This window comes from Mytilus galloprovincialis, chromosome 3, assembly GCF_965363235.1.
Source record: "Mytilus galloprovincialis chromosome 3, xbMytGall1.hap1.1, whole genome shotgun sequence".
Taxonomy (NCBI): domain Eukaryota; kingdom Metazoa; phylum Mollusca; class Bivalvia; order Mytilida; family Mytilidae; genus Mytilus; species Mytilus galloprovincialis.
Window position 1 is genome coordinate 9,311,049 of NC_134840.1, and position 142,850 is coordinate 9,453,898.

General features: G+C 32.7%; 3 protein-coding genes and 3 long non-coding RNA genes across 7 annotated transcripts; 3 read left to right on the top strand and 3 right to left on the bottom strand.

Moving 5' to 3' along the window:
• The first annotated feature begins 3,676 nt into the window (after nt 1-3,676).
• On the top strand, nt 3,677-28,385 carry LOC143067144 (uncharacterized). Its single transcript, XR_012975860.1, has 3 exons — nt 3,677-3,783; nt 23,893-24,041; nt 28,098-28,385. It is a non-coding gene; the product is annotated as an uncharacterized LOC143067144 (long non-coding RNA).
• A 450-nt stretch (nt 28,386-28,835) lies between these two features.
• On the bottom strand, nt 28,836-80,593 carry LOC143067143 (tripeptidyl-peptidase 2-like). The gene is made up of 29 exons (XM_076240194.1): nt 80,404-80,593; nt 71,191-71,319; nt 70,252-70,452; nt 68,273-68,397; nt 67,602-67,699; nt 66,801-66,866; nt 63,367-63,521; nt 63,039-63,115; nt 62,620-62,747; nt 62,322-62,421; nt 61,893-62,026; nt 59,566-59,696; nt 58,835-59,021; nt 58,055-58,212; nt 57,522-57,598; nt 57,245-57,351; nt 56,447-56,601; nt 55,726-55,842; nt 55,064-55,164; nt 54,635-54,734; nt 45,241-45,378; nt 44,238-44,479; nt 41,141-41,219; nt 40,665-40,819; nt 37,565-37,664; nt 37,042-37,172; nt 33,042-33,237; nt 32,458-32,577; nt 28,836-30,788 (listed from the first exon to the last, which is right to left on the bottom strand). Exons 1-29 carry the CDS (start codon nt 80,563-80,565, stop codon nt 30,699-30,701), a joined length of 3,759 nt encoding a protein of 1,252 aa, XP_076096309.1. The 5' UTR covers nt 80,566-80,593; the 3' UTR covers nt 28,836-30,698.
• On the bottom strand, nt 46,396-52,038 carry LOC143067142 (uncharacterized). The gene is made up of 3 exons (XR_012975859.1): nt 51,706-52,038; nt 50,129-50,199; nt 46,396-48,304 (listed from the first exon to the last, which is right to left on the bottom strand). It is a non-coding gene; the product is annotated as an uncharacterized LOC143067142 (long non-coding RNA).
• On the bottom strand, nt 65,157-66,794 carry LOC143067145 (uncharacterized). Its single transcript, XR_012975861.1, has 2 exons — nt 65,966-66,794; nt 65,157-65,611 (listed from the first exon to the last, which is right to left on the bottom strand). It is a non-coding gene; the product is annotated as an uncharacterized LOC143067145 (long non-coding RNA).
• Nucleotides 80,594-82,760: 2,167 nt separating the features above from the next.
• On the top strand, nt 82,761-105,837 carry LOC143067146 (guanylate cyclase soluble subunit beta-2-like). The gene is made up of 13 exons (XM_076240195.1): nt 82,761-82,840; nt 93,350-93,423; nt 94,606-94,700; nt 95,593-95,856; nt 96,551-96,765; nt 97,713-98,157; nt 98,702-98,858; nt 99,300-99,529; nt 101,353-101,501; nt 102,430-102,576; nt 102,927-103,081; nt 103,355-103,524; nt 104,991-105,837. The coding sequence occupies exons 1-13, from the start codon at nt 82,778-82,780 to the stop codon at nt 105,038-105,040; spliced, it is 2,214 nt and encodes a 737-aa protein (XP_076096310.1). The 5' UTR covers nt 82,761-82,777; the 3' UTR covers nt 105,041-105,837.
• An 11,590-nt stretch (nt 105,838-117,427) lies between these two features.
• On the top strand, nt 117,428-132,100 carry LOC143067148 (ubiquitin-like-conjugating enzyme ATG3). Of its 2 annotated transcripts, XM_076240196.1 has the most exons (10): nt 117,428-117,580; nt 119,973-120,014; nt 120,443-120,563; nt 120,756-120,863; nt 121,855-121,910; nt 122,546-122,668; nt 123,542-123,688; nt 125,352-125,479; nt 126,390-126,458; nt 129,742-132,100. In XM_076240196.1, the coding sequence occupies exons 1-10, from the start codon at nt 117,509-117,511 to the stop codon at nt 129,821-129,823; spliced, it is 948 nt and encodes a 315-aa protein (XP_076096311.1). In that variant the 5' UTR covers nt 117,428-117,508; the 3' UTR covers nt 129,824-132,100. The 2 variants fall into 2 exon arrangements, with proteins under 2 accessions (XP_076096311.1, XP_076096312.1); XM_076240197.1 differs by lacking the exon at nt 119,973-120,014.
• The last annotated feature ends 10,750 nt before the right edge of the window (nt 132,101-142,850 follow it).

Sequence of the window (142,850 nt, forward strand, 5' to 3'; positions counted from 1 at the left end):
CGAGAAACTGCGCGTGACAAGATCTTAGCAAGAGTCTATGAATTAGTACAAAAAGGTTGGACCGTCAATGATGATATTGACTTGTAACCGTATTTCAACCGGAAGAGCGAACTGTCTATCAGTCAAGGTTGTTTGCAGTGGGGAATATGTACTATTGTTCCGACAAAATTTAGACAGCAAACTTTAGAACTGTTACATTCTGAGCACCCAGGAGTAGTGAAAATGAAATTATTGGCAAGGAGCTACGTATGGTGGCCACGTATTGATTCTGAGATAGAATCACTAGCAAAAAGTTATTCCGGATGTCAAAAGCACCATCGTAACCCGAAACAGTCACCACTTCATCCATGGGAGTGGCCATCAAGTCCGTGGAAACGAATACATATTTACTTTGCTGGACGATTTATTGATCACATGTTCTTGATTGTCATTGATGTTCATTCTAAATGGCCTGAAGTTATACCGATGAAAAGTACCACTTCAACACAGACAATTAGAGTTTTAAGGACTATATTTGCGAGAGCAGGATTGCCAGAACAAATAGTAAGTGATAACGGACCACAATTCGTATCTGCAGAATTTCAAACATTTACTAAAATGAATGGAATAACGCATATAAAGAGCGCACCTTACAATCCTGCAACAAACGGACTCGCGGAACGTTTTGTTCAGACTTTCAAACAGAGCTTGAAGGCAATGCGAGGAGAAAATGCAGATTTAAATAAGACATTAGCAAATTTTCTGTTGGCATATCGCAATACTCCCCATACTACAACGAATGAAACACCTGCTAAGTTATTTATGGGTAGAAATTTACGAAACAGACTGGACTTAATTAAACCAGATATCAATAGACAAGTTCAAGACAAGCAGATGAAAATTGCAATTAAACCGACAAAAGAGACTTTGCGACAATGTACCGAGGGAGAAACAGTAGCCGCACGTGATTACCGTGGACCAAATAAATGGACAAGTGGACTTGTAACCAAACGTGAAGGACCGTTAAATTATCAGGTAGAAGTTTCGCCCAACAGTATCTGGAAACGTCATGCCGACCAGATACGAAACTCAGACTTTAACGATTAACAGAAAGAAGAAATCATAAATGACAAAACAGTTGAACTAGAGATAAATCCGGATGAACCAACTGAGCAACCACAAGATCTACAACAGAAACAACAAGACAGCGAACTACCTTTGTCAGAACCAATTCAGAGAAGATATCCGTTGAGAACCAGAAAGCCGGTTACTAAGTTAAATTTGTAAAAATGGTTGTAGTGCCGTAAGGGTAATAATTAGGAGTGTCAAAAGATCTGAAATTTAATACTCAGATACTCGGTCATGATACTCGAGTACTCGCGAGTACTCAAATGAATCTTAAACGTCTATTATAAAGTTAAGATTTCAGGTGGGATGCAGTGTTTTTGTTATTACCTTTCATAAACATATTAACGAAAGACAAACGTACAACAAACATAGCTTGATCCTCTGATTTTTGTGTCAATTAAACAATGAATTACCGACCATCGTTTCTACAAATAATCTATCATAGTAGCAACTATTGTTTGTGCACGTGTTCATGAACCAAATTCCAATATTATCAAAACTATTTGCATATCAAGTCTGACAAAGTAGACAATATATGTATCATCTGTTCGTGAGGAGTTGGTATTTTTCCTCGGAGTTCAGTATTTTTGTGTTTTTACTTTTTTTTATAAAACGACTTGTCCATTAATTTGTCAACAACAATATTGGACTTCAAATTACTTGTGCTTTTTCGTGTTGCTCTGTCTAACTTTTTCTGTGTTTTGCTGTTTTGCATTATCGTTTGTCTTTTGTTTTCTTTTGTATTAGCCATGACGTTGTCAGTTTATTTTCGACTTTTGGGTTTGAATGTGCTCTCGTTCTTTCGCCTATCTTAAAATTGTAAATTAAACCATTATACTTAAGTTTCAAATACAGAGTAATTGAATTAATTTAAATTTACATCTAATTATACCAATTACGTTTACATAGAAGTCTTGATTGACAAACAAAAGCATTTTTTTACGGCCTGTGATGAGTTAATTAATTATTAATCAATGAAAGTGTTGATCCGTGTACAAACACCGTTAAAAATGTCTCTAATTAGTTGCATTGGGTTCACCGCAGGTCACTTTGATTTTGTTCTTGTTTAGAAATATGATCTGGTCATTAATTTCAGACGAAAATTTTATAAATTGTGCACATGAAAACATGATTCCCTCGAAAGGAAAGGACGTTGCTGGTAATACTATTACAAATAATAGCCTCAGGATAAGCATATTTATGTTGTTAATTGATTTTATTTAGTATTACGAAGATGATATTTTAACGGAACTTAAGTGAGTGGAAAAGTGAAGTGAAATATCTCAAGATGTATAACAGGTTGTCGAGTACTCGAGTAATAAAACTGTACTCGAGTACTCGGCCTTCCGAGCGAGTACCCGAGTACTCGAGTACTCGTTGCCATACCTAGTAATAATAATTCCCTTTGCAACTTATGTTAGGCGTGATTGTGTGCGCGAGAAAACGAAAGTTTTTCTATTGCAATCACTGTAGGGATAAATATTTTGAATGCATGATATTAGTGTTTTTTGTAGTTGTTTAATGTTTTTAAAATACACATAGACAGTAATTATTTTCTTTCATTCATTCTTTTCACACTTGCTTTATACAACTGATTTTTATGATTGACCTTATCATTTGCATACTATAACTTTACTATGGAATTCGAAAATTAGAAGGGAGGAAATGTTATGTCTAATTGAAACTGACAATATAAACTATTAAAGTTACTATGAATTGTTATCAAATGAACTGTAACCTCAAAGTGAGGAAAACCATATGGTACCGCCGAGACCGTTACCTACCACAGTTGTCGCGATATATAATATGTAACTTGCTTGACTATTTTAGTGTAGAATAAAATGCTCATCTAAACAGATGCCTTCTACCTCAATAATGTTATACTTAGTAATACATAACACATTAGATAGGCCATGTACAGAATGAGGAGAAAACTTATTGCTTTGCTGAATATTTATTACAAGATCTACCAAAAGAGAAGAAAATAGAAGCTTTTTATGTGTTATACACATATGTCGATGGCCAACACTTCCCACCATCCGTATTGGATGAAACTATACGTCTACGCAAGACGTAACAGTAATGGAGCAGAAACATTCCACAGGAATCACTATAAACTGTTTTATTATGCATTTCATCCTTCAATGTTTGTGTTTTTGGACAATAGAAGTTACAAGCTACTTCATACATCAAATTGGGAAAGATCCATGCAACAGCAGCAGACAGTTTGTTTCAGAAAAGGAAATATTTGCCGTGTAAACTGCCGTCCAAGTCAGAATAAAAGAGGAGGAAAGTAATTTTTCTTCTAATTGGCACAATCGTATGTTTTTTTTGTTTTTTTTTTTTTTTTGGCGCAAATGATACCGTAGTATGTAATTTTAAAACAATTGGCGCAAACGTAGCATTGAAGAAAAAAGTTGTGGCGCATTTTTGGGACAAACGGATCTCTGCCTGTTTTACAGGGGCCTCAGATATAAAAACTTAATTCAACTCCGGAAAGTCGGAGGTGTAATATTACCAATGTAACATCCTTTAACCTTACGTTAACCTGACTGACGGCTATTTGTCGGAACACATCAAAGTGTCCGAAACGGTAATCTAATCATGTATATCTAAATGATTACTTTACATCGTGTATTAGAAGTCTAGAAAAAAATAGAAAAATTCAAGCATCAGGTAAATAATAAGATTAACGTTATTTTGAATTTTCGAGGAATTTCAACAAAGACTGTTTTATTAATGGTCGAAATTATACATTAGTTCTTTATATTGTTCACCGAGGCTACGAATGGTCTGTTTTTAACGAAAAATGTATGCTATTTCCAAAATAAAGCTACGTATACATACTGTTGCTACAACTATGCCGACCTTTAGTAAATTTGCTAGTTTTAAAGAGAACTTTTTGTTTTAATGTCCATCATCTTCTTTGGTTCTTATTTTGAAGTCGTTATAACTATTTTAAATAGTCGTACTGACTAATTATTTCCGTCACTGTGGTTCATTTTATATGATTTTCAGATATCGAAGTGTAGAACGAATTTAGGATAAAAAACGGAAATCCATTAGCGTCAAGACAGGAAAAAATTACAAGAAACGCGGCAAGAAAATAGAAGAAACAACAAGATATAATTTGTTTACGTTTTACACTTCATGATGTACTAGAGAATATATTTAACATACATTCAAAAAGTCATCCATACTCTTCATTAAATAATGAAAAAGAAAAAAAAGAACAACAAAGTAAACATCGACATGCTTAGATTGTATTTGATCTTAGAATTTACTCATAATCAATAAGAAATAACTTATGTTTTTAAATGGAAACGGATAAAAAAAGTTTGTGTTACTTCATTCATTTGCCATGAAGATGTCATACTATCTTAATAAAATTAATTTCATTTGGTGAAATCCACAGGGGAAGAGTAGTGCAGAGATGAAACCCTGCATGTAAAATCGTTAAGTTCAGAGTCATACTATGAATTCAAACTTGTGGTACGGTCTTTGTATATCAAATAATGACCCTATAGTTTCCAGCATACAAATCTTTATCCTTTTATACTTATGTTTTGACTTAGTATATATACTGAGCCAAAAAAGTTTAGCAACAAAAATGTGAAATTTTATTTTATTACAAAATCATCACAACATATAATTTTAATAATAACATAATGAAATTATGACATGTCAGAAGCAACATGAATGTTTATCACTCATGAGATCACATTCATTAGGATTTTCTTTGTATGGAGCGCGGAAGGGTCAAAATGCAGAAATGAGTGTTGACGTAAAGCGAAGGTAGCGCTCCTCCCTTGACGATAGTTTTTTTTTTTTTGTCTACGAGATATCGACCTATCCTGTGCAGTTGCAATTTGTCGATATCTGTTTTTTAGTCTCTAAACTGTTGCCTTATGCACATTGAATCGAGCCACGATGTCAACAACACTCATTCAGGCATCAACCATTCCAAGAGCTTTCTGACGGTCATCTTCGGGGAGGCCTGGTTGACGCCCAATGCAATTTTTTCAAAGGTGTATGTGTTTTTCTTACCAATGGTATGTTTCTAAACGTTAGTGAAAAGGAAATTTTTAATATCGTTTTAAAAGTACAGGTACAGAAGGCAAAACATTAAATACACGTCCAAAGCTGAAATGGCGCGAAATCAATCATCAGGAAAAAAAGTACGACTGTTTTAAATTACAGGTAAAAGTAAGGATTATATCAATGATGTTTAAATAATTTTTTTCCATAAACAACTATATATACTAAGCCAAAAAAGTTTAGCAACACTTTTTTTTTATTTTTTATTTTTGGTTGTTTATGGAAAAAAATTATTTAAACATCATTATACTAAGCCAAAAAAGTTTAGCAACACTTTTTTTTTATTTTTTATTTTTGGTTGTTTATGGAAAAAAAATATTTAAACATCATTGATATAATATAATATTTATCTAACTTACAAAATTATATTCAAAGTAAAACTGTACCAAAAGGTTTAAACATCAAAGTGAGTCCCCAGGCACCGGGACATAAATCCAAAAGATTCATGAGCCGTTGGAATGAAATTCTGTTTAACTGTTCAATCCAGCTTCTTCAACTGTTACTTTCTTTTACAACCACAAATTACAAACAAATTGTAAATGAAATATCAGATATCATCAACAATAGTAACATTTCTCGTGACGATTTAGCAATAATTAAACGTCGCCTCGCAGATATTGAACAAATTGAACTATCAAAACATAAAGAAAAACAAAGGAATAAATTTCAAAGAGATAAAATTCATACTGTCCATTTAAATCAGCATATGAATGATATTAATATAACAAACCATAAGATCCCTGGAAAAAGAAAATTTAAAAGACGGAAACAAAAAACTGAAAGCATTGTTGTAAATTTGTCATCTAAAGAACTTACACGTGCTGAGGAATCTCTTTTAAGTAAAGGTTTAAACTTCTGTCCTATCCCATCAACTGTAAATAACTTTCAGCTAGACGAAGACCTAGACCAATTCGCTAGACGTTTACGCTTGAAAGATTTTTTCTACAATAGGGGCAAGAAAAACCTTGAAGAAGCCGGATTAACAGATTCAGATACTGACACCAATGAAGAAGTCACGCCCATCCCAAAATTTAGGAAAAAAAGTTCATGGAAACCACCAAAGAGCAAAAATGATAACTTGGAGTCATTCATTAACTACGTGAGGTCTGATATAAAGTCCTGTATAACAAATACAAGAAATTATAATTTATCCAAGTCAGAAAGTATAGCTTTGAAAGCGTTAAAAGATCAAGAGGATATTGTAATAAAACCTGCCGACAAAGGGGGCGCTGTGGTTGTCATGGATAAAACAGATTATATAGCAGAGGGGAATCGACAACTTTCTAACTCCATTTTTTATAAACAATTAACCACAGATCCAACGCTTAATACTATTCGAAGGATCAACACCATCCTTCAAGAGATGTTCGACAAAAAGCATATAGACAATGACACCTTTGATTATCTCCGACCTCTTGAGAACGAAGCAAAGGCCGGACGATTCTATATGTTGCCTAAAATACATAAAACGGGCAATCCAGGTCGACCAATTGTGTCAGCGAATAGTCATCCAACTGAAAAGATATCAGAATTTGTAGACCATCATCTAAGACCTCATGTGAAAGAACTACCATCATTCATTCAAGATACAACTGATTATCTCAAGAAAATGGAAAGCCTTAATCCTTTACCAAGCAATACTATACTTGCATCCATGGACGTGTCTTCTTTATATACCAACATTCCACAAGACGAAGGAATAGCAGCCTGTGAAGAGGCATGGAACACTCGTAGTGAAAAAAATCCTCCTACTGAGTGCCTTGTTACACTTCTGAAACTAGTACTGGAGAATAACAACTTCTCTTTCAATGAAAAACACTATCTCCAGATAGACGGTACTAGTATGGGCACAAAAATGGCCCCGTCATATGCCAACATATTTATGGGCCAACTTGAAAAACGCCTCTTGGCTAGTGCTCCATATCAGCCCTTATCATGGTTCCGATTCATTGACGATATTGATTTCAAATGGACAGATTCACAAGAACATCTTAATGAATTTCTAGAACACTGCAACTCTTTCCACCATTCAATAAAATTTACATATGAATCATCTATGGAGAAAATAAACTTCCTCGATACTACGAGTTACATCAAGAACGGAACCATTATAACGGACCTTCATACCAAACAAACGGACAAACATCAATTCCTTTCTCCTAAAAGTTGCCATCCTAAACACTGCTCCCGTGGTATCCCATTCAGCCAGGCATTGCGAATCAAGAGAATATGCTCTACTGAAAATACGAAAAATGCTAGACTTGGACAACTTCGTAAACATCTAGTTGTTCGAGGATACAATAACAACATTATTGATAGCGCTTTCGAAAGAGCAAACAAAACTAGTCGTCAAGAACTCCTTGAGTACAATGATAAGAATAAAGCAGCTAACAGAACACCCCTTGTACTCACTTACCATCCTGATTTTAAAAATGTGTCATCCATTGTTCAGAAGCATTGGAAAATTATAGAAAATGATTTAAATCTAAAAAAAGTATTTTCTTCACCACCAGTCATGGCCTTCAGAAGACCTAAAAACATCCGTGACAAATTAGTGACATCTGTATTAACCAAGCAGCCTAATCCATCGCCCGGTTGCTACAAACAATGTGGTCGAAGGAATTGTTTGTGTTGTAAAGCTGCCAATATAAGCAGTTCTTTCATCAGCTCCGTTACTAAACAAAATTATACCATCTACTCTAATTCCAACTGTAAAACGGAGAACTCAATTTATATATTAACATGTGACACTTGTGGCATTCAGTATGTGGGAGAAACAATGGACAAATTTAATATTCGGCTCAATAACCATCGTTCATCGTACAAAACCAACAAAAACTGTCCTCTCACAAGACATCTTCGTTCAACGAAACATCCTTTTGATAATGTCACTTTCCAAATTATAGAAGTCAACACCGAATGGGACACCACGGCGAGAAGGAGAAGAGAAAACTTTTGGATCCACCAACTCCACACTTTAGAACCTGATGGTCTTAACGAAAAAGATGAAAAAAGATACAGGAAAGATAAAGAATAATTTAAAACAAAGCATCGTCCTTTTTATCCCGTAATATTGGCCAATGGACGTTGCTAACTTCAACTACCAATTATGTATTTTTAAGGTAGCTAAATCCAAGTGCAACATGTACATTGAGCTGCAAAATATTTTTTATTTTCAAAGCAGCTAAATGCAAGAGGTCATATACATTGAGCTGCAAAATTTTCTTATTTTGAAGGCAGTTCAGTGCAACACAGACGTTGAGCTGCAAAAGTTTCTTATCATCTACATCCGATTTCACCTGGATAGATGCACGCTTGATAAAGCTAGTTGGTCTAGCGAAATATTGCGTTTATTTTCATCATTTTGTAAATATTTTAAACATTCTTATATTTACATACTAAATAGTGTGTTAAAATTACATTGTTAGGCAATCTATATATATATATATATATATATATATATATATATAACAAGTCAAAAAGGGTACAACATCACCATTAAATAACTATAAAATGAACAAATATTAGATATTTCGGATAACAGATATCCTTCTTCAATGATAGCACGATGTCAAATGAATCATGTCAAAATATTCAAACCTAGAAACTTTTTCTAAATCTCGAAATTTATACAATTTAAGCGAACACCACAGACGCTGATACAATTTTAAAATTTCCAAACACGGCGCAAAGATTACAAAGATATGCCAAATGAAAATAGTTATTTTTGATGTGAACTGGTACAACTCTAAATTTCCAAAGGTTGTGACAGTTAAGATGACCGATCCAAGTTTGTATAATATTTCAAATTTGACAACAGTAGGGCAATTGCAACAGAAACTACATATTTGCAATTGTTACAAAACCAATTCTTTGCATTTGGAAGTTGTTTTAATCTAGCACAAGATAAATGTTGCCACTTCAAACTATACACTGTAAATCTAAGTGTTAATAAATAGAACACTGCTTGAACGCTTTTTTGTAACACTTTTTGAACGTGTAATGGTGTTCCAAATGTTTACACTAGTGTTCAACAATTGAATGTGTGGTGTTCAGTTTTTAATTCCTTTGTGTCTCATTTTTGAACACATGATGTTAGAGACCTTAACATTTGTGTTCAACGATTTAACGTGTCCGAATGTTCTAAATCTTAATACGTCGACGCGTTCAACAGCCATGTAACACTTTTTGAACACGCAGAACATGTTTAAAAACCAAAATGTTAAGATTCAGAACACCAGACGTTAACATTCAGAACAGTTGACATAAGTGTTCAAAGTGATGGTGTTCAAATGTGGAACATGTTCTATTTTCAAGCGTACATAATTTTCCATAAGTACTAAACTTAATTAAACTGTTATAAAAACTATATTGAATCAGACAAAATATAACAATAAAACATATTTTAACAAGTAATTCTTTATATAATCAAATGAGCATATATATATATATATATAAGAAAGAAAAGTACACAAGAATACCTTATGATATCACAAGTAATATCCAGTGAAATCACATACATAATGTTTTTAAACTGACTTCAATATATCACAAATATTGATTTACCCCTACATGTCTAGATAGTTGCTACATCATGTGTATCCTAACCAACAAGCATGTCAATGTGATAAGTAGATAGTTTATGATATAGATATTTGTAACAATGAAAGTTTAAAAGTTTGCAAATTCAAACAGTTCTTATACGATCACATACAATGTACGCTTCACTTCTCAGTGCATTTTCACTTAAAGCTATCAACTTGGAGGCATTTTATGTGTTGTTGTCAACTCCCAATGTCAAATTCCTCCACAACATGTAATGTCTATGTGCCTACATATCCTGCAAAATAAAATTTAAAATTGATAGAAGAGAGTCTTTCATAAAGCATCAAAAAATGCAATGGTTGTTATGCTTTAAATTCGATATATACCAGAGTACAAATTGAAATTCTATGGCAGTGAAATGCAAGTTTTTACATTATACATTACAAAAGTCGATTTCTTGATCTAAGGTATTATACAGATATAGAAATGATACACCCCTATAAGCTATTAATATGCATATATTGTCATACCTTTTTTACATCTTTCTTTTTTCCAACACTTTATAGCATGCAGAAATGACCTCGTGTGATTATTGGCTACTGGTTCCTAATTCAAACATTTCAATCTAGTAAACGATTCCTGCAAATAAAAAAAACGAATGCATTTTCTATGTCAAAAATGATGTTCCAAATGTTTACACTAGTGTTCATCAATTGAATGCGTGGTGTTCAGTTTTAAATGCCTGTGTGTTTCACTTTTGAACACTTGATGTTAGAGTTCTTAACACTTAGCGTTCATCAGTTGAATATGTGGTGTTCAGTTTTTAATGCCTTTGTGTTTCATATTTGAACACTTGATGTTAGAGTTCTTAACACTTCGTGTTCATCAATTGAATGTGTGGTGTTCAGTTTTTTATGCCTTTGTGTTTCATTTTTGAACATTTGTCAATTGATGTTAGAGTTCTTAACACTTAGTGTTCAGCTAATATACGTGGATGTCAAAAATCATATTTATTCTGTATAACAGACACACGATCACAGATTGGTTATTCATCAGTTTAGGAAATTATCAGAACAAAGCTGACAGTTATTTACGTTTAATCTTAATCCTATTCTTTAATAAGTCTGTTATGTTGAACATTGAAAATTTGGATATAACAGTTATGAATATTTGACAAATATATATCTGACATGAGAAAATAACAAGGAAGCCATCGAACTACCTATGGAGATTATCCTAACTTGTTACTCACTTCTTTTGGTTCATGTGGGATAGAAGTCCCTTCTCCAGTTCTCTTCCTTGTGTGTATTGTTATGATATTGTAATTATTGTATTTATTTATGTTGGCCTAATTTGTGTTGTATGGCCTGATACATTGTAGTTGTTTACAGAATAATCTTAGAACTGTGCAGTTTAGAAATCACTGGAACAATTACAGAATGATTGGAACTTTCCAGAATGATCCTAATAAAAGATGCGTTATATAAACTTCTACATTTTACTAGAAACTTCCATTGTAACTTTCTAGGATGTTCCAGTATAGATTGTTCTAGAAGTTTCCTTGACAATTATATATATACAGACACTAAAGTTAAACACTCACTCTTGGACTTGGACTTAGACATCGATAGACATTAATATTCATAGCATTTGGATTGACACTTTTATTCTACAAACAACATCATACTGGATTGTGACCGTAATATTCAGATTGGATTCCGAAAGATATTCAGATACAGATAAAGATAAAAGATTGGACTCATATTTTGACAGTTAAGTTGACAGTAATATTTGTGTAATACTTCTTGTAAACTTTTGTATAATAAATATTGTTAAATTTTACTATTGATTTGTGTCTTTTGTTGGCTACAATTTAAAGGCGATTTCTGGCCGTAACAGAAATTGGGGGATCGTCCGGGATACTGAAAATATCTTATTCAAAATTTGTTTAGTAATTTTTATTATAACTAGCCAACAAAATTCTACAAAATGGCATTTGATGCCGGTAAATTTTTGAAAACGCCAGACCTGGAGGGGTTTGATAATTTAAAGAAAGAGGAATTAGTGTTGCTCGCTAAACATCTGAAATTAGATTTTAAAGTATCTATGAGAAAACAAATTATAAAAAATTTGGTTATAGACAAATTAGTTGACACAGAAATTTTAGGTGAAGAGGCTCTTGAACTTAAGGTAGACAATATTGACGCCTTTAAATTAAAACAGCTTGAATTAGAACATGAACTCAAATTAAAAGAACATGAATTTAAATTAAAACAAGCAGAACTGGAAATGAAGGAAAGATTGGAAATAGAGAAAAAAGAAAAAGAAGATGAATTTAAATTAAAAGAACTGGAAATGAAGGAGAGGGAGAAAATAAAAGAACTTGAAATGAGAGAAAGGCTAGAGATGGAAAAACTGAAAATTGAAATGGTCAAAGAAGAAAGCAACACTAAAGTCCAGTCGAAATCAGAATATTTTGATGCAGCAAAAAATATACGTTTGGTTCCCAGATTTTGTGAAAAAACAGTCGATAAATATTTTCCACAGTTTGAGAAAATTGCTCATAATTTGAATTGGCCAAAGCCATATTGGACTACAATGCTACAAAGTGTTTTTGAGGGTAAGGCCGCTGAAATATACTCCGCACTTCCATCAGAAAAAAGTTCCGATTATGACACGGTGAAACAGGAAGTTTTGAAAGCTTATGAGCTAGTACCAGAAGCATATAGACAGAAATTTAGATCTTATAAAAAGTTTGATTCATAAACCTATGTGGAATTTGCTCGGGAAAAAGAAGATCTATTTGATAAATGGCTTACTTCAAAGAAAACAGATAACAATTTTGATAACCTAAGACAATTGATGTTATTAGAAGAGTTCAAACAATGTGTTCATTTAGACTTAAAAACACATTTAGACGACAAAACTGTTGGGACAATACATGATGCAGCTGTAATTTCAGATAATTATACCCTTTCACATAAAAGAAGTTTCAAGGGTCAAAATGTTAATTCTTCAAGTGGAAATTACAAAAATCAAAGCACTGAGCGTACTGATAGTAAGCCTGTTGCACAGAATAAGAGTCAGTCCAGTTATAATATGTCTAGTCCAAAATTTGATACTTTTGAGAAGAAGTCACTGATTTGTGCTTATTGTAAGAAAAATGGTCACCTGATGGCTGATTGTTTTAGACTCCAGAAGAAGAATGAACGAGATAATAAGCCGAAGTCCAGTGCTTGTACGACACCTTATATTACCAGTACGTTGGAATGTCCTGCGAGTCAGGCTTTTAAGTCCAGTTTTTGTGATTACATGGAGGAATATAAACCCTTTATGTCTGATGGGTTTATTTCTATTGTTGATGATACCACTCTGCAGCCTATTAAGATTTTACGGGACACTGGAGCTTCTCAGTCTTTATTGTTAGAAGGTGTGTTGCCTTTGTCCGAGAAGACTTCTGTTGGTGCCTCCGTTTTGTTACAAGGTGTAGAGTTAGGTTGTATAGATGTTCCTCTCCATCGTATTTATCTGAAGTCAGATTTGATAACTGGACCAGTTATTGTAGGTGTTCGTCCTAATCTCCCTGTAGAGGGTATTACATTATTGCTAGGAAATGATCTAGCTAGGAACAAAGTGGTTGCTGAACCAATTGTTACCAGTGAACCAGTGGTGGATGTTAAATCACCTGAAGATGATGCTGAATTGTATCCAGCTTGTGTTGTAACTAGGGCGATGGCTAGAAAACAACAAGATGAGGATTTGCAAGAAAACCAGTTTGATTACATGGACCTTTCTGACACTTTCCTAGCCGACATTGAAGGTCCTGGTAGCTCAGAAAAGGCCATAATAAGACCACCTAATGTTAACAGGAATGTTATTATGCCATGGCCAGATGTAAACAGCCATTCATTAGACAGAAAGAATTTATTCGAAGAACAAAATAAAGACCCTGAGGTTCTTCAGCTCCGCAAGAGGGCTCAATCACAGGAGGAAGCAGACAAAGTGGCCGAATGCTATTACCATCAGGACGGCATTTTAATGAGGAAGTGGAGGCCTCCTGATGCTACCCTAGAGGAGGAATGGAGAGTGGTATACCAAGTGGTGGTGCCTAAAGTTTATAGGCAAGAAATTATTGGTCTTGCCCATGACACCCCCTTGGCTGGACACTTAGGTATAAGGAAGACTTGCCTTAAGATCTTGCAGCATTTCTACTGGCCCAGACTTCGAAATGATGTCGCAGAATACTGCAAATCATGCCATATATGCCAGATTGTTGGTAAGCCTAACCAGAAAATACCACCAGCACCACTTCTGCCTATTCCAGCCTTTGACGAACCTTTCAGCAGAGTTCTAATTGACTGCGTTGGACCTTTACCAAAGACCAAAACTGGAAATGCGTATTTATTGACAATCATGTGTACATCCACTCGCTTTCCTGAGGCTATTCCGCTAAGAAATATCAAGACACCTACTATTGTCAAAGCTCTTATCAAATTTTTCACATTAGTAGGACTTCCTAAGTCTATACAGTCCGACCAGGGATCAAATTTCATGTCAGGTCTATTTCAGCAAGTCGTGTACCAGTTAGGGATTGCTCAGTATAGATCAAGTGCGTACCATCCAGAATCTCAAGGTGCCTTAGAACGTTTTCATCAAACATTGAAGAACATGATTAGAGCTTTTTGTCTTCAATTTGACAGAGACTGGGATGATGGAGTTCACTTTCTACTTTTTGCAGTCCGAGAGGCTGTTCAAGAATCCCTTGGATTTAGTCCCTTTGAGTTGGTATTTGGCCATACTGTAAGGGGACCGTTAAAATTGATTAAGGAAAAGTGGCTCACTGAACATAATGACTTGAATCTTTTAGACTATGTATCTAGATTTAAAGAAAAATTGTACACTGCTTGTCAAATTGCTCAGAAAAACTTAAAAAATGTACAGAACAAGATGAAAATATGGTATGATAAAGATGCCAGGGATAGAGTTTTTGAGCCTGGTGATAAGGTACTTGTATTTTTGCCAGTCCCTGGACATCCTTTACAGACTAAATATTGTGGTCCTTATACAATAGAGAGTAAAATCAATGATTTGAATCATATTGTAAAAACTCCAGGTCGGCGTAAACAAAACAGAGTGTGTCATATTAATATGTTAAAACCATATTTTGAGCGTACTAATGAATGTGAGAGTAAACCAGTTGCCACTTTAGGCATGGTTAAATTTGAGAACAATCATGACAAACCAGATGTAATTGAACCACCTTTTAGTTCTAAAACTTTGGAAGAGACAGTTAGATTGAAAAATTCAGAAATTTTGTCAAATTTAGACTCAAAACTTGCACATCTGTCTTTTGATCGTAGAGAAGAAATAAAAACTTTGGTATTTTCTTTTAAAAATCTTTTTCCAGATGTGCCAAACAAAACCACTGCTGTTTGTCATGATGTTGATGTAGGAGATGCTTCTCCCATTAAGCAACATCCTTACCGGCTCAATCCACTCAAACTTGAAGTTATGAGAAAAGAAATTAAATATATGCTTGACAATGATATTATTGAGCCGAGTAACAGTGAATGGAGCTCTCCTTGTCTCCTTGTGCCAAAACCAGATAAAACCTTTCGTTTCGTGACTGATTTCAGAAAAGTAAATTCAGTCTCAAAATCTGATTCCTATCCGATTCCAAGGATAGACGATTGTATTGACAACATTGGTCAAGCAAAATTTGTGAGCAAATTTGATTTGTTGAAAGGTTATTGGCAAGTTCCACTGACACAGAGAGCTCGTGAAATATCAGCTTTTGTTACACCAGATGGCTTATTTCAATATACTGTAATGCCGTTTGGCATGAAAAGTGCGCCAGCTACATTTCAAAGAATGATCAATAATGTTATAAAAGATTTAAGCTGTTGTTATGCTTATATTGATGATCTAATTGTATGTAGTGATAGCTGGGCACAGCATTTAACACATTTGTATGATACTTTTGATAGATTGTCACAATCAAATTTGACTGTTAATCTTGGTAAAAGTGAATTTTGTCAGGCCACTGTTGATTATTTAGGGCATACAGTTGGCCAAGGTCAAGTGAAACCTATTATGGCTAAAGTGGAAGCCATTTCCAAATTTCCTCCTCCTACAAATAGAAAACAACTGATGAGATATTTAGGCATGATTGGATTTTACAGAAAATTTTGTTCAAATTTTGCTACTGTGGTTCAACCATTGACTCATCTTTTACGAAAAGATTCTAAATTCATCTGGAGTGAAAATTGTCAAAACGCTTTTGAAAATAGCAAATCACTTTTAATTAATAGTCCAGTTCTGATTACTCCAGACTTTGAAAAACAATTTAAACTTGCCGTTGATGCAAGCGATGTAGGAATTGGAGCTGTTTTATATCAAGAGACAGATGATAATGTTGAGAAACCTATATCATATTTTTCTAAGAAATTAGATAAACATCAGAAAAATTATTCGACTATTGAAAAAGAGTGTTTTGCAATGTTGTCAGCACTTCAACATTTTGATGTATATTTGAATCCCACTGTATATCCTATTCTTGTTTGTACTGATCATAATCCTCTCACCTTCATACATAAAATGAGAAACAAGAATCAGAGGTTGACTGGGTGGAGTTTATTGTTACAGGAATATGATGTAATTGTAAAACATATTAAGGGTAAAGATAATGTAATAGCAGATGCTTTATCTAGAGCTTATTAAAACACTTTGTATATACTATGTATTTTTGTTCATATTATTCATGATAAGTTTTTGTTACACTAAAACTTCTTTTAAGGGGGGAGGTGTTATGATATTGTAATTATTGTATTTATTTATGTTGGCCTAATTTGTGTTGTATGGCCTGATACATTGAAGTTGTTTACAGAATAATCTTAGAACTGTGCAGTTTAGAAATCACTGGAACAATTACAGAATGATTGGAACTTTCCAGAATGATCCTAATAAAAGATGCGTTATATAAACTTCTACATTTTACTAGAAACTTCCATTGTAACTTTCTAGGATGTTCCAGTATAGATTGTTCTAGAAGTTTCCTTGACAATTATATATGTAGGACTCGGAACCCCGATGGTACTCCGAACCGCGATGGTCACGCTGAAGTGCGATGGTGTACGCTGAAGAGCGTTGGTTAACACGCTGAAGTGCGATGGTAACATTGTGACGTTAACTTGTTAATATCTACGCTGAAGTGCGATGATGGTTACGCTGAAGTGCGATGGCGGCTCTGTCAGAGATGGTCTAACTATAAAGTTGACTTTAATGAAACTGTGTGATGGTTTATTCCAGCTAAATGCGATGGTCTGAAGTAAGAACTCTATTGAATGAGGTGTGGTGTAGTGGTTAGCGTTCTAGCTTCGCATTTGGGAGATCGGTTTCAATTTTTAGTCAGGTCTAATAAAAAATACATACAATTCTAATTTGCTAATCATCCGCTTAGCACGAGAAGTATGGAGTCAGAAAAAATGGGTTAGATGGCATTAATTTAGTATACGCGATTCGAGTTGGAGGAAATGTCAAGTGCGCCAAAAAAAAAAAGGTTCAGCGTGTCGGTCTATATAGAGCTACGCAGGGTCCATCTTATTTTATCAAATATAACTTGTTCTCGTCATATCATAGCCGAGAAATTGCTCATAAGACACTCATTCATCCATTTATATAATATCGTAACAGTTTTTGACAAATGAAAGCCATCAAGTACATGTATATATGCTTGACTTATAGCGAAACGTGACGCGAGTTCTGTGAAAACTTTAGAATAAGCTGATTTTCCGCTATTCCGCAGACTAACCTGTTGCAGAAGATTTATACTGTAAGAACAATACAATTAGACTTATATGTAGTGCGAGTTTTCTTACAAAGCAGAATTCATCTCAATAATAAAGTAAAATTATATCGACTCGATAAATATGATTGCTTTTAATAAATTTTATTCTATTTAAAAAAAAAATCACATATAATTTAGTGAAACATACTTGAACCAAAGACCCAGACATTTTATTGGTCGTACAAAATGTGTGCGGCATAACACCGAACGCTAGATAACCAATCTGCAGACCAAGATCATCTTTTAGCCGATTTGTTCCTTATGATTTGTAGCATGACTTAGTTATAAATTATTTTGTAACCTCAACCTCTAATGCTCAAAACTGTTCTGGACTTGAATTGTTCGTTACTTTGTTTTTTTTTTTTTTTGTTTTTTTTTTTATTCCTTTGTTCGCAATAAATCTTAATCTAAATAATCTTATCCACCTGCCTGCAAATCCGTGTTGTTTAGAAAACGTCAAAACAACTAAAAGTCCTGCTAAACCATCGCACTTCAGCGAAAGGACCATCGCACTTCGGCGTAGACCATCGCACTTCAGCGTGACCATCGCACTTCAGCGTCCCCATCGCACCTCCGAGTCCTACATATATATACAGACACTAAAGTTAAACACTCACTCTTGGACTTGGACTTAGACATCGATAGACATTAATATTCATAGCATTTGGATTGACACTTTTATTCTACAAACAACATCATACTGGATTGTGACCGTAATATTCAGATTGGATTCCGAAAGATATCCGGATACAGATAAAGATAAAAGATTGGACTCATATTTTGACAGTTAAGTTGACAGTAATATTTGTGTAATACTTCTTGTAAACTTTTGTATAATAAATATTGTTAAATTTTACTATTGATTTGTGTCTTTTGTTGGCTACAATTTAAAGGCGATTTCTGGCCGTAACAGTATCCATTCTTCGTTTAACCGCCTAAATCACCAGCCGATATCTGTTTCCGGTATTTGGTACCCTGGTATATTTTTTTAACGCGAGGTGTTCTAAATTTCGAGCGATTTGAACACTGATTGAACATGTAATGTTAATAAACAAAACGGATCATGAAATAAGATAAACATCGACATATTTTTCTTACGATAATATCATAACAGGCCTCATGCATAATTATGCCACTTATAAGTAATACTAGTAATAATAATAAAAAAAAGTTCATAAACTATACATAATTATATGCCAGCTTGGAAGTTTAATATTTCACAATTACTAAAATATTAGTCAAAAATTCACAAGATCATCATCCTGCGTATACATTCATATTTTTTTTAAATTAATTTCTTTGTAAAATTGCCAATAATTAGAAGGATAGAAAATCGGATAAAGAACTATCTTCGTTTTGAGATCAGAATTGAACACCGGCTCCTGGGTACAAAAATTTCAGCAAAAAATAAAAACCTTTATTTTTTCATTACAAGTTTTATTTATTACACTATTAGTTATTACTTTATGATATGGTACAAAAATCAACCCAAAAAATTGATTCAGTTTGGCCTCAGATGACTTTTAAAATGTTTATATCATTGAAAAAGCTCCAAATTATCTCCCTTTGGTGCAAAAATGCCATTTTTTTTTTTTGGCATTAAATTTGAAATATCTTTTTTAACTCATCAGTGACCTATATTTTTTATTATTGTTTTCAAATAAGCTGTACATAAACTAAATAATTGTAAAATTTAAGCTATTTCTGTAATTAGGTTATTTTTTTATTTCGATATTACATCTATTTCTCCTATTAGTTCAACAGAAAAAAAGGACATTAACAAAAATGTATGATTTTTCCAGAGGCAGATTGTGAGCTTAAATGAACGGTGACCCCATCTTTTTATTTCATTTTTCTTTTAGGTATATGATAAAGTTCATTTATAAAAAAATATAGCGAAATCCTATATTAGAAAAAAAAAATTGATTTATACCCAGGAGCCCCTTAAATGTTGTTATCAACAACATTTTTTGCCAAATCACTTACAACAAACCAGTCTAATAAAAGGATTCCGATTTCTTTGGATCTTTCTTATAAATTGGTGCACAATTGCTTTTTCGGGTACGCTTTTTTTGAAGACCGATGACAGTTTGGGTTAAACCTTTTGGCCTTCCACGATTCTTCATATCTGGCATGGTGGAAGTAATATATGCGAAACACGCGATCAATAACAACTAGAATCCAGTAGATGTTCTTCTTGTTGAGTGGTATCTCGTTCTTCTTGCGAAACTAGTTTTCGTGAATTTTTGAATATATGAACATTATTAGTATCATTTTCTTTATTATCTGTTACATTTAAATCATCATTGATGTCTTCAATATCCTCATAAACATGCACGTCTGTTTGTTCATGTTCATTGCCACTTGAACTTGTACTTTCCATAGAATCAGATTCTAGAACTTCAAGAACCATACACTTCTTCCCATGACTCCAAAAAATTGTAATGCTCTGAGTAACATCTAATTTCTGTTGATATTCGCCCACCAGTAGCTTTGGATGCAAGACTAGCCATTTGTTGTAACAGAATTTGTGTCTCCCTGTATTTTGTGCTTTGAGAAATTTTCCTCACTCTTTTTGGTGTACATATGATGGAACACACTGATAACTGGGTTTCTGATATATCATCAAATAATCTATAAGATGTCCTGACTGTGTTAATCTTCCAACGATCTGACACTGCTTCAGCAACAAACAAATGTTCGTGATTAACTTCTCTTAGTTTGAGTTATATGCCTACACAGGAGAAGCATACTTTGATGAAACATACAAGAGCAACTTTTTGAATCGACTCTTATTTGGCAAAACTTTTAGGAATTTTGGTTCTCAATGCTCTTCAACTTCGTACTTTATTTGGTCTTTTTAACTTTTTGCATTTGAGCGTCACTGGTGAGTCTTTTATAGACGAAACGCGCGTCTGGCGTATATACTAAATTTAGTCCTGGTATCTATGATGAGTTTATTTACAACCACTGGGTCGATGCCACTGCTGGTGAAGATTTATTTCCCAGAGAGTATCACAAGCCCAGTATTCAGCACTTTTTGTGCTAACTTGAATTGTCATTGATATGGTTATATTTATATATTTACTGATTACAAATTTTTGATTTTTTTGAATTACTAAGGCTTTTCTACCTCAGACATAGATCACCTTAGCTGTATTTGGAAAAAACTTTTAGGAAATTTGGTTCTCAATGCTCTTCAACTTCGTACTTTATTTGGATTTTTTAACTTTTTTGGATTCGAGCGTCACTGATGAGTCTTTTGTAGACGAAACGCGTGTCAGGCGTATATACTAAATTTAGTCCTGGTATCTATGATGAGTTTCTTTTGCCTTGGCTTGTTGTAGCTGTCCATATAATTTCTCTATCATCACTCTCTTTCTGCTCCAGTTTTCCTTCAGACCTAAGTGAAAACTGTTTCAGGATGTATGCCCAAGCAGATGGTGTCACCAACTCTTGATATTTATATTTAGGTGAATCATTCAACAGTGGCGGATCCAGAACTTTTCCTAAGGGGGGGGGGGGGCCGCTGACTGACATAAGGGGGCCCCGCTCCAGTCATGCTTCAATGATTCCCTATATAATCAACCAAATTTTTCCCACAAAAGGGGGGCCCGGCCCCCCCAGGCCCCCCCCCCCTGGATCCGCCTATGTTCAAGAATGCTGAAACTGTACTCACCCATATCCTGCCCATATTCAGTTCATTTTGTTTGTAATATTTTTCAAATTACATAAAATTTGCCCCAAGTCATATACAGGTACATGCTAGATTTTTTTCTGAAGGAGAGTTGTATTTTGATTTTTAAAATATATTTAATTTTATAGTTAAAAGTTTTAAGTTTATATGCGTAACAGTAACAAAAGTTTTTAAATATATTAAAATTTTGATATTTAATTATTATTCTTACATTTTAATTCCAGTGTGATATAATTTAATTAAAGCCGGCTAAATAGCAAATTTGCTATTTTGCCGGTGCCGGTCAAATAGCCACTGCCATATCTTTATTACCAAATAAAAATTGAGAAAGGAAATGGGGAATGTGTCAAAGCGACAACAACCCGACCATAGAGCAGACAACAGCCGAAGGCCACCAATGGGTCTTCAATGTAGCGAGAAACTCCCGCACCCGGAGGCTTTCTTCAGCTGGCCCCTTAAAAAATATGTATTCAATTTCAGTGATAATGGACGTCATACTAAACTCCGAATTATACACAAGATACTAAAATTAAAAATCATACAAGACTAACAAAGGCCAGAGGCTCCTGACTTGGGACAGGCGCAAAATTGCGGCGGGGTTAAACATGTTTAAGAGACCCCCCATCCCCTATACCTCTAGCCAATGTAGAAAAGTAAACGCATAACAATACGCACATTAAAATTCAGTTCAAGAGAAGTCCGAGTCATATGTCAGAAGATGTAACAAAAGAAAATAAACAAAATGACAATAATACATAAATAACAACAGACTTTTAGAAGTTAACTGACATGCCAGCTCCAGACCTCAATTAAACTGATTGAAAGATTCTGTTCATCAAATGAATATTAGGCACGATCCCTCCCGTTATGGGTTTAGTATCATACTATCATAAAATATATGAGAAGAACATAGCCCGTGTCATGCCGACAACCGTTTTTTTTTTTTTTTTAAATAAATGTGTTTAGTTCCGATGCAAAGACCCTATAAGTGAATCAATATTAAAACCAAAAAATACGATATCTTTAATGACCGGACAACAGTATCGTAACTATATCCCTTCTTAATAATTCTGTTTAAAGGTTTTGTAAGCTTTTTAGGTGAATACTGACATTTTTGTGCTTTGTAAAGAATATTACCATAAAAGATTTGATGTGAAATACCTGAACGTATAAGATGTCTGCATGTTGATTTATATTTACGAATTATTTCCTTATACCGATGATAAAATTTAGTATATGTTTTGAGTAGTTTGTGATATCGAGAACCCTGGTGTAATAATTTTTCAGTAATTCATAAATTTCTCTCGCTAAAATCTAATACGTTGTTACATACACGAGCGAATCGTACAAGTTGAGATAACACCATATGATGGTGACAGTAAAGTCTATATAAACTATAGGTATACAATTATATCAACATCAATAATACATATAATACATACATAAACACAGACTATGTGACAGCAGAAGGTGTTGTAATAATAAACAAACATTATTTTAACATTTCAGATCTAAGCTTAAAAGATCTAAATATAAATTTACCTAAATTACACAACTCTTTTACATTGTTAGTACTCATCAGTTTAATAAATTTGTACATCGACGGTTTTTTCCAATAAAATGGCTTAATATAAATTGTTCTAAAACCTTGAAAACGTGGACATTTGAGGATGAAATTCATCCTCTATATCATTTTTACAAAAAGTACATGTTCTATTATTTCTTGTTATACCATAAAATATTCCATTTTCTATTAATAAGTCGTGCTTTTCTCAGACTATGACGTCTTTAATTTACATTGTGTCCTTTGTCTTATCACAGTTGTTCTGTGTCTTTTGTGTTATGTGTCGGTTAAAAGCTCATTAGAGCTTACGTCTTGCCCTTGTTTGTATACTATGCCGACTCTGAGTAAAGCTAATTTATTATTTAAGTGTGCGCTTTGTCCAAGGCTCTTAAGAGATTTCCAACTGAACGTTACAATGTTCTGTTACATCATGTTATATGTTAGGGGATGAATCTACTAAGCGCTTTAATATAAACATGCCTTGTCAGATTTGTTACGTGCCTGTCTGTTGTTCATGGTTCTCGAGTCGTTGGATTTCTTTGTTTTCTGTGTAATTTCACATTTTAACAGCTAACAGTATAGGTTATGCGCTTTGTCGATGGCCGTACGATGGCCTATAATTTTTCCCATTCTAGTCGTCAGTGGCGTATAGTTAACAACCATACTATTAGTTTTTATTTGTATATCAATCAGGAACATAGGTGTTAGATATAATGTTCCCAGACCAATCAATTACTTATTAAAGCAGTTTTGCTGGGATGAATTTAGGATGAATCGATGGAAGGTCAGGAGTAAATTATATTAGAAAATGAATCTATAAAGGCAACAGTAGTATACCGCTGTTCGAAAGTCAGATATTAGAATGAGTGAATATTACAGCTCTGGTGATACGAGGACATGCCAGAGAAGTGAAAAGATCCATTTATCATCTAATTATTTATACACTATTTTGAAGAAATAAATAGGAAGAACATATGACAAGTTTATATTAAGCATTGTATTTTTGTATCGTTTTAATTTTGTTTTCTCTGTCAGAATGAAGTTATACAGAATGGTGTTGTGTATTGTATTGTTGATCCAAACAGGAGAATGCCATTTATTGTATCCCGACTATTACAGCTTTCATCCACAAGCTACGTGTCCTGTAAATACTGATAGTTTCACCAAAAATATTGTTATATTATGTATGTATATTCATTTTTGTATTAACTGTTATATTTTTAAAATGTTTAACTATTTATGGAAACATAATTCCAGAAGTAATTTACGTTTAATATAAAGTACATTTGTTGAATTTTGTTGGAAAAAAAGGAGCTAATATTCTAATCAAGAGTGCACACGCTTAAATGTGTCGCCTGTTTAACTGACCAGTGGCGGATCCAAGGGGTTGGGGGGGGGGGGGGGACGATCAATGCATTTGAATGGGAACATGTGGGTTATGAACCCCCTTTTTAAAATGGCTGGATCTGCCCCTTGACAATTGATGTTATGTTGGAAGTCTTAAAGATAAAGGTTTTACTAAACGCATTACAGACACTTAACATTTATAACCAGATGCTCCGCAGGGCGCAGCTTTATACGGCCACAGAGGTTGAAATCTGAACAGTTTGGGCAAGTATGGACACAAAATTCAAGCTTGATACAGCTCTGAATTTGGATTGTGATTAAATAGTTGACACAGCAAAGGTTTCTGACACCTGTTGAATATAAATCTCCTCAAAAAAAATATTTGATGAAAAATTCTTCTTAATTTCTGAAATCTGAAATGAGAAAATGTTTGCCCCCACCCCTCCCCATTTTTTATTTACCTCCGCCAATCCCCTATTCCAAAAAATAATCTCAATTCAAATTTCTAATTAAGATGGCAACAATAACTATTCATTTAAATATATCATAAAGTATTAAAATATAAAATAACTTAGTCATGGTTAAAATTAATATTAATTAACAGTAAAGTCTGTAAATACAGCTACACATCTCAAGACTTCCTTTCACATAATTTTCAAGCAGTGTAAGGGAGGTAATCAAACATATATATAACAGTGTTCTTTAAATTTTAATTTGAATTGGATTACCTACCTTGCACTACTTTTAAATTGTATAAATTGTCCAGTAACCAGAAAAACCCTTGTTTCCCCCCCTTTTTCCCCCTAATTGCTTATTGATTTGTTCCATTACCCCCTATTACCATCCTTTGTAGTATGGAAACTTGTGGTATAATTTCAGAGAGATTTATACACCTAAACACAAGTTATTGACTAAAAACTACAAAAATGCTTATTTGGGCCCCTTTTTGGCCCCTCACTTATTGAAACCCCCCTTGGAGCAAGAACCCAAAACTCAATTTCAGCCTTTTCTTTGTAGTAAAAACCTTGTAGTGTAATTTCAGTGAGATCCATACACTTAAACACTAAGTTATTGTCTGTTAACTAGAAAAAATGCTTCTTTTTTACCCTTTTTTTTTTTAATAAATCTCAACCTGCTACTTAATAGTATGAATATTATGGTACAATTTCAGAGTAATAGAAATACTAAAACACACAACTTATTGTCCTGAAACTAGATAAATGTATGTTTTGGGTCCCTTTGGGCCCCTAATTCATAAACCGATGGGACCATGACCCTCAAAATCAATCCCAACCTTCCTTTTGTGATTATAAACAGTGTGTTAAAATTTTATTGATTTCTATTTACTTATACTAAAGTAATTATCCAGAAACTATCCGTCTTCGGATGCCGCTGACGGCGACGACAACATGATACCAAATATATGACGACCGCAAAAATTTTTGTTGTATTAAAATCAGTAACAATGAGTTCAAGGTCAGATAAATTGAGTCAGACAAACATATACACCTTACAATTTTTGATACACCAAATATAGTATACATATTGCTTAAAGCATTGAAAAACAGACACACAAAAAAAAAACCTCAACATTGACCCATGAACTATGAAAATGAGGTCAAGGTCAGACGAAGCCTGCCGAACTGAAATTTACCCATTACAATCATTTCATATATCAAATATAGTTTACCTTCTGCTTATAGTATTTGAGAAATGGACCTAACTATGTATTAACTCTTACCTTGATCACTGATCCATTGAATGAGGTCGAGATCAGGCTAACTGTCTGTCTGACAGACAAATCTGTTTTTCAATCTCTGCTGTAACTTTGACCTTTGGACCCATAGACATCAAAATTAATCATGGAGGTTTTCCTCTCATGTGTCCATTCCTCCTGTAAGATCGAATATACAAACAACAACAACAACAAAAATCAAATACAACATTTCCCCAATTTTCAGTTTATAAAATCTGTAACCATGATTTTTGGTCTACTGACCTAAATAAATAAGTGAGGTTTTCCTAGAAGCATAGTCAAGATAATTTCGGTGAAGGTTTAAATCATGGCTCATTGGCCTTCATCCAACATTTTTTGCCAAATTTTAGTCTATGAATTGGGACTGTGACTTTTACCCTTTTGACATACAGATCATAAGGCTTCTTTACCATCCTATAAGGCATAATGAAACCAAGCATAAAAAAGATTTGAGTTTTGGCTCAAACAATACTTTCTGAAATTGAAACTTTTTACCATCTTTCAGTCTATTTATGGCACTGAGACATTAACTATTTACCTGGTCATCAAACAAATAAAAACTGGTCTTGCAATATCAAAATGCCATTTTTTAAAAAGCTTGGTGAAGGTTGGCTTTAAAAATATCAGAATCAACACAGGCACTTGTCTCAGAATTTTTGTCCCTATATAACTTTAACAATATAACACATATTAAAGGGGCACTAGCTACGAGATATATGAAAAACCTAATATATTATTTTCTTTGGCTCAATCAGTAATGAAATACAAATAGTGAAATAATAATTCCTTTTAAGTAGACAATAACGTTCAATTTTGTCGAAATAAGCAAAAAAACATTGATAATGAATCATATTCACTTGCAAGTGAATAATTCGACCTCCTTGTATTCGTATTCATGCGAACTTTAATTTAACCCCTTAGCTTGAGATAGATAACACGTGAATTGTATGTGTAAAGTTATTTTTTAAAGGAAGAGAATGTCAACATTGAAAGTGGAACAAAGGTAAATCATTTGATTGACTGATTCGATCCACAAATAAACATTCTAATACAGGTAAAAACGATGATAAACATTTATTTTTTATCTGTAATTTGAAAATAAATAGACCTAGAATAATTCAACAGCACGTGTTTGCTTAATCTATTTATATCTATATGTATAGCTTGTATGGTCATCGGATGACTATAAAGGACAACTCGATAAATAATTAGTTGGCGTCTAGACTCAAATACACACGAAAGGAAGCTACGTATTTTCATGCCTGTGCCTTGTTTATTGTTTTATTTAAACTTTTAATAGTTTGGGAAAATGTTTTACATTGTTATAAATCAAATATGAGAATTTGCTTAGAATCGGTGAACATGAATTTGACAGCTAGTGCCCCTTTACCGATTCTAATCAAATTCTAGGTTTTTCATAGATAGATAGATAATTTTATTAACCAATCATGGTGCCCAAAATTTGAGCTATACAATCAAATGAATTACAAAATAAAGCACAGAAAATGATATATCTCGTAGCTAGTGCCCCTTTAAGGTATAAAGGAATTTTTTTCTTCTGAAACAAGTGCCTGTGGAATACACATGAGAATCAATTTTTTTGAAAAAAAATCTATTTTCAAGTTCATATAACATATACATAGACTACGAACATACCCTGATGTCACCAGTTGATGTGTCAAAACTTATATGTTAGGTTTGGAAAGATTGAGTGATCACAAAACTGATTGACCCGCCACATTCTGTATGTGGTAATCCCAGTTATTCAGTGGTTGTTGTAGTATAACCAGCTGTTGGTTTTATCTTTTGTTTCACATTTTGTCATCTTGTAGCTATGTGAGGCTTTCAATCAGAGATGATGCTTTCGTTTTTATTGTTGAAGGCCCCAAGATGACCTGTAACTGTTAACAACTTTATCCTTACATCTTGAGATACTTGTCCTATCTGGCAATGATAACATAGCTCTCCATTTTCATTTTTATCATGTGTACTTTTGGTGGCCTTTGACTGTTTCTGATCTTTGGTTGGATTGTTGTCTCTTTGACACATACCCCATTTCCATTCTCAATTTTATTTGCTCATTTTTGACAGAAATTATGATTGGACTGTTAAATAACTATAGACATTTGTATTTCAGCTCTGTGTGTAACAGCAGGATATGTAATGAATACTGCTATAGCTACTTCTATATGGAAGAAATGTTTAGACATACCAACACTTGGTGCCTGCAACAGTGAACCAGACTGTGCTAGCGATGGAACCAGGTGTGTTCCAAAAGACTCTCTGTAATATTCATGTTCTTCCTCTTGGACATTTTGTCAAATTATTTGTATTATATACCTCAATTACTTAAAAGAATTTCTATGGCTAGGCATGGAAGCCTAACATATTTAATAGGGCAATATAAATTGATAGAATAATTCAATGAACTTATTTCTTTTTTTTTTATAACATTGTTTTTTACTTAATAGTACCTTATACTTATAGTATGGTTGGAAATTCTTTATAACGTATGCAGTCTGTTTTATTTTTCAATTTAAATTTATAAATACTTAAGGACATAGTTGTTGTTTTATTTTTCAATTAAAAAGATATAGAAAGATGTGGTATGAGTGCCAATGAGACAACTCTCCATCCAAGTCACAATTTATAAGAGTAAAGCATTATAGGTCAAGGTATGGTCTTCAACACTGAGCCTAGGCTCACACTGAACAGCAAGCTATAAAGGGCCCCAAATATGTGTAAAACCATTCAAACCTGAAAAGCTGATTAATACTTAGGGACATTGTTGTTAGTGGGTACAGGAATCAACAACTTGTTACGCATCTCAATTTTGGAAGTTCCTCTTTTTATATATAAAATAACAACTACAGAATGATAAAATATCACAGATTTTATTATTTTCCCACACACAAACTGTTTTGTTGTTCTGATGTTAATCCAAACAAATCTTACAGCTAAAGATACATACAACATATAACCAATCACTGAAAATAATAACACATGTATTTCTTTTTTTCTAAGTCAAACAAAATTCATTTTTTTTGTTGTTCTTGAAATAGAATCAGGAGGAAAATTTATAAAAATACAGAGATTTGTTTTAATTGCCAACGAGACTACTATCCACCAGAGCTTAAATGAAATTTTGACTGGTTATACTGAACATCTTACCACCTTTGCTCATAATTTGAAAAGTTTGAAATTTAAATTTCTGTAAAAATAAAAAAAACATTTGTAAAGGAAATCAGAAACAGATGAACAATTTCTTTTTAAGTAGATTATTGTTTGTTTTCTCAATCTAGAAGTAAACATTTGGTCCTATTCATCCAATCATAAAGATGGTTATTATTGTTATATTTTGTTTATTTTACACATTTACAGGTCTTTTCCTTCCCATTTTTCGCAAACGTTAGTAGAAACTTTGTATCATAGAAAATCAAAAAATTTTTCACAAGTTTAAAAAAAAATAAAAATATCCATTACAAGTAGTTAAAGGGGCATTAGCTGTGAAATTCATGTTCCCGTACTGAATCTAATTGTCATATTTAAATCTTAACATACTAAAACATATATATCCAAAATACATACAGTCTAAATGAAGATATTTACAATGCATGGTCTCATCAGAAAGTGTAATTTAGAAGAAGCCCCATTATCCATACGAAGACTGTTCATGGTCTGCTCATGTATCCTGATGTAAACATAAATATAAGTATTCAGACAAGCAAGTGCAATCATATGAGAAGGATTTTTCCAGGGATTGATTAAAATATATGTGAATGATTGTTTCACCTGTATACAGAGGCGGATTTAGAGGTGTTTTCTGGGGGCCCAGGCCCCCTCTTTTGTGGTAAAAATTTTGTTGATTATAAAGGGAATCACTGAAGTATGAATGGAGCAGGCCACCACTTATGGAAATTTCTGGATCCGCCACTGGTATAAGAAGAAATTTTGTGTGTGTAGAATCAGTCAACATGGTTCTACTCAGCATCTGCCTTGTTTCACTTTTCATTTTGTTTTTTAATACTTGCTGGCTTAGCACATACATACTTCATCAGGGGGGAATCTCCAGCTTATGGTTATTTTAGTATAAATCTTATGCCCCTGCCCCTTTAACACAATACATTTCTTTTAAAAAATCTATAAAAGATGGTCTAAAATATACTTGTGATATGACAATTCCAAAGTATGATCTATGTATGGAATAATCTATGTATGGAATATTTCTGATATATAAGATATTTGTGTCAACACAAACTATCATATGAAACTCATGTAGAAGTACAATAAATATAAATATTAAATTCATAAATCATGCTTTACAAAAATGAAATCTATCAACAAGTTTCATAAAAATATTAGTATCTAATTCAAATATCAAGTCATTAAACTAACTAGTTTTTTTTACATCAAGGTTTTTATACAATTATGAGGATAAGTATGAACTTCTGCAATTAGGTTTATTCTACAATCTTTCAAAGTGTTAATTAATCATAAGAAGAATTACATAACTGAAAATCTACCAGAGTAAATTAAAATATTGTTTCAGATATGTACCGGGGTACAATAAGTTAGACAAAGATATCTGTCATATTTCATTATAATCTATTAAATAATTCTATCCACAATAAAATTTTCTTGGCATTTATCAAATAATTAAGGTCAAAGAGATGCTTGCAAGTTTCTGTTGCATAAAGATAATCTCAATAATAAACTATCAGATCATCCAAGTCTATAATTAGAAAGGTCTGTATGATGTTGGATATTTAACCAACATCCAGTTTGAAGCATAATTCTCACAGTGGGTCCAGCCCAGTTTCTTGTACATCTGTAAATACACAAAAACAAAATGAGAAAATAAAACCACAGAATTCCAAATATTTAATTCTTTAAAGTTCAAGAGCCAATCTGCCTAAGGCAGTGGTAAAAACTTCAGAAAACAAAAACAATTTTATATTGATTTCAGTTATAAATGTGTAATGGTGCACGAGTATTATACTATTTTCCTATTTTTTTTATCTGTATCTTGTGTAGATTTCCACTCTGATTCACAAGAGACCTACTTACCTCGATGCATTTTTTATCTATATCTGGTGTAGATTTATCCTCTGATTCACAAGAGACCTACTTACCTCGATGCTTTTTTTGTCCATATCTGGTGTAGATTTATCCTCCGATTCACAAGAGACCTACTTACCTCGATGCATTTTTTGTCCAAACCTGGTGTAGATTTATCCTCTGATTCACAAGAGACCTACTTACCTCGATGCTTTTTTTGTCCATATCTGGTGTAGATTTATCCTCTGATTCACAAGAGACCTACTTACCTCGATGCATTCTTTATCTATATCTGGTGTAGATTTATCCTCTGATTCACAAGAGACCTACTTACCTCGATGCTTTTTTTGTCCATATCTGGTGTAGATTTATCCTCTGATTCACAAGAGACCTACTTACCTCGATGCTTTTTTTGTCCATATCTGGTGTAGATTTATCCTCTGATTCACAAGAGACCTACTTACCTCGATGCATTCTTTATCTATATCTGGTGTAGATTTATCCTCTGATTCACAAGAGACCTACTTACCTCGATGCTTTTTTTGTCCATATCTGGTGTAGATTTATCCTCTGATTCACAAGAGACCTACTTACCTCGATGCATTCTTTATCTATATCTGGTGTAGATTTATCCTCTGATTCACAAGAGACCTACTTACCTCGATGCTTTTTTTGTCCATATCTGGTGTAGATTTATCCTCTGATTCACAAGAGACCTACTTACCTCGATGCATTTTTTGTCCAAATCTGGTGTAGATTTATCCTCCGATTCACAAGAGACCTACTTACCTCGATGCATTTTTTGTCCAAATCTGGTGTAGAGTTATCCTCCGATTCACAAGAGACCTACTTACCTCGATGCTTTTTTGGTCCATATCTGGTGTAGATTTATCCTCTGATTCACAAGAGACCTACTTACCTCGATGCATTTTTTGTCCAAATCTGGTGTAGAGTTATCCTCCGATTCACAAGAGACCTACTTACCTCCATGCTTTTTTTGTCCATATCTGGTGTAGATTTATCCTCTGATTCACAAGAGACCTACTTACCTCGATGCATTTTTTGTCCATATCTGGTGTAGATTTATCCTCTGATTCACAAGAGACCTACTTACCTCCATGCTTTTTTTGTCCATATCTGGTGTAGATTTATCCTCTGATTCACAAGAGACCTACTTACCTCGATGCATTTTTTGTCCATATCTGGTGTAGATTTATCCTCTGATTCACAAGAGACCTACTTACCTCGATGCTTTTTTTGTCCATATCTGGTGTAGATTTATCCTCTGATTCACAAGAGACCTACTTACCTCCATGCATTTTTTGTCCATATCTGGTGTAGATTTATCCTCTGATTCACAAGAGACCTACTTACCTCCATGCATTTTTTGTCCATATCTGGTGTAGATTTATCCTCTGATTCACAAGAGACCTACTTACCTCCATGCATTTTTTGTCCATATCTGGTGTAGGTTTATCCTCTGATTGTTTCAATAGAAGTTTCAAAGCTCTTCCATACTGTTGGTTAGCCTTAGCATGTAATACTGAAAACTGTGACATCTGAAATAATTAGCAATCATGATATATTACATATGACAAAACAGTGTTAGCAGTATTATTCATTCATAAGAATTTTAGTTTTATGACAACAGCTTTAAGCAAGATCAAGTCAAGCATAAGCAAACATTTATACAAACAAAGCAAGCAAGCCAACCAAACCTTTAAACTACAAGCGTTTGGAAAATAGATCTTAAGTCTATATTTTAAGTCCTACTGTTCTGATCCAAAATTCACAAATATAAATGATTTGATATATAAAAGCAAATATGTTCATTATGTAAAAGGAATCTTGCATGTCTCTCTCTTTCACTTGCATCTAAACTGCATTTAGTATTAAGTTGTTCTCCTGAAAGTTTCACTACCAATACTGTATGTATATTTCTGCTTAATCATTCATTCATATGGGCTTTAATTAAGAACTGTGTGCTGTACCAACCAGAATTATCATTAATATAAATACTTACCTTGTCGTCATTGAGATCTATCCATCTCTGCAATGTTTGGTAGGTTTCATTCAGATCTTGTAAAGTGACCTCTGGCAGTAAAGCTCCCTCTTCTTCCTCCACCTCTCCACCATTCTCCCTCATCAGAATGTCAGCCTCAGCACAAGCAAGCTTCACTAGAGCTTCTATTAACATCTCTTTCTGTTTGTCCATGTCTCTACAGTAAAACAGCTCACATTAAAATACAATATACAAGAAGTCTTACATATATACTGAATCACATTTATCTGCAATCCTTATCATATGGCTATGACTGCACATACTATTATTGACAATGTTAAAATAATGCATTGATGAAACAAATAAAAAGCTTGATATATCTCTTAAGGTAGCACAATACAAAGATTTTTTCACTCCCAATCAGACAACTTTAAACTGATGTAATTCATTTCATCCTTCTTCATATTTTAAAAATAAGGTACCAAAAGAAAGAAGAAAGATTACTCTTTCAAATTGTGATAATTTCATTATGACATAATTATTGCATAATTAATTATTATGTAATTAGTTGCTATATTGTGATGTCCACACTTGGATGAATTTAGCTTCTTTGTTCTTCATAGCATCCCAAAATATTTTATAGATTCTTGTACAACACAGCTTGACCTCTAAAACTGTCAAGCTGTATATTTTTATATTAAGTGCAAAAAGTGTGCTAACAATGCTGTTACACTGTTATAAAATTATGAAAAAGAGCATGCAATTCAATATGTTATTCTTATTAAGTATTAAAAACCTACTCAGTGTGTACTAAACAGCATTATCACATACTGTGTACTATCTAGGATGTGGTTTTGATTGTCAGATATGATTATAATTTAAAGCTGTTTTGGTTTATTTACAGTGTCCCATGAATTTTTTAAAGGTCTGGAGTTTACGCAGTTAAACTGGTTTTTAGTTGTATATGATGAATCTCAACAGTTGGCAATAACTCACTTAGAAGCAAGAAGAGTAAATAATCAATTAAAATTTACAAATTTTATACAGATTTATTTTCTGTGTTGTTTTTTTTTATTATAAAACGGGGAAATTTAAAAAAAAAAATTTTTAAAATGCAAAGAAAAATACTTCAAGGACAATATTTTGTCCATTTGTTACAGATGAGACAATAGTAATTTATTAATGTACAAATCTCTTTCTTTACTAGAATCACTAGAATTTCAAAGAGAGCGAGATAAGTTGAGTCCACAGGTTATGAATAACACTTTTCAACTTTTTTGTGTACACAATGTTTAGTCACTTGATACCTTGTGTATTATCACTCAGTCTCTGAAATTTAATAACTGACTTTAATGATGTTTTAATTTTAAAATAAAATACAACAAACATTGGAGTGCAAGTTTTCTTATTTCAAGGTGTTCATAGATATCAAATATTTGTAATATACAAATACCACATATATTCAATATCTAACCAAATGCTCCGCAGGGCACAGATCTATACGACCGCAGTGGTCGAACCCTGAACAGTTGGGGCAAGTATTGACACAACATTCAAGCTTGATACAGCTCTGAATTTGGATTGTTATTAAGTAGTTGACACATCATAGGTTTCTGACACAGTATTAATGTGGTCTAATGAACTTTTTTTTTTTTTTGCTGTTGAGCAATACACTACAGGGTTTAAGCTAGGATTTTGAGAGCTCTAGTCACTTTTGCGCACTATGAAAATCAACCGTTTTTTTGTGTTACAGAAAGGGACTTTGTCAAATTTTAAAAGCCTAAAGCATGCATGATTGGCAGTCAGGATTGTATGATTTGACTGTATTGGCCCTTATTATGAAAGATTCAGACATGGCATGTGGAAACTTAGTTTACAATTTCTCTTCAGTTTGTTCCACAGGACATTCCTAATCAACAAAAGTTGGATTCATTTTTTTTTTAAACAAGGAATCACAGCAAAAATTAACTTGCAATTATTATATATCACTGCATAATCATTATCTTTATAAAATGTCTAAATCGATATTTGGAAATCATTTCTATTAAGTTGGAACTGTATAAAATCCTTTTTGGAACGAGTATAATGACTAAAAGGAGGTTGTAAACAAATCAAGAATAGATCACATTTACTACTTTCGGTTTTGAAGTGAAACGAAAACGGGAAGTGACACGTGGATGATAAATTCAAAATGAGCCCAGATTCATCACGAAATTATAATTTTTCGGTCTAAATTCCTTTAGTGAGAGGAATGTGGAAACATAGATATATATTTGTCTCTCTCGTTTAATCGATTCTAAATGATTTTTGTATTTTACGTTTTTAATCAGGATCTATAAATAGTTACAGGAATACTTTTATGCATGCGTAGCACACAGTACAGAAAGCACCTGTTTAACGCGGGAAGACATCTCTGAATGTTTTGAATAAAATTCTTTATTTCAAATGGAAATTGTCTAAAGTTTTTGATGGCAATTTATATCAAGTATGACGAAAATGCGTTCAAATGACGAATCTACGACAAACTAACTAGAAATTGTGATCGTTTGAGAAATATTGAGATTCAAATACGAACTGTCCGGGGGTAACAATTTCGATCAAATGACGAAACTATACTCCTGTTTGTTGAAAAGCCAACTGACTGATTCTCATGGGGAAATAATTATGATGGTCAATTATGAGGTTTATTAATAATTAATGGATTAGTGACCCATCCGATGGCGATAACTGGATTAGTTGTAATCACAACTAGTAACACCTGTTGAAAATGGTAATTACCTGGGGGTCATAAACTTGTCAAAAACATAAAGACAGGTAGATTTGTAGTTTTTAATGTGAAAATATTTCTACACTTTCAAAATTTAAGTGAAGAAATTGATTTAAAATACTTTCGTCAATGCGAAAACCCTTTCGTAAATTACGAAAGTGACGAGCACTAGCAAAATCACTGACTATGCTGTTGAATATTAATCCCCTACAAAAAATATTAAACCCCACCCCCCTCCAACATTTTTTTCACCTTCCCCGTTTCCTTATTAAAAAAATAATCTTAATTCAAATTTCTAATGAAGTTGGCAACAATGACTACTCATTTAAATACATCATAAAATATCAAAATATAAAATGACATACAGTCATGGTTAAAATTAGTATTAATAAACAGTAACTTCTAAAAATAAATTTACAGCTACACATCTGAAGACAATCATCATTTATTAATACATAATTTTCAAGCAGTGTAAGGGTAATCAAACATATATATAACAGTGTTCTATTTGCCACTGGACGTTAAGCAACCAACAATCAATATAACAGTGTTCTTTAAATTTTAATTGGATTACCTCCCCTTCACTGCTTCTAAATTTTCTAAATTGTCCTATTTTCAGAAGACTTCAGAAAAAATCTTGTTTTCTTCCTTTTTTGTCCCTTATTGCTTGATGATTTGAACCATAACTCCTTCCCTACCCCCCCCCCCCCCTCCTTACCCACCCCATCACCATCCCTTTGTAGTATGGAAACTTGTGGTACAATTCAGAGAGACTTATACAATTAAACACAAGTTATTGAATGAAAACTAAAAAAATGCTTATTTTGGCCCCTTTTTTGGCCCCAAATTCCTATACATTTGGAACCATAACCCCCAAAATCAATCCAAACCTTCTACCTGTGGTATCAAACATTGATGGTACCATTTCAGAGCAATTGAAATGCTTGTACACAAGTTGATATCCTGAAAGTAGAAAAATGCTTGTTTTTGGCCCCTTTTTCTAAAAATAGGGACCATCATCCCAACCTTCCTTTTGAGGTATTGAACCTTTTTATAAAATTTCATAGAGATCCATTCAGTTAAACTAAAGTTATTGTCCGGACACCAAATGTGTCTTCGGACGACAAAGACGACACAGACAACATCATACCATTTTACGAACGCACAAATTTTTTGCAGTCCTATAAAAACATATTGACATCAGAAACCCACACCAAATGGGTTCGTGTATTTGATATTCCTATTAGTTCTTACTTTTTAATGACAGAAGCTTCAGGTCTTGGATCAGATTTCATTCCATAATAAGCAAGCAGAGCGTTCTGATCAATTTTAGAACTAACAACCTTGGCTAAATCTATTATCTCTACCAACTTCTTAGATCTGTCCTGTAAAACAAGATAAAACAAACCTGGTTATATCAAGTATCTGTTACTCTTTCTTTAGCTAAAACTAAAAACACAAGGGAGGATATTAACTTATAGTATAAGTTTCATGAAAGTCTGGCAAGAATTGTACCCTTGATAGTGCTAACAAGACTGGAAGATGGACACATGACTGAACAAATAGATGGACAGAAGGTATTTCTAGGTCCTCCCCAATGCGTTACGCAGGGGACAAACAAAGGACCTAACTTTCAAGTAATCTTAAAATGACCAAATTGTGTCAAAAAATTTCTGAATCCTTGATGTATACTGTCAGTGGCTGTATATCTCAAACGTTTATAAGGTCAATGCAATTTTACTGTGAAAAGCACAATAAGATTTATAGAATAACATACCTTGGAGGTGTCTAAGGCTTGTAGTCTGGACATATACAATGGTAAATGATCTGGATATGTCTTTCTAAGTTCATCATACAGAGGGTTATCTAATTCAAGTCTGAAACAATATAACATTATAACTCATTATACTTGTTTAACCTTATAAATTAATAATTATGTCAGGTATTTCACTAGTTATGTATAACTTGGTTAACAAATCATTAATTAATAAAAATGCTTCGCTGAGCGCAGCCTGATACAACCACAGAGATCTAACCCTGATTAGTGGGGGCAAATTTGGCCACAATATTCAAGCTGTCTGAATTTGGATTGTGATCATTTTTTTACATAATATAGGTTTCTGACATAAAATAAATGTGATCAAAGATCTTACAAATCTTTTGCTCAATACTGTGCAATTGAAAATTTCTTCTTCAAACTTTTCAAAATTTTAAAATTTGAAATATTTTGAAAAAATAAATATATATCCCTTAAAAGAATTGGACCCCCCCCCCCCCTCCCCCTTGGAGAAATAACCCCAAAACTCAATTCCAGTCTTTCCTTTGTAGTATGGAATCTTCTAGTACAATTTCAGAGAGATCCATACACTAAAACACAAGTAATCCTCTTGAAACTAGAAAAATGCTTGTTTTTGGACCTTCTTTGGCCCCTAATTCCTCCACGTGTGGGGCAATTAACCCCAAACCTGATCCCAGCCTTCCCTATGTTATAAGGAACCTTGTGGTACATTGTCAGAGAGATCCATACACTTACACACAAGTAATTGTCTGGAAACTAGGAAAATGCTTGTTTTTGGCCCTTAATTCCTAAACTGTTGGCCCCATAACCACTGAAATAAATTTGTACCTTCTACTTGTTGTATTAAACATTGTGGTACAATTTCATAGCAATAGAAATACTTATACACAAGTTATTATCCTGAAACTAGAAATATGCTTGTTTTTGGCCCCTTTCGGGCCCCTAATTCCTAAACGGTTTGGCCCACATCCCCAAAATCAATCCCCACCTTCCTTTTGTGGTATGGAACCTTCATAGAGATTCATTCATATAAACTTGCGATCTTATAAAAAGACTTAAGGTAGATTCATGGTATTCCGCCATCTTGGATTGAACAATCACAGTAAAAAATCGGTCTAGTTATTTGCCTAAATCTGCAAATTTGATGACAGATTGGCAATTTAATGGTTAGACTGTTTAATAATATATAAAGAAAACTTGGCAATTTATTGTATAATCCAAAATATTTAAACAAGTATCATTTTTCTTGCTTTTAGAATCATTTTTTTCAAACCAGCCATTTAAGGGAAGATAACTCTTTTAGTAAAAAAATTATACTGGACAGATAGGGAATTTTTTTCTTTTTACTTGTAGCAAGAAAACAAGTTCGGTGACACCATTTTTTCTTTTTATTTTCTTAAAACATATTACAAAACCTATCTTTTCACAATTTATTTCAAAATTCTATCTCATAGATTTTTTTTTATGCACACAAATGTGTTTTTCCATGAACAATCTAACCAAATTAAGGCAATTTTCAACGACTCATAGCTTGAAAAATAGCACGGTGACCCCTCCTTTTTATTATATTTTTGAAAAGAGCATATTTAAATCTTCATTCTGGCTAAGTATAAGAAAATTCTGTCTCAAAAAATATTTACTTATGATCTACCTTAAGAAACTTTAAAATAGGCAAAATTGAAAAAAAGAAGGTCATTTTTAAAAGGATGTATTCTTCTGACGTTTCAGTCTTGTTGAAATCTCGTTCTGGAATTTTTTCTAAAATATGAGATACAAGTGGAAAATATTAATGAATTTAAAAAATGTTATAATCAAACTTAACTCTGTGAAAAAAATGGGTATTTCCAATGAGTAGTTTTTGAGTAATCAATTTTTCAAATTTTATTACCAATCAAGTCAGTCTTTTTAGCCAAAATTTTGAGAAAATAGGTGAGGGAAACAAAAAATGATTTTACCAGAAACATGTTCATCCCACACCCTTTTTTCTTTTCAAATTTCGTAGATATGTATTTTTTCAATCATTTATTACAAAGAAGTTGAAAAAATATGCAATTTGTACTTAAAACGGAGAAAAATCACAAATTTACATAATTGACAACATGGTAAATTTGACAGAAAAAAAGCATCAAAATATGATAAAACTTTCTTATATTAACACCTGCCTATAGTTTTTTTAATTCAAATTTATTCAGATTAGTCCCCTCCATCTTTATTGAAAGTATGACAAAAAGTTTAATTGTGGGATTGTGAATTTTTTCATGGTAATAGCCCAAAATTGGTAAAAATTGATGAAAAATGTGAAAATCATCAAAATTGGGTACTTTCAAAGTGTTGTAGCAAAAAAAGAACTGATCCACCATATGATTTTTCTTCACCAATTATTTTTTTACAGTCATATAAACCCAAAAATCGGGTTTAGAAAAAAGTTAAATTCTAGAAATTTTTGGCTCCTCAGAGGTGTACATCCTTAAGGGCAATAACTACTATAAGAAGTTGACAGCTAAATGCAATAGATAGATCTTAAACATTTCTGCCTATGTCAGATTTTCTTTATTGATAATGGTTTTCAAGATAACAGACAAAATTGCATCTTTCCCATATATTTTATTTTCTGTTTGTGACAGGCATTTGCGGTAGATGCTTATGAGCTAATATAACAGCAGACTATATACCAAAGGAATATTATTATATATTTCTTCAAATTGTGTTTAATTTATTTAAAATTTGTTTTAGTCTCAGAAAATTTAGAGCTTCAAATATGGTATAGACAATGGACTATTTTTTAAGACCCTCCAGATTTTTTTAGGGCTGCTGTTTCAGTTACATATACACCAAATCTCCTTTTATGTATACATTACGCATAAAAACTTAACATTTTGAAGATAGTGGAACATAGTTGAGAAGATTCTGAAATGAAACTGCTTAAAAATTTTACATTAGTTGTTAAAAGGTGAAGTTATCAACATTTCTGGAAAATAAAAACCTAGTTTTCACATTGTGATTCATTTGCTGCAGACAAGACAAAACTATAGGGACCTTTAAAATCAATTGAAACCAAAAACTAACTTAAAATTCTTACTTAGACAACCAAGATATTTTCAGATCTCTAACAGCTTCATCGTATTCTTCCACTTTGGTCTTCTCTTTCCCTGCTGACTTCTCAGATTTATCTTTTCCTCCATTTTTGTTCTTTTTAGGTGAGTCAGTGACAACATACTTAAACTGAACACTTCCCTGATATGATAAATATAAATAATGGATGTAAAACATGTACCTATAGCATATCAACATCACCGTGTAAAGTGCTTATAAAAATGTAGCTTTTATACTTGTATAAATGGACAGAGGGATAAACAAACAAATAGGCAGACTGACTGATGAAAAGATGAAAAAAGTGATTCAAATATAACCCCACTCTTAATGTTGGGATATTAATGATAAGATCACTACTTCTATCAATATCAACTATAGGCCATTACAAAAATCCTGAATGAATTCTTTCTGATTAAATTTCAATTTCTATCTTCATCATGTTATCATTAATAAATAACATACCGGTTTACTCAACAATTCATCCTTAAATAAAGTCAAACTTCCACTCAGGTAATATCCAGGTTTAGCTCCCTTTGGTATTCTACAAAATAAATAATATCCAGGTTTAGCTCCCTTTGGTATTCTACAAAATAAATAATATCCAGGTTTAGCTCCCTTTGGTATTCTACAAAATAAATAATATCCAGGTTTAGCTCCCTTTGGTATTCTACAAAATAAATAATATCCAGGTTTAGCTCCCTTTGGTATTCTACAAAATAAATAATATCCAGGTTTAGCTCCCTTTGGTATTCTACAAAATAAATACAGTTCCATAAGAATGTCTCATATTTACGCTTTCCTTTCAGTTAATAACAAACATTCTAGTCACACAACTAGGAATCAATCTAAGATGACCCTAGAATAACAAACATTCTAATCACACAACTAGGAATCAATCTAAGATGACCCTAGAATAACAAACATTCTAGTCACACAACAAGGAATCAATCTAAGATGACCCTAGAATAACAAACATTCTAGTCACACAACTAGGAATCAATCTAAGATGACCCTAGAATAACAAACATTCTAGTCACACAACTAGGAATCAATCTAAGATGACCCTAGAATAATTATCTACAAGGAAATTCTGTAAATTAATATTTTGATAAACAAATTCCTTTAGGACAGTATAATTTTCATAATTTCAATCTATATAATACTGTATTCCCTTAACTTTTATACCATATGTACATTGATGTTAAATATTTTCATTCAGAATTTAAATTCTCCATCATACATTGTTTTGTCACATGGCTCCTTTAGAGCCAAAAAATAGTGTAAAGGGGTTTAATTGGTTCATACAATGAAATAAAACAAAAGAGTGCTCAAATTGAAAAGTCTTATTGAAGAAAGTGCTCTAATCATGACAACTGAGGTGAGAGCTCCAGATAAGATTTTTACCCACCATTTTTTTTTTTTTAAGTAATTGGGTGATGAAGTATTTTAATAGCATGATCAATTCCAATTCACCCCTAGCTTCATGCAAATATCAAATTGGGTTTTTCACCACTAAGCTCCTTAATGTATTGGGTTTTTTCATCAGCACTATATTGAATATTTAGGCATGTTACAATCACATTATATCAGGCATGTTATAATCACAATGTGACATTATATCAACCCCAGATGTGTTTCCATCTTAAATGTGTTTTTTCTTTGTATATGTGCTAGCTGTATTATTTGGTTTATTCACTAACAAGCAATTGTACATTTAATTTGTGTCCCGTTTTAAATGATAGTTTTGTATTTTCTTAACCCTTTCCTCCATGGATTTTTTTTCTTTCACATACTTGATTCGCATAGGATTTTTTCAATAAAAAAAAAACATAAGGTTTAAAGTTATAATACATTGTGAAAAACGAATATTTCATCAATGAAATTCAAGTCAGAAATTCTCATGAATATCCTTTTCATATTGGATACAAACTTTTTTAAGTCTGATGCAGACATTTTGTAGTCAAAGTGTTTCAACTGAGGTACTACACAGGCGTCAAAAGGCGTCATTATGGAGTAAAGGGGGTGGCGTCAAAAAGCGTCATTATGGAGGAAAGGGTTAAAACTTATGTAAACTGCAGCTGGTGCCACTAGTTGGACAGTAACTAATTGACTCTCTAGATCCCATATGATCACCCTTGAGTTTATAGTTAGGGTAGGTGTGGCTAAGTGTTTAGATTTTTATGTAATATATGTGAAATTATGGTGCTGTAAGAAAGTTTTACCAGACCTTTCACCTATTTGCCAGATCTACTTTTTAATAAAAAATAAAAAGTAGTTCCTAGATTTAAGATATACCCCAAAACCTTGGAGGTTTATACGGTGGTTTAATGATGGAGACCACTTTCAACTTAAATTTACAAATAATTCTGCAACATCAAGTAAATAAATGACCATGTTATACTGAACATGCCAATAAGACAACTATCTTAAGTATCCAGAACAATTAGACCAAAACAAAGAAAGTGTCAAGATGCATTAACGTAAAAACAGGATATATGTATTTACTCGTCAACTAAAATGAAAAAATAATTTATAAACTGTTTTTGTTTAATTCAATTTACATAAATCTGGGTTAAGTTGTCCCTTATCAGAACTTTTGATTTTCGATGCTTTGCAACAACATATCATGTCATAATTGATTTGGCCTTTCACTTTTCCAACTGATTTCGTTTTTGATGAAACCTGGTGTTTATCGTTCTAGCAATGTTATCGTTAAGGTACACAAATACGCCAGTGCGTTCAATAGACACTTCCTAAAATCACAAGCTGAGTCTTGTTATCATCGTAACTTTCCCTAAGCTATCAAAAAGAAGCCGAAAACATGCTTCTATTCAATATTTTTACCAGACATTTACTGTCGTTTTAATTCATTGTATGTTATAATAAGTCCCGACCAATTTGAAAAAATATGACAGCATGTCACACGCCAATTGGATAAACGTCGAGAAGATCGAAATGTTTTCATAAACACATGTACCTTTTGAGCAACTGAAAATTCCAACAGGGACCCATGCAGGGCTTTATTTTTAGAACAAAAGGACATTTCCAATTATAAATATTATAAAAATAGATTTACGCGACAACTGTAATCGGATAAGGGTTAATAACACAAACAATAGAGAATAAAAGCGTTAAGAACTCATAGTTTTTGCATATAATTGGGTTTTCCTTTGAATTAATTGGGTTATTGAACCCTAGCCTGCAATAGGCAATTGCATAAGGTTTTTAATTATTTGTATTGCGTGATCACGCAAATACGCAGCTTATCTGGAGCTCTGTGAGGTCATGGTTGAGTGAATTCTGTAAAAAGACAGTTTTCCATTACAATCATTCTTTAAACCAGTAATAGCTGACCTATAATTGTTACTTGTTGTATCTAACTACTGAACATTGATCACTGAACCATGAAATGAGGTGAAGATCAGTGAACTCTGTCTGATGGACGTGCATTGAGTCAATTACTCATAATAAATGAAACAAATAATTTGAAGAAAAAAGTATACAAAACATATAATCTGAGATAAAATTGTTGTTTTAATATTCTGTAATACCGACTTACTTGTCAGAAGGCAGTGGTCCTATATAGATGGGATACAAATCATCTTTATCTATGGTAGTTGATCCCATCTTTTTATTATTGATAGCCTTTGGCCATGTATTAAATACATCCAATGCTATACTGGACTGTAATTTATGGTTCAGAACTATACTCAGATCCTTAAGTTTTTCCAACTGATCTTTTTTCTCATGTCTCACTTGTAGAATAATGGTGTAGTCTCCTTTCTCCAATTTAACAGTGTACTGAAATAGATTACACAAGATAATTTCTCAGAAAAGAAAACTATTATATGATTATTGTAGAAGACAGGAACGATGATTAGAATGACGTGACCATGAGTTATCTGTCAGAACAATCTTTATAAATCAAATACTTAATCTGTTGCGTTTTTTTTACTCTCTGCTATTTATTTTGGGGCTTAATTGCTTAACATCTTTCATTTACTATCCATTTCTTTCTGTTAACTATAACAATAACAACAACAACAAAAAACAAATATTTGTGTTTCTAATGGCAGCAGAATATCTATAAAAAAGTAAAATCACAAAAATACTGAACTCCGAGGAAAATTCAATCGGAAAGTCCCTAATCACATGGCAAAATCAATATCAAACTGCTTGCGAGCACAGAGGCCATACATAAATGCTTTCATTTTGTATTGTTATCTAAAAATGAATCACTGAATTGTTTGGTATTTAAATGTAATTTATATGTCTCTACACTAAATCCATTGGATGTGTTCTGATTGATACTTTAGTCTCATTATTGCTTAGTTGTCATGACTTTGAACTAGGTTCAGTAATAGCTAAAATGGAGGATTGAGCCACCAGATTCTTAATGTGCATGTAGCAAGCCAAGAGCCTTTAATTCACTGGTTGTCATTGAATCATGTCGGTCATATATATATTTTCATTTATTGATTTTTTATAAATTTGTTGGCTGGTTTTCTAAATTATTTCACATTTTGTCATGTTAGGCCCATTTATTGTCAAACTGTATTTACCTTGCTGGCATAAGCATCTCCAGTTCCTAAGCACTGTTTATTGCTGTCATACAACATCCAGATCTGACTTTCATATTCTGATTCATACAACATGCTGCTTAATAATGTACAGTCTGGGAACACATCCACTGATTTGTCCTGTAAAACAAACAGATTTTTCCAGTAAAGTACAAAGGGAAGCTGTGCCAAGATCACATGTGCAATTGAAATTGTTGCATATTAAAATGTAATTTTCAGAAGGTTAGTTAGGAAAATATGTAAATATTGCAGGCATGAGGTAATTGTAATCAGTAATCAGCTGTAATCAATTACATTTTACAGTGTAATCAGTAATCATGCCATTTCTGATTACAAGTAATCATAATGTAATAGATTACATTGCAAAAAACAGGTGTAATCATGATTACTTTCAGATTACTTTAAGATTACATTCATATGATTATAACTTGCTAATTACAAATCTTGTATATATATATGAAAATACATGTAGTTTTTGATAGACAATATGAAAATAACAAAATGTAAAGCTTGAATGAAAAATCATGAAACTGGTATTCACAATGATGGGACCTTGTTTAATGGGATAAATTGTATCATCTATATAACAAATTTGAATTTGTATAACCAAGTGTTTTATTTTGTTAACAATTTCCTAAAGGAAATTGCCTCTCCAATATTTTGATGTGATATTGAGCTCTTATGATACAAGAATATGCCTTGAAAGCATTTTTTTCCTTGATTAAAAACTTCTGATATTAACTCCAATTTCATATAAGTTTAACCAATATTTTTACATAACTACATTGAAATTTAAATGCAGAAAACATTTAGTTCCAATTTTACTTTGATGAGTCAACATAAATATATGAGCTCACTTAATTCAAAATGGCAGTTAAAACCAGATTTCATTTACATGGGCATCTATGAGAAAACCATGCAGATGGTGCTCCATGCAAAGTTGTTTGATTTTGATGAAACTTTGCTGACATGTTCAGGTTGACCTCATATGAAAGTCATGCAAGTTTGAAGCCCTTACACTGCTGGTAACCATGGAAACGATAGGGATTTAGGGTATTTTCGAGTTTATTTATAGATGCATTTACTGAAATGCATAGATTTCATAAATTTCTCAAATAGAAATAAATACTATAATACTTCTGAGTGTTTAAATACTTTAATAGCACAGATAGGATGTGTATGAAGTATAAATCACATAATTTTATTAAACATAATGATATATATAGAAAATAAGGGTGTGGCAAAACACATAAAATGATAAAAAATATGGCCTTTTCATCTAATCACACTAAAACAGACTCTACAGCTCAAAAGTCGCTTTAATTTACCCTAAATTTCAGAAATGCTTTGCATTTTCTTTGGTTCAAAATATTTTGAAGGGATTTCGGTTGCAAATTAAATTTATAGATTTTATTGATCATTTAGATAGCCTCCCCCCCCTTTTTTTTGTATTTTCGCAATAAATTGAGGAAAGTCTCATATTTTAATGAAACCAAGCATTCAAAAATAAACACTTGAATTATACAGATTGTAACATGCAATATAGGTAAATCAAATAGAAAATTCAAAGTGAAATGGATTTTTGTGTCACAAACAATAGTAAGCATAAGGCTTAAAAAAGGGGGGGAGCTGCCAAAGACAATTTTTTTGGGGTATTTTTTTTTATTCCAAATTCCTTTAGTACACTTGTCCCTATTACTTTAAAGAGTAAAATCCATTCATTTCTTCCTAGTAATCCCATTTTTGGTTATTGCAGCTTGCTAATTACTAAAGTTGTATTCTGGTTACTGAAAAAGGATATGAAATTCAACGTCAAGTTAATCATATTGAAAAATCTTAAGTATTGACATTCAGAAATTGTGTCTGACAGGTAAACAAAATTAAGACACGTTGCAACCTTTTACTTGCATGCTGGTTACCATATAAGTCATTTTCATCATGAGTACCTGAGACAGTGTGGATAAAATCTGGATTTCTATTGTACAAAGGGAGATAATCCAATAAAAATGCTAATTTTTAAAACCTTAAAATTGCATGTACATATTAATTTAAACTAACATACACTTCATCAATTTAATAAAATATAAACATATCTCTATTTGGTTATCTGGAGAGAGAGTTAATAGTGCATTTGAGCATATACTCTTGGTTTGCTTTTGTTGTAGTACTTTCTAAAATTCTCCTAAAAAAAGGTCTAAATTTATAAATTCTCTTTTAGCATTGATACATTTTTAAATATCTCAATCTGTATAAATGATCATAAATGTTATTATTTTCTATAGCATTAGTATTATATTTAACAATCAATGAAGATGATACAATAACACTAAATGGTGCTTACATGCAAGAATAAGATTATTATAAACATACATAAATATTAATTCGAATTGACTTAGCAGCACAAGACAATTGTTGCATTAGGTATGGAATTTAGGGAAGTATTAAATTGTTTCCATACTATCTTATAAGAATTTACATACATGTAACTACATGAACTATGAAAGGTAATTTACTAATAATTCAATGAATAAAACTAGTTAGTCAATCTAAGAAACAATTTCTGACAAATGAAAATATTATTATGTTTATCAAATGGCCAAGTACATTCGTAATCTTCTTGATTGTCTTCAATACTGATGACCTTTTAATACAGAAGTAATTTTAGACTTCTTATTCGCTGATGAGAAAGCCTTGCTGATGGTGAGACAGTGAGAACATTCTATTTCCTAGCAAATATCTCTCTCTTCTCATTTGTGTTGCAACTGTGTGTTGACTTGGTGGTTTTCAAGACTTCAGCGAGATTCACATTGCCGTTTTTTTCCTTTTTTTTCAAAGCATATGAGTTCCATTTCAATTTATTTTTATTTGAGCTTGCAATTTTTTAACATCAACAGGAAAAATCAAAGACAGATCAGAGCCTTATTCTACATGTAGTATCAGTAATATTATCTAAGTTTTTCTTCATCATAAACTGTTGATCAACAAAAATGTGTCTCAGCAATCAGTCTTCTTTCATGAACTCCAGTTATTTTGGATCACCAAATGTCTGTAAAAAATAATAAGAAAACAATTGTTATACATTAAATGATTGAAATTTCCTTAAAAGAAATTACTTATTAACTTTTTCTTAGTGTAAAATGTGTTTCGATTATCACAACTCTGACATTCCAGTACATAAAATAAGAAATAAAGTATACTAGCTAAAAATGGACCTAAATTTGATTTTTTTCTTATTCCAAGCTGCAGCAAGCTTAATTTTAATGAAGTTAATTTTGCAGTCATCATCTTGTATTAATGACGTTATGACAATACAAAAATAGGGAGATGAGTATTGATTGCAAATGAGACAAATATCCACAAAAGTTCAAATGAAATGAATGTAATGCCTCTGTACAACCTTCAACAATGAGAATAAAACAGCTCAAGGGTACATTCTTTTACAAATACAGAGATTGCACCTTCATCAGGTTTGGGGTGGGAGGGGGGGGGGCACTATATAGACACTACATTCAAACTTGATTCACATGATACAGTTCAGAATTTGGATTGTGATGAATTATTATACACATCATACATGCAGGTTTCTGACACAGAATAAATGTGGTAAAAGAACTGATGGTTTTGAAATTGGACTTGTGCCAATATCCAAAATCTAAAGTTTAAAAGACATGATTAAGATTTATCATATCAAAGAACCCCATATATGCAATTTTTAATGAATTTAAACAAAGTTAAATTTGGACCCCAATTTGAATCAACTTGAAAACTGAGCCCAAATCATAAATCTAAACATGCTAAATGCATGATAACATTTAGCATAGAAAAAAAAACTTCAATAATATTTTAATAAACTAACAAAGGTTTTTTTGCCCCCATGATCTTTTTTGCAATTTGCAAACGAATATTAAAAATCTAAACATATAAGAAGTATTTAACCCAAAAAAGTACAATACACCGTTTAGTTTTGCATAATATCAAAGAACACCAATTATTCAATTGTTTTATGAAATGAAGTTTAACTTTCGACCCTTTTGACCCTATAGCTGATATAGACCAATTTAAAAACAAGCCAAACATCTGAAATTGGTAAAACAATAAGCATTGGAAACAAATATATAATTAATTTTACAGCTAATTTCCTAAGGCATGTAAATCTAAGACTTCGGTTAGCTTGCATGGTTTGTTTGTATATTGTACAATTGCAATTGACATAATGTCTAATCAAATTTAAAAGTACTCCATTAAGGTTCAAATATGCCTATATTTATTGTTTGAAGATATCAACCTTAATAACAAAGCTTGAATCAATATTTATACAAACAGAGCAAGCAAACCTACCAAAGTTTTACTCTACACGCATTAGGAAAATAGCTGTAATAATGGTAAAAGTGTTTTTTCAAAAATGAAAAATACAAATGTAGTCTTCAGGTTTACCATAAATGCATGTATACTATATATATAAATGAGGATCTCAGTGTCAAGCTGACACAAATGGCTGACAAGAAAACATATTTTTTTCTAGGTTTAATTCTTATAAAGAGAACAATTCCAATGATGAGTAATGAAAGTTTTGTTGTGTAAATTGTACTGATATGGCCCTTAATTGATCATAAAAAAATAATTTGAACGTTCTGTGTGTTATGTTTACTTTTTGATCACCAGATTGTTAACATTGAAGGGTTAATCTAATTTATTGATTATTTATCATGTTTTTACAATAATAAATGTAACTGGTCAATTTCCAATTTCTATATATATGATTATATCTCACAAATAATGTCACAACACAGGTCTTATTTGCTGTCTATTTAGTAGTCTCTTGTTATGACTTGTTTGATTCATTTTTTTATCAATTATATCATATATTTACCTATGTGATCTCCTATCATATCTGCTTTCATTTTAACATTATTTTTGTGCTTTTCCATCTTCAACATTAACCTGTTGATAAGAAATAAAATATTGTATATTTGTACATTTGCATGATCAGTACAGTGAGTTACATCTACATGTACATTGTACATTAAGTTGGCTTAACATAATGCATTGGTTATTGAAAAAAAAAGTTTTGTAGATATGATAATTAATTTGTGTAAATGTCATAAATGCTATGATATCAATCACATCATCAAGTAATTCATTTCTTCAGTATTGTTATTTTGAATTTGTTTTATCTGAGTAATCTGTAATGTTATAATCTCATGTTGCCCCTTCTGGGCCCTTTAATTTGGAATACATTTGTAAGCATATTCTATTCAGATTCTATTTTATTAAGGATAGAAGTAAAGACATGTACAAGTTCTCTGTCCATGTTTATAACTGTGATACATGACCTGCACTAAGGAAATGTAAAGAAAAAGTCTCACAGTAACCAATTTTTAGAGAGAAAAAAAAACAGCTCATAATTTGTAAAACATTTTTTTGAGATTGAGAACCATATATTGTATCAATCTAGCTGCATTGTACAATGTACATGTAGTACTGGTAAAGGAATGAATAAAGACAGGAAATTTGGGAGCTATATTGTGACTTTAACAGTGCTTAATCAAAACCTGTCACAAAAATCTTTAGGGTAGGGATAAAAATAAAGGTAGGTAAGGGTAAGGGTAGTGCGGTTAAAACACATACTTTTTAGTTGGCATAAATGTACAGTAGTTTTCGTATGTTTATGTAATTTATACGTGTTTCTCGTTTCTCCTTTTTTTTATATAAATTAGACCATTGATTTTCCTGTTCGAAGGTTTTTACACTAGTAATTTAGGGGTCCTTTATCATGTTTATAGCTTGTTGTTCCGTGTGAGCCAAGGCCGTACATTGACCTATAATGGTTTTCTTTAATAAATTGTTATTTGGATGGATAGTTGTCTCATTGGCACTCATACCACATCTTCCTATATCTATCTACTGAATGTTTTCTATTTCAATGGGTTGTATTTAAAAAAAAAAGGGATTTGAAGCAACCATTATTTTTAAATTAGGAGAAAAAAAACGGAGTCAATGGACTCTATTGACAATTTGTCAAACAAACTCGGTGCGAACAGACCTGATACCGGAGGGCTTTGTAATAGAATATATATTTTATCATGATTCTTGAGAGACTGAGAGAGAAAAAAGTTTTTCTATTAAAGTTTTGAAGGCAAACGCATAAATCTTTTAGTTTCAGAAGAATTTTAAATCATTATAAAAGAGGGACGAAAGATACCAAAGGGACAGTCAAACTCATAAATTATAAATGTATATCAATGAAAATTAAATTAGTGTTTGCTTCAAGAAAATTATGTAAACACCCCCCCCTTTTTTTTCCCCCAAAGAGAAATGGTCTATGCTCTTCTTCCGGTTAACCCTTCTTCCGATATTTGTTTTGAATCAGATGTGATGTTTCTACAGTAGGTCTTTTTATGGTGTCAAATTGCTTTTTCTAACCACAAAAAAAAATAACAAACTTACCAGAACCAACTGAAACTGAAAGTTTTGCTTTGAAATTTCCGTTGCTAGATTTGGAAGAGTCATGAAAGGATGGCAGCAACTCATTTTGTCTTCTTGTCTACTGCAATCAAACTCCTGTCCATGTTTGCAGCACATGCATTTTAAAATGTGAGTCTGAAACCTAGACATGATAGTGATAGTCTAGCCTCTTGAGTCATGTCTAGACTATCTGATTAGGATCAGACTTATCCCAGTGGCAGTGGTAATGTCTTTGCCACATGGTTTGCTATGTCTTTGTTACACTCTTTCAATAAAAATAAGTTTTTGGCTACACCATACTCATCAAAATATCATTATTTGCTATCCTTCTGCAAATTTGTTGATTTCCCTCCTTCTGTTATTGACACTAAATCTACCTTTTATTGTGAAGAGTTTTACAAAGGGAGATAATTTTAGCTATATTTTTCAGTTTTTCATCTTTTATTCAAATAAGCTTATATCAATTTGCAACCAAAATCCCTTTAAGGAATACTAGTTTGTAGTGAACCATAACGTTTAACAAAATATTTTTTTCAATTTGAGTGACTTTTGAGGTTTTATGGACATTTTCAGTACAGGCTGATTTCAAATTTAAGAAAAACACAAATATGTCAATAAAAATAAAAACAAAAATAAAGGTTGAAATAAGATCCAAATTACAGTTTCTTTTAGTAGAAAGTCTGAATTTTAAGGCCAAACAATTTTTTTTGTCATATAATACTTTGAACTATTCAATAAAAAAAAAAAAAAAATGTCCATTTTCAACAACATTTTCCAGCAAATTTGGTACTAAACAAGAATTGCCCTGTATTCACATAATTTGATATAAATTGTCATTTTTTAACCATAGAACTTTTAGATGTACTTAATACTTTACTAGGAACCCAAAATCAGCTGAAAATTCCACAACCCCTTTCATAATTTTTTTTTGATTTTGCATGGTTTTCTCGTAGACATCCATTTAACAAATTGAATAAATTTGTGTATAATATGTGCTTTCTAATTTTTATTCTTTATTAACTTTGAGCCTTACGGCTCATCAGTACAAACAAGTACATGTACAGTGTATACATATGGCATAATATTACAAACAATATGCATAGTAAACAACAGGTGACATCAGAAGTTTCATTAGTACAAAATACATTTTATTAAAATAAACTGTTTCTTAATTTAAAGAGAAATGTATATACTTTCCTAAGTTACAAAGCTGTTTTGTGTTTTCACCTGACAATAATTATTAATTAGAAATTTTTTCCTTTCTTTTTATAATGGCCTTTTGCTCTGCCTTTTATGCATTTATTGAATATACCTGCCATTAAATGCTAGTGCGTATATTTATTTATTTATTGTTTTATGCTTTTAGTCTGTTATATTTTATGATCTTTAAGTGATTTGCTGATTCCCCCCGTTCAATGCACATAGAGGCGCTCGCCACATGAACTTTGACTCTGGAGGCTCACAAATCAAATAGTTTTGCTTTCATTATTTTGCATGTTTTTTTTTCATTTTTATTTCATTTTGTATTTGGTAGTATTTGCATGATGCTGCATGATTTTTTTTATGTGATAGTCGGTTAAAGAGCTCACCAGAGCTCATGTTTTGCTTGTTATAATGTATATATATGCCGACTCTAAATAAAATTTACTTACTTACTTAGATCAAGTATTAAAAAATTTCAAACAAAATAATGACAATCAACCACTTTTAACTTTATTGATATTGTTATTAAGACAATAAAATTTTAATACCCAAGCTCACCTATTGTTTGTTAAAAAAAAGTTGAAGTGGTGATTAACACCTGTAAAAACATTAATGGATGTGTCAATTATGTCCCAACAGACAATAAAACTATACTTAATTAATTCTTCCTTATTTGTTCAGGTTTTTTGTTAATTCGGCAGTTGGTTAAAATTTGTAGAAAAAATAAAGGTATATCTTTTACATAGAGAAAGGACATGCACTTGTCTGTAATAGCTATTTTATCAAATTACACATGTTACACTGTACTTGTCTATAAATTCTTTTAAATAAGATGAATAATTTAAGGCTTTTAAAAAGATCACCAAAACTAGCTTTTTTGTGAGGATAAAAAATTATAAAAAAAACCTTCGACATTGCAATATACAATGTAATCATAAGTAATCTAAAGTAATCATGATTTCTTTAAAGAAAAGTAATCTAATGTAATCAATTACATTTTATTAGCAAAGTAATTGTAATTTAATGGATTACATTTTAAAGTCATCGACCCCATCCCTGAAATATTGAGACAAATGTGACAGTTAAAAGTCCAATAACTCTGGTACAGCAAACCAGAAGTTTTTTTTTAATTACAGTTTAAGTCCCATAAAGGTATGCAAGTCCTATAAATTTGGAATGAAAAACAAGATTTTTTGTTTAATCAATCTGTATCTAACTTTCAACAATTTAATGCATTATGTGAAGTTTCCGTTAAATCAATCAAGGGATACTTAAGTTATGGTACAACATGTATAAAATGTACTTAAATCTGATAGTTAATCCCGATCTTTGGAATGCCAAAGCAAAAACTAAACAAAATCTAAAAAGGGATTTCTTTTATCAATCCTAATAATAGTATAAGGCTTTGAGAAAATCAATCCTAACACACTAGAGTGTGTGTAAGCAATATATGAAATTTTGCCTTAAATTCTTGTGTTTAAATTTCATGAAAATTGGTTCAAGCAAATTCTAGTTATGCAAACTGTTGATACGCAGACAGTGTACCATAATTACTCATTTATCAAGACAAAGAAATTAATTATTTGTGTCCCAAAAACACATGATAAAATAGTTAGTTTCTGGTAATTTTTTGTTTTTGACCTTGAACAGACTTTTAGTCATTTTGTCCTGTTTACAATAACTTGCAAGTGTTTTAAAAAAAACTTACAATATGGAAACTATAGGTCAACTCCAGTGCAAAGATATGCCTATCATTTGGAAGTACATCTCTGGGTCCATTCAAACATTTGATCTTGTATTCTGTTGGTCTGAAAATAGAAATAAGAAGTACATTTACACCATGTAAACAATAACTGTCAAAAGTCTGCCTACCATTTCATAACTAGAAAAGGCAAATAAAAGTGATAAGCCCGAAAAGCATTTTACCATTTGTGGGATCATCAAATGTTCATGCAATCATTTAAGATTATTATACAGAAGGTTAAGCAACCAACCATCAATAAATCAAAGGTATTAAAAGTAGAAGAAAATATCTTCCATTATGAGAGACCAGTGAAGATTTTAGCAGAATTAATCTTAATTTGTGTACCAATTCTTTTCCCAGTTTGGGAAACACGTGTTATGTTCTTTTACTTACTTAAGAGGCTGACATAAAGTCTTGAGTGAAATGGAAGGAGAAATTTCTTCTGGTTTCAATGTAGCCTTGACATCATATCTCATTATTCCATCTGCTCCATGCTTAAATAATAAACATTTCAATCTGATTTACATATATAGACTATTTCATGAATATAACTTAACCAAATGGTTGTCATATTAACATAGATGAGCTTTTGCCATACAATAAATATGTTCAAGTGCCTATGACAAATCGAAAACATATTAATTTTTTTAGAAATATATAGGAGAGTGTATAGTCGTATATACTGTCTGATGCAAAGTAATTTAAATATACAGAAGTATTTTTATCTGCTAAAGCTGTAGTTTGTATGGAATACAGAGCAAGTATTATTAAAAGATGAGAAGCATTTCTTCTCAGATTTCCTGGTTCCCTTCAAAATTTTATTTAGTACCAGTATGCATATTTTCAATTGAATATAATAGTTAAACTTGAAACCATCACAACCTGAGGATTTAATAATGTTTTCACAAACCACACAACTCAGTACCCATGTTAAATGTAAGTCCCCAGTAAACACAAGGTATAGACTTTACTATAACATGATATACAGGGTAAGAATTATCAAACCACAGACCTGTATTTCAGTGTATATGTTGAATAATTTAGAACACACTTACATATACAGGTGACATGTTATCTATTTGTACACCATGGAAGTTAAGGCTGTAGTTTAGAGTCACGTCTCCTAGGTTGGCCCACCACTTAGCTATACACAACTCTAAAGTTCTGTTTTCCTGTGGAAATAACGAATGACTTTTGTTGATTACTTATCTGAATCATACTGAATAATTCATCAAATAAATGAATAGCTATAAACTAAGAACTATGAACCTCATCACAGACAAAGACATTAAAATGTGTCTATGTTACTGCTATAATTCTTGTTCTTCCAGGAAAACATGCATGGTTAATATTTGCGCTTGTCGAGAATATAATACGTCTGAAAGGCTTCCAAGAAATGTATTGAAATTAAAATTCTTATTGATTCAGATACCACAACTCATTTACCATTTTAATATTTGCTGAAATCTTATCATTTCAAGTAATGAAAATTAGTACACATTAAATAAGAAGGCCTTGAAATAATTTTTTAATTTAGTAACTTACTTAAAAGATTTCCCCACACCTATCCAATCTATTCTATCTATGAACTCATCCTAATCTAGGTATATATTTGTGAGCTTAATCTGTATTTTTTTGCACATGTTATCTTGTAAACAAGATTTGTGATAAGAGTGTATGATAGACAGATAGAGCTCTTTTCTTAGCTCCTATCAGTGCGAGGGAAAATACCTGACACATTTCAGTCGTGTTTAAAATTGTTCAGATTATCCTTACCGTAACTTTGAATGTCAGCGTACTCTGACCATTATCAGACAAAGTGAGAAATTTCTCATACTCATGGGAAGAATAGCTGCACTGAGGAATAACTTGTATGGCATGTATCAACATCCTGCATTTCTTCTCCAGATCTGTAGAGTTTATCTTGAGGACTAAAATAGAACACATATATTTTTATAATACAAAATCAATTGCTTTAAACATTCAATGAAGCTAAGGCATCACCTTAACAAATGACACACAAGTAATCTTAATTGGAGAAGAGTGTGTATCATATGACAGAGAAGCTCATGTATACATGTGTTATGTTTACTTGGAGAAGAGTGTATATCATATGACAGAGAAGCTCATGTATACATGTGTTATGTTTACTTAGAGAAGAGTGTATATCATATGACAGAGAAGCTCATGTATACATGTGTTATGTTTACTTAGAGAAGAGTGTATATCATATGACAGAGAAGCTCATGTATACATGTGTTATGTTTACTTAGAGAAGAGTGTATATCATATGACAGAGAAGCTCATGTATACATGTGTTATGTTTACTTAGAGAAGAGTGTATATCATATGACAGAGAAGCTCATGTATACATGTGTTATGTTTACTTGGAGAAGAGTGTGTATCATATGACAGAGAAGTATACATGTGTTATGTTTACTTTTCTTTTATTTCATGATATTCTGAGGTGGAAATAATTTTAAAAAAAGTCTTTGGTATTTTCACTTCTACACAAAAAGACATTAACAAGCATTAGTCATATATGTCTTAATAGTTTTATAATATTCCATCTACCTGCAACAGTGGCACCATGAGGTACTTGTATAAAGTGTCTATGTATCTGTCCTGGTTTAAAACTGACATTACTGTAACTCATTTCACTGTTCAACGTGTCTTCAACTCTGAAAAATTAAATACCAACAAATTATGAAGTGTCTGTGTATCTGTTATGGATTTTAAAACTGACATTACTATGACTCATTTCACATTTCAATGTCTTCTAATCTAAAAAAAAATTAAATAACATCAACATGAACAACTATATCATGAATGACTAGCAGTTGTAACTTACTTTTGAGGAATAATAACTGTGACTGGTAACCGTACAACAGCACCTTTCTCTATACAGCTGACATCATAACCACGAACCTGAAATATATATTAAATTACTATATAAATTGTATTTAAAACTTGAATGTGTTGTAATGTGAAAACAAAAAGTGAAGTACTGCGGCTTGGTTACCACATATAACTGCTAGGAGTGTCAACGGCCTTGACTACCCATGAGGTTCTTGAACAGTCATTTTCCTCATATGTTTGGTCTAACCTTTATAAAGTAGATACATGCTTGGTTAGATGGAGGTTTGAACACACATACATGATAAATCCACAAACATTCATTATATGCCTGTTCCCTTGTCAGGAACCTGTTGTTTAGTGGTTGTAATTTTGGTTTTTTTTGTTAATTGTTTTGTGTTAATTTTATCATTTATCTTGTTTCTGAGTTTTCATGTCTGCCATTCTATAGCTGACAATACATTAAAATCAGTATGATTTTCTGAACTGTATGGTGGACATATAACATCCCATTAACTATGCACTAACCTCTGTATAGTGAACACCTGTCTGTAAACCTCTAGGATCTATCTTTATGTTGATTGTTCTGGATGAATTCATTAGCTCTAAATGAGTTGGGTGCTGTACCCAGGCTGCATCACATGTAAAACACATCTCCATACAGAAATTTATCTTCTCTTCTTGTTCTGCAATATGACATTTTATTCATAAGCATATCTAAGAGGAAATTCTGCCCTGCTGTTGTAAACAGTGCGTTTGTTTGACATAAATATGCCATGGTCTATTGAAAGTTATTCTGTCTATTTGCTTTATTGTTTTAAAATATTTTAGAAGACAGAACTAAACTTAATATACTATAACAATAGAAATCTCACTAGTTAAATTTTGATGGTAATTGTCCAAATAGATTTGCCTCTAATATTTAAGTAAATTTGCTTGTAATTTTTATAACAATTGATTTATTCTAAATAAGAACAAGCTTGCATTGTTGCGTTTCAATTTACAAAAAATTTTCTACCATAAATCACTCTTCATTCATTAAATCGCAAATGAATAATAAGCCATGCTTGCATATAATGTTATAAAGGGAAATAACTCTAGAACAGTAAAAGTGACGCCACCCAAATTCAACCTACATATATATATATATATAAAAAAAAAATCTTCTCCCATTTTGTAATATCATCCTCATAAAGAAATATTGTCACTTATAAATACACAATATAACTAAATTGTAACATGATGAAATGTTCTTACTCAAAGGTTATCAAATGCAATATAAGTTCACTCTTATAATGAAGATCATACCTGTCTGACAAATATCTTTGTCACAAAATCTTGGTTCTATGCTAACATTAAATTCTGACGGTTTAATCAGCTGTCTAGGTTCCCTGAGATAAATTCCACGCTTCCCGCATCCAGTTATCACAGTAAATTGTACTTTACTTTCTTTCTGTTTGTCAAAATTCACCAGATAGTCCATGGTTTTCTCTACCTAAAATGTAATTGGATGATAACTACAAAGTAATTACAACTTTAAAAATCATTTAATATTTTAAATGGTCAAGAGAGCTTTAGTAACGTATCTTCATTCAGTTCAGATGTGTATAGCAAGTAAAAACCTAGAAAGATGAACCATATAATTGTGAAGTTTTTTAATTGATGTACCCATTTATTCCCGTAATTTTTAATCTTTAGTCTGTTTTTTTTCTACGATTTTTTTCTATATTACTTCTGACATTATGGACAGTACTGTTAACTTTGACAAGGTATTATAAGTAATATATATTAATACCTTATATCAGATTAACAGATATTTTAAATTATAAAATTTGTATAAATAATAATAATATAAATATATTTGGTTTTTGTTCACATCTTTGACCATTGGTCTTTTAACGAATAATTTTATTGTCAATCATTCCACATCTCCTAATTTTCATAATAGCAAAAATTTGAAATTCTAAAATTGGGACTATATATGACAAAATGCAAATACTTCTAACAGTGTTGTCTAAATTTTACTGCTTATTTTATACCTGAATTAAACCATATCCTAATGCAAACACTTCTATATTGTCTACTTTAACAGCTGTATTTTCTAGAGCTCGCTTCACACTGAATGGTGTGTAACCTACTCCCATGGCTTTCAGTGCTGATAATACCAGACCTATAACACAATATGATCTTAAAAAGTTTCATATGATCTATATAAACTCAGTATAGAGATATTGTTTTCCATCCATAAAGTATGATATAATAAAATTATTTTCTGCATTATTATATTTATAAAAAAAAAGCTTGTTTCCTGTTTTCTATTTCAATTATTTTCTTTAATTAATGAAATACAGTCGACACTCGTCATCTCTAGATCAGAATTATTTCGAGATACACATAGTTCGACTCAAACGAAAACCAGAAGTTTGACAGACCAAGGGACACAACTCTTGCTTAGCTTGGTAAAGCTAAAATAAATCCGGATTAATATGGGAAGGTGATCAATATTCTGGTATCAGATTGATGGTCATTCATTATTATAATAAAATTATTTTTACTTATTCAATTGTTTCAGTTACAATTTTTTCCTATGGCCGAGAGTAATTTCCAATCGATCTAAGAGTTATTAAGGTCGTTAAAAGTTGACAATTGTTTATTCTCGATACAAGAGATTTTAGAAAATTTAGATTTGTCTTCATTTTGTTTCATCTCACTCTTTCTTTTCAAAAGAAAATATAACAAGATCAGTGGCGGATCCAGAACTTTTCCTAAGGGGGGGAGGGGGGGGGGGTATCTTAATCCTCACTTAATACACACCCAAGCTCATTAGTGTAAATCACGATTTAATGTTTTGTAACAATTTTAAATACTAATAAACAGCTGCGCCATGAGCGCATGATACCCCCGACGTCTTGTGTGGAAGTTTTATGCAATAATCATAAATAGTTTCTGAGAAAGTTTTAAGCAATAAACCATGTATTGTTTTTTAGACACTCCCAACCCTTTTTTTTTTACAAAAAACTAAATATCACTAAAATAAAATTTTGAATCAAAACCAAAAAGTATACAGATCTTTAGATTAATATAACAAAGAAGTGTGTAAAGTTTTAAGCAAAAATCATAAATTATTTTTGAGATAGGGTGTGACATGTAAAAAAAACCTCCCCCGTTTAACAAAATACTCAATAACTCAAAAATAAAAATTTTGAATCATCACCAAAAAGTATACAGATCTTTAGAATAATATAACAAAGAAGTGTGTAAAGTTTTAAGCAATAATCATAAATTTTTTTTGAGAAACGGCACAACATGAAAAAACCCCTCTCCCTTTTTTACAAAATACTCAATAACTCAAAAATGAAATTTTGAATCATCATCAAAAGGTATACAGATCTTTAGATTAATATAACAAAGACATGTGTAAAGTTTTAAGCAATAATCATAAACTGTTTTTGAGATATGGCGCGACATGTAAAAAAAAAACCTCCCCCTTTTTTTTACAAAATACTCAATAACTCAAAAATGAAATTTTGAATCATCACCAAAAAGTATACAGATATTAAGATTAATATAAATAAGAAGTGTTTAAAGTTTTAAGCCATAATCAAGAATCGTTTTTGAGATACGGTGCGACATGTGAAAAAAATACACCCCTGTTTTAGTTACAAAGTGACTCAAAAAGTTTAAATCTTATTTTCACCAAAAAGTATACCGATCATTTGACTATCATAAGAAACAACTATATTAAGTTTCATGAAATTTGGATAAGTCGTTCTCAAGTTAGGGTGCAACATGTTTAGGCCAGCCAGACAGACGGACGGACAGACAGACGAACACCGGACATTTGTATACCATAATACGTCCCATCAAAATTTTGATGGGCGTATAAAAATGTCATGAACATTAACAATGTATCACTAATTATTTATGAAAATTTTATAAAAGATAATCTTAGGTAAACACTCTTGGAAATAGCATGTCATAAATCGATTACAGTGGTCAGTGACCGGAAATTTAATTACACGTGTATTGTCAGATTAACTCTTCAATCCGTTTAAATCTCGGAGGTCATGTTTTGACATATTTGTATTAGTTCAAGATAAATAATGAATTTTGAATGCTTTTGTTAACATTGGGACTGTAAATTTAGTTTGACTCATCCGAAATTTCGACTCATCCAATTTCGACTCATCAGGAGTCGAAATACATACATTTATATGACCATGTGAAAACTTTGACTCATACGAATTTTCGAGTCAACCGAGTTCGAGACAATGAGAGTTAACCGTAACTCAAAGATCAGAGTAGATAACTTTACTGAAGCATGTTTATCAATCTTAAAATGAATGGAATGTAATTCTAGTCATACCTAAACAACCACAAGCATTAGGTGAACTCATACTGGTTCCATTCATCAACTGACAACCTCTGAGAGTCCAGTTAGGAACTGATGCTATAGCTCCACCAGGGGCACTTATACATACACCAAGAGCACCATCATGTCTGAAGATACACATAAAAAAATAACATTAACTTTATAATTGATGCTCAAAACAGAGCAAAATGTATACTGTTTTTATTCATTAGAAACTTCAGTGATGTGCATCAATCTCTTTTTATTCTTTATACCAAGACCACAACCACAAATTTTCTGTCTTTCTAAAATCAAGGTGCAAAACTCTTCAAACATCAAACATTGATAAATGTTAGTCTATTTAAACTTATTATTTCCTTGCCAAACAAATCATATGCTTGTTCTCTTCATAAATTTGTTAAGAAGTTGACAAAAGTCACCTACGTTGGGCCTCTAGAAGACCATGTATACTGCATACAGGGTAACTTCTCTCTTAAGGAATACTCTGCAGACATCATCGCTGGAGAAACCTGGGCACCAACACCTGTAAACATACAAATACAGAATACCTACAGAAATAATAACAATGGAGAATAACTATGGTCGATTTAATTTTCTGTAACAATATTATATTTCAGCTCTTATGTGCTTTTAAAGATAAGTGCATGTGCATCCTTCCATGACAACCAACAGAAGTCAAGGCAGGTTCATAACTTCAAACTCTACACACATGTACACCTACCTATAAGTGCATCTGTGGTCCCTCCAGGACACCCAACTGTAGACAAAGCAGGTCCATTATTACCAGCACTAGACACAAATATAACACCATGTTTTTTTACAGCTTCACTTAAAATATCACAAACACGTCTGAAAATAAAGAATTCACTTTTCTTAAAACAACTCAATTATTCATCTTTCCTAAAGAAAAGAATCATTTCTTCAAATTTCCAATTAGAGAAAAGAACTTTTGTAAAATCTTTCCACTTTTTCTACAATTTGAAGACATGAAAAGTTAAGCTTTAGATGAGTATATGCTGAACTTTCTTACCCCAGCTTTTGTTTTATTGAAACTGTAAAATGGACTTCATCAGAAGATGACCCATTATTAACATACAGCTGTAAAGTTGTATTCTATTAATAAACTGTAATCTATATTACCCAGAATTTGGCCAATTAGATGCTTCTCCATAACTGTAGTTTACAAGGTCACATTTGTATTCAATAACTTTGATCATCTGAAATATATAATAAGCAATGATCTTATATTCTGTTTTGCTTGAATGATACTTTTTTTAAGATACCATCCAAGAATATATGTGTAATTAAACGTAAAACTTGGTTTAATGAAAGTAGGGTACAAAATATAAACAGTTAAAGCCATAAATTTAATATATCAAAATGCATCAACATTGCAATAATTTATTACACTAAATAAAGTTTATGTCAAAATAAATTCATAAAACAGTCACTAAATGTTGATAAATACAGCTCTGACTAGTGATGATCCAGTCTCCATGGAACCTAATCTTGTGTCTCCTATTTTGATGGAGATAACCTGTGCGCCTGGAGCCACACCATTCCTCTCGGGTGAGTCAGGGAAGTAACCTGCAGCAATACATGCCACATGTGTGGCATGGGATCCTAAAATTCAAATTGTTTACATTACTTCACATGTCAATAAGCATATTATATAATGTTTTGTTTCTGGAAGTTGCACCACAAATTTGTACTTACATAAGAATAATTAATCATCATAATCAAATTTAAACTTGTTTATATAAAACAGTTCTCTTGTTACAATGCGAAAACAAAACTCTGTTTCTTGCTCACCATAATAGTATTACTAATGTCAGAGCCATCACAAATTTTAGTAGTTGACTAAGTCTGGACTAAAATCGTATTTGTTTCTGGATTCTTTTTGTTATATTCATATTATTTTTGCGTATTTAGTCAAATAATAACTTAGGGCTGTTCCAGAAAATACTATGTCCCCTCCAGGGACGGCACTTTTTTTTTACCCCCACCACCCATAGAAATCAATTAAATTTTTAAACCACCACCAATAGAATTTAGATTATGTCAAGACCAACAACCTATGGAATCTTAAAAAAAATCATTGAAACCCACCACCCATAGATTTTTTTTTCTGTCAGTTTAGAAAAATATCGGAATGATGCTATTTTCCATAGATTATTAAAGGTTTTTCACAATGTTTTGGCTATCAGCATGAGAAAATGTGCAGTCCTAGTGGTCGGGTTGTCAGTTTCAGCACTTGGATGTGTTACGTGTCCCTTGTCTACACGCATTCATATTCATATTTCAACTTAAAATTCCAGAAATGTATCCAACCAAAATGAACCGAACCACAACCCTTGTATAGAAAATCAAACCAAACTGTTAGGTAGGCGTATTGTTACAGCCCTAGCTAGGGACAAGTTACCAAAACAAATTCAACATGCATGCAGTAATTGACAATTGGCAAATCACCTTTGAGATCAGTTTTACAAATCACAATTCAGGGTAGGGCTAAACCATTTGTCACAACAGTCCTGTAGGCCTTGGCAGCGTGTGTTTTGCTAGCCTTTCATCCATTTGTTCTTTGAATCCGTTTCAACAAAGTCAAAGATTTAATGAACCTAACAGATTAAATCACAAAGTATTGTTAGCTTTGTACCCCCAAAATTATCATGCAATTCAAGTTCTACATTTTCTTTAATTGGGGGAGACAGGATTTAACATTTCATATTTTGGAAACAGGGATTGCAGGTTTCTTTTTGGAATTCAGTTTTTTTTTTACCTCAAAACATCGAACTATGCACTTTTCCTGGATCAAACATGAGGTTAGTCTTTGAAAAATATTTGTCTAGTATAAGGCTAACCTCTACAAATACTAGACCACTTATCTTTTCTGGTTTTACTTTTTTGTGGCATAGCCATCGTTAGTTGATCGATCGTTCCAAGTTAAAAAAAAATAGGGGAAAACGCAATGTTTGTTCTGTTTTTTTACTTGTTTGCTTAGGTACTTTGTGTATCGTGTTTGTGTATATTACCTGCTAGGAATATGGGGAACTCCATCATCTGACGTTCCTGGGAGGTTGTCCATGTTGCTGTTTATACATACATGTCAACCTCTGACAATGGGAAATCATGTCATGACATGACATGATATGTCAAAAAGCATGTGAAAACGTGTGACGTAGATGCGGACTTGTTAATATGAATGTGGTAATGTTCATAATTTCATACACATTTGTGAATACAAAAAAACAATATATATTCTACTTTGAACTTTTATTGTATTAAACAGTGGTCTGTTATGTTGCTTTTAAAGCACCACCACTAGGCACATATTCAAAACAACTGCCAGTTTCAATTTTAGTTACATTTATTTGATAACAGCACACAATACAAATGTAACATAGTCAAGTTCGGATCAGAATTCAGTGTTAATTTCTTTATAATTGAAAAGGCTCTCTCACAGTAGGAATTGATATTTGACTGAATTAGCTTCATCAAGATTTGAAAGAATGTCATAATGTTGTTTTTTTTTTTGGCAATGTAAAATGTCATCTATAGATTATCTCTGCCATTGCTCCCATTGCTATTGCCTGGTTAAAACTGGGTAGTTCATCAGAAGAAAGCTGGTACTATCAGAGCTGATGCAACAGTTCTGTGGTATTTTTATCCCCATGGCCTGTAGAAATCTGTTGCCGTGTTGGCTAGATTTAAAACTGAAATTGAAAAAGAAAAATGTTTTATAAATTTGATTTCTATTAGATAAACATGTTAAATGTTTATTCAAATAGCTACATTGTATTTCTCCTCTCACATGTATTGTTTTTTTATCATTGCAACATAGAATGCACAAATTATGCGTTACTTGTCACTCGATCATTTAAACTCGAACTCCAAAATATAATTTATAAATCTTGAATCTTGCCGTACACGTCGTTTTGGCTTAACAATTGGCACTTTAGGCGACGGTACAGGTCCTGAAAAGTGACCTCTTTCTGTGCACATTTCCCCTATAAAGTGAATTTGAAAGAAAGTCACAAAATCGTTAAAACTAATCACAAACTACTTACCTTTTACTGTTTGTCCATATAGAAAAATAAACAATACGGCAGCCAAACAATTGCTTCGAATTTTTCGGTATTTATCGCCGAATAAGGATAAAACCCGAGAATAGCGATATCACTAACGACCAAAAAATGAAAAGAACGAAAAAGCGTGTAATTGCGTGTAAAGTGGTGAAAAGCGTGTACACGTCATGTGACAAAATCCTCGCGTGTAAACCGTTGAAAAAGCGTGTATTACACGCGAATATCATATGTCACTTGACATGTATGGTTTATACCATGTGCTAATATTTCAGATTTCAACGAAACGAAATAACCGTAAAAAAGTTTATATGTTTAAGTGTTTATTGTCATAAATAGACAAGATGTAACAATATATTACATTTAAAATAATAATGTATCAATCTGCGAGTATCTAATAAATAAACTGACTAGTAAAACCGGGAAAACCGTTTGATTCGCTTCGTTTAAAAGACAAATATATTCCGTAATATATATTTACCGCAAAGGGAAATAACTCCAACTGTCTTTACTTTTTTAGATAGGGTTGCATGGTACCAGTTAAGGAAACAGTAAATAATAGGAAAACTGCCGTTTTTCGTTACAACTATCTAGTAACGCTTTGTGTCAAATGTGCACCGGAAATATGCACACACAACGGAATAACCCACCACCCATATATTATCAATTTTCTCCTAAATACCCACTACCTATAAATATAAAATTATCCTCAAGGGTACCACCAACGTAAATATTTTCTTCCCTCACACGACCACCCATGGAAAAAAAGATCGTTTGCCGTCCCCGGGGGGGACATAGTATTTTCTGGAACAGCCCTTACCGGCATTGGTAACAATCTCCAGCACATTACCATCGTTATGGATACTAACTGTGTAATTCATCATATCTAGAAATAAAGAAGACAGTTTTTTAAGTTAATCACCCATACAATTGCATATACTTCACATACAGAACCACACAGTTTGAACTTTGTGATGTGACCCACCCATACTAAAACAATTCAAGTGGGTTTACAGTATTATCAATATCATCTTTACATGTTTTATGGGCTTCTTTCTGTTTGACTGTCTGTATTTTCATATCCCTACAGGCCATAGGTCCAGAAACTATTGTAATGTTCACAAACACTTTTTCTTCACACAATTTTACAAAAAACATGAGAAGAAAGACATACGATCTTCATTTGATCTTTTGAATAGTAAACAATTTCAGAAAAGGTTTCCTTCTGAGGAATTCAGATTCTACCTTTAAACAAATTTTGGGGACATCTTCACATTCCTTTTCGCAATATTTTTTAGCAAATAAATGCAGGTCGTTGCCATGGATACCCCAGAAAATGAATTATATTTTCTATTTTAACTACTGGTAAAAAGTGTATGGAAGCAGAAGACACTAGTTACATATATACATACATACATATATGACAAACAGTAAACATTATAAGAAAGCAAGGAAAATAGGATGGTATTTTTTTTCTTTCCTAACTGTTTATTGCTATCTTAACTCTCAATAAACCTAGCATTTAAACACAGGTTGAAATTGCTGCATATCATATGATTTATACTTGATCCACCATGTACTATTACTTACTGACCTAACATTAAACTGAATTATAAAGTACCTTCTCTACTTAATGTAGCAAACTGTCTTTCTTCCCTGTAACTGGCCAGCAGTTTACATTCACCAAGATTTCCTTCCTCACTTGTATCAACACAAGCCCTTAAATAACAATAGTAATATTAACACCAGCTATAAAACATAAACATTACAAGGAAAATTGGAAGATGCCATTATGGAACTCATAATGAAATGTCTTGTTATTACTGCAACAGAACTCTATTACGGTGACCTATAGTTGTTAATGTCTGTGTCATTTTGGTCTCTTGTGGATAGTTGTCTCATTGGCAATCATACCACATCTTCTTTTTTATATCTATTGAAAACGAATCCCATTTTGTTATGATCTGTCCAGCTTATAGGCATAGTTGCTAAGATATTTGCATAAATATATTGTTCCTGTTCTAAAACATCAAAATTTTTATCACTTATTTGCTGTTAAAACTTTGTTGTTTATCAAAAGAAAATTAGAAACTACAATAAGAACTGATTCCTTAGTTTGATATGTATGATATGGTATATTATGTTTGCCTCCTGGTGCTATAGCATTTTTTTTTATGTTTTATCATTATAATTTTCCCTATATAAATATTGGATTAAGAGCTGAATAGTGTCTATATTTGAATTACCTCCATGTATTCCCATCGAAAAAGACAAGACAATCATATACTATACCTCCATGTATTGCCATCGAAAAAGACTAGACAATCATATACTGGTCCACAGTCACTATATTTCTTGTCAAAGTTAGTTAAGATGTCTATCTGAGCCTGCAGATCTTCTCTTATCAACTTTTCATCCTGTAATAACACATTGATTGTAAATTTTAACCTTATATATAAAATACATACATTGTTACATATCTTGATTGGTCTTTTAAACCTCAAATGAAATGCAAACACTTATCTAATTCATTTAACTACTATCAGATGCAAATAAGAAAGTTCTAAAAAGTGATTGCAAGGATTCATTGTACATGCCCTAAACCAAGTATCAAAGTACTTGGACTTCATTTTTTTTCTATCTTCTATTTTATATATTTATGGGGTGTTGTGTTTTAGTTAGTTTGCCAGGAGAATGCAAAGATGGAAAAACATGTTGTTGCAGTCAGTATAAATATTTCCTAGATACAACACCCATAACTAAGCACCCAGATTTAAACCTCTGCAGTATTTATTTTTTGTGTATAAATTTTCCATAAATTTGAAAAGTGACTTCTGGGATTTTATTAAAAATTGTTGCATTATCCTGATTATTTCCCTTGGTATGACATTTAAACTTTATTCAAGAGCTGCTGTCATACTGTAAAAGTTGCAGGACCCCTTACAATATTTCTAATGGACATCCAGTTAGAGACAATTTATATACATATATGAAACTATCATTCTTTATGAACAAATAAATGCATGATATATATAAGTAATCAACAACGAAATGTTTTTTTCTCGTTAGGTTCATAAATATATCTTGATGAACTGAAGACAGTAATGTACCTTAGATTGTGAAAACCTTTTTAGTTTAAGTTATAGGGTAGCAAATCACATTTGATTGTAAAAAAAGTGATGTTTTCAGTTGTAAGATAGTAAATAACCTGATAAGGAATACATGAATTCCATTTTAGAGTTGTTTTACAAAACTACAGTGTTAGCGAAAATAGAAGATAAACTTTTAACCGATTTTAGAAATAAGTGGACGGAAGATCTACATAGAGTTTCTGCAAGACGTATGGATGGTGGTAGTAACAAATTAAGGACATATAGAACATTTAAAACCGAAATTAGTTGTGAACTTTATTTAAAAACACTATTATCTCCTGCTCAACGTAGAGCATATTCGCAATTCAGATGTGGGGTTGCACCCATACGAATCGAAACCGGGCGCTTCGAACGTTTACCAATGCATGAACGGACTTGCTTTATGTGTGAAAATAAAACTGAAACTGAGGAACATGTACTAATTGAATGTCCACTTTATGACGATTTAAGGAACGAACTTTATGAATATATAAACAGTGTAGATGAGAACTTTAACATGTTGACGAACCGTGAGAAACTGTCTTTTGTGTTGGGATGCCAAAACGTTAATGTAATTTACAAATGTGCCAAAACCTGTAAATCTATTTTAGACAGAAGGAGACGTTTTTTATATCGATAAATTTTTTTAGACTTTTAAATTTTTGTAATTTGTTTTAGAAATTTTAATAAGTGCATGTACATAGTTTTATAAAGTCCTTTTATTGTTTGATGAAATTTTACTTTTTGTCTCTCATAATTCTTTTAAGAATGGCATTAATATATATTTATGTTTTATGATATATGTAAATATTGTATTGTGTATATTAATGGTGAGACGTTAATAAACTATCTATCTATCTATCTGTTTTATTTATTTCAATGATCATATGCGACTGTATTTCATATTTATATGTTTAAATTACATAGGCTTCTTCTTACACATGTGTTCATAACAGAGTGTTTTTACATGTAAATAAAGCATTACTGTATTGTATTGGGAACAGGCATGGGGTAATCGTAATCAGTAATCGTAAGACTTGTTTTAGTAATAATCTTGTAAATTACATGTGATTGGGATGGAGTTTGACTACTTTGTAAGATAGTAATTCACCTATCACCTTTTTAAACATTGTAACTTACCTGTGAAGGGGAAGGAGTTTTTGCATCAAATTCCTCCAGTCTCCTGGAAGCTTCAGCTAAAGCCACTCTGTTTGGTGGGTCCCACTTCTTTTCTCTTCTGTCTTTAGTCATTCTATCTTTAAGAATCCTTGGAAACAAATCATATGCTGGTTTAACACCAATATGGAACTGTCCAGAAGGATTAGTCCAATCATCTGGAATCTACAAAATAAATATCTTTACTCTATACTGAAGTTGGATCAAGACCTCAAGGCTCAATCCTACAATTTACCATTTCATACTCCGAGATCATGAAAAATCTTTCTTAGTAAAGAACCACATGCACCAATTCCAACAACAAATACACCAAAGATTACATCATCAAATTGTTGGACTTTTTGAGGGACAACATATTTGTTGATTTTGATGGATTGACATTTCAACAGACACTCACCAATCCAGTAGGTTATCATTGTACTTCTACTGACAGACTTTATTAATACTCTTATAATGAAGCAGAATTCATATAGAACCTTCTCAAAAACAAAATCGAAAGGCATTTTGCAAAGTTTTTCACTTTTAAATTTAAATTTGTTGATTATGGTAATTTTCAAATTAAATACACTATTTGAATGTATTAGTTATAATATAGAAAGACAAACTATCCTTCAGAAATATTACAAGACTTGAAATAACTAGTCAGCTGTTTCAGAAGTATCATATCTAAAATTTTTCACCAACTTATTTTCCTATATCATTGTATATCATTCAAATGTATTTGTACGAATAACTAAATTTTTCATTTTGGATAAAAAAAGTATTCAAGGAGATCTAACTTTTTTGTCTTACCTTAAGTGTCCTTCCTGTTAGCCCAGTTACTTTGCCATCCTTAACATCTACTATTCATGCTATTGTTAATGTATCACAATCCCCAGACCCTGCTGTATCAATCACACCTACCTTAAGTATCCTTCCTGTTAGCCCTGTTACTTCGCCATCTTTAACCTCTACTATTGTTGATGTATCACAATCCCCTGACCCTGTTGTATCAATCACGTCCACAATCTTAGGTTTCCCATCACTCGTCACCTGAAACAAGCAAGTTTCCACACATATTTGTTCAAAACTTTTTATAAATATGTATTATACATGTAGTGAAGTTTTTGCTCAGATTAGCTGTCTAACTAACATTTATCTCACATTTTCTCTTATTCAAATATTTTAACATAAAATGTAGCTGTCACATTCGAAGACTTTCCATGTCATAATAAAGAAATCAAACCCTTAGTAATCTATAATCATTGTTGAAGGCCGTATGGTAACCTACATGTATAGTTGTTAATTTCTGTGTCATTATGGTTTCTTGAAGAGAGTTTTACTCATTGGCAATCATACCACATCTTCTTTTTTATATGTAGTACAAGTCTATATAAAGACAATAATGTTAATTGATAGGTTGTGGGTACTATCAGGTCTGTATTTTGTGTATAATTCAGGTTTTTAGTGCCTTGTATCAATATGATGAGTTACAATGTAAGCTCTTGTCAACCATGTTATTTTTTTTATAATTTGTTCTTATGTTGTACTGTCCCAGGTTAAGGGGAGGATTTAGAACTGGCAAACATGTTTAACCCTGAACCATTCTGTATGTCCATGATCCTGTCTCAGTCAGGAGTCTGTAATTCAGAGGTTGATTTTTGTTGCAGCATACAATGGTATAGCATATGATATTTGTTTTTACACTATTGTTTTGTACAAAAAGGTCATTAATTATTTTAGATTAGTTCTTTTGGGCCTTTCACTATGCAATATGGAATTTCTCATTGTTGAAGGCTGTGTCTATAGTTAACTTCTACATCATGTGGGGTCTCTGTTTGAGAGTTGTCTCCTTTGCAATCAAACCAGTGACCACATCTTTTAATTTTTATATTTACAAATTAAACATGTTGAAGTAAATTAAATCCTTGAATTGAAAGTTTTTAAAACAATCAAATCAAATGAATGGGTTTGCATATATGCTGGTACATTTGTAACTAACCACAGAATTCCAGAACATGTGGATTATTTTTTATAATTTGAGAAATATTACTTTTGTTTTCAGTCTGACAGTCATGTCAATTCTATAATTTTTAAGGAAATTTCATTTCTGCTTTCAGTTATGTGATTTCTTTAATTTTTCAAAAACCTACATCTAAATTGTCATTTCAATAACATCTTAGCTTTAGTTCCATGTTTAAACTAGTTTACTTTTTTTAAATGGCATTACTTAACCATCATTAAATAAACTGACTGGCCAATTGATGACAGATTTAGTCCTTCTTAAAAATGGCTGAACTATTTCTTACTAATCCTATTGTTGACAGCATAAATTATCTTTGGTTAATAACAGGGTTGGCAAAAACCCGGGTTTTATGAGTATTGCCCAGCCCAGTGGGAAATACTGGGAAAACCCGGGTTTTACTGGGTTTTAGTGGGTAATACTGGGCAATACTGGGTAATATAAAATACTGGTCTGAATTTTATAGAGTATTCAGTGATCAAACACAAATTTTATACATTTAAGATATATATAACCTATTTTGTTTGTCTGAATTGGTTTTAAACTGTAAATCATAAAGCAAAAAACATTTTTAAAATTAAACTGTCAATTGTTCTTGAACAATTGAGAGGTCTTTCCTTTTTTAATGTAAAATACATGTTCCAACAGACGTAGAATGTATTGAAAAGGTCAAGGTCAACCTTAAAAAGCTCGAAAACACACTAAAAATCCTTTAAATAAGGTTAAAAACACTAAATTCGCTATCTGGGACATGACCTTGACCTTTGACCTTTTGACCTTTGTCAAGGTCATTGGTCCCCAATGCCATTACTGAAGACCTTAAGGGTCTAGGACCTTTGGTTATATAGTAAAAGCTGATTTTGTCTTTTCAAAAACCTAAAACAGGGGTTATGCCCCTTATAGAAAGGTCAAATCTCTTTGGTCAAAATGTAACAAAGTTGCGCCATAATGACCCAAACATTTTCCACCATTTAAAACTTCTGTAAGTATAATGGTTTCTGAGAATATCCCATAACAAGGTGTTAGGTCAAAGGTCAAGGTCAACATACAAATTTGACCTTGAGGTATTTTTTAAAGATACATGAAATGATGATGATTGGTGAAGATCCTATGTGTCTACGACTTACGGTTTCTGAGTTTTGGTGGCCAACCGACACCGGTTAATTTTCAAAGGGGCATAACCCTACCAATGAGTCGTTGAATCTTTTCGATCCAAATGTAACGAAGAACCGGGGTCTGGTCCTGAACAAATTTCACCCTTCATTTTTTTTCTACCTATTACGGTTACGGTGTTGGAACGATAACAAGGTTTTTGGGTTTCGGAGGGATTACTCCGAACCGACAAAATATTTCGACTCACAGGTTGAGTTCCGGATAGGTATTCATGACACCGATACAAAGTGTGAACATGAAAGCGACACGTCTTACGGTTACGGAGGGAAATTTTGTCAAAGTTTGGCGGAACAAGAAGAATAATAATAATAATAATAATAATAATAATAATAATAATCAGAAGAAATACAGTAAGGTCTTTCCCTTTAGTAAAAGGAAAGACCTTAATAAAATATAACTCCTATTAAGAATTAACAATTACATGTAAGAAAAACTACATTTAAATAATGTATACTAATACTATATGTACTGTCACTAATTAGTAAGTAATTATTCAGATTAGAATGCAGATTTGTTTATGTAACAATAATCAGCCCTTTCAATTCTATAAGTGTTAATGGTATGACCCCTTAGGGTGTTTATTTAGCAATATGACAAATGTATGAATGTAAAACATTTGAAATTAACAATTCACTTTAAGTTAAACATTGCAATAATTTTTTTCTTCAAAGTATGGATTATTGAAACAATGCTTGGTAATTAACAAGGTTTCCTTAAATGTGCAAATCTTGTATTCAGGCTACATAGAAGGGAATGAAATTGAATTTTTCATTCTTTTAGAAATGACTGTCAATGGTTATATGTATAAAAAGTATATATTTAGCTGTAATACTATGAAACTACACCAAGACTTTACTACTTTGTGTTAAAATAAGCTTAAACCAGGTGCTCCGCAGGGCGCAGCTTTATACGACCGCAGAGGTCGAACCCTGAACAGTTGGGGCAAGTATGGACAAAACATTCAAGCGTGATACAGCTCTGAATTTGGATTGTGATCAAATTTTTGACATTACATGGTTTTTTTACACAAAACAAATGTCAAGATTTTACAAATCAATTAAAGATTTCTTCTTCAAACTTAATTAAATCTAAAATTAAATAGTTGACACAGCATAGGTTTCTGATACAGAATGAATGTGGTCTAATGAACTTAAAAGTTTTTTTTTGCCTTTGAGCAATTCACTATGCTGTTGAATATTAATCCTCTCAAAAAAATGTTTGAAGAAATTTTCTTTTTATTTAAGAAATCTGAAATGAGAAAAATTTAACCCCCCCCATTTTTTTTCACATCTCCGTTTCCCTTTTTCCAAAACTGATATCAATTCAAATTTCTAATGGAGTTTGCAACAATAACTACTCTTTTAAATACATCATAAAATATTAAAATGTAAAATAAAGTGCTTGTTATCACTGAATGGTAAAGATTGGTTGGTAGTAAAAGTGAATATAAATTGTTTATTGTATAAAACAATAAAAAAACTTCATCAGAAACATTTTATATTGGCAAATTTCCAATGAAGTTATTTACATAAAGTTATTGGCAAATAAAAATAGAAAATGACATCATAGTCATGTCTGGCAAATGTCCAACATACATTATCTAAAAACATTTTAGATAAGATAAGGGAAAAAAGCTTCATCAGCAACATTTTATATTGGCAAATTTCCAATGAAGTTATTTACATAAAGTTATTGGCAAATAAAATAGAAAATGACATCATAGTCATGTCTGGCAAATTTCCAACATATATTATCAACTACTATTCTATACAAAGAAAGATAACTCCAATTGAAAATTAATTGCTATTGCACAATATTGTGCAATTAGATATTTCTTGCTATTGTGCAATACTGTGCAATTGAAAATTGTTTGCTATTGCACAATACTTGATATGGAATCCTGATTTGGACCAACTTGAAAACTGGGCCCATAATCAAAAATCAAAGTACATGTTTAGATAAAGCATATCAAATAAGCCCAAGAATTTAATTTTTGTTAAAATCAAACTTAGTTTAATTTTGGACCCTTTGGACCTTAATGTAGACCAATTTGAAAACTGGACCTTAAATTAAGAATCTACATACACAGTTAGATTTGGCATATCAAAGAACCCATTTATTCAATTTTTGATGAAATCAAACAAAGTTTAATTTTGGACCCCCATTTGGACCAACTTGAAAACTAGGCCAATAATTAAAAATCTAAGTACATTTTTAAATTCAGCATATCAAAGAACCCCAAGGATTCAATTTTTGTTAAAATCAAACTAAGTTTAATTTTGGACCCTTTGGACCTTAATGTAGACCAATTTGAAAACGGGACCAAAAATTAAGAATCTACATACATAGTTAGATTCGGCATATCAAAGAACCCCAATTATTCAATTTTTGATGAAATCACACAAAGTTCAATTTTGGACCCTTTGGGCCCCTTATTCCTAAACTGTTGGGACCAAAACTCCCAAAATCAAACCCAACCTTCCTTTTATGGTCATAAACCTTGTGTTAAAATTTCATAGATTTCTATTTACTTATACTAGAGTTATGGTGCAAAAACCAAAAATAATGCTTATTTGGGCCCCTTTTTGGCCCCTAATTCCTTAACTGTTGTTACCTCAACTCCAAAAATCAATCCCAACCTTCCTTTTGTGGTCATAAACCTTGTGTTTAAATTTCATTGATTTCTATTTACTTATACTAAAGTTATTGTGCGAAAACCAAGAATAATGCTTATTTGGGCCCTTTTTTGGCCCTTAATTCCTAAACTGTTGCTACCAAACCTCCCAAAATCAATCCCAACCGTCCTTTTGTGGTCATAAACCTTGTGTCAAAATTTCATAGATTTCTATTCACTTAAACTAAAGTTATAGTGCGAAAACCAAGAAAATGCTTATTTGGGCCCTTTTTGGCCCCTAATTCCTAAAATGTTGGGACCAAAACTCCCAAAATCAATACCAACCTTCCTTTTGTGGTCATAAACCTTGTGTTAAAATTTCATAGATTTCCATTCACTTTTACTAAAGTTAGAGTGCGAAAACTAAAAGTATTCGGACGACGACGACGACGATGACGACGACGACGCAGACGCCAACGTGATAGCAATATACGACGAAAAATTTTTCAAATTTTGCGGTCGTATAAAAATCATATTGCCCAGTAATGCCCAGTATTCCCCATTTCTGGGAGTATTGCCCAGCCCGGGAAAACCCGGGTTTTCCCACCCGGGAATTCCCGGGCGGGTAATACTTTGCCAACCCTGGTTAATAATTTTAAGCACATACATGATATTAAGAGTTACATAATAAAAACGAACAAAAAAAAAAACTGTTAAATCCACAAAAGGTGATAATTCAATTTATTTATCTAACAATTGTATTCTTAGGACCAAAACTTTGATGAAAACAATTAGAGAAAACATATTAATCCTCAATTTCAGATATTAAACAAAAATCTCATCTTCAACATTTTACTAAAAGGCTGAAAACTGTAACAAATAAATCTATTAATTCGAAAAAAAAAGTCTGAAATCTAAATAATAAAATAACTTGAACATCTTAGACATTTAACATTAAAAATAAACATGAATTTATCCAAAGGAGATAATTATCCTCAAAATATTGCCAATTAATCCTTTGAATAAACTTATTTTTTAAGATTAGCAATTAAAAACAGTAATAAAATCTTTAAATATTGTTTTCATTGGTTATAACACTATGTTTTGAAAAATTAAAACATAAACTTAAAATAAATCACTATAAATGTACAGATATGAGAACTAATGATCCTACATCCTGACGAAACTATTTAATTATATTGTTTGGCATTGCACATGGTCATTCGCTTTTCAGACTGCTTTAAAAGTGTTTTATATGACATCCTTATACTAGATATGTTTGGTGTTTTTTTTTTATTTATATGCAGTACTACTATTTCTTACTTCGAGTCTTTTGGTTTTATTTAATGTTACAGTTTACTTATTTGTGTACCTCATTCTTGACTTCTTGAGAAATTAACCCAAATGCAACTGATTTTTACAGTGTGTTTTTATGTTCAGGGCTCACGCTACCAGGCGACTTGGGCGAAGAAGTCGCTTTCCCGACCGTCACTTCGCTTTCCCCGACCCCCAAAAGCGAAAACAAGTCGCCCTGTTCTTGACGATACTCGCTTTCAGTCGCTTCCGTCATCGGACACTTTCAATTTTTACCAAGTTGATGAAACATCAATTTTTTATTGATAATTAAAGAAATTTAGAAATAAACGATTCATTATGTTAAAAAAAGAGGTTGAAGCATCGTCTTTGCAGTGTGTAGCAGGTTATTTGATAAAAATACAACTTTTTATCACTTCGTGCATTTCCGCAAGTTCCGGTGCTTGTTACTCGAAAACGTACATCAACCTAAATTTCGGCGGCAAAATAAGTTTGTTACTTCATTTAAACGTGATAAAAGTTGCCTCCAGTAAATGTTTAATCCATTTATTGCATTAAAAACGTCATGTTCCTTTCCAAATAACTTGTCAAACATCGTTTATTTTTGTAAATTTTCTTGCATTCGTCCGCCATTGACCGATTTCTAAACTACGGATCTGAACCGGACCAGCTATGACCGAAATCCGTACTTTTACAATAATCACTACGGACGCACAGATGGAACAGCTGACAGAGGAATATTGATCCCAAAGGGGAAAATTACGTATTCCACACGCATTAAGAGACTTTTGGTTACATCTAATTGATTGGTGTATATAATTCCCTCTATTTTTTATGGATTGTTGTTTCAAAGTTGCTTAACTCTGAGACAATTAATTATATTATTGCCCAGCTTAATAACTTTTATAGTTTTTTATGAGAAACACTGAATTTCATACACAAGATAGAATTGAATTAAATTGTAATTGATATATTATAATTTCTTTACATTTTTTAAAATAAAAAAAATTTTTTTTTAGTGCTAGATATTAAATATTTAGTTGGTAGTTTCTCACAAGAACCTTAGTAAAACTAAATAAACAACTTTTAATTTGAAATGTTACTTTAATTGTATACTCAGATATGAATTGAATAATATAAAAAGAACATTATTTACATATGACCCTTTATACTATAGTAAAATCCAAACATTGTAGCGCACCGCGCGAATGAGCACTTCTCTTTCAAATCTCACCACTTCTCCCATCAGTTTCAAAAAGAGAAGTCACTTCTCCCTATAATTCTGAAGTAATGTGAGCCCTGATGTTGTGCTGTAACACCACTGTCCCAGGTAGGGGAAGGACATTAAAGTTGGGCTCTCACAAACATGTTTTATTTGAAATTTTGGGGCCCTTTATAGCTTGTTGTTCGGTGTGAGCCAAGGCTCTGTGTTGAAGGCCGTACCTTGACCTACAATGTATAATTGTTTACATTTATAAATTGTTATTTGGATGGAGAGTTGTCTCCTTGGCGCTCATACCACATCTTCCTATACCTATTTAACATGCATGTGACTGTGTCACATTCTTTATATGCCTGTCCCAAGTCTGGGATCGGTAGTTACAGGTATATAATTGCGATTGGTTCATGTCCGTCATACATGTAATTGTTTTTGTACTGTAAATTCGAAATTATTGCATGCATTTATTATTGCGATTTTGACATTTTGGACTAAAATGAGATTTTAATTTTTGCAATATTGGGGAAATTTCTGTTTAATTCATAAAAAAAAAATCAAAATGAGGTTAATTTATTGCGATTATAACCCTGTTGTATTTTTCGCAATATAAAAACATCCCTTCAATTTCTGAATATACAGTAAATAACATTGTTATAAATTAAGCTGTTAGTTTCCTAGTCCGAGATTACTCTGAAATGAAAGGCAAAATGCCGAAATCGATGGGTCACTGTGAAAACTTACTAATGATGAGAAAATAAAGGTTGGCAGGTAGGTGAAACTTACATAAATGAAGAGATAAATGAAAAATGAACAGATTGATGCCCGATTTATATAATTGCAAGGCCGTCAGTCGGCACCAGAAGCGACGAAGCAGCGCATCTATTTTGGGTGGGCAAATATCCACTTTTTGATATGGGACGAGCTCTGACGTCCTACGGCCCCAGCTTGTCTGGCAAAACAGCCGTTGGACGTCAGAGTAATCTCGGACTATTAGTTTCCTTAATCAAATTGTTTTACATCTTTCAATTTGACTGTGGCTTTTTTAGATGAAATGTGAGCCTGGAGAATTATGTAATGACTGACTTAAATTCTTCTGCCATGCTCATCTTTTTCGCTGCTTTGCTGCACAAAAATTCATCTTTCATTTTTGAACACAACTGCTTGTTGTATTGCAGAAAATTCATTTTCATTTGGTATTATGCAAAGTAATTTCTGTCAGTTCTTACATTCTTACCAGGCCAGGATATTATATTTTACTTTTCATAGTCCTCACCCCCTCTTTCCTTTCCAAACACAAATTTGATGGTTGTCCCCTCTCTTTGTAGAAAGAAACCCTAAATACATATACATGTAGTACCACTATGTTTTTTTTTCAAACAATGTGTTGTTTCATACAATATAAATCATGTACATGTGTAAATAGGATTGATGTATTTCATATCAATGTCAAGTCAGTCTTCATTAATTTTTATGTTTAATGTTTTAATGTATCCCTGGATTTTATTTTATAGGCTTCAGTTAAATTACTAATTATATAATGTTGTGATTTTAATTAGATTATTTTCATCCTTGTTGTTCAGTTGCAATGTAGATTTTCAGCAACATACATGTATCTTATACTACAATTAGTGATTTTGGATTGCTTTAAAAATTACTTGAGTTACAAGTGCGTGTTATTTTATTCTATATCTTTACTTACAATACTTTAATTTATGCAAGTATGTTGTTTATACATGACATTGATTTGTCATGCTTTGTCATTGTTGACATACAATGTAATTTTTCAACCCTTACCTGTAGACCAGGTGCACCCGGGTCAACCCCAGTGTCAAGTATTGCTATCAAAACATTTCTCCCATCGTGATCAGGGTATTTATCTAAGAATGAAGCTGCTCCTGTCTCTTTTTTAGGCAATAATCCATGTACTGGAAAGTCGATGTCAATTGTTGACGCCATGTTTTCGGCAGACGATTACTGGTGTCAGTAAACGCTTGACATCAACCATAAAAATTGAAATAAGATTTCAAGCGTTTATGGGACATATACAAAAAAAAAATTGACGACTACTCTATAGATACAGTAAGGAACCAAGTGCATTCAACATGTTCAATAAAAACAGATAGCCTTGCAAGAAACTATCCTGCTTAATTTCCTCTGTTGGGGGTTTCTCTCAACTAGTATGATTCTAACTTTCAAGAAACAAAACTATTTTTTAATGGAGAAACACATTATTTTTTATTACAAAGATTCGTTTTATTTCTTCAGGTCAAGTTGACTTATAACAATCCAAAAAAGTGGGGTTTCTATAAATATATTTTTACTTATGTATGCAGACGACACTGTTTTATTTAGTGAGAACATAGATCTACAACATATGATAAATGCTGTAAACTCTTCTGCAGAGGAATATGGTTTATATATTAATACATGTCTAAAACTACCTAAAGTGGTACGTCGTGTTTAGAAATAGAGGTAGTGAAAAAAGTCAAGAAAAATGGTTTTTGAATAACAACCAAATAGATATATGTGACAGTTCTGTATATTTGGGTATTCTTTTTTAATTATAATGGCAGTTTTTTTACATACACAAAAAAGATAAAAAAAAAAAATGTTAGCCAATCAAGGAAGAAAAGCTGTTTTTGCTTTATGTAGTAAAATTGTAGATGAATATTATAACTGTGAAACGTTACTGTATAAAAAAGAAGATGTCCTTATTTGATACTTATGTATCTAGTATACTTAATTATAGCTGTGAAGTGTGGGGTAATCACAAAGCTGATGATATAGAGAAAGTACATTTATATTTTTTAAAACGAATTCTAAAGGTTAGAAAAAATTCTGTTAATAACATGGTTTACTGTGAATTAGGACGTTATCCAATGTATTATGAAAGACAAAGAAGACTGATTCAGTTTTGGTTCAAATTATTAAATACTGATAACTGTATACTTAAAGCATGTTATGAATATATGTTTGAGAGTTCATTTAAAAAACCCAATGACAAATCGAATTGGGCATGTTCAGTCAAAGAAATTTTATGTAGATATGGTTTTCATGATGTATGGCTAAAACAAAGTGTAAATAATGTTGATATATTCATACATGAGTTAAAACAAAGAATGAAAGATACCTTTATTGCTGATGTTAATGCCTTTTTTTAATAATTCATCAAAATGTATTCCTCATAGATATATATATGACACAGATATACTGCAATTTCATTTAGATAGACCTGTTAGTCAAATATATAAACCTTTTATATGCAAATATCGTATCTCCGCCCATAGCCTCAATATATAAACAGGCAGATATTATAATGTAGATAGAGAAAACAGATTATGTACTATGTGCAATAACAATATGGTAGAAGATGAATACCATGTTATTTTAGAATGTAATAGATATAGTGATGTAAGAAAACTATACATTAAGAAATATTATTGGCAATATCCATCCACATTTAAACTTATACAGTTGTTATCAGTTCACAATGTGAAAGAACTTAATAATTTAGGTAAATTTTTGTTTAATATTGAAAAAAATCGTAATATGTAGTTGTATTAACTATTTATCATATGAATTTATTTTCATTCTCCGCCATACATGTATTGTGTATAATTATTGTATTTATATTTCACTGATGCATTAAAAAAAAATATTGTAAAATTGTATATTCTATAAGCTGTATTGCTTCTGAATAAAGTATTATTATAAATTGTCAGCTTTTTAGTGTAGACTGACTGGCTTGTTCATTCAAGCTCATATCAACATGCAGTTGCTTGAAAAGGCAAGGCTAGATGCATTCACTGCATATTAAAAGACCGTGAAAGATCAATGGCTATTGAAACTTTTTATATAATAAATAAATTGCCACCTGTCTGTTTACACGATCTATTAAAGGGGCACTACTGAGCTACGGGATATATGAAAGTAAGATTTTTTTGTTCAATCAATAATGAAAGTGAAATAGAGAAATAATAATTCGCTTTTAGCAGCCAAAATGGTTCAATTTTGTGAAATTAAGCTGAGAAACATTGATAATTAATTATTCACTTGCAAATGAATAATTCGACCAATTATTCACTTGCAAGCGAATAATTCGACCTCATTAAATCCGTATTCATGTGAATTAACTTCGATTTAACCCCTAACTAGAGATTGACAACGCATGCATTGTACGTGTACTGGTTATCTTAAGGAAAAGAATGTCAACAATGAAAGTGAAACAAAGGTAAATCATTTGATAACTGATTCGATCCACATAAATGTTTTACATTGTTATAAATCAAATATGAGAATTTGAGTCGTATCGGTGACCATGAATTTGACAGCTAGTGCCCCTTTAAATGTAAAAGATTGTAAACATTTCTTTCAGATATAGTAATATACTGGATATTCCACATTTAAAACATAAACAATTTGGTAAGAGAAGTTTTAAATTTGCAGCTGCTACTCTGCGGAACATTTCATAACTGATTTTTTTTCTCAATTGAAGAGCCTGGAATGGTTAAAAATTCTGTGGTTCTGCATGAAGATAAGCTTTTTTCCCACGTATTACAACATGCCTGTGCTCTTTCTATGCATTTAAAATAATTTGCTGCTTATATATATATGTGCATGTTGTGTGTTTTAATGTTATTTGTTATTTATATTCGGTAAAAAGCTCTCATGAGCTTATGTTTGTATTGAAATATGTGAACCGAATCAAAATAAAACTTTCGTATTCGTATATTCGTTCTGTACTAGTCTTACAATATGCACTCCTGTTATATATACAATGTATGAACAAAATAAAGATTAAACAAGCTAGCAGTAGATTGAAGGTCTGTTTGTATTTGATAAAACTGTAAAAAGTTCTTTGGGCTTAGGATTCCTATGAGGCATGGTTTTATGCACCATTTCGAATAAAGCTGTCAGCATAGGGGCTGTATATGTAACTTAGGTGCCATGACACATGATTTAATCCACAATTTTACAGACTTTGTACAACTGTGTGAGATTGATAAAAAAAAAATCAATATAAAGATAAAGAAAGAAAATCATATCGAAATGAAGTATAGGTGTTTCAAAAAAATTAATGAAGATGCCTTCTGTACAGACTTACATCAAACCCCCTTTTCATATTGTTGAAATGAAAGATGATATTGATATTACTGTCGACAAATGGTATGAACTTTTTAATCAAGTTATTAACAAGCATGCACCAATAAAAACTATTTATAAAAAGATTTGGTAAACTTTAAAAAGTGGCGTAATAAAACAACGTTGTTAATATTTAATGCAAAAAAGGAATATTACCAAAACGCTATAACTAGTTCCAAAAATAGTAAAGAACTTTGGAATCATATTAAAGAGTTAAATCCAAAAAAGGATAATATTTTCCCACCTAAAATGCAGTATGAAAATCAAACTGTTTATAACAACCAAGATATTGTAAATACTCTTAATGTTCATTTTTCATCCGTAGCTGAAAAACTTATTGGAAATAATACTTCAGATATGCTACAAAATTTTAATAGTGAAAAATTAAAGAAAACTGAACTTGAATTTTAATTTAAAAAGAGGTGTGTTCTCAACTAAAACATCTTAATATTAATAAATCTGCAGGTTTAGATGGAATTGGTCCCAAATTTTAAAGCTTAGTGCAGAAATAATATCACCATCATTAACTTTTTTGATAAACACAAGTATAACTTCAAATCGTTTTCCCCAAAAATTAAAACTTGCAAGAGTAACTGCTATACATAAAGGAGGACCAAGAGATATTCCCTCAAATTATCGTCCAATTTCTATTTTAAATACCATATCTAAAATTTTCGAGAGACATGTATGTACATAGTTATATGAATTCCTAAACAATAAAAAAATTTTTACATATCGCCCAGTCAGGTTTCAGACAAGGTCATTCGTGCCAAACAACGCTAACTACAAACTAATTGACGAATGGTTAAAATATCTAGATAATGGAGAAATAGTTGGTACAGTGTTTTTTTAGATTTCAGTAAGGCTTTTGACCTTATTAACCATGCCATACTTTTAGAAAAATTAAAATTTTATCATATCGGAGAACATATTATAGATTGGATATAATCATATTTGTCTGAAAGACAACAAGAAGTCCAATACGCTAACATTAAATCTGATAAATCGTTTGTAAAGTATGGAGTGCCTCAAGGTTCTATTTTAGGTCCTCTGTTATTTTTAATATATATGTATAAATGATTTACTACTAAATATTAAACAATCCAACATGGATTTATATGCTGATGATTCAACATTGCATTTTCATGATAAAAACAATGAAAAAATAAACAGCATATTGCAAAATGATTTAAATCCTATACAAACTTAGTGTAAAAATAACAGTATGAAAATCAATGCACAAAAAACTAAGTGTATGAAATTGGGTTCAAAACAAAAACTTACACAACTATCAGAATTATGTATTACCGTCAACAAAACATGTATTGCGAATGTCCATTCTTTCAAATTACTTGTAATTGACATTAATGAAAATTATAGCTAGGAAGATCGTGTTGATCGTATATGTAAAATGATCCCATCTAACATATCACTTTTATATAAAATTAAAGTATACTTGCCAATACAAAAAGGACACTATTTTATAATGCATATATTCTACCATATATAGACTATTGCAGTTCAGTTTGGGGAAATTTGTTACAAAAAGATTCAGATAGAATCATAAAACTTTAAAAAAAAAAGAGTAGCAAGAATTATACTGGAATGCGATATTTCTAATCCATCTAATTTCATGTTTTCATCTTTAAAATGGCTATCTTTTACCAAAAGAATAAAATACCAACAATCAATTCTAATGTATAAAATTGTAAATGGACTAACACCTGATTACTTAGCAATGCTAAATATTGATGATGTGCAACGCCACAACTTACGATCTGTCTCTAGTAATGATCTTTTTGTTCCAAGACCAAATACAAATTTTTATAAAAAATCTTTTCATTATTCTGCAACCATAGTATGGAATAATTTACCACTCGAAATAAAAAAAAAATGTCGTAATGTGGAATTATTCAAGAAACATTGTAATAATCATTTTCTTGAAAATTATATGCAAGTCAAATAATTTGTTTTCCTTTAACAAAACTTTATCAAATATTGCCATTTATTAATTTACCATTTGTATATTTGAATGATTGAATTGTGTATATACTAGTAATATATATTGTAATATATATTGTATTTTAATGTATAAATGTTAACTGTATGCATAGTAGTAGGGAGTGTGAAGTTTTAGTCCCCCCAAAAACACAAGGCGTTAAGGCGCTGACGTCATATGCGCATGCCCCGCCCCCAATATGATATATGGGCATATACTAGCCCTAATGACGTCAGCGGAAGTAAGGAAGATGAATCACGACGGATGGACGCCGGTCATATTTGGTCATGACGCAACCATGAGTCATCAGGATGCAAGATCGGGGCATGACTCACTACATGAGTAATGAGGATGAAAGATCAGGGCATGACTCACTACATGACAATACCATGATGTACGTGTGAAAATTCGAGAAGTATTTTTTCTGTTCGTTATGATATTTATTTTTTAATCTAAATAGTCAAGGGAAAAAGTACTTTTCGAAGTTACACCCTTGTTTGTTTTCGTCGGAGGTATTGCCCCGAGATGACCTTTTACAGTGCAATCCATTTACCACTAATTGTCTACATATAAGATAACAATTCCAGATAAACTCGAAACGTAATTACCTATGAAAAGATTGACCAGCAATCGTGGTCACCGTGTGTTCTAATCATAGTATGATATGAAGAAAAACATGTCCAAATAAGGTCAACACTTTATTTTCACTCAGAAACCGAGATAAACGCACATGACCATATAAGAAAATAACTCAGAGTATCAAATGACCATATTAGGAAAATATGTCCAAATAAGGTCAACACTTTATTTTCACTCGAAAATCGAAATAAACACACATGGTCATATATGGAAGTATGATATGACCATATAAGGAAAATATGTTCAGACAATGTATGTCATTCAAAAATCAACCTCTTGAAAGCGATGGAGAGGGGAGGCAACTCGGGAAATGGGAGATAACTCTAGACGAACCGACATTGGTCTAGCATATCATTCTGTTTAATCATATATAGGAAGGAGTGATGTATGGCGTCCACAATAACGACGTGTCTAGTTTTAAACGTTTATTTATTCACAAACAAATTCATTGGTAAATGTTTTTCAATTCGGATTCGATCGTCTTTGGGTCTCGGGCGGTGAGTTCGTTCACGATATCTTCCAGTGTGAAGTTCTTGTGTCTGTATTTGACGAAATGTATGCAGTACAATCCACAACTGTCGCCGTCTTCGGGCTGCACTCGCACCCGACTGAACTTGTATCGGGGTCCGTTGGCGACCAACACGTCTCTGAAGCGAGATCGATACTTTTCTGGCGCTCGACCGAACGAATCGAAAAAATCGACGGGTCCCTCTCGCGGGAAGTGGAACGCCACCCAGTGAATGCCCTTGCCGTCGCAGTCGTCCGTGTTGACGACGAAACTACGGGGCCTGTTCGAGACTTCATCCGGCAGTTCATCGGCACAACACACGGTCGCCGGCAGGTCTTCGAGATAACACTCCAGTTCGTATCCGTAGGTTCCCTCCACGCCGTCGTCTTCCGTTCTGCATCGTTTGGCGGATGGTTCGTCGCCACAGTCCCTCTCTTGATGGATCTCGAGTCCCCGGGCGTGCGCAAATACCAGTCCGCATGCGCGGCAAGCCATCAGGTCCGATTCGCTTCCGATGTTTTCTTCCCCGAGTTCCATGGTGTTCGATTCGCTTCCGGTGGAATCGACGTCTTCGTCCTCGGCTTCGGCGTCGTCCTCGCCTCCGCCCAAGACGTCGCTACGTAATCTCAAGTGTTGGGGTGTAGCGGCCTTCAGATCCACCAGAAGGTATCCGAAGGGTCTCCTCGTGACCTCTCGGAACGTTTGCATCAAGAGGTGTCTCTGACTCGGATACATCTGTCTACCTAGCGTGGCGACGGGCTGGCGATCGACTGGATTGTCGAAGAGGACCAGGTAGTGACAGTTTCTCCTGAGTCGGATCCTTCCCGAAATACAGGTTCTGATTCACAGCCACCACCGACAGGTTCCGATGATGCGATCCTTCCTTGAACAAGTCGTTGATGCGACGGTCTTTGGCCGAGGTCGACATCAGGTCGTCCAGCACGAGTAAGTTTCTGGTCCGTGCATCAAAGAAGTGATCGGCTTCCAACTCGGTCGGGATACCGCGAACGAATTCCACGGTGGGCACCACCGTCTTTCGAATTTCGTCGTAGAGGGGTTGCCATCGTCGGTACAGCCAGACGATCCTCTCCGGCACCGGGTTGCACGTGGATCTTCGCAATGCTTCCTTCACGAAAAACGTCTTGCCGCAGGAGGTCGGACCGGAGACGATCATGGTGAACGGGTGTTGAAAACGAAAACTTTCTTGCGTCGCATTTTGCGGTGGCGGCGGTGGCGGCGGCGGCGGCGGTGGTTATAAGAGGAAGAGGATCGAATACTTAATCAAAACCATGGACGAGTTTTACTTATTCGTCAATAGTGGAGACTCGCTCCAACTTTTACCCCAGAATAGGGGAGGACAGTTCAGAATACGTTTACCTAGATCACACTTAATGAAAGGAACGTGGGAGTGTGCTCTGTTGGAGATGACCTTTGTACCGGCTTTTGAAACGTCTACGCAGAGGATGTACGTGTGTTGCAATCTGGTAAGGGATGAATCTTACGTCAGAGACACTTACCTGCCACTGCTTCAATCCGTAGCCATCGGAAATGAAGAGACCACAGAGATAATTTTCGAGAGACCGCTCTACTTCGCGTCGAGGGGAGGCGAGATGGAAATATTGGAAATCACCTTGAGAGACGATCGACTTCGCGTGTGCCGTTGCAAAGATGATCACGTGTTCTGCTTGCTTCATTTCCGACAAAAGTTATGAGGGAAAGTTCCACCCTTGAAGTGAGGATGGAGTGTCCTAGCTGTCAAAGAATGTTTTCGAGAAGAGACGTCATGTTGAGACATCATCGAAATAAGCATGGTACTGGCGTACCACCACCGCCGCCGCCGCCGCAAAATGCGACGCAAGAAAGTTTTCGTGTTCAACACCCGTTCACCATGATCGTCTCCGGTCCGACCTCCTGCGGCAAGACGTTTTTCGTGAAGGAAGCATTGCGAAGATCCACGTGCAACCCGGTGCCGGAGAGGATCGTCTGGCTGTACCGACGATGGCAACCCCTCTACGACGAGATTCGAAAGACGGTGGTGCCCGACCGAGTTGGAAGCCGATCACTTCTTCGATGCACGGACCAGAAACTTACTCGTGCTGGACGACCTGATGTCGACCTCGGCCAAAGACCGCCGCATCAACGACTTGTTCACGGAAGGATCGCATCATCGGAACCTGTCGGTGGTGGCTGTGAATCAGAACCTGTATTTCGGGAAGGATCCGACTCAGAGGAGAAACTGTCACTACCTGGTCCTCTTCGACAATCCAGTCGATCGCCAGCCGTCGCCACGCTAGGTAGACAGATGTATCCGAGTCAGAGACACCTCTTGATGCAAACGTTCCGAGAGGCCACGAGGAGACCCTTCGGATACCTTCTGGTGGATCTGAAGGCCGCTACACCCGAACACTTGAGATTACGTAGCGACGTCTTGGGCGGAGGCGAGGACGACGCCGAAGCCGAGGACGAAGACGTCGATTCCACCGGAAGCGAATCGAACACCATGGAACTCGGTGAAGAAGACGTCGGAAGCGAATCGGACCTGATGGCTTGCCGCGCATGCGGACTGGTATTTGCGCACGCCCGGGGACTCGAGATCCATCAAGAGAGGGACTGTGGCGACGAACCATCCGCCAAACGATGCAGAACGGAAGACGACGGCGTGGAGGGAACCTACGGATACGAACTGGAGTGTTATCTCGAAGACCTGCCGGCGACCGTGTGTTGTGCCGATGAACTGCCGGATGAAGTCTCGAACAGGCCCCGCAGTTTCGTCGTCAACACGGACGACTGCGACGGCAAGGGCATTCACTGGGTGGCGTTCCACTTCCCGCGAGAGGGACCCGTCGATTTTTTCGATTCGTTCGGTCGAGCGCCAGAAAAGTATCGATCTCGCTTCAGAGACGTGTTGGTCGCCAACGGACCCCGATACAAGTTCAGTCGGGTGCGAGTGCAGCCCGAAGACGGCGACAGTTGTGGATTGTACTGCATACATTTCGTCAAATACAGACACAAGAACTTCACACTGGAAGATATCGTGAACGAACTCACCGCCCGAGACCCAAAGACGATCGAATCCGAATTGAAAAACATATACCAATGAATTTGTTTGTGAATAAATAAACGTTTAAAACTAGACACGTCGTTATTTTGGACGCCATACATCACTCCTTCCTATATATGATTAAACAGAATGATATGCTAGACCAATGTCGGTTCGTCTAGAGTTATCTCCCATTTCCCGAGTTGCCTCCCCTCTCCATCGCTTTCAAGAGGTTGATTTTTGAATGGCATACATTGTCTGAACATATTTTCCTTATATGGTCATATCATACTTCCATATATGGACATGTGTGTTTATTTCGATTTTCGAGTGAAAATAAAGTGTTGACCTTATTTGGACATATTTTCCTAATATGGTCATTTGATACTCTGAGTTATTTCCTTATATGGTCATGTGCGTTTGTCTCGGTTTCTGAGTGAAAATAAAGTGTTGACCTTATTTGGACATGTTTTCCTTAAATGGTCATATCATACTATGATTAATAGAACACACGGTGACCACGATTGCTGGTCAATCTTTTCATAGGTAATTACGTTTCGAGTTTATCTGGAATTGTTATCTTATATGTAGACAATTAGTGGTAAATGGATTGCACTGTAAAAGGTCATCTCGGGGCAATACCTCCGACGAAAACAAACAAGGGTGTACAAACTTCGAAAAGTACTTTTTCCCCTGACTATTTAGATTAAAAAATAAATATCATAACGAATAGAAAAAATACTTCTCGAATTTTTATACGTACATCATGGTATTGTCATGTAGTGAGTCATGCCCTGATCTTGCATCCTCATTACTCATGTAGTGAGTCATGCCCCGATCTTGCATCCTGATGACTCATGGTTGCGTCATGACCAAATATGACCGGCATCCACCCGTCGTGATTCATCTTCCTTACTTCCGCTGACGTCATTAGGGCTAGCATATGCCCATATATCATATTGGGGGCGGGGGATGCGCATATGACGTCTTTTTTTTTGGAGGGGACTAAAACTCCACACTCCCTACTACTATGCATGTATTTTGTTTGAGGGCCTCAATTAAAATTAGACTAGTTATTATTATTATTATTATTATTATTATTATTATTATTATTATTATTATTATTATTATTATTATTATTATTATTATTGATGTAGGTGCTTCGTGTGTGGTTTATAATACCTGTTTACACTCACACTATTTAGTGGTTGAGTATCATGAGTACAATGTACGGTTACAAGTACATTGATAGATTAAGTATTTTCAGGCTAGGCAAGTACATGGAAACACCGTTTTTTTTTCACATACTTTCTACTTACATATAATAAGATACCACAGTTGATTTAATGTCGCAAAAACAAAAATAGGGTGAAAACAATTTCGGGGGTAAACATTTCCACTATATTACATGACTATTGGACTCATTGAATTATTATATTCCACGCCTGAAACATTACATTGGTTGCGTAAGCTTAACTTTTAAAGAACAATACTGGTATTTAAGTCCAACTTATCATTTGATGATAGCTTCGACGGTTAACATTTATTTTTTTTTAGAATTTGATGCGTTAAATGAAAAATGTCACGAAAACCAAAGATGCACACAATTTTTTTCCCTGGGTTGAAGGGCGCATTACGTAATTATTTTTTGCACGTAAATGTAATGGTAATGCGCAGCAAACATAATGCACCTGTGTTGAAGACCCACTGGAGGCCTTGTGCTGTTTTCTGTCCTGTGACCGTGTTGCCAAGTTGTCTCTTTGACACATTCCCCGTTTCCATTCTCAATTTTTATAAATGTTTTATTATATTATAATGCCATTTGGGTTAACATCATGAAAAAATAAACACATGCACTTGTTAAATAAGATACAAGACTATTCCTTTTCATTACTTTCTCCTTCGAAGAAATCAAGAAACAACCCTTTCGAGAGAATCTGATCGAGGAATGGTTTTAACGAAAAACATTTCCTGCGCATTTAAACGATCGTACATTTACATAATGATGATTTTCAAGAAACACTCATGTTAACTCACATAAACGTTTAGTTGCCTTCTCATTTACGTATTCCCCAATTCTACCTTTATTCATGCTTATTCACTATATCCTCTAACAGTTTATATGTACCATGTATAAATGTTTTATTTTCAATTAAAACTGAAAGTCAGCATATCAATAAGACGAAAAGAAAAGTTAATGTACATTCCAAACTACAAATGAAAATGAAGGCATCGTGTACTCTTAAGTGTAACACTACAAACAGCGGCGTTTTGTAAGGTCATATTAACTTTAAACAATTTAATCAACATGTTATACATGAATTTTTTAATAAAAGTTTATTTGAACGTAATTGTTATAAAGTTGAAAGTATATGCGACTTATCTCCAAGGGACGGGTGTTAAATCTATTTCCAACGAGTCGCCATTATTCAGTGCTTCAGTTCACACTCCCCCCTCTATTGTGATGTAAACGAGTCGCCATTATTCAATGCTTCAGTTCACACTCCCCCCTCTATTGTGATGTTAACGACATTTATATAGCAACGGGTTTATTATCTGAAATATGTATTATTTGCTCCAATAGTATAAACTTAACAATAAAATATAAATGGACATTAAAATCATATTGATCTCCATCTATAAATGAGGGTGACAAAAGGTATTACTAAGGACACTCCAGTTTGTAATAAAGAATTTGTACATTTAATGTGTTAAGTAGAATTATCTCTGCCTTCACTCTAGATCATACAAACAAATATGTTGAAACGTTTCTGCAGTTTGTGAGAAAGGACATCACAGCAACATGGTAAGATTCTTATTTTTCTGCGTTTTTCCCTCAATTTTCACATTTTAGATAGTTGTATTTGTGTTTGTGTAGAATTAAATGTTTTCAAAATGATATTGAAACGTGTAGCGCTGTCCATTTCATGTAGCTAGCTACCTTTCTACTTTTTATTTTTTTTATAAAAAAAAAAAGCAAGAATGTAATTGTGATTTCTTTTACGAAAAGAATCATTTCATAGAACAGTATGTCATTTCAATGAATATTCAATTTAAAACAAATTATTCTATTTGACCTTAATATTTCTTTTTATTTCGCTGAAAGGTGTTATACGATTCTGAATTCGACACTCCCTTTTTTTTTATGTCTTTCAGCTTTTGATTTTGCCATTTTATTACTGACTTTCCGTTTTGAATTTTCCTAGGAGTTTTGTATTCTTGTTATTTTACTTATTAAATATTGATTTTTTTTCAATTTGGGGATTGTTTGGTTTTAGTTAAGGATGTTTAAATGGCCAATTTAGCATTATTGGATCTGTTATTTTGACATGAAACCTGCAAACTAATTGTTTTGAAAATTAGAATGACAGTTAAAATCAATCTTGTGCTTGGAACTTTTATTTGATTTCAGTTTGGACACCTGAATGTATTCATCAAGAAGTTTGTAACTGAACGACACGGACCTCAGTCATGGAGTTCTATCATGTAAGAGTGCTTTCTTAAACGATAATTGTTTCTGTATATAATCTGTGTCAGCTTCAACATATTTTTCTTATGTGCATATTTATCAGGTGACAACGTTGTCCAACCATAAATAAAAGATAATGCAGGATATGTAACACCAACCCAACAACACTATCAAACAAGTTAAGATGGCTACATGTCTTCAACGCAAAACAAATGTATAGAATAAGATCTTGCGCTCTGTTTAAAATATGACTGAAATACCTGTAAGAAAGTTATGAGTGAATCTAACAGACTTATCAAACCTATGCCATCAAAACAAATTCTCAAAACATTTTGATTATAAAAGACAACAAGTATGAACGAGGTTCCTGAGACAGGCCCTGTGTAAACCATGCAATATTGCAATGACATCGCTCTATCGATAATTATGTTCAACATTAGGATGAGTGATTGGGTTAATACTTGTAAGTGGAACAGGAAACTCTTTTTTAAGTCCACAGTTTGTATGGCTTTGCTTTACTCAGTCGTTGGGTTTCTGTATTATGATTAAACTGACTCTATGAATAGAATATACGTATGTTTACTTGTTCAAATAACATCAAATGATGGCTTGAGTATATATAACATGTAGCACACATATCAGTAGCTAAACACTTGATATTTAAATGAGAGTATCATGACAAGTTTTAATATGGTCATGTTTTCAAACTTTTGTTTTTATATTTAGTTCGCTAGACACCAGGTTCATTCTGCTTATATGAAAGTTATTCAGGCTTGGATCAAGCACATTTAAAAAAGGATGGAAAAAAGGGGGTCAAACGGAATCTGATTTTTTAGATTTTCGCAATTATAAAAAAAATGTAAACTATTTTTCTTCCAATATTTTAATATTTGATATAATCCCTGAATGAATTTGACCTTTGACCTGTACCTTATGTTTGTGTTGTTGTCGTTTGATCTTCGAATTATGGTGTGTGAATTCTCATTGTATCATGGCTTCTTATTATTTAGTCTATATCATGTATTATAACTGTATCAATACTATAAAAGAGACATAAGAAACTCTAAAAAGCACTATATTAATGAAAAGTTTAAGACAATTGGAGAAAAAACAATACTATTACCAAAAATAGTAAGTTGCATACGGTGATGCCAATGATCCAAATATAACCAAATTTTATTTTATGAATTATTTTGCAGAAAAGGATTAAACCATTCAGGGAACTTCTCTGAAAAAGATCAACATGACGATGAACTGACACAAAGACTGATTAATTTGTCTGTTTCACATCTCAGTAAGTAATCCCCTTGTTTCAATCCGTTCACAAATGCAAATGTAGAAACAAATAAGATGTCAGTACACGGTTCCAGATATACATCTTGTTCGGATTCATTATGGCATTCAGCAAGGTAGTAAATTTTAAATAGTTGAACATATTTACGTCATAACAATATGATACTGTTATTAACTCATTTGGTAGCTTAATGGTAGTGGTATATATCTTCAGTTTTGACACATACAAATTTGTTGTAAGTTGAAGTATGCACGACTTAGAGTACAGACATACCCCAATTTGTTTGTAAAAGATGAAGAAACTTTTTAAATAAGGCATTGAACATAGGTTGACATCTAGATATCAAGACGCCATTCTTTCGATTCATGTTTTTTTTCTTCAAAACATACGTTGAGACGCGTATTTAAGAACCATTAGAATTACAACATGCCATTGGTCAGTTTCCTTGCTGTATTAACTGTTTTTAAAAATGACTTTCGTATTGTTTTGTTGATATGATCCAAAAGTCGACTACATTAAAAAAAAATGTAATACTTATGTAAAATCTGATATTTCGATGAAAATGGTCGAGGACACGAGTTATTTTAATTTACAAAACATTGCAAATCTAAGCTTGCCTTAAATTGATATTTGCTATGGTTACTTCGCAATAGATATATTTCACATATATATGCAACAACTTAAAAAGGAGTCACATATGGAGATGGTTTTTATGGACACATGCTAAACTGTAATTGTTTTTTTGTTAATGTTCGATAAGTAATGAAGTGAAAGAGAAGTTATACATTATATTACATGTATGAGTATTTAGTAACCCGTATGAACCTGTTTTGTCCCAAGTTCAGCTTTGCAATTGTTCTGTATCATTATAATTAAAATATTGATTTTGTAGATTTCAAACGAGAAGCATTCTTAGTTTTGATTGGAGAATACATTTTACATTACTTCACACGATTTGGGTATGATGAATTGATTCGTCTTCTTGGAGGAAATATCTTGGAATTTGTCCAGAATTTGGATTCCATACAGAACTATCTGAGGGATGATTATCAGGATGTGATAGCACCGTCCTTCCATTGTGATGAAGACTCGGTGTCTGATAGAATGATACTACATTACTTCTCACACAGACCTGGTTACCATCCATTGGTCAGAGGTGAGGAAAATAGTGTAATATTTCTGTGATGAACACCGAATACCCATTCTCTCTTATCAAACATAAATTGTAACCATCATGTCTTCGTGCTTTTTTTTTATTTGAACGTTTTAGTGGTGGTCACTGTTTTGTTCAATTGCATATTTATGTTATTATTGAAATTTAAATAGAGTTTTGGTATTTTAGCTAGACGTAAAAATGAGAATGGAGACGGAGAATGTTCATTGTAACATCTATAAGTGACGATTTTAAGACATAAAACATTAAAAATGAAAGGTTTGTTTTCATAACAAAAATGCTGAGCTGTTTGACCGTTTTGTTGTTTCAATGCGAACGTCGTTAATTGTTACTCAAAATAAACACGGCTCGAAAAAATGACATTAACCCAACTGATGAAATGCTGTTTCAAAACAAAACGAAATTCTCACCAAGTGGATTTCTATAATTAAAAATTTACATATGTTGCGTCTGAAGCATTTTCTGGGTTTACATCCTCAAGAACTCTGCTACCCATAAAAAGAAATTCAAAGATGTATAAGTACTTGAATATGTAAAGGGACAATATATTCCCCCTCATAACTTAGTATATTTCTATATCGTAACTGTATATATATATATTGTTCACATCTATCATCTTGTGAATCTTGCGTTTTCAAAACACATTTTAAATAAATTTCCTGAATATATTTTTTAGGTTTTATCACAGAAGTAGCCAAAGTTTTATATAAGATGGAACTGTCCATTACCATAATTTCCATATCCAACGAATCAGTGGCCGATGAGTATGGACATCGTGAGCACGTGATATTCAACATTGTAGCAAAAAGGATTGCAGAAACGCCTGACGATTTAACACCAACATTTGTTGCTCAAACTAAGAAACATGGAGAAAGACAAATACATAAGGAGGTACTGCATGTTTATTAACCATTATAAACCTATTTTATGTTGTTTTTTGATGTCTTTTAGCTTAGTTTTTATGAGGGGCCTGACGGAAAGGGGGGGGGGGGGGTGTTTGTCTCATCACGATTCACGAGTCTATTTTTTTGTCAATCACGATTCACAGAAAATAAATTTCAATGATCACAGATCACGAAAATATAAAAAATAAATAAATATGAAGAAAAACGGATCATTATAGCGAAAATGCGTCGATCATGAAGAAATAATCCATTAGGGAGCTACCATTTGATTTTTATGGGGGGGGGGGGGGGGGGGGGGCTAGGATGAAATTTGAAAAAAATAGGCAGGACAGGAGTTTTGAGTAAAAATAAAAGGCAGGATGAGACACTTTGCAAAAAAAAAAAAAAGGCAGAATGACAATTTAGGTAAAAAAAAGTCAGGATAAAGTAATAAAAAAAAAGGCAGGACAGAGATTACAACTAAAAAAAAATGCAGGACAAAATTTTTCATCCTAGCCCCCCCCCCCCCCCCCCCCCCTTAGGCCCCTCTTTTTTTTGTTTCATGTACCAATCTTTCCAGAGGATTTGTAGTGTAATATGTGAACAAACTTTTAAAGTAGTTAAAATCATGTTTTTCTGTTAATATTAAACATTTAAAATACTAGTATCTGTATTAATCAACACATTTCGTCAAAATATTTTGAAATAACAACAATGCAAAATATAAATGTACAGTCGTCTCTTCTAATACGAACACTGCAGCGTCACAAACCCTGATTAATATAAAGCTAATCATATATATATATCTTTTCGGTTCTAATAGTGAAACAAAGACTGGTTTTATGACCAGCAACATGCAACGATAATTTTTGCACTCAGATTAAAGTTCAGAAATTTAACTTGTTGAGCACCAAAATCTCACATCTTTCCTCATATATATATATGTTTATATAGGATGTGGATGCTGTCAAAGAAAAATTGGATCAAATCAGACGAGAATTTGGAGAGGACGCTTTACCGCTGGCTAAATTCCGCAGCGCCAAGGCAAAATGGCGGGCGATAGCACGTATTACATTGTTAAGTAGAGGATTTGTTCCAAATTACCCGGAACAAAATTTCATCAACCCAAGAATGTTCATTGAAGTCTTTCCATACCATCTGATTTTGAATGAGGAAATGAAAGTGATCCAGTCTGGAATTAAAATTCAGCAGATGATGCCATTGATCAGAAGTAGTCGGACAGCAGAAGTACAGTTGTTCTTCAATTTACTCTACCCAAGACACACAGACTTCACATATGAAAACGTGAAGAAGTTTATCATGTGTCCGTTTGTGTTAGAATTCAAGAGAGATAAGTTGGTCAAAGATTGGAAAAAGCGTCCACTTCTGTCACTTAAAGGTAATTTTAAGGAGACTAAGAAATGTCAACGAAATCAAATTAAATTAAAGAAAACAGAACAGTTTTCACGTCTTACTTCTCATAACCTGATGAATAACATGTACCAGATAAAAATACAACACAAATACAATGCTGCATGATACTAAAACAGTACAGACAAACAATGTATATATTCCATGCCCAATTAGGCAAAGCTGGACTAAGATAAATTAGATGAAGACATTCATACAAATTATATGGTTGTCTGAATGAGAACCAAGCTTAAAGACACTGACAAGTTTTCATGGTAAAAGTACCGGTAAACTAATAAAAAAAATCCGCCTGATGCTAGAAATATATTCAAAATGCCTTCACCTTAATGATAGATCAAAATATATCTATTAAACCATTTGCCGTTACGAATATTGTTATTCTTTCAACAAAACATTTTCAAACCAATTTTAGTATAAATAAAAATGCGTCTTATGGTAATATCTTGATTTGTAAATCTTGATAATTAAAAGTGTAATTGAAATAAGATCCTAAGAGTCCCTTTTATTTCCAGGTCAGATGTACCTACTTCGTGATAGAGGCTACTATTTCTTTATTTGTACTCCAACCATAAGATGTTGGTACGACCTGGAGGAAAGAGAAATGCGTTTGGCTGATATACCAATGTGGGACGCTACCAGGGATTTCCTCTTGACAGACTTGGCATACAGGTCATTATCATTTTACATATATATATGTACTTGTCTCTGAATTTTGTATCAATGATATGAGTAAATGGAAATGGAGAGACAAGTAACTGTTGATATATATTTTACTTTATTATCATCAAGAAATATATATTTTTTTCTGTTTTGAAATAAAGAGAAAAAAACCGTCAATGTTAAGGAAAAGAACTTGAAGACAAGAAGGTCTGTTTCATGTCATTACAATAACAAGGAGTTGTGATATGATCGATAAATTTACAACTATCTAAGACCAGGGGACATCTATGTGAAAAAATAAAGGTACGACCTTCCACAACGAGCAAAACACAAGTTTGATTAATGAATAAACTTTTTTGGAATTACTAATGACAAAGTTTTGTTTTAAATCTTATATATGATGGTGATGCAACATTCAATTTTCATTTTTGTCTTTTTTTATGTTGACAGAATTGGAACGGGACAAAATTACACAAATTCATTCTCATTCAATGATAATACCGATGCATTGGGTTCTCTTAGCCAACGTATAGATGACAAAAAAACTGATTCGAATGAAAAATGGAATATTCTGATGAAAGAATTAAACAACGAGAAACAAAGAAACCAATCCTTGTACAGTTCGTTTTTACCTAGACACTCGGCAGCGATACTTAGCCAAGGTCAAATGCCAAAAGGAGGTATGTATTGTATGTATAGTGTTGAACATGGCGTATGTGTTCAGTCGAATAAAACGTTTTAGAATTGAAAAGTAAGTGGACTCTTCATTTATTGTATCAACTGTTTGTATCAATGTTGAAACTATAATTGCCTAAAACTTGACTTGGGGTGATTGTTCACCATCAAAGCTGTAAATAAATAATTACTCTTATACCGGCGTCACACATCAGCGTATAGCTCCGACGTACGCCGGGCGTGTTAAAAAATCATGTACGCTGCCGATACGCTAGTAATTTTAGATGCATTCAACCTGTCAATCATATCTGTAACGTGTGCACAACGAGCTTTATTAATGTATTTGGTGTACGAGAAGCGTACCTTAGCGTTTATCGGGCGTTCAAAAAACGTATGGTTGCGTATGCCTGGCGTTCGTCTAACGTAGATGGAATGCACGCTACGAAGGAAAAAAGTTTCTTGAACGTATTTGAGACGCGTCCCGGTCGTATCTTGGACGTTCTATTATGGAGTGTATGTTAACAAACACACCCGCATACGTTTTAGTTAAAGTCGAATGATCTCGAAGCGTATACAACGTGTCTCAAACTTATCTGTAGCGCGTTAAAAGCGCTTGTAGCGTATGTATAACGTGAGTGTAGCGTAAAAGTATACGCTAGACACACGCTTGAGCTGGATGAAAATTTTTATGCTGCATAAAAATTTCCTGGAGTTGTAGCGTCCACCAAGCGTATACCTGTGTATTTCGACGTACTTCAAACTTATGCAACGCGCGTTTAACGATTGCTTAGCGTTTCTCTGGCGTGCAATTAACGTATACCGACTCTGTCATTTTCCCTGTACGTTTGGTGCACGCCGGTCTATACGCCAATGTGTGACGCCGGTATAAATGAAATTTTTAAGCTGCATAAAAATTTCCTGGAGTTATAGCGTTCACCAAACGTATACCTTTGCATTTTCACGTACTTCAAACTTATGCAACGCGCGTTTAACGATTGTTTAGCGTTCCTCTGGCGTGCAACTAACGTATACGGACTTTGCTAAATTTTCTCTGTACGTCTGGAGCACGCCGGTCTATACGCCAATGTGTGACGCCGGTATAAAGAAGTGCACGAACTGGCAAAAAAAATTCCACCCGGAGAATAGCATCGATAGAATAAGCATTTTCTGATGGTTAACCATTACTTATTTTAGAATTCCATAGTTATATTCAGTGACAACATGTCATAATTATCAATGAATATCACAAAAGCAGCAATATGATAGACACGGACATATTGGGATCTATATATGAATTACAAAGGCTTATCATCTTCGTTCTTTATTTGGCCTTTTTAACATTCTTTGATTCGAGTGTCAGACTCACTGATGAGTATAGTGTAGACAAAACGCGCGTCTAGTGCCTATATATAATTTCAATCTATGATGAGTTTATTTATATGTGTGATTTATGACAGAATGTCAAAAGCGAACACGTGTGATCTATGTCAGAATGACACAGGCGTATACGTGAGATCTATGTCAGAATGACAAAGGCGTATACGTGAGATCTATGTCAGAATGACAAAGGCGTATACGTGAGATCTATGTTAGAGTTACAATTACCGAGATGAGATGTATATGCTGGTATGACAGTGACAAACATGTAGGTTCTTTGTCGGACTGACTTATCGGAAGTGATATAACTCTGGCAGAGTAAACTGGCATTCATGTTTCTTGTGTTTAGACACTAAAAACTGTCAATATTTTAAATTAATGCAGACTTAAAAATCTGAAATGATGGATTTAGTAATCCTACAATAAATTTACATGATTTTATTTATTTTAGATTATTATCCTGATGTGACAGCATTGTTCTGTGATATTGTACATTTCCTGCAGATTGTTGGAAGTTCTAAACCCATCGAAATTGTCAACTTCATCAACTGTCTGTATTCCAGATTTGACCGAGTCACTAAGATTCACGATACTTACAGGGTAAATAAATCACTAAGATTCATGATACTTACAGGGTAAATAAATCACTAAGATTCACGATACTTACAGGGTAAATAAATCGCTAAGATTCACGACACTTACAGGGTAAATAATTCACTAAGATTCACGATACTTAAAGGGTAAATAAATTGCTAAGATTCACGATACTTACAGGGTAAATAGATCACTAAGATTCACGATACTTACAGGGTACATAAGTCACTAGGATTCACGATACTTACAGGGTAAATAAGTCACTAGGATTCACGATACTTACAGGGTAAATAATTCACTAAGATTCACGATACTTACAGGGTAAATAAATCACTAAGATTCACGATACTTACAGGGTAAATAAGTCGCTAAGATTCACGACACTTACAGGGTAAATAAAACTCTAAGATTCACGATATTTACAGGGTATATAAGTCACTAAGTTTCACGATACTTACAGGGTAAATAAGTCACTAAGATTCACGATACTTATAGGGCAAATAAATCACTAAGATTCACGATACTTACAGGGTTAATAAATCACTTAAACATAGGATGTTAACTTTCAATTTATTCTATAGAATTGGTAGATGTTGGGTGATAATAAAATAAATTCTAGATATTTGAACAGCAAACCATTTCATCTCATACATTTTTTAAATAGTTCATTGAAGACCTGTTGATGACCTTCTGCTGTTGTCTGCTCTATGGTCGGGTTGTCTCTTTGACACATTTCCCATTTCCATTCTCAATTTTACTTATCAGAAATATATGTATGCTTATTTTGTTTAACATTATAAACCAGATACCTAAAATATAAATTTTGTTTTTTGGTTTTTCATATTAAGTTGTATCTAGCTATCAGTTTTGTTTAAGTCAATAACAAAAAAATGTAGATTTATATTTTGTTAGCCTAAATGTTTTTTCTTGTTAGGTGGAATCGATTGGTGATGCTTATTTTGTTGTCTCTGGTGTACCAGATAAAGTACACAACCATGCTGAAAGAATAGCTAACACAGCTCTTGGAATGATGTTCACATCACAAGAGGTGGCCTCGCCAGTCAATGGTGAAAATGTTCAGGTAAAGTCATTTTACTAGCAAGTTGTGATAAGTTTCTTGTATAATAGGTTATTGACGTTCAGGTCAGTCGTAAATAGCTTGCTTTGATGTCCAGTTGACTGTCCGCACTTGTAACATTTCATCAATATCAGACGTGTCTATTTTGTTTATGTATATTTGGATTGAAAAGGTAAAGAAAATACCAAGGATGCAAATAAAAAGTATGAGTCCAATAAAAACGCAGGTGCTCCGGAAGAGAAAACAGTCCTGTTTCAACAAATTCGAAACAACATTTCATAAAAAAAAACAATTTCCCAAGTCAAATACTGGTTTGGAGATTTGCATAATTAGATATTGAAATATGTTTTCAGATTAGAATCGGGGTACACACAGGTTCTGTTGTCGGTGGCGTGTTTGGGACAAAGATTCCAAGATATATAGTTCTCGGTGAAACTGCTGTTGTTGCTTCTAAAATGGAAAGTCACGGTGAACCAGGAAAGATCCACATCACTCCATCTACATACAGGTAAATTAATTTCTCTTTAAATGTTCCATTTACAAAAGGAATTACAAATTGAGTGCTCATTACAGAGTCTGCAGTTTGCCAATATTGTGAGAATTTTAACTTTATTGTAATCAGCTGTAATTTATTTTAGAGAAAAAAAAAGCCGTTTAATATACACTGTAATTTTCATATGCAATAAAGCTCTCTGGATTAGAGAACAAATAAGATATGATGTATGTGTGTTTGTCATATCTGAAAGTTACTCTAAACAATAAAAAAATGTACTTTCTACAGAGCATTGAAAGGTAAAGGATATTCCCTCGAAGAAAGAGGAAAGATTGAATTACGTGGATATGGAACACTTGGGACATACTACCTTGTCGGAAACGAAAATGCGTCAATAGAGGACATAGCAGGACGAACTAAACAGGAGGTATCATACATAAATGAAGGAAAAGAGAAAGGTAAGATTTAGGTAAAATAAGAAACTTTCACAAAATGTGAATTATATCAACATATTTATTTTTAGAATTCAGATTGTTATTTTTAAAGTAGATGCAGGTGTTACTTTTCTTAGAAAGTTGTTGTGAGAGACTCGGTAATTGTTTGCCGAAACAATTCGATCAATCCGAAAGTTATGTTTTTTTGGGAGGTTATTGCAGTCGGAAACCCGGTTGAAATAGAACAAAAGAATCGAAGCTCTTTGTTAGAGAAGGCGATAAATGTGTACTGTATTGTTTACTATAGTGACAAATTTTTTAAAAGTTAATAGAAACGAACAAAATTACAATTTTCTTCTCAATTACGAGGTGTTTAATTTTAAAAACACCATTTGCATAAGTTTTCGATTTATCTAGTACATAGTTAAGCAGAACAATTAGATTTCAAGTCGACGACATGGGTATCTTTTAAGTTGGATGAAGAAAATGCATAACCTCCGATTTTTTTGAAAAAATTACCACGGACGGAAAACATATCAATCTATTAGCTCAAAAATTTTCGTGTCTACCCTTCCATTATGTGACTCAAGAAAAAAATCCCCAAAAGGGGTAACAATTGTATCGAAAAGAGAAAATCGCGTGCACCTTTTTATGTTAGGGCGTGTTTTAGTTGAATATTTTGTCTTGATATCGTACAAAGTAAGATTTTTTGATACATCGTCTCGCTTCAGATTCTATTATTTTTATATATCAAAGCTACAGATTGACTTTATAACACAAAAAAATAACAGTACTTAAAGATGAAATATATGGGTCAAGTGAAATACAGTCATATATCTAATGAGTCACAAAAACAGAGAAAGTGTGTTCGAATAGCTATTTTTTTTTACTGAAAGTACTTGACGACAGTCTTTCAAGTTGGATGATGAAAATGCATATCTTTGAAAAAAATATAATTTTTTTTGTGAGTGAAAACTAGGGTTTATAGTCTTTCTACACTAAAAAAATCTAGTCTGCCCTTCCACGAAATTTTTAATTAGAATTTTTTTAAATGTTTATGAATTTTCAAAAATTCCACCTGACAACCGATCAGACAATAGTTTTAAGTTGAATCAATGCAGACAAGATCATTAACCGATGCTCATTAGCTAGTTGATACATTTGTCTTTTAAAATACAACTGACATATAAGGATCGTAATGGTGTAATGTGGATAAATTTATCGGTTTCCATGAGCAAAATTGGTAGCGCGTCATCCCTATAATGGCTTCCATTTCTGCGATTGTAAAAATGAACTGGCGTAATGGGGAGATAATTCTGACGAAGTAGAATCCTGACTTATTGACGCCTCACTGGGAGTCTTTTTCGAAAAATAAGCGATAGCATTGAGACTGTTTAGTAAACTGTGACGATGAGTTTATAACAAATGAACCTCGGTAAGAGATATAATGCTTAGTATAGATGTTCTCTTTTGTCTTTCATTTTAACTAGGAACCAGACCCATTGCAGATGAGAGTGAAGTTATTACATTTAACTACTGAGCTGTTACTTGGCAGAGAAGGGACTTTTATAAAATATATTTGTTGATGTATCTGTATAATTTACATTTTAAGACCATTACTATCTTTATCAATGGACTTTTGTAGATAAAATAAATTTAAATATTAAGCTGAGTGGAGTTCTGTAATGAGACATTCAGTATTATAAAAGTGGAAGACATCTTAACAATAGATCTGTTATATTGCTAGTATATTTATTGTAGAACTAAACCATAATCATAAAACTGTACAAATTGTAAAATTATTACATACCGTTTATACCATAAAAGTACTATCAAAATCCTCAAATTATTACATACCGTTTATACCATAAAAGTACTATCAAAATCCTCAATTTCAATAACACACAAAAAAGAAAATTCAGTCTCGTTACCAGGATGTCAATGCATACCTGCTTAGCGCGATTTCCTATTGACGATGACATATTAAGGCCGTTTCTGGTATCTTAATGAAAGTTTAGAAGAGGCGTAGATAATACAGGATTCTCTAAAAAAAAATCGAATATGTGATTGTCTATTGTCATGCCTTTTTCATTAGAATGTTCTGTGGTATTGATAGATTTCAAGGAATGGTGGACTTACACTACAGATCTCTTCTACATATATACGACTAAAAAAGTACAATTTTAATTATGTTTGTAAATACATTAAACATTTAGGTTTTGTGTTGATAAAATGTATATGTAAATTTATTATTGTGCTAAGATTTTATAACTGTGATTTTGAATTAAGTCTGTGATACTATTGATATATTATAGTTCATTAAAATGTGTAGTTTTTTGTGTTTTGCATTGATAACACTGGGATATAAAACTTTGAAGATGTGGTATGATTGCCAATGATACAACTATCCACCAATAGTTCAAATGAAGTGGATGTAAGAAATTATAGACAACATCACGGCGTTTAACAATGAGAAAACCCCATACTTTATAATCTGCTATAAAAGTCCCCGACATGAAAAATGTGAAACAATTCAAACGAGAAAACCAACCACCAACTGTATAACTAAACAGTTGACGAAAAACAAGACTGTTGACATGAACTAACGGCAACAACTACAGACACATAAAGAATTAAGCAAGGTTCAACATGTTTACGGGCACTAATCCTTGCTACTAACTAAGGACAGGGGTTTAGCAGCACAACATTACACCAAACTGTAAAAATCAGTACCCATTTGCTTAACTCAAGTGGTCGGTTTGAGGCACAAAAACAACTTACAGAATAACAATGTAAACAAAACACCGGAATGAGAGTTCTCGCAGTTACTGAAAGCTAATAAAAAACCAGAGTTAAACTAATAAACAAATTATGTTTTCAAAGACTAAGGATCAATCAGTTCACGTCCAAAGGACTTGGTGTAAAGGCGTCATGAACAGTCTGCGAAACGCAGTTCAATGTTTTATTAAAGTCTGATCCCACAACAACTGATGTACAATCAGTATTTTTTAATTGTAAATCAATACTACATAAAAAGAGAGCCATTATATATAGAATTATTTATAAAAGTCTTAAAATACATATAGACAACGTTAAACAAAATGAAATAAGGTACGACTAAATAAAATTTATATGTCATCCATCTAAGAATAAAAACACTAACTCTTGGTTGTCATCTAAAGTATTAAATCATTAAAAGTTTTAGCAACATAGTATTCATGTTTTAAAAGATAGCCTCAAAGAGGACATCTTAATAAAGCATGCTCTTCGTCTTCAATAAAATCATCACATAAATGGCACACTCTGTTTTCTGAAATGATCTTTTAGTATCTCACAGTTTCAACCATTAGTTGGGCTACTTCTCATCTAAATGGCGAAAGCTTACTGAAAGGAAAATATATTTTACAGTATTCTTCGGTTCAAAGTTTCAACAATTTGTACGTTCGTCGCTTTTTGCCTACTGTGCCCGATACAGATTTATCAGAATGTATAACAGCCTGTTTATCGCACAATTTTGACATACACAGTTTTATGAAATATAAATGATTGTCCATATTTTCAGGACAGCAAATAACTTAATTTCAGTTCACATAAGTTTTTCTTTCCTTAATTTTTTCCAGTTTTAGCACACTTACGCTTAATACTCATATTGACAGCCTACTTATGAACTTTTTCATGACACATCACCTTTTCAAAAGCCAAATTTTAAATTAACATTATCGACAAAAAAGTAAAATCATAAAAATACTGAACTCAAAGGAAAATTAAAAACAGAAAGTCCTTAATCAAATGGCAAAATCAAAAGCTCAAACACACCAAACATATCAAACGAATTGATAACTGTCATATTCCAGACTTGGTACAGGTATTTAGAAAAGGGTGATTTTACCCTGGTTTTAAAGCTAGTTAAACCTCTTACTTTTATGACAGTCGCATAACATTCCATTTTATTGACAACGATCTGAATGTAGGATAATGAGTTACCATAACTGTACATATACGATATATATTTAGTTATATGTTTCTTTAGGTGCAGGACTTTTTAGCGAGTCCATTTTTACGCCGGGGTTATCCATTCACCGTTACAATCGATAGCTTTTCTCTTATTCTACAACCTACCTGTCGAAACTGAAACAATTTACAGTCATTTATGCATTTAAATTCGATTAAACATGGACATTAATGTTGTTAAAACAACACGAAATAATAAAAAAAACAATATATGATGATTTGCTGGATGCTTTTATTAAAAAACAAGCAACAACACATATAAAAATAAGTTCAACACAAGAACATTGCCAACATTCTTTATGTGCTTGTCCGAAGTCACGAACCAGTAATTCATTTGTTGTCTATGGTTGATGTCTGTTATATTTTCATATTCTTCTGTCTGTTATTTCTGATTAGTAGTTGTCTGTTTGGTAATCGTATAATATCTGATCAATGCATTTGAAATAGCTGTCATTAACTACGAGTACTCTTATATCTGTACTTTTGCTTCTTAATAAAATTGAAAATGAAAATGGGGAATGTGCCAAAGAGACAACAACCCGACCATAGAACAGACAAGAGAAGAGGTCACCAACAGGTCTCCAATGCAGCGAGAAATTCCCGCACTCGAAGTCTTTATGGTAGTTGTGTATTTGTGCTTCGTATCAATCTGTTGAATTCATCCATTTCACAACTGTTTTTGACACGGTTTGTTCTTATTTTGCGCTGTTACATCACTCAGGAAATACAATACATCTCTAGCTCAGTTAGATCGATGAATCAGAGGTTCCGGGTTCTAGTCCTGGAGGTGGCATTATGAATTTTTATAAGATTGTAATCATGCGACTTTCTATTGCTGACTATGCGATTTAGATACTGCTCAAGAACGTACGGTGATCAACAAATGCTTCCAACTTATTTTTTTTTATTGAAAGTGATATAGTCGCTCATTGGAAATCATGCCACATCTGCTTATAAGTAAATATAACTTTATGTTGACAAACAAATGGGATAGATGTTACATTTCCAAAAAAAACAAGTCAGGTAAAAGAAAAGCTATTTACGCAATGAACAACTTTGCATCTTTTTGTAAGATTTTAAATGTTTAAGATAAAAATTATCTCAAACTGTTGTTGGCAGCACGAACATTTAAGCATTAACAAATGATATATTCGTGTAAATCTCTTCCAACAGAAGTAACGGGATTAAATTTCAGCTTAGTGGTGATAAAGAGACATACTGAAGTTTCTGAAAGAAAAAAAAATCAAGTGCACTGGAAGCAAGAACAATTTTAAAGGAAAAGCCATTGTATATTTTGATCAACTTCAGTTGAGGTAATTGGAACCATAGTTTCTGCCAAAAAAAAAATATAAAAAAAATCATCTGTTGCGAATTTAACGGAAAGCATTCATTCGCAATGGTCAATCTTTATGTATTCTTTACTAGGTGGGTACTTTACATTGGACCAGCAAATTACAAAGAGTGATGTAACCTGTTGTTTTTAAAATGATAATTGTTGTTCTTAAAAATTACGGTTTCTGAGACTTACAGGAGTACTGATATTTTATTGACTAACATTAAAGGGAGAAATGATAAACAAGAGTACTTTGCTATGTGGGTCATTATAAAAAAAAGTACAAATTTCGACGAGGTAATATTTTGAAAACTGATGTCATTGTTTAAAACATTTAAATGTGTCCTCTATTCTATATTATGATAGCAGCGATATTCAGAAATATGCAATGGGAAAAATGAAGAGTTCCTTCAATTTTTACAATTTTAGGTTAATATCCTTTGATAGAATCGTGTCAATGATGTTACCAATTCAAAACATACATTTAGGTACTAAATATTATTGTTAAACATCAAACGACTGCTCCAATTTGTTGTTTAGGTTTAAATTACAACTTATTGACATTACTCATATAGCTGTGCATTCAATTAGAACATAAATTTTAGAATACATTGTCGTAAAAAAGTTGGCTGTCCTAATTATGGCCGTTGTAAATACTAAAAAATACACTTAAACTGAATATATGTAAAATGTATAAGATTAAATGATAATAATATACTTAATCCTTCGTATACGACCTAAAAACACTTTTTTTATGAATAAAAATTAAAAAAATAGACATTTTTTTATAGTAACACCACTGACCCTTCTTTAACTCCAATGACACAAAAGTATCACCATTGACATAACATTTAAAATGTTACTTTTATTAAGTACTGAACACAAAATCAAGCACATCGAGCAAAAGAAAAAGATGAAAAAATACTTCTTAGGCTAAAAAATCTCAAATTATATAACAAAACATCCATTACTAAAAATGTCAATAGTGTTACTAAATAGTGCCATTGGTGTTACCAACATACATCAGTTTGTGAAAACTTTGTATATGTAATACATGATATTGTTAAAACATTGTGAAATAAGTATTGTTTTTCATAAATAATATGATGTTTTGCTTGTTAAATATGAAAGAAACACAAAACAATGCTGATTGTCATGATATATTCAGTGGTGTTACTAAACTAGCGAATGGTGTTATTTTATCAAAATGTTCTCACCATTGACAGAAACACCAATGATTTAAGGTGTATTTTAAGATTCAGTTACGAAATAAGGGCTCCATTCCCCTATTCTATATGTTGTTACTGGTGCATGTTTCTATAATCAATACATTTCATAATTAAAAGTTCAGGAAATGTTTTCATTAAATGATTTTTATAAGGGTACACTATTTTCATTTATTGCAAATGCTGAGATCTCGAGAAAGATAACTCAAGATTATCCTACAAATTTGTCTTTTGGTTTACACCATTGATTTAAAAATGAGACTTTTCTTTTTGGTGATTTTTTTCTATGATAAAACCAACATACACCTCCCAAATCATTAAAAAATGTTTGTATATATCAAAATGCAATACAAAAGTGATAAATCCTAATAACAAATGTATAATGATATGAATAATAGTCCTATTACAGGTCTGAAAGGATTAATAGTAAAAAATAACAGTTGATTCTGGCTATATCCAAGGGTTTAAGAAAACATTAAGGATGTATTTATAACATTTCATACTGTAAACTGTATATAATGTATTACAAAACATTCATTTCTAACATATGCAAGTGTTATTTTGATACATTTTGATATATGTTCATGTCTTTTGACTTAAACCAACCAAATAACGTAGTTTTGCATGGTTTTTTTTATAATGACCCATGTATGGAAAACTGTATTATGATCCAACTGTTATATAGTTTTCTTTTAAAAAGAGAGGCGTGATTAAGACACCAGGGGCGCATTCAAAATCATAAGTCGAAAACAAACTGATAACTGTATATTACACCCGCAACATTTGGGCTTCATTGCTATAGAATCAATTCTCGTGTTATTGGTTATGTACAGGCACCTACATCAGTTTGATGGCAGTTGTTCCTAGAATATATGTTATAAATGTAAACACATGAATAGAAAGTAAGTCAAGAGTATGGACAGTCAAAGGAATGCACACAATAAGCGATACGTTATTTTTTTTTAAGATAACGCTATGACTAAGGGAATGACCATTTGATATTCTGAGGGGGTAGGGGGAGGATTTTGAAAATAAATAACTCCGCCTTGATAATCACATAAATAAATAGTTTGTTCTGTGGTAGTTTGAAAATAAATTACCTGACTTTCAATGTACGGAAAATAAATAACTCAGCAGGCCTAATAGAAAGTATGAGATGGCACCAGATTCTTCATAAATTCATCTTTTTTTTCAAAAAAATAAGCCCAAATCTTTTAATAATTAAAGTATAAATTTTATTTGAATATACTTAAAATGTCTAAAAATTGATTTCATTTAACTTGAGGTATATTTTCTCAGGAACACTTACCTGACTTTTATTTAACAGGGCCGTAACTGCTTCATGTAGGAAATTTCAAAACCAAACGCTTGTCTCCATATCAAATTGTGTTCATATCGAGTGCCTTGCAAGAAGCAAGCTTTGTTCTCACTCAGATTTTTCGTGATCAATGTTTCTTATTTATTTGTCTTTTGTTCATTGATAATGATTGCCCTTCTGTATTCTGTTAGCATTGCATTCCTTTTGTAATTTAGCTATTTTGTTATTAACTTGATCATGAGTTTAAAAAAAAAACAGAAGCCACAGACTTAACTATGTTAATTACATTTTTACTTTATCAAGCGTTTAGTTTTGAAATTTCCTACATGAAGCAGTTACGGCCCTGTTAAATAAAAGTCAGATAAGTGTTCCTGAGAAAATATACCTCAAGTTAAATGAAATCAATTTTTAGACATTTTAAATATATATATAAAAACGATTAAAGGTATAATGAAAATCTATTGCAATAGACTACTTCTTGCATTTGAACAATTTGTTACGAAAGTGTAAGATAATTTTAGTGCCGTATAAGATGTATTATTACGGAAGCCGATAAGGGCCATTCAAAAAAAAAAAATTATGTCGTAATTACGACATAGCATGTCGTAATTTCGACATAACATGTCGTTATTACGACATCGCTATGTCGTAATTTCGACATAACATGTCGTTATAACGACATCGCTATGTCGTAATTTCGACATATCATGTCGTAATAACGACATCACTATGTCGTTAAAACGACATAGATATGTCGTAATAACGACATCGCTATATATAAAAGAATATGTATTATGATTGCCAAGAGACTAAATGACACAGAAATTAACAACTATAGGTCATCATAATGCCCCCAATAATTAGAAAAGCCCCCGATTAGTCAGCTATAAAAGAGGGAGGAAAGATACCGAAGGGAGAGTCCCCGAAATGCTGTGTGGCAGACAGTGTTATTAATTAATTATTAGCTCCCTTGGTAAAACTCCAAATTTCATATTTAATGTATTTCATTGTTAAATAATTTACATGAAGCTTAATAAGTACATTTTTGTTAATTGCATAGACTTTGCTATTTGAATTCATTGGTTAAAGATATTTATTTATATTGTAAAGTTTAATATTTGCATCGTCGCAAAATCTTTGGTTACCTTCTTTGAATAGATTCAGTGAGAAACTTATATATTTTATAGATCCCATGTAATTACACCGACCGTGTATGTGAGGTCTAACATTCATTCCTACCGAGAAAGTTATGCTATCCATCTCCCTACAAATAAGTGCAAACTTCAAAGCTTTTTGTAATATGGTTGAATTGAAGTATTGGTTGCTCTATTTCTACATTCAAACGTTGGGCACGATGTTCCTACAACGCCTAGGATTTAAAACAGAATCTTCGAAATTTCATCCGCAAAACAAAATAAAAATAAAAATGTTAGAAAACACGAAACAATATTGTAACAAATTCAGTATATGTTTTAAATTATGTTTTTACAGCTCTTGATCATATACTAAGTAATATTTAGTTTTAGGATTAAAATAAGAAAGCTATGTGAAAAAAACGGATGTCCAACGTTACATTTATGAAAAACTGTTTTAACTCTTATGTATAGTGATCCTATTTCTTATTCTCTGATCTTCTTCATTCTTGGCAGGAACAACGACATGTGTTGGTTCTCTTTGCCGTTAAAGCCGTTATTTTGCCAAATTTCATTTGACTCGGTGGCTGCATATTAAGCTGGAATAAGAAAAATGTCCAACGACGTTTTTCATTAACTCAACGACTGAAAGTGAATTTTATAAGTAGATATAGCAGAAAATGAATAAAAAGAGTAAGACAATAATAATATCTAACAAAAGTACAAATATCTGCCTCATGTGAGTTCAAATATTGCTGATTCAATAAAATCTTCTCTACACAGTCGTTTTTCAAACGGTAGCCATTTTGTCCAAGTTGGTATTTCATTTTTCAAAGCAGTTAACGCGTATTTTCTATAATTGATAAAAACAAAAGTTAGATACACGAAGAGTAAGAAATGCCAAGATTCTTTTCTTATTACCTACATATTTGGGTCTTAAAGGAATAAAATGCTTCCACACATTACAAAACGGTAGCCAATTTGTCCAAACGTCTGAAAACGTCCAAAATCCTAAAGACGCTAATTTCCGACGTTACATGTGCTAAAGTTTCAATTAAATGTTCATGATAATTAAAACAAATCGTGTTATGAAATTTGGAAAAAGAGGTTGATGATTGCTGCCGAAAAAAGAGAATAGTGCATGTTGCTATAGACTCCGCCCGGGGACATAGGTTCGACACAGGTGAAATTTTCCAATTTTTATTAATCGTTTATAGCTTTTAACGATTTATTTAAAAGAATTGGGAAATGGGGAAAACATCCCATTACATGAACTTCGTCCAACTTTTGCAAAGACAAATTGGAGACACCAAGACAGTCCTCTAAATGTAAAATGCGAATTGAAATTTATGTTACGGAAGTAATCCGAAATAGATCATTTAAAGTCGTCACTTAAGTAAGGTGCAATCACCAATATTAAAAGACTTAATACCAGTTCACGGAATGTTTTACTTCGCAATTTGTCCTGCTATTCATGTTATAACGGTCGTGATGAAAATAATTTCTGTACTAGCGAAGCCGGAACTTTTCGTCAATATAAACTTGTGCATAAAATGGAGGTAATTGAAAGACGAATCCCAAACAGCAACGAAAACCGTTTCATCGAATTAATAAAAACGTTAACCCGGGATTATATTTGCCGTTTTCGCGGACGATCCAGGAGTAGATTACTGTATTTTAGAATGTATATCAGAAGTTAAACGCTATAGATGACTTGGGAAATAATTCTCAAGCCAAGGTTCAAGTAATTGAAGGGGTGTATTTCGACAACTTATGTGCCAGGGAAAATACAATTCTATTCAAATTTAACCAAGGGTAAAAATGTTCGATTTACTTGCAGTGTCAGATATATTTGTATTGGTTGAATTAAGATATAGAAATTTTACAATGACAGATGATATGCACCTTGAAAGTTAAACATCCTATGATAAAACAAAAATATGGAAAACCGTATACATGTACTTCCGTCCCATCTTTCCTTCCTACATTACTTTCGACAGTACTGCATTTTTAGTTGAAATAACTTAAAGGGTAAACATTATTAAATCGATTTCCACAACTCAGGTAATTTTTGATAAAATGACATCACAAAACGAACAGAACCAGAATCAACCAACAATATAAAAAACCGAATAAAACTTGCAAAAATTAAACGAAGTCAAAAACCCTCTTCGACGCCGCATGTTTTAAAAGTGTAACGTCGTGTTGTAGGAATGTCGTGCCCAACATTTGAAAGTAGAATTAGAGCTATCAATACTTCAATTCACCCTTATTACAAGAAGCCATGTAGTTTGCGCTTATGTACAGGAAGATGGTGTGCTTGGCATGCAATGTCAGTCCTCATATATTTCCACGTCTTATTTGTTTACTTCTAACTTGTCTGGCTGTACAGCCCTTCCACGGCAGGTAACTTATTAAACTTACACAGGATTTTAAAAATATATAAGTTTCTCACTGAAGGTATCCAAAGAAGGTAACCAAAGATTTTGCGACGATGCAAATATTAAACTTTACAATATAAATAAAAAATCTTTAACCAATGAATTCAAATAGCAAAAGCTATGCAATTAACAAATATATACTTATTAAGCTTCATGTAAATTATTTAACAATGAAATACATTAAATATGAAATTTGGAGTTTTACCAAGGGAGCTAATAATTAATTAATAACACTGTCTGCCACACAGCATTTCGGGGACTCTCCCTTCGGTATCTTTCCTCCCTCTTTTATAGCTGACTAATCGGGGGCTTTTCTAATTATTGGGGGCATTATGATGACCTATAGTTGTTAATTTCTGTGTCATTTAGTCTCTTGGCAATCATAATACATATTCTTTTATATATAGCGATGTCGTTATTACGACATAGCTATGTCGTTTTAACGACATAGTGATGTCGTTATTACGACATGATATGTCGAAATTACGACATAGCGATGTCGTTATAACGACATGTTATGTCGAAATTACGACATAGCGATGTCGTAATAACGACATGTTATGTCGAAATTACGACATGCTATGTCGTAATTACGACATAAAATTTTTTTTTTGAATGGCCCTTATCGGCTTCCGTATATTATTAAGTATAAGATTTATTTTATTTTTATCGCACAATGTGGTTATATTTTTTCCTGTAATTTTGAACATTTTTAATACAAAAGTCTCTCTTATACTGGAGTAACCTCTGCAGTGTAGCAGCATGTGCTGTTCATTTTCAATTTTGCCACTTTTACAGATTTCACAAATTCTTTGATCTCTGGGCACTTTTAAATATCTTCCTCTTTTAATGGCAAGGTTATGAGCACTAACTCTTAATTTACATAATGATGATCGATCTGATCTATTTTTTAAAGCATCAACATAACCTGCCCGTTCACTCATTTTGTTAACACTCTGGAAAAATGTTAATTTTGGAGATGCTGAAATATTTGCATGTTGTTCCTGAAAACCGTGGTCAATTAGTCTTTGTTTTATATAACCCAACAGGGGTTTAATAGTAAGGTTATCATTTGACAAACAAGATAAACCTAAGTTTTGAATAATAATATTTAACCTTTAAACCCATGGGTTGCTTTTTTTTGTAGCATTATATATTTGGTGAACTAAACTTCCTTCTGAAGTGATTAAATGATTACTAAAGAATTCGTTTCTACTATATCCAGGGGCTTAACTAGATTCTTTTAAAAGTGAGGCAAAAGATATTTGCCATTCGGTGACAAATATTACGCAAAATCGTGAATCCTGAGAGTTTCGCGGACTCTTAGGAGGCACAATTATTTGAGTGTCCCTACCCTTGGAACCTCAGGCTCCAAAAACACCAGTCAAGTAAAAGACATCAGCCAAGTTGAAAACACCTTCAAAACAGAAGGCTGTATCAACACCAAAATCTACTAAGATTGAGGTATGCTGCTAATGGCAGTCAAGATCATCAGATACTTCTTACTCAGTAGTGACAGTCCACCTTCCGCGAAGAAAGCAAAACTTGACAAGATTTCTTGGTTTAATGGGGAAAAAAAGAGTTATTAACACTTGTGTCGATCCTGTTAATACATTTAAAACCAAACACAAAAATTACAACTATAGACTCTTTTAAATTACATCGGCGAATGTGAACTCAGTCCGGTCAACTTTATTTTGAAGAAACACAAATTTTGTATTTCATATCATATATTTATTGATGTCGTAGATTTCTCAGTTTCATGACTTAAATCAGCTGCTTAAATATTGTTAATCCTTAATTTTTTTTTTATTAACATACATGTATAATCAACGCGTACATCGGCGAATGTGAACACCGTCCGGTTATTTTTTTGGCAGAAAAACATTTTTGTTTATCATGAAGTTTATATTTTCGTATAATATATTTATTAATCTCATAGATTCCTGAATTTCATGGACGAATATTGTAAAATAAAAGATATATTAACACTTGTGTTGATCATTTCAATATATTTAAAGCATATATCGGCAAATGTGAATACCATCCGGTCAACTTTTTCAGCAGAAAAACTTTTTTTTTTACTATAAATTTATATTTTCGTATAATTTATTTATAAATCTCACAGATTCCTAAATTTCTTGGACAAATATTGTAAAACAAAAGAGATATTAACATTTGTTGCCGACCAGTTGAATATATGTATAGCGTACAACGACGAGTGTGAATACCGTCCGGTCAACTTTATTTGCTCAAAAAAAATTTTATCCACTTATTTTGTTTGATTTTCATAAATCATATTTTAATATCTTTAAGGTCTACAAATATTAAACAAATCTACCGAATAACAAAAAAGTTATGACTATTTATATGTCGTCCGGTCAACCGTCCTGTTACTATCCGGGCAGTCGTCCTGTCATTAGTGCAACCCAATATTTCTGCTCTTTTTCATTGGAGATTCGAAACAAAATAACTTCCGGTTTCCGGTAAAATTTTGTTTTCTGCTTTCGAAATCGCAATTTTATGCGATTTGTTGTTTTTAAAAAATGCAGAACATGATTAATGCCGTGAAAGGGTCCGCCCTTGGTGTAGCAGAGTATTTCACACCTGTGCTAAAGGTATTTTGACAAAATAAAGACACGAATCCCAAACATCTTGGGGGGAGTGTCAGACCGAAAAAGTTAACAACACAAAATCAATTTTTTAAATTGTTAGTATAAAGCTAGTCCAAATAATTAAGACGTCTGTCAAGGCTTTTTTGATTAAGAAGGCGTCCCAGAAAAAGAAATAGCCATTGCCAGACGTAGGAAGGCATCCCAGAAAGAAAAAAAAATTGCCTTGCCTGACGTACATAGGTACAGTCAGAGCTCAGACATAAATAAGTTTGAATCTGCTTTTGACTCATAGAGGTCTAAATTTGTAAGTTTTAGGATTTTTCTCCCTTTAATCAAAGACAATATACAACTTTAATAAGTCAAATATTGTTAAGCAAGAAATAATTCACCAGAATCAAAAAGTTGCAAATATCGACTCCTACAAGTCGATAAGTTATCAAAATTGGTTAACTTCAAGACTCACGCATATTTATAAAAAGGTCATGCATCTAAATCAAATAATGACAACATTGAAGGACAATGCTTTTGTCTTCTCATGAAAAATATTATGAATGAGAGTCTAAAAAATCGGAGATAATGTTAATTAACCTTACAATGCAACCACCTGGAACCACACTTAATGAGGTAAAACATCTATGTTTAAAAATGATGTTCAATTAGATAATTTAATATAGATAGCTCAAAATCTTGTGAACTCTCAGACAGGTTTTTGCTGTCATAGGTGGTGTACTTTGGCCACCAAGTACAATTAAGTTTTTTCATCAACATAAATAGACATAAACAAGTCTGTCATTTTCTGACTTAGATAAGTCTAAAATTGAAACACATTTTTATAATAAATACATGTTTTGACTTCTGTAACATGTTTAAGTCAAAAGCAGAAATCAACTTGTTTATGTCTGAGCTCTGACTGACGTAGGAAGGCGTCAGAAAAAATTAAAAATGCCTTACCAGACGTCATAAGACTTAATTATTTGGACTAGAATAAAGCATTCAATTGGTGATTTGATGTTTGCCAGTTACATTTACTACTGGCTATGTGTAAGCAGATCCCATTAAACGTACAATTGTGACCATCAAATCACCAATAGACAACTTTTGAGTTTGATGCATTTCCGTACAAAACTCTGGTTTTAGTGAACATCATTCATACGTTTAGGGGCATCTTCACTTCCGCTCCAATGTTGAGGGAATTGTTGGAAAAAGATAATACTACATGTATATTGCACGAATTGTTCAGCAAATCAAATTCTCATAATTGACAATCAGCACTGCTGTCATTAAGGATTTGTGATTAAGTTCTTACGAAACAAACATTATTTCTAGTTTACCCTGCACAATGATGATCACTAAGACGCTTGATGAACGTTGATAGTACAGGGATACAGGCCATCTACTCTATCTGGTAAATGACGTCATACATGTAAAGGAGCGCATAATTGAAGAGTTTTTTCTGGTGAGGGATGAACTCAAAAGTGGTCTATTGCTACCATTTCCGTGTTTGCACTTTCAATAAAATATTGTTTTCTTCATACAGGGACTTTCTATACTATAGACTGTCCATGCTTCATTCTAATGAAACTGACAGAAAACAACATCAAATTATACATTTAAAATCTGTCAAACATCGTCTGTGCTTGCAAGTACATTTGCATTAATATGAATGTTACAAACCATGTTGCATTAGAATTGCCAATATTGCCATAATTGGTGTATAATACATACCTCAATTGAGGTATAATCCACCATTTGTCATTAAAATATCAATTAAATCATAACAGATTACACCTTAAAATCACTAATAGAAAGTCAGCATGGTCGTCTTACCAATTAATCTGTGTACAGATACAAAAATCTGCCTGTATGATTGATCTGGAGTGAATTTCCCCCAGAAAACTCATCTTGTTTGTTATTTACATGTAATCATATTTTGAATAAGCTTTAGATTCATTTTATAACATACATTGTACATGTACATATACATGATACACCAACAGACACTTTCTAAATGTTCTTCCTAAGCATTCTTTTTGGTTAATATCAGTTATACTATTTTTTTAAAAATTGTACATGTTACATGTATATAATTTACCACATGACAGCTGGTGGCAATATAATTTACCACATGACAGCTGGTGGCAATAGAATTTACCACATGACAGCTGGTGGCAATAGAACAGGAATGGGGTAGTGCACATGCACAAGTTTTTGAAAAAAGAAAAAAAAAAACATTTTGAGTTCATTTATAGTATATTGATTATCATGATTATTGTTATCATACTGCCATTCTAGGAAAGCCATTTTAAACTTTAATATACAATGTACATCATGTACATGCATCAGTTATCTTTCAGAAAACAATTTTCAATTAAAATTACAATTTTCACAATTCCAGGATTCCAAATTTAAAGAAACTGGAGTACTGACACCAGAAGAGGTAAAGATTATTTGATACTTATCATGTTCTTGGAGAGTTCAGTAAACCTTACATTGGAAAAAATAACGATTACTTTAATTTTGTAGAACTTAACACTTAAAGTTGAGGACCTTATTTTGACATCTGTCTTTTCATTTGCTTCTGATCCTAGGATTTTAAATTGCAAAAACAGTAATATTGAAATTTGTTCTGTTACGCTATGGTCACAAAATATTTGTTTTTCTATTTTGCTAGAAACAAAATCATGAATGTGTTCACTAATCACTATAAACATGATAAAATTATAACTATTGATATTCATATGACACTTATTCTGTTTTTAGTTTGTTGCTGCTGGGGATCATATCGTTCATTAGTAACATGATTAACTTTTAGTTTTTTAAATATTGATATTCATATGAATGATATGATACATATTCTCTTTTTAGTTTGTTGCCGCTGGAGATCACATGGTACATCATTGCCCTACATGGCAGTGGGCAAAAGGAGATGAAACTAAAATAAAACCATATTTACCTCCAGATAAACAATTTCTTATTACTAGAAATGGTAAGCTATTAATAATATTGCTTTATGAGCATAAAATGATATGAGACAACACTAACATGAATCAGGTGGAAATGTAAATTAGATATGATGCATAAGATTAAAGTGATTAAAACAATGACTTATTTGTCTGTAAAGTTTATAAGTTAATAAATTTAATGGTTAAAATATAGAACAATATCTGGTTGGTTTCAGTTCCATGCTACAAAAGAGTAAAACAAGTGGATACCCACCAAGAAGAACAAGAGAAAGTCATAGAAGTGGATGAGGATGGAGGATGGGTGGATACACATCATTTTGCAGGTAAGTGGAACAGGATAGAAGAGGGGTCGTTACAGATAAATGGATGAGGATTGAGGATTGGTGGATACATATTATTTTGCAGGTAAGTAGAACAGGATAGAATAGAGGTCGTTACAGATAAATGGATGAGGATTGAGGATGGGTGGATCTATATCATTTTGCAGGTAAGTGGAACAGGATAGAGGAGGGGTCGTTACAGATAAATGGATGAGGATTGAGGATGGATGGATACATATAATTTTTTAGGTACATATAAGTGGAACAGGTTAGAAGAGGGCTTGTTACAGGTAAATGGATGAGGATTGAGGATGGGTGGATACATATCATTTTGCAGGTAAGTGGAACAGGTAAGAGGAGGGGTCGTTACAGGTTAATGAATGAGGATTGAGGATGGGTGGATTAACATCATGTTGCAGGTAAGTGGAACAGGTTAGAAGAAGGGTCGTAACAGGTAAATGGAAGAGGATTGAGGATGGGTGGATACACATCATTTTGTAGGTAATTGGATCAGGTTAGAGGAGGGGTCGTTACAGGTAAATGAATGAGGATTGAGGATGGGTGGAAAAACATCAATTTGCAGGTAAGTGGAACAGGTTAGAGGAGGGGGTCGTTACAGGTAAATGGATGAGGATTGAGGATGGGTGGATACATATCATTTTGCAGGTAAGTGGAACAGGTTAGAGGCGAGCTTGTTACAGGTAAATGGATGAGAATTCAGGAGAGGAAGATACAGGTAAATGAAAGAGGATTGAGGATGAATCAATATGCACATTTTGCAGTTAAATGGATGAGAATTCAGAAGGAGTAGATATAGGTAAATGAATGCGGTTTTAGAATGCATGGATACACATTATTTTGCAGGTAAATTCAGTTACACTTACCCTCAAAATCTACAAAAACTAGCTATATTAGTAGTACATGTATTATACAAATAATGATGTATCCACAGTATATAAATAAATCACATTGAACAATTTTATATATTTTTTAGACCCAAATGCACAAGCCTTACAAGATCAAGTTGCTGAAATGACACTAGATTCAAAGGTTCGTAATGTTTTTTTACAGATAAAATCCTTGTTAATCTTACATTTTGTACTTATATTCATATATCTCTTAGCTCATCTCACTAAATGGCTGAAATTGGCTTATCTTATTTATTCATTTCACTTTCATATTCTGTTGATCAAGATTTCTTGAAGTCTTTGCCTCTGAAACTTGACAAGGTAAATTGATACCAAACTTTCCATTCCAAGGAGTGTACTCTAAATCTATGATTAACTGAAAAGTTTTAACCATGTTTCCATTCCAAGGGGTCAACTGTAAATCTATGATTAACTGAAAAGTTTTAACCATGTTTTCATTCCAAGGGGTCAACTGTAAATCTATGATTAACTGAAAAGTTTTAACCATGTTTTCATTCCAAGGGGTCAACTGTAAATCTATGATTAACTGAAAAGTTTTAACCATGTTTGAAAAGTTGAGATTTGGAAGACATATTGATTAAACCTCCTTGTAAATGAGTTGGTACTTCAACTAACTTGTGACTAACTGATGCATTACATCATCCAATCAACCATATCATGTAGTTGTTGCTTAAAAATTCAGATTTTTTTTTTACATCTTAGGATTGTCGGGTTTTCAGTCATAAGAATTAAGCATTATAATTTGATTATTTAAAGGACAGTAAAAAGGTCAGTAATCAGGACAATGATGATGATGATGGAGATGATGATGATGACGACGGAGATGTTATGGACATGGAAGATTTTGAACAAAGTGGCATGTTAGAGGAGGAGGATAATGTAAGTATCTGATGAATGGGAAGTGTTAAACAAAGTGGGATGTTAGAGGAGGAATATAATGTAGGTATCTGATTAATGGGAGGGGTTAAACAAAGTGGCATCTTAGAGGAGGAAGATAATGTAAGTATCTGATGAATGGGAAGAGTTAAACAAAGTGGCATGTTAGAGGAGGAATATAATGTAGGGGAGGAGTTAAACAAAGTGGCTTATTAGAGGAGGAAGATAATGTTAGTATCTGATTAATGGGAGGAGTTAAACAAAGTGGCATGTTAGAGGAGGAAGATAATGTAAGTATCTGATGAATGGGAGGAGTTAAACAAAGTGGCATGTTAGAGGAGGAAGGTAATGTAAGTATCTGATAAATGGGAGGAGTTAAACAAAGTGGCATGTTAGAGGAGGAAGATAATGTAAGTATCTGATGAATGGGAGGAGTTAAACGAAGTGGCATGTTAGAGGAGGAAGATAATGCAAGTATCTGATAAATGGGAGGAGTTAAACAAAGTAGCAAGAGAAGGAAGATGATGTACCCGGTAGTTATCAGATTAAAGATCTAGAGAAGCAAATTTGTACCTTATAATGGGAAGGAGTGTCAGTGATTTGATTTCAGTCAAACAATGTCATGTAAAAGGAGGAAGATAATTTTAGTTATATGAATAAGAGGTGGAGTAAAAAGACAGTTTGTTTCATAAATGAAATATGAAAATAGTCTATATGCAGTAACACATATAGCAGCACATTATTAGTTGAATTGTTACTTAGTTTTAAGTTATGCTTTCAGTTATGTTGCCATGTAGATTTGATTAAGAAAATAGTCCATGGCATTTGATTTTTAAGATAGAAGATTTTTTTATTTATAATGTTTACTTTTTTCAGGCCACATTACAACGTGAAAAGTGTTCCCGACAAGACTCAGAACCTGGGGGAGAGAGTGGTATATTACAGACCAGAACCTATGACCTCAATATCACATATGACAAGTATTACCAAACCCCTAGGTTATGGCTATATGGTTATGATGAAGTAAGTCCTCTATATCACATATGACAAGTATTACCAAACCCCTAGGTTATGGCTATATGGTTATGATGAAGTGAGTCCTCAATATAACATATGACAAGTATTACCAAACCCCTAGGTTATGGCCATATGGTTATGATGAAGTAAGTCCTCAATATAACATATGACAAATTTTTATTAACCAACTAAGTACATTATTGCCAAAAATGACTGGTTATTAAAAATAACATATTTTCTGTAATGGCCCGGTTTTTCTGTAATGGCCCTGTTTTTTCTGTAATGGCCCAGTTTTTCTGTAATGGCCTGTTTTTTTCCTGTAATGGCCCTGTTTTTCTGTAATGGCCCTGTATTAATGCCCGGTTTGTCTGTATAAAGCACAGTTAGGGTTTTTGATAAAGTTAATAAAATTCATTGTAAAGAGTATAATACTTTTTTGTATTTTATTTAATTTAGTAACCAGCAATCAACATTAAAGAACCATATATAGGGATCACTGTTCCTCCTGTTTTTCAACACATAACTTCTGTCAACTTAATATCTTGGATATTTGGTATATTAACACATACACTTTTATTCAGTTGGTTAATAAATGTATTATAAAAACACGCATTTCTTAATACATTTATTAACCAACTGAACAAAAGTATATGTGTTGCTACCAACTTGATGTACTCTTTTAATTACTCTATTAATGACAGTTTAGTTTGAAATAAATAATTTGTACTTCACCATGATAAAGCTTTAAATATACCAAATATCCAAATAAAGTTGAAAGAAGTTATGTGTTGAAAAACAGGATGAACAGTGATTCCTTTATATGGTTCTTTATGACTCTTTAATGTTTGTTGCTGATTACTAAATTAAACAAAATACAAAAAGGTATTATACTCTTTACAACTTAATTTTATTAACTTTATTAAAAACCCTAACTGGGCTTAATACAGACAAACTGGGCATTAATACAGGGCCATTACAGAAAAACAGGGCTATTACAGAAAAAACAGGGCCATTACAGAAAAACAGGGCCATTACAGAAAAACAGGACCATTACAGAAAAAAACAGGGCCATTACAGAAAAACAGGGCCATTACAGAAAATATGTAATTTTTAATAAATAGTCATTTTTGGCAATAATGTACTTAGTTGGTTAATAATACTATAGTATTCCATATTGTTATTTGAGCTACGCAGTTTTTGGCTTATAACTCAAAAACCAAAGCATTTAGAGCAAATCTGACAGGAGGTGATATTGTTTATCAGGTCTACATCTATCTGCCCTGGAATTTTCAGATGAATCGGATAACTGGTTATTAGGTTGCTGCCCCTGAATTGGTAATTTTAAGGTCAATTGACCCCCCTAAGGAGTTATTGCCCTTTATAGTCAATTTTTAACAATTTTCATAAAATTTGTAAATTTTCACTAACATTTTCACTGAAACTACTGGGCCAAGTTCATTATAGATAGAGATAATTGTAAGCAGAAAGAAAGTTTAGTAAAGTAAGATCTACAAACACATCACCTTCATCAAAACACAATTTTGTCATTAATCCATCTGTGTCCTTTGTTTAATATTCACATAGACCAAGGTGAGTGACACAGGCTCTTTAGAGCCTCTATTTTAAATAAAGAATTTCATTATTAATAATATTTTTTAATTAATTTCAGAATAGAAAACCATTAACTGTAGAACAAATGTATGAAGATTTTAGTCAAGATCATGCAAAGAAAACAGTTACTATGGAGACACATCCAAATTTACCAGGACCACCAATGGCATCAGTTCATCCATGCAGGTACATGTAAACTATTGAAATAATCATAAATTTTGACCATGTGAACGTGTAATACCACCAAATTATAGAACGTCAAACCGGTTGCATACAAAAATAGGTCAGAAAAAAAAATTACCTTGAATTTAAGAGTTGTAGGTTATTATTCCTACATTTCTTTGTAGTACAACACTTCTGGGTCATAAACATATATCTTGGGTATTTTAAAGTATTATTATTTTTTTATTTGAGGTTTCTATAGAATATTTGGAAAACATAAGGTTACATGGTTAATAAAGCTTGCACACAGTTAAACTAGAGGTGAACATTTGATTGGTTAACTTCCAGTGATGGTTATTTTATATTACACCTAAATAGAATATAAAAAGGTCATTTTCCTATATCTATTTGATCTTTCTATGTGTCATATACACAATATCAATGGACCATTATTTATTCTAGTTGGATATATTATAATCTTTTCAACCCATTTACACGACTTGCTTTAGTATTGTAATACAGGAAGGGAGAGTTCTATTGTACAGACTGGACTATGTTAGGTTTAAATTCATTGTTTGTTAACTTAAATGAAATTAAAAAAAATAGGATGAAATTTGTAAAGGTAATAAAAATCAGATTGTCTTACCTTATAAGGATAACTGATAGATTTATATACCACATGCTTTTTGAAATATATATATATTAAAATTGTGTGTTAATCTAAATAAAAGGAATGTGGTGTGTACTACATTTACACATAAAAAAAACAACACAGAAAATGCATTAACCCCATTTCCATTCTCAATAAAAAAGAGATGACCAATGACATCAAATACTTTAGATCACAAAATGCATGCAGATATAAACAAATAATAACAAGGTTCCTGACATATGGGATGGACACATTTTACGTTTTGTGATTTATGCTTTTCAGACATGCTGATGTTATGAAGAAGATAATACAGATGGTAGCCGATGGCGGAGGAGAGTTAGGAGTACATGTGTATCCTTTATACGTCTTATATTTAGTAGGTAGATAAAGTTGTACATGTGTATCGCTAATTGTGTTTACACATCTTATATTTAGTAGGGTAAGATAAATATGTATCCTTTATACGTCTTATATTTAGTAGGTAGATAAAGTTGTACATGTGTATCGCTAATCGTGTTTACACATCTTATATTTGATAGGGTAAGATAAATAAGTACATGTGTATCCTTTATACGTCTTATATTTAGAATGGTAAGATTAAGAAATTTTAATTTGACAAAATTATCTTTTCCCTATTTATTAAAAATGAAACTCGCAAAATTTAACTACATAAAGACATAGTTTCTATTAAAATTATGAAAACTTCATTATGTTTTTATCCTTTATTTTGATTTTGGCAAATTTGTTCAAATAAAATCCTTATGTTCTATAAAGACATGTAAGCAATTTACCCAGGTAGTTTTTGGGATACGATTGCTTTCAAGCAATCTGTACACTTATACCAGTGGCTCAGAGTGCTCTCACGTCAACCGTTTTATTTTAAACATTAAGGAACATCTCACTTGCTTTAAAAGGTAAAAACAAACAAAGGGATTGAACTTAAACAACTTTCAGGGCTCACACTACTTCAGAATTATAGGGAGAAGTGACTTCTCTTTTTGAAACTGATAGGGAGAAGTGGTGAGATTTGAAAGAGAAGTGCTCATTCGCGCGGTGCGCTACAATGTTTGGATTTTACTATAGTATAAAGGGTCATATGTAAAAAATGTTCTTTTTATATTATTCAATTCATATCTGAGTATACAATTAAAGTAACATTTCAAATTAAAAGTTAAGTTTTACTAAGGTTCTTGTGAGAAACTACCAACTAAATATTTAATATCTAGCACTAAAAAAAAACTTTATTTTAAAAAATGTAAAGAAATTATAATATATAAATTACAATTTAATTCAAATCTATCTTGTTTATAAAATTCAGTGTTTCTCATCAAAAAATATAAAAGTTATTAAGCTAGGCCATAATATGATTAGTAGTCTCAGAGTTAAGCAACTTTGAAACAATCCATAAAAAAAATATAGGGAATTATATACACCAATCAATTAGATGTAACCAAAAGTCTCTTAATGCGTGTGGAATGCGTAATTTTTCCCTTTGGGATCAATATTCTTCTGTCATCTGTTCCATCCGTGCGTCCGTAGTAATTATTGTAAAAGTACGGATTTCAATCATAGCTGGTCCGGTTCAGATCCGTAGTTTAGAAATCTGTCTATGGCGGACGAATGCTAGAAAATTTACAAAAATAAACGATGTTTGACAAGTTATTTGGAAAGGAACATGGCGTTTTTAATGCAATAAATGGATTAAACATTTACTGGAGGCAACTTTTATCACGTTTGAATAAAGTAACAAACTTATTTTGCTGCGGAAATTTAGGTTGATGTACGTTTTCGAGTAACAAGCACCAGAACTTGCGGAAATGCACGAAGTGATAAAAAGTTGTATTTTTATCAAATAACCTGCTACACACTGCAAAGACAATGCTTCAACCTCTTTTCTTAAGATAATGAATCGTTTATGTCTAAATTTCTTTAATTAATAAATATCAATAAAAAATTGATGTTTCATCAACTTGGTAAAAATTGAAAATGTTGTACACCAAGTTTAATTGTTAAACAGCAATATGTGCAATAAAGAATCAATTAGAAAAAAAAAAAAAATTGAAAATGTCCGATGATGGAAGCGACTGAAAGCGAGTATCGTCAAGAACAGGGCGCCTTGTTTTCGCTTTTGGGGGTCGGGGAAAGCGAAGTGACGGTCGGGAAAGCGACTTCTTCGCCCAAGTCGCCTGGTAGCGTGAGCCCTGACTTTACTATAATGTTCTTTTCATAATCTTCATGTTTGATATTTCCCTTTACTTATATGCGTGTTTTTAACAACACGGAAAATCAGAATTAAGCAGTATTTATATTTAGTGTTTTTATAAATTTAGAAACATGTGAGATGGAAGTCCCCAGTTTTGATAAAAATGCGAGAGTTCTCTGAATTCCGATAAATCTATTTCTTTCATATAAGAACTGAAGTGGAGTTTTTCTTATAGGTCACGATTATGAAACTGATATTTGATATTGTACTTCCATAAAGAAATAGAGAACCATCTAGGTCATTAAATTAAAATTTAATATTCGTTCTTGCTCCAGGGTTTGTTAAGGTAATTATGCGCATGCTTATAGTTTTCTGGACTTCAAGGGGTATTAGCTATATATAGATCGAGATGGAATTGTTGCTCTGGATTCCCCACTCAATTGAATAATTTAAAACTCATGGGATCCTTTCTTTGTATGTCTGCAATTGAGGGTTATTGTTGTTGCATAATTTTAAATTATATGCATCATTTAAATTAAAATAAATGTATTCCACATTGTTACAACACCCCTTCAGGTGAAATGGAGTCTTCCATATTATCGTTTCGAGTTGTCTCCCTTCCGGAAGTAACTTCCGTCAATTCTGAATGTATATACACTTCGAGAAAAATTAACTCGTTCTGTCGATAAACATCGTATTATATTAAAAACGATCGCAATTTAAACCGAGTAATGTGTACGAAAAGGAGTCATGACAACTGACCCAAAGGAAATTAAACATTTAAAGAGTTAGGAATGGGGTTCCTCCTAGAATTAACGTAGGAAATTAGGTGATAATTAAAATACAAAGTGAAATACCTTCTCTCACTCTGAGTCTCAATGACTGCTGTGGAAAGTAAACTTGGAATTTATAGTACAAAAATAAAACACAATAGGCCTAAATACATTGTTCATACACTTTTATCCGGGATTGGCTATTTTGTAACTATTCATATTACGTAAATTACTGTTTACATGTGCAGTTGAATTAGTTTTGAAAATAATATTATCTAGCTACATGTATACATGTGTCAATAAAAACAATGGCAATCGTATCCCTCAGAGCATTCTGCTCTTTGATTAATCAAATTAGTAAAGAATATTCAGTGCCAGTCCAGATGATACAGACTATATATTTACAGTTTTATTTATACATGTTTTGATTAATACAGGTTATAGTTGGACAGGTTTCTGGTTTAATCATTTTTTTTTAGACAGGTTTATCAGTTTAAACATGTTTTATCTAGACTGGTTTAACTTTCAAATACTAAAAATTTAATATTGAAAATCTCAGCTACCCTTTCATTTGCACAAAGCAAGCCTACACAGTACAATATATTGATGATGTTTATAGATTTCGTTAAGATAATTTATTTCCTTAACCCTTTATTAGATATTTAATGATATTTTTGAAGTTTGTACAAGCTGTGATTCCAACGATAGAATATGACTACACAAGACATTTTACAATGTGATAACTGATTGTGCAATTTAATTTATTGACCAAAGTGCTATTAATTGTTTATGATCATCATTCCTATGTTATGCCACATATCTATGCTATATCAATATTATGCTATGTTATGTCCTCCAAATTCCAGTGCAAGGTTCGAAATGAAAAAAAATAAATTGAAGAGATCCTTCTTTATAAGAAAAAGATGTATTTAGGTATATTTTCTAATTTATTTCAAAAATTCTTATTCAGACAATATTGATTTTAGCAGTTCTTGATGAAAATAAGACCTGATGTTTTGGATAGGCAAAAAAGGAGGGTGATTCATGTTGGGGCTATTTCAGAATAAAAAAATTGTATGTAATGAAGGTTGAGGTTGGACATCATATTTTTATACCCCATTCCCCCACCATAATTGTATTTTCATTTGTTTACCCCTATTACATGCAGAATTATCATGTGGTTTCCCATACATTTTTTTCTGGAAAAGCCCTTATAGAAATCACAGTTATATTTTGCTGAATAAGTGGACATAAAGTGATACTAAGAAGTACACTTGATTACTTTATATATGTAGGTTTTGGTTAGGGAAGTTTCTTTAGGAATTCTCTTATTAATATTATTTTGTTTATATTTTGGATGAGGTGCTTTGCTTTTATTGGAAGGAGGGGAAATTTTATATAAAGGTAACAAATTGTCATGGTGATATTTTTTGAATGAAGAAAATATAAAAAAAATATTTATCCTTCGTATCCTTAAAAAGTAAGTTTAGATGTACAAAATTATCACATCTGTAAAAATTTCTTTATATCTTTATATGTATACTCCTGCTCTGGTGTATTGTACGAACCCTGTCTTCATCTGTGAATATGTCAGTTCTTGATCAAGAATATAACGGAATTTGATGAGACTGTCATCAAAGTGAGAGGGTTAGGGCTATAAAACCAGGTTTAATCCACCATTTTCTACATTTGAAAATGCCTGTACCAAGTCAAGAATATGACAATTCTTGTCCATTCGTTTTTGATGTGTTTGGTTATTTGATTTTGCCATGTGGTTATGGACTTTCCGAATTGAATTTCCTCTAAGTTCAGTATTTTTGTGATTTTTCTTTTTTCTGTACTATGAAATTTCCATTCCAATATTTTTCAAAAACTCCAAATTAGAGCTTCATGAAATTTGGTATCTGGCTTTTATGTGAGCATGCTATATACCATGTGATGCACATTCAGATTCATCCCTCTTCAATTTACTGTTTACTGGAGACCTATAATTTGTGACAAATAATAGCTCATAACAGCCATGTATGAAATTTTAGTCATATTTTTCTAGAGAACCTGCAATTTGTTTAACGGTCAATGCCAATTTTTCAACGTTTTTATTGTTTCATGAAAGGGTGCTCAATTCAAGTGTGGCAGGTTGTGGGTTTGATCACTGTGGGTCAAACTTAAGACCTCAAAATTGTTGTTTGTTGCTTCTCTGTTGAATGACTAATAAGAGCAAAGACTAGTAAGCTCAGAGTCAGAATAATGCGTTAGGGCAGGTTGAAATATATCTACCTGCAGACTTCTACCTTCTGAAGAAGTTGTTTTAAATTCCGATCAGGGTGTCTGTCTAGTTCAAATCAAGGTTTGTATTCATATCAAATAAACATGGATTTAATTTTCCACTGAATGTTAAGCAGAAATCAATCCATCCCCTGCCAAGTTTTGAGCACAATTTAACATGGTTATGTCTAACAATCCACTGATAGAATGACAAGGTTTTTGGATTGTTTTCTTACGCTGTCTTGAATGTATATATTTTAGTATAAAACATCTGTTGGATAATGCATGATGGGTACTAAAGTATTGATTTAATGTAACCTTGTGTTTGTCATCTCAGTCATTCCATTTAGGAACATGCTTAATTCATGTGATTCATCATTGTTCTAGTTCTGTCTCATTTTGTAAGCTACACTATCTTTTTTACGAAAGCTTGTATTGGTAAATCTGTTGAAATGTATTGATAAAATGACCATAATTTGTTATAAATACAATTTGTTGTAATCATTGTATGTAATCACTGTTATCAAGTGTAATTGTGTACAACTATACTTTTGTGTTACATTTAAATCTAACTTGCGGTATAGAAATCATTTTATAGAAAAGTAAGTACAATGAAATCAGAAGATTTAGTGTGTATGGTTATAATATTGAGAACTTAATGCATATGTTATAAATGGTTTTACGATATACTATATGTAGAGATGCCACATTTTTATTTATTTATGACAGATAATAAAGACATTCTAACCTGTTTTGATGTTTAATAAATCATTGGCCTGTACATGTTTGATTCAGACAAGCATTGGATACTGGGTTTTCTCTTAAAATTACCTGTAGCTGAAATGGATGTTAGTGCTATTTTAACACAAAAATTTATCAGCATCTTTTTCAAATTTATTTATTCTCATTATACAGAGATGTGTTTTAATTCTATAACAGCATAAAAGTTGTTAAACTACTTGGTTTTGTTCGTCTTGCCTGTACACTAGATGTTGGGATTTTAACTTGACGAGTAAATAAAGCTTCATATTTCAGTTGTTAGAAGATAAAGATGTTGCAGCTTTCTTACATTACAAAACATGAAATTGAGTATGGAAATAAGGAATATGTCAATAAGAGACAACAACCCGATGAAAGAGCTGATAAAAGCCAACGCCATCTAATGGGTCTTCAATGCAGCCAAAAATCCCGTACCTTAAATGCAAATGTGTAGTGCGTTTAGTGAAAATGGACGTCATACTGAATTCCAAAACATATAAATGAACTAAACCTAAAAAAAAACATTCAAGACTTACAAAGGCCAGAAGCTCCTGACTTGGGACAGGCGCAAAAATGCTGCGAAGTTGAAAATGTTTCATGAGATCTCAAGCCTACCCTTTACCTCTAGCCAATGTAGAATAAAGAAACTTCAATACGCACAGTAAAACTCAATTTCAAAGGTGCATCAGTCCGATGTCAGAATAAGTAACAAAAGAAACTAAACAAAATGACAATGATACATATATTAACAAAGGACTACCTGCAGTTCCTAACATGCCAGCGCCAGACCTCAATTAAACTTATTGACAGATTGTGTCTTCATCATATGAAAACAAAAAAAAAAAAAAAAATCCTCCCATTAGATGTTTAAAATCCGTCACATGACTATTTTTTAACTGATTTTCATGGTTCAGTAACTGATGCAACTGCTTTGAAATTTTGTTTTGTGATTTGTTTTGTATTTTCTAGTAATATGATAGTTATAACAAGAATATGGGTTCCTCATAATATCTATCGTCTGTCATTGACTTCATTTCATCGATCAGAGACCAAGGTTTAAGCTACATGATTATGTTCGTTTCTCAGATATTGTAACTATATGTGGTATATAGAATAATTGTAAGGGGTACCTGTCAGTCTCAGTGGCGGATCCAAAAATTTTCATAAGTGGGGGCCCACTGACTGACCTAAGAGGGGGCCCGCTCCAGTCACGCTTCAGTCATTCTATATAATAAGCAACCAAATTTTTTCCCAAAAAGGGGGGACCGGGCCCCCTGGGCCCCCCTCTAAATCCGCCTCTGAGTCTATCGGGTTTCATCTTACCTTGATTTTATTTTATGGTTCATTGCTCAATGTTAAGATTTTGTTTTTGGTTTGTATTTCAAAAAAGAAAGAAGCTGTGGTGCCCTAGGAGCAGAAACTATATACAAGGGGTCAGCATTAATTGTTGAAATACTTACTAAAAGGTGTAGATGACTGACTAGCATGTTTCATCTGTCCATGACTGCATTTTTCATGTTTCAGTGGTCAGTGTTAAGTTTCAATAGTTTTTTTTTTCTCTTCTCAAATATAGTTTTTTTTTTTTCTCTTCTCAAATAGTATATCAATAATAGATCAACTATATTTGGTGTTTGGAATGATAGTTAGGTGTATATTGCTGTCTGACATGCTCCATGTGACCTTGACTTCATTTTCACTGCTCATTTGTCAATATTATGTTTTTCTGATTAAGTATTATTTCTGTGTAAATACAAGTAACGTTGATTGTTTTTAGTGCATTGAATGCTTATCGTCTGACCCTCATTTTCATGTTTAAATGGTCAAGGCTTAGTTTTTATCCTTTTGTCTGTTCTTGGACACTGTAAGCAATATATATAACTAAATTTGGTGTATGGAATAATAGTGAGATGTAGATATTTGTCCGCTAAGGTTATATGACCTTGCCCTCAATCAGATGAATCATTCAAAATGTTGATTTTATACTTGTAGTAATTAAACTCGTCATAGATACCAGGTTTGAAATTGTGTATATACGCCAGACGCGCGTTTCGCTCGAATAAAAAAAAAGTATAAAAAGCTAAATAAGAACGAAGTTGAAGAGTATTGAGGATCAAAAGTTCCTAAAGGTTTTGCCAAATTCTCCTGAGGTAGAAAAGCCTTAGAATTTAAAAAAATCAACGTTTTGTGAACAGTTAATTTTTCATCATGAGCATATGAAAGATAATTCATGTCAGCACAGAAGTGCTGACTACTGGGCTGATGATGCCCTCGGGAATAAAAACTCCACCAGTGGTCAGTTAAACAAGCGAAACATTTAGCTGTATGCACTTGTTTTCAAATGGTGTCATTATTTTGTTTAAATATAGGTCTCGTTTTGATTTCGAAGTTTTTTTTCCGAAATAGGTCGCAGAAAGACATATATTTTTAGCATCAAATTTAAAAGATATAGGTTGAATGTTCCCTTAAGACACATGCACGCACAAATCTAAATTAAGGTGTAAAAGGTTATCTGGTTAGGTGAGTATAACGCGGTTCATGGAACATGTTTTCTACGGATAATTGTATTTGTCTTACATATTTGTCTGATTATACAATTCTAATTGATATTTTTTGCCTATAATATCCACTAATAATGTATCAAAGTGTTTCTAAAATTTTTATTTTATTTATGAAGGTGAAAAATATGATGAGACACTAAATAATAAAAATCTAAAAACTGCCTGAGTTAATTTGTACTGTCTTATCATAACATTTATTAAGAGTTCTGTCCCAGATTATCTTTTAGACTTCCCAGCAAAGGTATCTCCCGTTAGATCACCACTCTTGATATTTTTATGACAGATCACATATAGTTGAACTGTGAGCTTTTGCTAACTGATTATTCCACAGCTTTGCCTATTAAGTGAACGTGAAGGTGTTTAGTGATTTTTTCTATTGTAGGATTATCAAAATAATTTATAAAATATAACAGTAAACCAGGATAATCAGGGTCACATTGTGTCATTGTGACAATTATTTGCATATCTGAATGAGAAAAGGTTAATGCTTTGTTAATACATATACAATGGTCACGCCTATTACAATCAATAACAGCAAAAAGATAACAAAAAATATTTTACAAGAAATTCTATAGATATAAGTTTAATGTGTCCATTAACACACAAATATATATATATATATTTGAATTAGGATGTACATGGTTATTTGGTAATTGGAGTATAAAGTGGATATGGGACATATTTTCCTACGGATAATTGTATTGTGTACTACATATTTGTCAACTGTAGCAATATTTATAAGTAGTTTTTTGCCTATAAATCCCATGCATAATATATCAAAATTTAATGTATGTAATAAATCAAAATATAATGATACATTATATAACAGAAATATAAATAGCAAAATGTCTAAATATTATTGACAACATTTATCGGTCCAGAACGGCAAATGCGGGTTGAAAGGTTGTAGCAAACTTGATGCGGAGATAAAGCGTTCATGTAAGCAAAATTTGAAACATTTCTTTTTTGGGAATTGTTAGCGCTAAATAATGCATTTCACGGAAGAAACCGAATAATTATGTATTTCCGGCAAGAAGAAATAGGTATTTCCACTGCTTCGTTTTCTCAGACATTTTTCCAATAATTTTCCATGTTTTTAGGATAAAAGACTACTTTTGGCGTATAATTTATATAGATATGAATACTTAAAACTGACTGAATTTATTTGATATGTCTTATGCCTTTTGTTATCTATTATTCATGTGTTTCTTTGCCTAATACGTTCTCCTATTTATTTGTATTGTAGTCCTGTATTATTATAATTATGTTGTCATTTTAATGTTATATTTAACAATGCCATCAAAGTGCGAGGTTTGGCATGCCACAAAACCAGGTTCAACCCACCATTTTTATCTTTGAAAATGTCTTGTACCAAGTCAGGAAAATGGCCATTGTTATATCATAGTTCGTTTCTGTGTGTGTAACATTTTTACGTTGTGTTTCCGTTGTGTCGTTTGTTTTCTCCTATATTTGAGTGTGTATTCACATATCTATAAGACGTGTCACGGTACTTTTCTATCCCAAATTCATGTATTTGGTTTTGATGTTATATTGGTTATTCTCATCGGATTTTGTCTAAATTTTCAATGGATTTGTTGATTTAACGTGCAAAAATTTGCGAAAGCAAATTTACAGATCTAACATTGTTGGGTTCATGTTTAGACGAGTTGTATATACATAATGTACACAGCCATGTATCACCATCATTGCTGGTGATCCGATGGATAAATCTGTTGTAGAGTTGTCACTGACTCAGACGTACTTATGAATATAATTATTTTCTGTGACTGTATCTTGCATTAATTTGTAGGATCCTTTACTATAGATAATTTAGCTGATCTGTAACAATAACATCTCCATGCCTTATATATCATGTACTGTAGTACGACGCTAGATTAAAACTGACGAGGAAAGGTTACACACGGCCACCGAAAGCTTCAGTTTTTGTGAAGCCCAGGTGGTCGTGTTGTCTAGCGGTACGGCTACAGTGCAGGCGATTTGATGTCACGATATCTCAGTAGCATTGGTTCGAATCCCGGCGAGGGAAGAACAAGAAAAAAAAAAGCAAAAAAAAAAATTTGTGAAAGCAAATTTACAGATTTAACATTGTTGGGTTGATGTTTAGACGAGTTGTGTACACTTGGCATTTTTTTTTAAATTCAGCATGTCATTCTCACATGGCAATTGAAATAAAAGTCTTTGAATTTGACTTTTATTGCATCAGCTGTTCAATATGTATAATCACTGGTTACCCTACACATTGAAATAAAATATATGTATCTCATTGGAATTTTCCACACGAGACTACACCGAGGAACATTTTTATCAAGAAATGGTATACAAATTCACAATACAACGACATTGTTCTTTTTCTGATAATAAAGGATGGTTTCTTCCGAAAGTGTTGTGTATTGGTGATAATAATCTATGCAAAGGTAAACAATCGTTATAATGCATTATAAGTTATTACAATAAACAAGGCCGTTTAGGTTACATTGTTATAAGTTATTACAATAAACAAGGCCGTTTAGGTTACATTGTATCATTGAAGTAAAATGAATCTAAAAGTTTGAGAAAATAATATAGTAGCAGATAGAAAAGTGTTTAACGTCCAGTAGAACACATTATTTGTATATCTGAACGAGAACATACTAATGCAATATGAATACACCTTCAATGGTCGATGATTGTCCACCATTACAAGATATCACATACTTATGTTTATTCGACTCCTCAAAAGAATAGAAGACGTTGCACAACGCTATGTTGTAAAGATTTCAAACAAATACAAGGTATATATGCATACTGACTTGTACAAGTTAATGGGCAGCAAGAAGACACGTCACACTTCCCGTACTCAATAATATGATTTTCAAATATGTTGTTCTTACCTCGATATTCCGCGTTGTTAGAAGCGAGGTAGTTTAAACAGATTAATAAGCTGGCAGTGAAACTAACCAACGACCTCTAGCTCTCTTATGCGAAAACTGACCTAGATCCACATTTGTTGTATAACGTTTTGATTAGCTGGTGCAGCAGTGGAACTAACGAAAGACCTCTAGCACTTTCAGGTGACAACTGAAAACGACGATGATTTCCTGTGCCTTTCGCCTCAAATGCCGGATTCGCATCAATTGATAACGTGTTGACTGATGAATGTTCATATTATCACATCTATTCCAATCAAATATAAACGAGTCTAAATTGAAAACTACGTTCAAACCTATGATTGCGTTGGATAAAAACCGCAATTTTTATACGTGTGCATGTAAAACAAATTTCGTTGTAGAAGGATCTAAAAACAGCACAAACAACATTTTCCAAAAGACCAAAAAGTGAAAAAGTATATTTAAACAAAACGCATTTGACTAACAGGTCGAACAACTGATGTTCTTTAACCCTGCTGACTGCCATTGGCGATTGTCAAATAAAATTGATCACAAGATGTAACAGAATGGATCTTAATATAAATTTAATACTAAACAGAAAAAAAAAAAACAATTAACTTGTGGCCACGATGTTATGCCACAATAGTCAATATTTTTGTAGTACACCAGATCCGGATTTCGACAATTAATGTCTCTTCAGTGATGTAAGGGATCGAAACGGTATTTGGAAGGCCATATAAAAAGTACCCTCATTTTTAGATAGACTCTTGAATTTTAAGAGTCAATATAGGATGAACGGATCATATTAACCGGAGGGAAAATATATATCGTTTATATTTTTTCGTTTGGGCTTGTATCATATTTTCCCTCCGGTAAATATGATCCGTTCATTCTACATTGACTCTTAAAATTGTTTGTGCTGTTTTAGACCCTTCTACAACGAAATTTGTTTTACATGCACATGTATAAAAATTGCGGTTTTTATCCAACGCAATCATAGGTTTGAACGTAGTTTTCAATTTAGACTCGTTTATAAAATTGAGAATGGAAATGGGGAATGTGCCAAAGAGACAACAATCGACCATAGAGCAGACAACAGCAGAAGGTCACCAACAGGTCTTCAATGCAACGAGAAATTCTCGCTCCCGGAGGCGTCCTTCAGCTGGCTCCTTAACAAATATATACTGGTTCAGTGATCTGGTGATAATGAACCCCATACTAAACTCCAAATTGTACACAAGAAACTAAAAGTTAAAATAATACAAGACTAACAAAGGCCAGAGGCTCCTGACTTGAGACAGGCGCAAAAATGCGGCGGGATTAAACATGTTTGTGAGATCTCAACCCTCCCCCTATACCTCTAGCCAATGCAGAAAAGTAAACGCATAACAATACGCACATTAAAATTCAGTTCAAGAGAAGTCCGAGTCTGATGCCAGAAGATGTAACCAAAGAAAATAAACAAAATGACAATAATACATAAATAACATCAGACTACCAGCAGTTAACTGACATGCCAGCTCTGGACTATATATATATATAGTGTTTAAAAATAGCAACAATCAACATTCAATCTATCTAGGTGTGGATCAGTTTGTAAATAAACTGATGCAGTTACTAAATTAAATTATATAAGTGTCTAAGAATGTAACTTTAACACACTAATGAGTGTTATAAAATTAGTTGTTATATTTTATGTATTATCCACGCAATATTTCGCTAAACAAATTAGCTTCATCGGGCGTGTGCATCTATCTAGGTGAAATCGGATGCATGACAAAAAATATCTTTGTAGCTTGAGCTACACAAAATTCGTGTAAAAGTTTAACATTTTGATTGATGGTTTATATAAAACATATTTTTGCCGTTTATTGTACATGACAAATTCGAAATCTAAACAAATAGTTGTTTTAGTTAAATAGAATAGAATTCATGATTTATTCCTTTGGTTTTGGGTTGAACTGTTTTTCATTCCTCTCATTGAGTCCATCAGGTTCAAGAGTACGTAGCTGATGCATCCAGAAACTTTCTCTCTGTTTTCTCCTTTCGGAGTCCTAATTTTGGTTTACCTCAATTATTTGAAAGGTGATATTATCAAAAGTATGTCCTGTTCTTAATAGGTGTCTCGTAATTGGACAGTTTCTTCCTTTTGTATAGAACGACCGGTGATTGTTTAGTCTGATGTTGAATTTAGTTTCTGTTTCACCAACATACTGCAGCTTGCAAGTTCCACAAGTAAGAATATAAATACTATTTTCCGTTTTGCAATTAGATGTAACATAGATGTTGTATCGCTGCTTTGTTACTGTGCTGCTGAAAGAGTGGTCAGTGTTGGCGGCTTTACAGCACTTACAATTGCTTCTACCGCATTGTTTGTAACACTCGAAAGTATGTCTTTGAGATTTTTGGGTCTGCGATAAGCAATAACAGGAGGTGATGGAAAAATTTCTTTTAAGGAAGAGTCATTTTCGATAAGACGCCAGTGCTTTCGGATAGTAGATGAAATATTTGTCAAATCGGGATGGAAGGTTACAACAAACGGAATTCTATCTGCACGGGTCCTCTTATCTTTGTATTCCATGAGGCTAGCTCGATCTTTTTCTTTGGCTTTATCAAAAGCGTCTGTGATGTTTTTGGTTTTGTATCCTCTTGATTTCAGTTGTGTTTTTAGTTGTCCCAAACGATAGTTTAGTTTGGATTCCGAGGAGCAAATTCGCTTTAGTCTGATGGCTTGACTGTAAGGTATACTCCTGGAGCAGTGTTTCGTGTGACAACTTTTTAGAGAAAGGAACTGGTGTTTATCAGTTTTCTTTGTGTGGAGATCAGTTGTCATGACCCCGTTTTTTTACAAATGTGGTGGTGTCGAGAAAAGCAATTTTCTCGCTTGAAAATTCAGATGTAAATTTAATTGAGTGATGGAACTGATTACAATGATCTAAGAAATCTTGCACATGTTCTGCAGTATCGTTCCATTTCATGTCAATATCATCAATAAAACGGAGCCATGACAAGGGTTTGTATGGCACACTCAAAAGGATGCGTTCTTCGAGATCCCCCATAAAAATGTTGGCAAAAGAAGGTGCCATTTTTGTTCCCATACTAGTTCCGTCAATCTGTAAAAAGTGCTTGTCGTTGAAAATAAAGTTGTTATTTTCAAGCACTAGCTTGAGCAATTGAACTAGACAGTCAGTTTGGGGATGTTTATCCTTTCGAGTATTCCATACTTTTTCACACGCGGCTATTCCTTCATCTTTTGGAATATTTGTGTATAAAGAACACACATCCATTGAAACCAAAATTGTGTTGATAGGTAAAGGACTTAAGCAATTCATTTTCTTCAAATAGTCAGTCGTATCTTGAATATGAGATGGTAGTTGTTTAACATGTGGTCTGAGGTGGTAATCAACAAATTCTGAAATTTTTTCTGTGGGATGGCCATTAGCTGATACTATAGGTCTCACTGGAATCCCTTCTTTGTGGAGTTTTGGAAGTAAGTAAAATCTTATTTTCAAAGCAGCTAAGTGCAACATATACATTGAACTGCAAAAGTTTCTTATCATCTACATCCGATTTCACCTGGATAGATGCACGCTTGATAAAGCTAGTTGGTCTAGCGAAATATTGCATTTATTTTCATCATTTTGTAAATATTTTAAACATTCTTATATTTACATACCAAAAAGTGTGTTAAAATTACATTGTTAGGCAATCTATATATATAAAATGTGATATCAAATTTAATAGATATAGTTTTAATATCCCCCTACAGACACACACATTGTTATCCATGCGTTGAATGTGCTTACGCTTTTGATTTTGCCATTTGATGAGCTAGGGACTTTCCGTTTTGAATTTCCAACGGAGTTCAGTATTTTTGTGATTTTACTTTTTACACACATATATTTATAACGTGTTTATTTATGGTTGAGGGGGTAAACTTGGTGGATATTTGTATTATGCATTACATATATGTCAATTGCAACAATCTAAATTAGCATTTTTTGTCGCATAATATATCAAAATTTCAAATTTATATGTGTTTTATAATGGTGACAATTTTGATGAAACACTGAATAATAAAAATATCAAACACTTAAATATGTTAATATTATTGACAGCAGTTGTAAATTCAAAAACCGACTGAACTATTTTGGTATGTCTTATCATAATATTTATTAAAATTCTGCATTTTAATATCTTTTAGATTTCTCAACAATGGTGTTTCCCATCAGATGACAAAACTTGATATCATACCGTGAAATTAAAATAACCAAGTTGAATCCTGATATATTGCTTACTTTTGATACAACCGTAAAAATGATGCATTCTACGGTACAACATGCACAAAAATGCCTTATAGCATTTTTAAGGTGCCCTAATGAGGACTTCTCTAGAAAGATGTTACGAAAATGTCATACATATCCATTATGCATAAAATGAATAGAAGTATTTTCTTAAACATGAAGTTAAAGAGAGATGAATGTGAAAGTGCTTAACGAAGTACAGCATGCTCATGTGAGGTTTGGTATCAAAGTATCAAAATCGGGGTGCTAAGATCCTGAGATAATACCACAGGAATATCATAGGACACAAGACTAGATAGTTACATGGACGGTTAGGAAGTGGTTTAACCGTATACCTCCCATTCTGTGGAGCGGTAGTATAAAATGTAAAAAAAACCTAACCACAATGACAGCATAAAAAGCATCAAAAGTGGAAAAAACTTTTTCTTGCAGTTTCAAAAATAGAATACTAGTTGTCTTTATTTTCCTTTTATTGATGGACTACTTGTTGGTCAACCTGTATTTTTTACTGTTTCCATAATAAAACGAATCATTGTCAGTAAAGAAATCGAAACATTTCAGTGTGTGCACTTGTTTTTTATTAATAACATATTTATTTTTTATATACACATTATAACTTGACTATGCATATAAACCGTTTTTTGTTATTTTTATAAACTTGCCTCAATGGGTGAATAGCGGTGCAAAGATATGTTCATTTCTCTATCTACATGTTCCGTCGTCTGTCCGTCATGCTTTTGGTTTCCAAATAATAATATTGTCACTTGACCAATTTTTTTAAATCTAAAACTCGACACACTGAAATGGCCATACTTATATAAGTCTGGTTTGACTTTCAGCGCTTTTTGCATCAACCTAACACTTTGGAATGTAAATATTTCTGGTATGTGAAATATATCTATAACACTAGAAATATTCACACAAGACTTCACCGAAGAACATTTTATCAAGTAATGAAATACAAATACACAATACAACGACATTGTCCTTTTT

Excerpts from the sequence above, each read along its gene's own strand:
- LOC143067143 (XM_076240194.1), bottom strand. The coding sequence starts at position 80,565 with ATGGCGTCAACAATTGACATCGACTTTCCAGTACATGGATTATTGCCT. Across the intron at positions 58,213-58,834 it reads CAAAGATATTTGTCAGACAG|AACAAGAAGAGAAGATAAAT; the intron begins GTATGATCTTCA and ends GTCATATTGCAG. Across the intron at positions 55,843-56,446 it reads CGCTGACATTCAAAGTTACG|GAAAACAGAACTTTAGAGTT; the intron begins GTAAGGATAATC and ends TTATTTCCACAG.
- LOC143067146 (XM_076240195.1), top strand. The coding sequence starts at position 82,778 with ATGCATTGTACGTGTACTGGTTATCTTAAGGAAAAGAATGTCAACAAT. Across the intron at positions 96,766-97,712 it reads AAAGACAAATACATAAGGAG|GATGTGGATGCTGTCAAAGA; the intron begins GTACTGCATGTT and ends ATGTTTATATAG. Across the intron at positions 98,859-99,299 it reads TTGACAGACTTGGCATACAG|AATTGGAACGGGACAAAATT; the intron begins GTCATTATCATT and ends TTATGTTGACAG.
- LOC143067148 (XM_076240196.1), top strand. The coding sequence starts at position 117,509 with ATGCAGAACATGATTAATGCCGTGAAAGGGTCCGCCCTTGGTGTAGCA. Across the intron at positions 123,689-125,351 it reads GGCTATATGGTTATGATGAA|AATAGAAAACCATTAACTGT; the intron begins GTAAGTCCTCTA and ends AATTAATTTCAG. Across the intron at positions 126,459-129,741 it reads GGAGAGTTAGGAGTACATGT|ATATTTAATGATATTTTTGA; the intron begins GTATCCTTTATA and ends ACCCTTTATTAG.